Below are 116644 nucleotides of genomic sequence, written 5' to 3'. Positions count from 1 at the left end.
TTCTTCGGTATGGATTCGAGTTACGTATTTATATGTTTAATTTGTGCAATTATACATTATGTTCAACACTGTCTCGTACAATGTATACTAACCAGCCGTGTCAAGAGTCATTGTATCTGGAGGTATTTGCTTAGCCAAAGTCTTTGCTTTTTTTACCGTTACAGATTTCTTTGAAAATAAAAATATGTTTAAATAAAACCATTTGCTTGTCATGCCAAAAGCCAGTGTTTGATTCCCCGCTAAAGGGCTACGTGTTATGGCCATTTCTATTTGTCTGCTGCCGCTATAGAGGATAAACAATGCTCACTCACTTAAAATGGGGAAATTCCTGATGCTGATTCCTGCCATGGATTTAACCTGTAATTTCCACCTTGACATTCGGTCCGGTTGCACCATGCCTCGTTATTCTGGAATTACCCACCTGTCCCTTACATCAGAGTTCCAGCTGTGTCATTAGGTAATTATTACGGAGTCTGAAATCAATGCACGGGAGGTCGATTCCCAGAAGCTTGATAGGGAACAAGAACAACCATTACATGTCCGACAGATTCAGACGTATGCAACCTTATGATACAGGAGAATTCACCTTCATTGTTTTTGTCCGTATTGATATGCCACTCTCAGCTTTAATACGGTCTAAAACCATATTGGATACTGGGCTTTCACCAGACAGTGGTAGCTGTCCCCAGATGCGTATATTTTCTACAGTTGAAAACATCTTGCTTATTCTCCCGAGATGTTTCGACAGATCGGTTCCTGGCACGTCATGGTGTATTGGGCGTGTGTCATCATCTGACTTATGTTTGTCGATTGAGTCTGGATGGCTTGATCATGATGCTGGAATACTGGTTTGGTTTTGTTTTTGTTTAACGCTGCACTTAGCAACATTCCAGCTATACATGTCTGTAAATAATCCAGTGATCAACAGCATGAGCATCAATCTGAATTGGTATCTGTGATGACATGTGTCAGACAAATCATCGAACCCGGACGTGATTTCCGGATATGTTTTCGTATTATGTGGTGAAAGGGATGCATCACGGTTTCCAGAATTTCCCAGGAATACACATTCAAGAATCTTGAATTAAAGGTTGCTTTTTTCTTTACATTGTTTTAAAATAATCATGGCAATAGATTTTTGAAGGAACAAATCAGATCCAAGATCAAATTACTCATAGAATCTATTCAAAGCCGCAGCTCGCACTCACGAATTGTTTTTCAAAATAATGAAACTAATATGTTTACCATTACTACAGTGATATTTTTTCATCCACAGAACTACGGACTTCCTGCGCATATTTAACAACAAAAATGGCTTCTGCTTATTTTGGGCGTTCGTTGAATGATAGATTAATAAAACAAATCCACGCTGGCAGAAGCGATTAAAACACGATTTTCAAAAAAAGAAAATACGACCGAATGTAAGAAAACAGTATATCCACTTGTTTTAATTGAGCTGTTGAGGGCGATCGCGTAACTTCATCAGTTCTGATCGAAGATTTCTGAATCCGTGGGCTAGATATGCCAAACTCTTAAGCACGATTCGTATGCTTAACTACAGCCATTGAACCAGGTAGTGGGATTGTTAGAGCCAAGGGGTAATGGTTCCGTTTTTCACAATTCTTAATGCATCACGATTCTGGAGTGTGCTAACGCTGAATGTCAAGGCCTACCAGACCTTGATCAAGCTCCTGAAGCCAGGGTCGAGATGTTTGTCAGTCAAAGCGTTACGCGAAACAAGCTTATTAGACATGTAAATAGTATCTAGTCCTACTTCATCGATTGGTATTAATTGCAGGCTGTCAGATCAAAGGGTTGTGGTCACTTTCCTAATATGGCCAATTTTCAGTCTCAGGATAAACTAACTCTACTTTTGAACCTCCTCAGAGATACTTGGGCACATAGAGTGGTTATACAAACAACGAATTAGTCTGGTCCTGAGGAGAGACTGAATGTTGTTTTCTGTATTCGACCAAGAGCCACGTCAATCTTGACACTTTCGAAACTACAAATTTTCACAAATAGTTCTCCCGGCTGACAGAACCTGTTCAAACATACATGTAGTTAGGCTGTAGGTAGTTAACATGACATGTATATGTCAGATTCGTAGTCACAAACATTTTGAAAAGGGTTAAGCACCTTCTTTATTTCCTGGGGCGGTGGGGTAGCCTAGTGGTTAAAGCGTTGGCTCGTCACGCCGAAGACCCGGGTTCGAATCCCCACATGGATACAATGTGTGAAGCCCATTTCTGGTGTCCCCCGCTGTGATGTTGCTGGAATATTGCTAAAAGCGGCGTAAAACCAAACTCAGTCAGTCAGGTCTTTGCTTCCTTTAGTTTCCTAGGTAGCATGTTTGTTATATACCTAAGCATCTTCTATATTTTTAACTTCTGGAGAAGCACATTTGTTTTATATACAAACACCTTCTATGTTTTTAGTTTCTGTGGTATCATTGTTTGTTTGATAATACACATAGCACCTATGTGTTTTAGTTTCAAGAGTAGCATGTTTGTTTTATATACATAAGCACCTTCTATATTTTAGTTTCTGGAGTAACATGTTTGTTATATATACGTAAGCACCGTCTATATTTTTAGTTTCTGGAGAGCATGTTTCCTTTATATACATAAGCACTTTTTATATTTTTAGTTTCTGGAGAGCATGTCTGCTTTATATACGTAAGCACCTTCTATATTTTTTGGTTTCTGAAGTAGCATGTTTGTTTTTATATACATAGGCACCTTCCATATTTGTTCATCAACAAAACCATATGTATTTTTGTCCGCCGAAGACTACTTAAAGGATACTATGGTTAGAGTAGCTGTGCAAGAATGTGGCGTATACTGTTTTCCATAGTACCTGAAGCTCAATATATTGCAGTACAATTCATTTGCCAATGCACCAAGCTGTACAATTGACGTTGGAAAGCCGAAAGGATAAGTCAGTCATTACTCTTTACATGCAAAGTTATCGATTCGATGTTAGGGCAGAAAGTCCTTCATAAATTCCTGTGTTGTGAAAAGCAGAGATTGTTAGCTAAGGTTGACAACTCCTAAAGACCCGAGTTCAGTACGTGCCCAGACATATCTGCTTGTATGTTTGGTATGGGAACAAACATGAAACCCTGTTCCCCTCATCACTTTTTTAACAAAATTAATGATGTAGTACCACCGACCTCCTCGCTTTTCAATCGTAATGTGAATGAGACATTTTATCCAACATCGTCCGATGCAGATCTACATTGTCTTGCGACAATATCTGGGTGTGTCACCACCTCTCACGTCAACCACAACATCGTTTGATGCAGATCTACATTGTCTTGTGACAGTACAATTGTGTCACACACCCTCTCACTTAACCGCAACATCGTCAGATACAGATCTACATCGCTTGCTACAACACAAGTGCGTCATCACCTCTCATTCACCTACAACATCAACATCGGCACTTTTTAATGAAACCTTTTTACATTCATCAACGTCAGATACAGATCTACATTGTCTTGTCACAGTACAAGCGTGTCGTCACCGCTACTCATTTGACCACAACATCGACAGATGTGGATATACATCGCTTGTTAAAATGTGTGTGTGTGTGTGTGTGTGTGTGTGTCTCTCTCTCTCTCTCTCTCTCTCTCTCTCTCTCTCTCTCTCTCTCTCTCTCTCTCTCTCTCTCTCTCTCTCTCTCTCTCTCTCTCTCTCTCTCTCTCTCTGTGTGTGTGTGTGTGTGTGTGTGTGTGTGTGTGTGTGTGTGTGTGTGTGTGTGTGTGTGTGTGTGTGTGTGTGTGTGTACTAAGTCAACCAGATCTGCGCTATCAGGTCGCATTACACGTTTGTCAACATCTCGTCAAAACCACTGTGCATACTTTTATTTCTAGCCTCTATCGCCCATGAGACGTTACACATTAACCCACTCACGCACTGTTACTACGTATATGAGCAGTGGAACGCTACCTAATCATAAAGAAATCAACGGACATACATGCTTTATGTACACGCAGTTCCTCTAATTCATAACATTTTCTCTTTATGAAATATGTGCTTAAAAACAAAGGCTGTTAAAGCACTGACAGAGGAAACACGTACATTCCTTCTCCTTGACCTGAATCAAGGGTCCTCGTCTACTCAGTCATTATCGGACTTAATCTTTTGATTATATGGCTTCGGGGGAAATGATTCTCCAGGGTATAGAAAATAATTACTTAGCTTCAAATAACGTAGAAGTCTGGCTATGATTTTAACCCCAAACTAATAACTGTCCCTCAAATATTTTTGATCGCTGCAGACATCTGTCTCGCATACATCAAGAAGCAGCTGTCAAGATCCGCACCAATTAGTTTCTGATGCGGATGTCATAATTTGAGGATTCATGTAACCCTCATTAATAAAATAATCACTCAAATGATTGCATATCTTTGTGACAGCTGTCTCCGGTGGGGCGGTATATGCTTATTTTTCCCGAACACCTGGTGTTATCACTATTTGACAGTGTTTTATTGGCACATGCTGGCAGTCATACAATCCACTGTTTTCTAAAGAGATTAATCACTGTAGATTGTTTTTATTACAGATGGTCTGTATTAAACTTTGAATTATAAAGGAAGACATTTGTTGCCGAACGAGCCAAAGGCACACCCAACTTCAGGATACGTGTGCGTGTATGAGTGGGCGTTTGATCATAGTGCAAACATATTGCGCATTGGAAAATAATTATATACAAGCAACAAATTTGTTGCTTTAGCTTACCGATACGTCATATGAAGCTCCAAGGGGGCAGTTTTAATTCATATCTCATTTTTAAACACCATTTTACTGTAGAAAGAGCCAACACAAAAGCTAGATGTTTGTTTGTCTTCTGGCGTCATGCAAAAACGGAGCCATATTACACTTTATCATCCAAAACTGTTTTCAACAGGAGATATTGCAAAGGAGAAAACTGTAACAATCACATGCAGTAACAATAACTATAAAAGGTCAAACGTCCGTCAACATTTTGTCAAACGTTTTTAGTCTTATCGCCACTGGAACAATGACGAGACTGAACGCTGCCAACGTCAAATTGGCCATAAGACATAACGAATCTGGAAGGTCATGATCATAATCTGTAGCTCCTCGTCATTTCAACAAACACAAGAAGGCCATATCTCGTTTACGGGATACCCGCTTCAATTCAACGAAAGATCATCTGAGAAGTGGTAGACGAAGAATCCCCACCCCTGCACAAGATAGCTCAATCGGGGTCCTTCTGCTTCCTCTGCTATTGAGACTCCAGGACATGTGGCTGGTTTTAGAAAAGTATCGGACCAAACAATCAGGAAACCTGCGCGAGGTTTTCATTAGGCCCTGTAGATGTCTTTGTCTATATTTTGAGATGTTTGCACCTTTCGACAGTGCATGGATTGTGTTTGGTTTGTTGTTTAACGCCGCACTCGGCAATATTCCAGCTATAAGGTGGCGGTCTATAAATAATCGAGCCTGGACCAGACAATCCAGTGATCAAAGCATGAGCATCGATCTACAGAATGGAAACGATTACATGTGTCAACCAAGTAAGTTACCCTCAGCGTGTGTTGTTAGAGAGTATATATCTTTATATGGATGAATGGAAGCAGAGTTTTTGTCCACGTTGCATTGGAAGCTGTTCCGAACAAACAGGATCCGGCAAATAGAATATAATACAGAATAGTGCAAAAGATTACCCAATTTTGACTATCCTCAGAAAAAACTTCTGTTAGGTGCAAAGGGATAATTAGCAGTGAAAATTACATGATAGGATCATTCAAAATCAGTGGTATAACCGCACACAAATCATAAGCATATCCTGTAGAAGTACATAGATTCCAGTGCATTTAAGTAAAGAAAAAGTAAAATACTCATAATTTTGAACTGATTTAAAATCATAATTGAATTTTTTTACACTTTCGATTATTCAATTTGAGCCTTAAAAAATATACATTTTAATGATTTCATTAAACGTGACAGTCCAAGATAAAAATCAGTTTCCTTGACATTTCAGGACTAACGATATAAATAGGTTATGGTCTTGTGTAACGAGTCGATTCAGGTTACTCATAACTGCAGGCAAAATCTGAGCTGGTGTCACAACTAAAAATAGCCAGTTGGTTTACACACCTGATCTAGAAATATATTACACCTGTGAGACTGCCTCATCTGGTTCATAATACGATCTGTGCACAGAGACCATGGCAAAATATTCTCTGCAAGACAGTTTTGCAAGAGAAAAGTCTTCAAGTTTCCAATAATCAACTTTCCCATTTTGTCGAGCATTATTGCAACAGTTCCAGCCCTGGACGTTTATATGTCACTACCATTCGTTTACAGTCGAGCATCCATACCTGTAAAGATTCCAGAGCGCGCTATGCGAATTCTGCTTTAAAGATGTTTGATCTAGGTACAATATTCAAAGCTATAAATAAAAGTATGGCAGGCATTTAGAAATTAGACTTAAGCCATATGTAGTGTGCTACTATTTTTAGGTGAACAATCTGTAAACATCCTGGTTAAAATAAGTCTTCAGAAACCCATGCTTGATGTAAGATGCGACTAACGGGATCGGATGGTCAGACTCGCTGATTTAATTCACATGCTCGCTCAATTGGTTTGTATAGCAAATGATGTCAATCACTGGGGGTCGGTGGGGTAGCCTAGTGGTTAAAGCGTTCGCTCGTCACGCCGAAGACCCGGGTTCGATTCCCTACATTGGTATAATGTGTGAAGCCCATTTCTGGTGTTCCCCACCATGATATTGCTGGCTTATTGATAAAAGCGGCATAAAACTAAACTCGCTCCCTCAATCACTGGGTTGTCTGGCCCAGACTCATATAGCGGCTTTAAACATCAAACAAAGAAACAGACACAAATCTTTAGATGAACAAACACCTGCTTTTGCATGTCCCAAAAAGGAACGGATAAGCTCATCGTTTTGCAACGCCAACGTTTTGTCATCACTGTTCGATGACGATTTTGAAACACATGCCACGATACTGCTAGCTTCCTACAGTGAACTATGAGAGTTTCTTTCAAAAGCAGATTCGCAATGACGATGGTGTGTCCGAACCACAGTCGTGGTCACTGGTTTACAAAGTGGTAACGGGTTTCACTAAAGTGGGAAACGTTTGGAATGTACATTACCTCAGACTGTCCTCCCACACGAAACTTACTGCTGTGCTGTAATTAAAATTCTGTTAAAACTGGCTTTAAACAAAATTCAATTTCCACATTGACAAAGTCCGGGAAGGTTGCACAAAATCTTTTTAGTTATGCTAGTCGATACCCATTTACCTCACACCCTCCTTGCAATTAACATTTACAAACGTTCTGATGATGTCCAATTGCGTTGGAAATGGTTACCGCCTGGGATCTGACATGAAAACATCTAACCCTTTGAGAACAGTCATGTAACCACGTTGTCCTGAGATGCATATAAATCAACGTAAACGTTTTTATGTCAACATGCATCGACGTTAATTTAAACGTTATTTTATGAAGCAACAGAACTTTTGACGTCAGCTTTCAAAGACGAGATCATTGTAGTCTGAGTTGAATGTTCATGGCTTTAGATTGCCGTCTAACGTCAGATATTTGGAGACGATTAGTGTCAAACGAGGAATCTGATACGGCAGGTTTCAGGATAATGTCAAGAAGAGTCTTAAATGTGATTATGAGAGTCTAAATAATAAAACTGAAGGTAAAGCATGCATGATTCCAGAAATCCAAGTACTGTCAGATGACATATTGCACAGGGGTTCCTTTTCACAGGATATGGCAGTATCGCATCGTGTGTCAGGGCAATGGTTGGTCTCTTTCAAATGAGTACTATCAGGTGAAACGTTTAACTTCTTTGAGAGGCATTATAAAGGTTGTAAATATTCATTGCAGTTGACTATCTATAGAACTTGGTTTTCCTTCAGGTGAAACGTTATAAAGTGTTGGTGTTTTCAGGTTTGGAACGGTGAGGTAGTCTAACGGTTAAAGAGGTCACGCCAAGGTCCGTTTCGATTCCCTATGTGGGTACAATGTGTGAAGCACATTTCTGGTGTGCTCCGAAGTGATATTGCTGGCCAGTTTCTAAATGTTGCGCAAAGCCATTCTCATTCACTCTTGCAGGTTTGTTTGTCTATATTTAATGAACCAGAAGACACAGTGGTCTATACGTTGTGCAAGCCAAGACAATAGGTGTCAAACCCGGCAAGCCGATCCCTTTGGTTTCCTCTTACAAACCAACTATTCAAACCTGAATCCCCTGGGGTCATACGATCGAATACGTTACAAGGGCCCAATTGTAACCCGGAAATCCCACAGGAGAATTTCGTCGTTTTCATTATTCTGTTCCAACCGCTCATAGTCAGAGCCTGACCACCTGTCAAATCAGGTTTCCCTGTTGATCGTGATTCATAAACACAAACGATATGGTCGAAACCGTAGAACGGAAGCTGCGTTTAGCAGAGATTTCGTATGAGTATGGAATTTCAATAATTATGTATTTCGTCTTTTTTATTATTCCATTCCAACCGTTATGACAGTAAAGGCAAGATACATCAGTGGGTGACAAGCAACGATATAAGGAGCTTGATCAAAACAATGCACTTTAATAAAATAAAGACGTTGGCATCGATAAAAGTGTCTTGCCTTTAATGTTACCTCTAAAATACCAATCAAACAGTTGTAACACCAGTGGGTCATTATTTTTAAAGATTCCTTCAAATATCATTTATCTTACATAAACTGCTTTTACAGATGACATTTCGATCAGATCAACATTCCATTCAAATACACGCATTTAGGAATGCATTGCCCCAAAATAATTTTCCTTGAACGCTAAATGCCAATTCAGGCAGAATAACTAGAAACGTAATGTAAAAATTAGAAAAAAGAACCTTTAAGTTGGGTCTGGATACCACTCGAACCTACTTCACCTGTAGAGTGTTCTGTTTTTCCCGATAATGTTTTTCTTTCGCTTTAAACAGCTAACAGGTCGAGGTGACCCGTGTATGTACCAATTGCTAACGATGAAATGAGTTTGCAATGTTTATTTTCTTCAAATTTGAATGCGCCTTCGGAAGTTCTTTTATCTTTTCTTTCCTGCAGTGTATACTTTCATGCTTTGTAGAATTAAACCAAATGAAAACTCTTCGTTATATCTAATCGGTGATTTTACCCCAAAAGAAATGTGTTACAATATATTATTGTTCATACTTTCTGTCCACTCTTTGTGTTATTAAGATGTATGTGTTGTGTTATTGACATTTGTGTTGAACCGTTCCTGTGTTGACAACACTCACTACAAAGCAACGGTCATAATGATGTTGACGTTATTTGTTGCAACGGTGGCGTGTTTACTTCCACTAATTGTGTTTTCAAACCAAACACGGAGATCTCCCGTTTCTCCTTTTAACATATATTTCTCTCATTAAACCGACAGAACATCGAGCCATCATGTCTTACCGCCCTTCTTAAAAGATCACACGCTAATGTCCACAAGGCAGATCCATCGCTCGATATACTGATTTTGTATGACAGTATGCACCAAGAACATCAGATGAGGGATATAAGTCTAGTGTGATCAGTTTGATTAGTTGAGTAATGAATGTGTTTGTAAAAGTTCTAATCCAAGGATACATCTCGTTCTTTTTAAACAATCAATAATATTTAGGTTATGAAAATATACATCAGAATTTAGTGTCATATCCATGAATCCAATTTTCGTGGTCTTAAAAATTTAACCTAAAAAGCGTGAGCATACATTGTTGAACAAGTGACACTGCTTCCGTGGAATAAAAATTATTTTAGATGAAATCCACAACCGAATTGTGCATTTGCCTTCCCTGCGCAGACCAGGTCATGGCGTCCTTAAACTGATGGCGTAAGCGAAATAGGTAATGGCATTTTGTGGGAAAATGAAATGTTAATAATTAAGTGGAATGTAGAATTATATTTAAAAAATCAGGATTCCAGTTCTTTTCTGACATTGGTTTGGTTGTTGTTTAACGCCGTACTCAGCAATATTCCAGCTATATGGCGGCGGTATGTAGATAATCGAGTCTGGACTAGACAATCCAGTGATCAACAGCATGAGCATCGACCTACGCAATTGTGATACCATGACATGTTTCAACCAAGTAAGCGAGTCTGACCACCCCATCCCGTTAGTCGCCTCCTACGACAAGCATGGGTTGAAGACTAATTCTAACCCGGATCTTTACGGCGTTTTTTTTGTCTGACATAAATGCCATGGGCAAAACACAGCTTCATCCATGTCAGTTCCTATCACGGCTGCAGACTGAACACAAGTAGCCAATGTAAACTACAGTCATTGGACATAAGTATTCGTCAGTCGGCAACGTTCTTATAGACTTGCATGTTATTTTAGTGTAGCTGTAATAATTTTCATTAATTCAGCTCTCGTTATTTGGTTGTCAAATTTTGCAGGTTGTTAGGAAATCATCTTGGTCACAGATACATAATTTCCATGTAATGTTCCTTCAAGTATTTTCCGCATTGTAGTTACATGAGTAACATGTACTCATGCCAATACTGGTTGTCACCCCTTCAATTTTTAATTGGAGGGGTGTGGGGTGGGGTGAGAGGTGTGTGGGGTTTGGGTGGGGAGGGATGACAACCATTATTGGCATGAGTATATACTAGTATACAACACTGTGTATTCATTCCCCATAGACCGCCATGTTCAAAATTGTCTTAACCATGACACGCATCAATCAAAGAGTGGTCATTCTTGAAATACTGAATGGAAAATAAAACGGAAATTATGTCTTTGCAGCTGAGATGATTCATGACACATGTGCAAATTATGAACAAGATCAAACGACAAATAACTTCAAGATAATTTTTCCAGCTGCACCAAATTAACATGCAAGTCTATGGAAATGATGCACAGTGACGAATACTTATGTCAAATTACTGTAGCAATCACTAAGAAACGAATTCTAGTTTCACATATTCTGTAGTAAATGATCGTGTGTTTCAACGAGGCGCAACTCACTGTTAGGACGTACATTTCTATTATGAAACTGAGCCAAGATTAGGAATGACAATTCAATGAGTTCGAAGTCTACCACAAAGACACTGAAATTCTTTTGGGACTTCAGTTTAGTTTTACGCCGCTTTTAACAATATTCCAGTAATATCACGGCGGGGGACACCAGAAATGGGCTTCATACATTGTACCCATGTGGGAAGCGAACCCGTGTCTTCGGCGTGACGATCGAACGCTTTAACCACTAGGCTATCCCACCGTCCCAATTTGAAGCACATTTGTGTAATAATTACCACCACTTGACACTGGTAAAACGTTTACATTGCCAATGACAAAATATTTACGAGGGAGAATCAAAACTGGGCTGCGTATCGATACAACGCAGTGTATATCTTCGAGAGTGAGTTATAGCTTACGACGATTATGGCAAAATGGATGGAGTATTTGGCAATTAAAGCAATGAATGTGAATGGGTACGTGGTAAGGATGGGAAAGCCACATTAACTAAGTACGCCTAGCGGTTGCACGACTTGCATGCTTCTCAGGGAGTTGAGATTGACATCCATTGATCGAGCGAAAAACAAAGCGCTGTATAAATATTAGTATGTATGTATGTATGTATGTATGTGTGTGTGTGTGTGTGCGTGTGTGCGTGCGTGCGTGCGTGCGTGCGTGCGTGTGTGTGTAAAATGGGCTTCATATACTGAACCCATCGAAGTGTATCGAAATCGAGTGTGACGAGCGAACTGCAACCTCGAGAAAGACGTGTATAATATCATGATATGTCACCGGTTTCAGTGAAATATGTATTGTTCATAACTAACTAATAATCATATTACACTATTCGTTCATGATTAACATAAGCAGTTATGTCAGGACTACTCGATTCGTCTTGTTGGTTAACATCTCTGCGTCCATCACTTCCATCATTTTCTCGTTATTCCTTATTAACACAAAAAATTCGTAATTTTGAGGGGAGAGGGGGGATCTCACCGCCCTAGTTATTTTCATGCAATTTTAATTATTTCCTCAAAATCTCAATTTTTGGTTTCCTGACTGAGATTACTTTCCCGTAATATTTAACATTTTCTTGATTTTTTTATTTTGTTCAAAAGAGACTTGAACTGACGAGAAATTAATCAAAGTGCCGATAAAAAATCGCAACTTTCAGTTTTTGAAAAATATTAAATAACGAGACAATATCGATATTACGAAACTACAATCAAAGTAACTATGAAGAGGGTGAATATCGAGATTTTCTATTTTTAAAACACTTAATTAATGCTAACAATATTAAGGTTAGAATACTCGAGAGCTGCTATGTCGTCATTAGAGTTACGCATGGAGACTACCATATTCAATATTCTTCCGTGAATATGAACAGTTTAAATACGATTGAAAGCAATGTCTGACAGAAGATTGACGTTAAAGTCTTATAAAATTAATTCATTTCAGTAAAGCTGGTAATAGAAAGCAATGTCACTTGTTTTAACCCGTGTGTCACAAAGGGCCTAATCACAGACGCCAGGACAGGGCATTTAGGGGAAACCTCACAATGTGACGTGGTTTTGTTTGTTTGTTTGTTTGCTATTTAACGCCTCACTCAGCAATATTCCAGCTAACTGGCGGCGTTCTGTATTTACTCGAATGGTTCATTCTCACTTATCCACCACCCTTTAGTTTTGACAAGGGATTAGATGGGATTAGTTGACACGGGTTAGTGATTACACTGCTCACTCTGAAATTTGGTCCTGGTGGGTGACACTAATTAGCTGATTTGCCCTGTTACAGTGAACAGTGTTCGTGAACTTTAATTAAATTGTGTCGATTATGCTATTTGTGTTTTTTTTAATTCAGTGAACACTTTTCACTATTACACGATTATAAAATGGTACATGAGGTTCTTTAAGGTCAGTCACGATGGCTAACCAACAGGTTAATGTCCAGTTTATTCCCCTAATGGTAGAGGTGGTCAGTACTTAGTGTTCCAAAATCACAAGTTTGTAGTTAAAGAGACGAGGAACATCTGTCCATTGGAACTGCGCCCAGAAGAACTGCCATGCCACGCTTAACACCAAAGATAATATTCTCACGTCCTACAGAGACCAGCATAACCATGCATCTGTGGAGAATAGAATCGCTGTAGATTCTTTCTTGGCCAATCTTAAGGACCTTGTCCGAAAAGATTCCAAACCAATTCCATCTCTTTATCAGGAGGAGTTATCAGGTAAATATTAACATAAATACTTGGCAACTTTTTAATTACTATTAAATACTAAAATACTACAACAGTTTTCTTTGAATTTAACATTGTGTTTCTCTGTTCTAGGTCTGAGTGATGAATCCTGACATCATTGCAGAAGTGCCCATCTTTGACAGTGTACGTCCTGCTCTATACCGCTCCCGAGCCAAAGACATCCCCCCATCTGCCAGCAACTAGATCAGCAATAGATCTTCCCGATGCATATACTAAGACGCATGCCAATGACAACTTCCTGCTGTTTTCTCACGGCGACCATGACAAGATCCTGACCTTCGCGACTGACGAGAACCTGCGACTTCTCTCCGAAGCAGATGTGTACTACTGTGACGGAACATTTGACAAGTGCCCTGGTGTGTTCACCCAGCTTTACACCATTCATGCATTTGTGCAAAATAAGATGTGCCCTTTGGTGTATGGTCTGCTCCCAGATAAAAAGCAGTCGACATATGAACGTTTCTTTGAAAATGTGAAGAATGTAGCGGCCTCTAAGAACATTGTATTGGATCCAGTGAGTGTGTTCACTGATTTTGAGTCAGCTGCTCAAAACGCCATCAAGATGACTTTTCAAAATGCCATATTAAAGGGTTGCTACTTTCACTTTTAGCCAGAAAAGTTCAGAAGCTTGGAATGGTAACTGAATATAAGGACAACCCGGACATAGGTCGTCTTGTAAGACGAGCGATTGCTTGCCCCTGGTACCAGTGGACTGTGTGAGTGATGTGTGGTGGCAGGCCCTGGAAGATGCACCTCCTGGGGTGGAACAGTTTACAGACTATATGACATCGTACTGGGTGGAGGGTGACCATGGCAGGACCATGTGGAACCACTTCGCCACCGAAGGCCCCACTACTAATCATGTTGAGGGCTGGCACAGGAAGCTTTCCTGTTTAGAAAACCATCCCAATATCTACAAGATTATTGAATTCTTGAAAAAGAACAATCTTACGTAGAGGCATCATGTATGCAATTAAGAGGAGGTGCCAAACCTCCTCGCAAGAAAGTTAAATATGTCAATTTAACAAACAGATTATGTAACATCAAACAGCAATTCTTGGCTGGCCATATGGATGTATAAGCATATTGGGATGCAGTATCCCATTTAACAGGCTATTGAGGATTGTCATAGATATTGAATGTATTGTTAATTTTGATATTGTATGTATTGTTGAAATAAAAAAAAATGTACTTACTTTTTTACTACTACATTCAAGGGGGGATCTTATTTCACAGGGAACAAAATTTCAGGGACATCTATTGTCTTGAGGATTATTCCGCTTCAGTGACTTGTCCACCTAGAACAATTGGTGGTGGATAAACGAGAAGACCCCACTCGAATCTAGATGGGTTTGAAATAGGTTTCAATTTGGTTTAAAGATCAATTTACTTATATAGCAATATGAATGCAAGTGTGTGTGAGGATGATTTTTCAAGTCCCGATTTATATTAGTTTCATGATGCTAGCAAATTGAGATATCACGCTGCAGTTAAACTCTATTAACTATTTGGACTCCGGGCTTCCCAGTTCCAGTCCTTGTGTTACAGTGATATCACGCTGCAGTTAAACTCTATTAACTATTTGGACTCCGGGCTTCCCAGTCCCAGTCCTTGGGTTACAGTGATATCACGCTGCAGTTAAACTCTATTAACTATTTGGACTTCGGGCTTCCAAGTAACATTTCTTGGTTTACAACGATATCACGCTGCATTTAAACTCTACTTGTTATTTGGACTCCGGGCTTCCCAGTCCATGTTTTACAGTGAAATCACTCTGTAGTTAAACTCTATTGACTATTTGGACTCCGGGCTTCCGCTCGATCCTGCGAACCGCCTCTTACGACAAACATGAATTGATGAAGACCAATTTTAACTAACCCGTCAATTTTACGTGGTATTTTCGTTATGCGTTATGCCATGTGATGTAGAGCTCGCTGTTTAAGAGCTTATATTGTCCAAGCAATGAACGATTCTGGATAGGAGGTGCAACAGGCATTGTTAATGTTAGGGCACCTAAACAAACCTTCTATTTGTAGCAACAAGATTGCTCTACTTACTGACAGAAATGTCTCAATTCTACATTATCCTAAGCTGAAGTTGTCGGTAGCGTTAATCACAGAAAGCCCATCTTGTTTGTCAGGAATCAAAGATCACAGGATATTCATTTTGCATCCAGTTTTAGCGGGCAGATGTCTGGATATCTGCCTGATGGGATGTGTACATTGCCGTAAGGATGCTGGCCATTTGGCTACTTATTACTAGGGAGATCATGGACGCGTTATTCATAGTATCTTGTCTTTATTAGGTCAATCTAGACAAATAATAATAATAATATATTAATAATCACCCGAACCCTCTCTGCTGCATACAATCTTAAATCTGTAAAAACATAATAATAATAGCCCACCACCCTCGTTCCTCGCTAAATCGTTTATACATGCCAATCAATTCTGGAGGTCGGGGTTTTGATTAATAATGGAGGTGCTTCATGATAGAATTTTATTGTGTACTTTTGCACATATTTATTTATCGGATGATCCTCTGGTGATGCTTGTGAAGACTCATGATGAAAGCAAGGAATTCCACAGCTATTTTAAGCGTGCCAAGGTTGTTGGACAGAATCTGAAATTTGATGTTGATTTTGCTGATGGCGATGTACTGCTAGAGGGTACAGTGATGGGAGTAAACCAGGTACAGTCCTTCACCAAGTCTGCCCAGAGTCGGTCTTTTGTGGAGAAGCTTTCCGAGAAGCCATTGCATCGTGTGTACTGTGTGGAACAAAATAGCAATCCCACCGACTCCTTTGCCTGGATGAAGTCGGCTGGTCTTAAATGTGAAACTGAGGGCTTCCTTTTTGCTGCTCAGGACCAGTCACTTCTCACTCGTAATCGTCAAAACGTGATTCTTAAAGAAAATATCAATATGAAATGTCGACTATGTAATGAATTTACAGAGACTGTCCAACACCTTGTCAGTGGATGCCCTTCTTTGGCACAAACAGCATATCTTAAAAGACATGATGGCATAGCTCGTTGCTTTTACTACCGCCCCCGCCATGCTTGTGGCTTTGACTCCGAGGTCCATCCTTGGTACGACCCTGAACATGTCCAGGGCGTCATGGAAAATTATGCTTTCAAACTTCTTTGGAATAAGCCCATATACAGCCTCAGAAGAATTCCAGCCAACAAACCTGATCTTGTCCTTTTTGATAAAGCCAATGAATTTATTTATATCATTGAATTTTCTGTCCCTTTTGACACCAATGTGATTGGCAAGATTCAGGAAAAGCATGATAAATATGCGGACCTCGCCCTAGTAATTTCTCGCTTGCATCCCAAGTACACTGTCGCCAGGCTCCCCATTGTTCTCGGTGCCCTTGGTTTGGTACCTCCTGATCTCTTGGCGCAGATCAGGAGAGTGCCCGGGTTCTCCACCGGGAGCACAGCCCTTCTGACACTCTAGGTAATGCAGAAGGCTGCAGTGTTGGGGAGCCTTCATATTCTCCGGAAAGTTCTTCATGGTTTCGACTAGGCAGTGTTTCCTGGGAGAAGTCCCATTCGCTGTCTGGGCTGCGTGTAGAGGGGGCAAGGGCCCTGAGCTGCTGATGAGCCTTACCAGCCTGACTGTGCCAGGATCACCCGAACACTCTCTGCTGCATACTATCTTTAATCTGTAAAACATAATAATAATAATAGTCCATTTATCATGCGCATTGCTCCATGTGCAATGCATGCTCGAAGGGCCCAAACAATCTGATTATTATTACCCCGGATAACCCAAGCTGCCTGTAAGGCGCTAGAGGGTTATAGCCACATGACTTTATCCCACCGGGTACCCAATTTCTGTTGGGTGAACAGAGGCAATTTTGAACAAACTCACTTGCCTTAGGTGAGACCACATGTGGGACGTGTGCTTCGTCGTGGGGAAGGACTGAAGTTCTAGAAACTCTCAGTCAAGCTGTCAAACACGGTCACCCATTCAAATACTATCCGCGCCCAATGTTGCTTAACTCCAGCTGATTTGTGATTTGAACTCTATGCACAGCACCACGTGTCACCAACTTCAATATTTACATAAACGTTTAACATACCAGGACCGGTTCCAGGAGCGAGTGAGTTTTTAGCAATATTCCAGGAACATAACCGAGGGGCCTCCAGAAACGGGCTCCACACATAGTACACATTTGGGGAATCGAACCATTCGGTAGGACGACCGAACGCTGTTACCACATGGCTACCACTCCTTCCATGTTCTGTGAAGCGGTCTTTGTATGAATTACGTATGTGTGTCGCTTCGTGTGTCTGATTCGTCAAGCTCTACATAGACATGTGTTCATGTTGTAAAGAAATACATCAGTGTTCAGCTCTTCTGTTCAGGAATATGGTTTAAATCCTAAACACGACCTGAACACGTTGCTTTTAAAAAAATAATCATGCTGGTTCTACTGTCAACACGGTTTGTTAAGGTTGACTAGTTGGTTGATTAGCGCCGCACTCAGCAATATCCCAGCTGTATGGCGGCGGTCTGTAAATAATCGAGTTTGGGCCAGACAATCCAGTGATCAACGTCATGAGCATCGTTCAACGCAATTGGGAACCGATGACATGTGTCAGCCAAGTCAGCGAGCCTGACCACCCGATCCCGTTAGTCGCCTCTTACGACATGCATTCGTTACGGTACAAAGACCAATCCTAACCCGGATCTTTACTCCAAGATGTATGCAACAGACGGCCTGTGTGACAGCAATACGAATACTGGAAAACCGCTGATGAGCATCCATAAGATCCTGCAGTTTTAACGCCAGTTGCTACCTGACACTTTGAACATTCCGTAGTCAACAAATAAAACGTCAGCGTCACGCCACGTATCACATACGCCGTACGTCGGCAAGCTACATGATGCAATTTTACAAAGCGTGGTGGCCAGCTGTGACAGTACGAGTAGGTTGGGTTTTACGCCGCTTTTAGCACTATTCCAGAAATGGGTTCACTTTTATAAACCGAGAGAAATGAGACTATTTTAAATATACTAGCCACATAAAGAAACTGTGCATTGTCAAAATATTATCCCAGTTGATAAGTACGATAACAATGTCAAAGGTACATATAAACTTTAATGGAGGGATCATGAGACCATAACAAGTCGAGAGAATTTCAATTGAAAAGTCAATCACAATGCCGTCACGAGTCCACAAGCGGGACAGGGGTCAGACGACCATGTCACAAGCTCAATAACGGGTATGTCCACCATCGGCATTGAGAACAGCAGTGCATCGACGACGCTTAGAGCCTATCAAACGTTCAAGGAAGGCTTGTGGGATGTCACGCCAGATTCTCTCAAGTTCTGTTGCAAGGTCAAGGACGTTATCTGGCGGATGAGGAAGACAGCGTAGACGTCAATCCATCTCGTCCCATACATGCTCTATCGGGGAGAGATCCGGTGAATTTGCAGGCCAAGGCAGTAAGTCAACGTTTTGGTGTTGCAAGAAATCCATAGCAACCCTTGCCGTGTGAGGGCGGGCATTGTCCTGTTGGAATGTCAACCCAGGGCCATTACGTTGCAGAAAAGGAATTGCCACAGGTCGAAGAATCTGATCCCTGTAGCCACACCACCAGTTAAGTTGCCCTGAACAAGGGAGCTCTTTGGCGTGCTGTTATTCCACCCTAAATCATCACGGAACCACCACCAAAGCGATTTCTCTCCAAGAAACAGGCCTGTGCATAACGTTCTCCCACGCGTCTATAGGCACGTTGACGTCCATCACTATGGGAAATGTTAAACCTGGACTCATCTGTAAAAACAACATTTCTCCACCAAAACAAGGGTCTGCGGACATAATTTCGGCACCACATTCGGCGAGCTTGTCAATGACGTTGTGTCAGGATAGGCCGTATGGCGGGACGTCGTGGTCTGATCCCGTGATGACGTAAACGTTGTCGAACTGTGTTGGGGTGGATACAGCGAAGTCCTGGGATGGTTCGGGCAGTCATCACTGCAGTCTGAAACCTGTGGCGAAGATGGGTCACCCTTATCAATCTGTCCTGTCTTGGCGTTGTTACACGTGGACGTCAAGAACGTGGCCGGTCGATGACGTCATTTGTGTTCTGGTAGCGTCTCACCAGTGCAGAAATGGTGTTCCGGTGGCAGTGGAAATGTGCAGCCACTTGTCGTTTAGACATTCCCTCACGGACCATCCCAATGGCCTCATGACGTTGTGCAGAAGTGAGCCTTGGCATGCTATGCGTTTCAATAGCCGTTCAATTTTTTGAACGATCGCAAGGGCAGGGGTTGAGCTTTCCAAAGTGACAGTATTGTGTGGCATTCATTTGCTCTGTTTCTGTGCAAGGGCAGGGGTTGAGCTTTCCAAAGTGACAGTATTGTGTGGCATTCATTTGCTCTGTTTCTCTTTCCCGGAATGCACGTGCAACAACGTATTGCACGTCTCAAGGACGAACCCACTGACGTCACGGAACGTGGCACGTGCATGCATGTTGGACACATGTCACTAATCTCTGAGTTTGAATCCTTATGTGTCTACACAGGTTTGATAAATTTAGATATTAAATTTTTGTATGCACAGTTTCTTTATGTGCCTAGTATAGATTCAGCCACAACGGTTTCACAAACATACGCCTCGGAATGTAATTTCCAATGGGATGCCGACAGCAATCTTTAAGATAGAGCTTCATGCCCATATGTCTGCAATATCTATGAATACCTTAAATGTATTCATGTTTAAAGTTTATTCATGTTATTCATGTTTAAAGTGACATTCTTCTTTGTTCTTGAAGAACAAAGGTAACCATTAATCCGAACTGTAAATGGTTCTTTTTAATTCATCACGGATAGAACATCGTATTCCATTTTGGAACACAGTCTTTAAAATCCATCATCATTATTTTGTCATTTGCATCTACTTTAGCAAATACCGCATTTCATTTAATATTTTCGAATGTTTAAGTTACAAACACAATTTGCATTCACATTTTCTCTGTTTTGTCAAAAAAATATATATTAAGAAAGCAAATGTTACAAACCTAATCAATAGGAGTTTAAACTCAGTGTTTGCCTCAGGTATTACACTAACGAAATGACACCAAGCTAAACAATCTGATTCTTGTAGCTATTCGCGAACACCTGACATTATCACTACTTAATGGTGCTTAATTTACTCCTGATTCAGTGATGATCTACAAGGACGCTTATTCAAGCAGAGATTTTGTTATGGAAATTAATATTTCGCTTTTCAAAACAGGAACCACGCACACACGTACGCACGCACGCACACACGCACACGCCTCTTGTCAAGTGTGAAAAATGTATTAGTTCCGGGTCACTTGTTACGGATAAAATATTCTGTCGGCAACAAAAATAACGACTAAGAACATCAATTAATGAGTTCGAAGTGTAACCTCACTTTTAAAGGTCCAGATTATATTAATTTGGATCACCTTTAGAAATTGGGAACATAGTTTCACAAATTACGTCATAAGGTATTTGTGACGTATTCGTAAAGTTTGTGGTGCTGGTAGGTTATTAATGTTATGTTCAACGATATGCAACATCAAGGCTTGTATAATAGTGTTGGTTTCTGACAATTTTAATGACTAATAGGATGAGCAACGTTCCAACGTAGGGATTCGATGACACACAAATTTTCACATAATTTAACTGCCCTATCTGGTTTAATGAGCGTCTTATATCACCCACACACAAACGCGTTCATACCAAATATAGTAGTAGCACCTCAAATGTTTGTTTTTTTAAACCAACTTTATGGGTTTTGGTTTGTTTGGGAAAATCTACGTGTAGGAACAATGATTTGCCTATCAGTGAATTTTCAAACATATTAAAGATTGCGTTATCCAAACATAGTTTTCTAAGATAAGTGGTATAATTTAGAATTGTATGCATTGTTTAAAAGTTTTTCATGGAAAATATGTTTATTGAAAGTACATCAAAAGGTTCTTAAGCACATGATCACATTGTTAAGAGTAGACGAAAAAGAAATTTGTTGCCAGACATTTGTACGTTTTGTCATTATACGTCATTGAAGATTTTGTGTTCATGCCCTGTTAATTATGGTTTGAGACAGAAATAGTTTCCTTACGTACAGTCTAAACAAAGCAAAACGATTTCTAGAGCTGAATAATTAAGCCAAAGTAGCTTTATTGATATGTTCATCATTGTCATGAAAATATACTCTAAATTTGTGAAGCTTTCTAATCACCACCACCACGTTGCATGCACTGTACATGGATGTTTGGTCTTTATACAGAAACAGACTTCTTTAAATATACAAGACCTAGCCAGCTTATGTTTGCATGATTTTCATTCTCAACTCCCTGCGGAGTAAACACTAACATCATTTACGTATTTATGCATAATGCTTCATACAATATAGAGATCCATCTTATCCATCTTGAAGATCTGTCTAACTCAACAACAACATATATAGGGTTGTGATAATCTCACATCAAACTTATATTGATCCTAAATGGAAACAATGAAATTCAATTACCTGTTCATTTAATGACATTGAAAATATACTCATGCCAATAATGGTTGTAACCCCCTTCAATTTTTTTGAATTGAGAGGGGTGTTAGTGAGGATGTGAGGTGTGTGGGGGTTGGGGTGGGGAGGGGTGACAACCATTATTGACATGAGTATAGTTAAGATAAATTAATTAATTTAATCTCGTACAAATGTAACATAGAGCAAACCAAGTACCTACCTATTCTTCCGACAGGGCTATTACAATACAGTCACCATCATCAAAGCACCGCACATCATCGGAACAGCGGGGTATCTGCCTCCTGCTTCCTTAAAGCTTCCGTCTTCTAGCAGCAGTGGAACCCAACGACAAGTTCAAAAGCCAGAGTTGCATATATTTACTATGTCTCTGCCTTCTTCGATAGTTCATGCGCGTTTCATTAACACATTTCCTGGGTCAACAATTAGGAATATCCATCAATACTTGACCTGTGTAGGCGGGATGACCACCATCCAAGACAACCTCCGTGAAATGGTCTTGAGCACGTTGAGCTCAGTGGCTTAAATGTCTCTCACTGAACTAATCGGCCCCGACCAGTATATGTCTCTCATTATTCCTCCATGCAAGTTCCGATAGCCAGTGCTATATACTGCTGGAGACGCAGTGATTTACGCTGGTGTCCGATAACAGTCTTAAATATGAATGTTATTATCACCGTCAACATGCTCTCTTCACATGTACCTAATGATTAAGTTGCGTGTACTGATTGATTAACGTGGCCGAAGTCAGTTGAAGACGTCCTCTCAAATAAGGCAATACCTCAGAAAATCACAGCCTCCTCGAATATGCCTGGAACATTCATCTGCCTATTTGCCCTTTTGTCAAATTGCCGTTAAGACTGGCTACCATGCCCCTCGTGGGCGTCTGTTGTTACGAAAACGCGAACGGCAAACGGCGTGCACGTTTGAAGATGCGTGTGGATCTTGTGCCACGTTTCTTTCGCTTTCTCTTGTAGCAGCATTTATATCACTGTTTGAGGTTATCAAGTAACAGAGGGTATTTTCACGGAAGGGATCAATGAACAGGCGAGCATCATTCATAGACATGTGTCAGTAGCTGCGATACGGTAGAAAAACGTTTTGCCGCTGTGTGTTATGTACAAGTGAGTGAATGAAAATAGTTTTGCGCCGCTTTTAGTAATGTTCCACCAATGCCAGACTAGGGAACACCAAGCATTGTACTAACCTGTAAAGGCCAACCTGAGTGTTCGCTGAAGTTACGGGCTACCACACTAACCTCGTGTAAACGAAAACTGCTTAATGCGAACAACATTACAGGACGAATTCTTGAACACATTTCATACCGTGTGTGTGAGAGAGAGAGTGTGTGTGAGAGAGAGAGAGAGAGAGAGAGAGAGAGAGAGAGAGAGTGAGAGAGAGAGGGTGAGTGAGAGAGAGAGGGGGAGGGAGGGAGAGAGAGGGAGACTGACTGACTGACCGAGTATGGTTTTACGCCGGTTTTAGCAATATTCCAGCAATATCATGGCGGGGGACACCAGGAATGGGCTTCACAAATTGTACCCGTGAGAGAGAGAGAGAGAGAGAGAGAGAGAAAGAGAGAGAGAGAGAGAGAGAGTAGCTATTTCCAGCACTGACTAGGCCATCCAACGCCCTCGGAATGTTAAGGATCAGTGAGAGGATTGCATAGTAGACATTACACATTATTGTGGCACAAAATCAATGGGAGCTGGGATTTTAGCATTGGTTAGACATACAGCAGGAAAAGGTCGCATACATCTTCCGCAACCGGATGACGTCCCGAGCGATTCATTATTATCGTTTGCGATGGTGAGGGTACGTCTGGCCTGATCATCCATCTCCGGCCGAGTACCATCCATAGGTGGTAAAATATGTGTGTTTAGACTAACGCCTATTCCCTGAATATATTTAATTTTATATAACACCACACACACACACACACACACACACACACACACACACACACACACACGTAAACGTTCATTATGACCATCCTTCCGTCCCGAAAGTTTGTCCGGAGCATATCTTCTAAAGTTTACATGCTAGGTTCACCAAACTTCACACACCTGATAATCAACTCCCATATATGTGCCTTTTGCTATTTAAAAGTTTGTCAGAATTTCAATTTTTTGCTGTTTCCATGGAAACACGACTTAGTGCCAAATGTGTTTGATGGTTATCTTGTCAAAAGCATATCACCGAAACTTAATCATGACCAACGGATGTGCCTTCTCATAGGCGGATCCAGAGGGGTGTGCGCACCCTGCACAAACACACCCTGCACGAATTCTGCACGAATGCAGCGTTAGAAACCGTTTGGTACTCCCAAAAGGTTGTATCAGCCGTTGTGAGCGTGTGGTGCAAGAATGTGGGGCCATGTTGGAAGTAAACCTAATCGTGATTGTTAAATAATTTGGAAATATTTGATCCGTTAAATTTACAAAGTACAAGCTCTACAAGTTTGTTATTATTTTTGCGTCTTGCCAGTCCATATTTCTTTTTAGCTATTCGGTGAATGTTCAACACCCAAGGGGATTTAAGATGGACTGATCGGAGTCAGAGTAGGGTAGTATCCATGCTAAGCTATTGCATGGTTTATCAACGGGCACGCTACACTGCTAACATTGGCGCACCCAGCTGATACTAATAGAGCCTGTTGATGTTGACGCACTTTGATGATACTGATTGACCGGTTGATACTGACGCACTTTGATGATACTGATAGAGACGGTTGATACTGACGCACTTTGATGATACTGATAGAGCCGGTTGATACTGACGCACTTTGATGATACTGATAGAGACGGTTGATGCTGACGCACTTTGATGATACTGATACACCGGTTGATACTAATGCACTTTGATGATACTGATAGAGACGGTTGATACTCACGCACTTTGATGATACTGATAGAGCCGGTTGATACTGACGCACTTTGATGATACTGATAGAGATGGTTGATACTGCCACACTTTGATGATACTGATAGAGACGGTTGATGCTGACGCACTTTGATGATACTGATAGAGCCGGTTGATGCTGACGCACTTTGATGATACTGATAGACCGGTTGAAACTGACGCACATTGATGATACTGATAGAGACGGTTGATGCTGACGCACTTTGATGATACTGATAGACCGGTTGATACTGACGCACTTTGATGATACTGATAGAGACGGTTGATGCTGACGCACTTTGATGATACTGATAGACCGGTTGATACTGACGTACTTTGATGAAACACGCTGATGACATTGCCGTACCTTCCTGATACTGCTACACCATGTCGATACTGACTTACTACACCTGCAATCAAGTGATTAACAACATAAGCATCGACTTACACAATAGAGAAACAATGTTGTTTAACGCCGCATTCAGCAATATGTCAGCTATATGGCTGCGGTCTGTGAATAATCGAGTCTGAACCATACAATCCAGTGACTGACAACACAAGCAATTGGGATACGCAATTCGGAACCGATGGCATGTGTCAACCAAGACACCCGGTCAGACTACCTGATCCCGTTAGTCGCCTATTACTCATGCCAAGCACCTTTATCCCTGCCTTTGTCGAAAACAAAATCTACTAACTTTTCTTCTAATTCCTTTATCGTTTGCTAGTCATGCATTAAAAATGGCTTGATCAATGAGTAACATCTCTGTGTAACATCTCCCAATAACAGTTATGTGAATATCACCGGAAAACACAAAGGATGTGTTCTCCCCATTTTGGCTCCCACTTAAACATGCCAAATGTACAACAATTAGTTCTTTAAGTTGAGAGGTTACGAATCACCTTGCAAACAAACCTGACTCGGTGACGCCAGTGCCTGTCCATGACGAGATCAATAAGCCTAGTGCACGTTGGATTGCTGAACTGCTTGTGGTTAAAGCGATCGCTGGTCACGCCGAAGACTCGGGTTTGATTCCCCACATGAGCACATTGTGTGAAGCCCATCCCCCCCTCCCGCGCTATATTACTAAAAGCGGCGTAAAATAAACTCACGCACGGATTGACGAACTAAAGAATACCCGTTCACTGATGAGCATGACGATTCTTTAGATATAGACCCATTTTCAGGCCCTGAGTAAATATGTTATTATTTGTATATCATTAAATTCGTCGTGACAATTAGATCCAAAACAATGCGTAAAATAATGTACAACATGAAACGTTTGCAAGGATTGATAAGTGTGGAAATGGCGACGTACGTCTTCTCGAACCAGTCTCCCAATCCCGCAGAAACTTCGAAACATTTTATGTACATTTTTATCGCCCTCACTCAGAAAGATTGTAGCAATTACCAACTAACTGCAGTCCCTGAATACATATGATATTGATAGTAACAAATATACCATATATATTGGAAAAGGAGTCCCAGTGAGTTCTAGACTTGCTTCATTAGGGTTTAGCATTGCCGGGAGGGCTAGGCAGTAGGGAATATAACGCAGTTCAGGGACTGTGAGACCAAACAATCTCCCGATGGTGACCGTATTCAAATTCAGTAAGCGGCACAAGCAAATGTGCAAAGCGATTAGAATGGCGTAGTCAGTTTTCGTTTGCAAGAAGGAAAATCATCTACATCTGCGTTGCAACATCGTCGTTTTAGAATGTTTAATCCATTCTTTGATTTTATTTTGTTTACACCATCAGTATCGCCTTGACAATACACAGATCGTTGTGAGATAAATGGTATCTGACAAACACTTGTGTAGTAATCTCTATTAGAGCATGCTTCCGTTGTCTTCGACCATACTATAACCATCCGATGTGGCGGTTACAACCCGGACGGAACTACTTTCTCAAATGAAAAGAACAATTTCGACTATAATTACTTTTTATTACTTTTTAATGACAACAGACACTGAAATCGCGACGCGATCGTCCGTCACACTTTGCGAGACTGCGGGCGTGGTAGGGGTAGCTACGTCGACACTTGATTCAGCAGTTCGTCGTCTTTTAGGGAGTTCACCGCCACCTTGGATCACGTTGCTCAGTTCTTTCTCCTGAGCTGTACTAACTCGCTTGTACTCTCTCACAGCGGTACTCCGATGTCCCGTTGTTCTGGCGATTAGTTGTTCATCAATGCCTGACTGAAAGAGTCGAGTGGCGCATGTGGCTCTGAGAAACCTGACAATTTACGTTATTGCTAGTCTAACAAAGTAAGGAATATGGCTATATGTTCAACACTTTTAATACCACCCTTTGAACAGTCATACAGAAGCCTTGTCAATTTACGCTTACAGTACAAGGGCAGCCTCAATCAGAAATATGGTCACGCCATACTGTGAAACCAAAAACCACCACATTCACAAGTTTAATGAAAAGTTAAAAAGGTAAAACTTACCTTCAAAGCCTGCTTGTTTACACATCTTGCCAACTGTCTGCTGCAGAGTGTGTTTTCCAACAGCCTGCTGACTGTACCACTGATCATCTCTGGGCTTCACCAGTGGTCGCAAATACATGACACGGGAGTTGGTCGGACGCAGACTACAGTACTTTCTGAATATCGCAACTACACACGTGTTACGATCGTCACTGGCGTATGCACGAACACACTTTGGAGGAACACCAAAATCCTTAAGTCCACGCTGGTAACACTTACTAGTCTTCTCAGAATAAAGAAGAAATTCTCCAGTGTCATCCTTGTCAATTTCGAATTGGTCAACTGTAAGATTCCTGTGCTCATCGCCGCTTCTGAGTGCAAAATTTAATCCAATGAGGTACAGCATTGTATCCAAAAGAACCTGTGGTGACGAAACTCCCAAGATGCCCATATCCCACATAGTTTTCTCTTGTTCATAGGAAATAACCTTGGCCTTTTTGGTACGAATTCCAATACCACGTTTCGATCCTTCTTTCATTACACTGTCCAATATATTTCGCAGTTCGAGAAAAACGTTATCCGACAGGAATTTCAAATCCCGACCACACTTCGTCAAATGCATGTTCAATAACAGTACTAACTGCCGGAGAGTTTTCGGATTATATTCAGATCCATCGCTTTTGCGCACCTCGCATACAAAACGACACAGAGAGTAATTAAGTTCATCGTCGTTCAGATCCTCGAGTTCGTGAGATGTTAAACTTAAACGCTGTCCGGATGTTTCCCCTCGTAAAATTCTCTGATTACGTGAATTTCTCCAAGTTTCAAAAAGACCACAGGCCCAACGTTAATTCTGTTTGGTATTTTGAGGCACACTTGTCTCGCATAATCCTGCAATTTCAGAATCCAACAACGGTACTGAAAATCTTTCATGATCACTATGCTTCCCACTACCGCCGCCAAACACATTCTCACTCACTTGGACTTCTTCCTCCACGTCACTAATATCGCTGTAATGTTGCTGAAGAAGATCCCTTTCCTCCGCAGTTTCCAGTGCTGTGCATAGAATTTCATCATCTTCAGAGTTTTCACTTATTGTCAAAAACTCACACTGTGAAGCTGGAATTAACGTATCGTCGCTGTCGGTCCCACTCATACCTGCTGCGTAATGAAGAGACATGTGCCCGGAGACCGTGTGTTTGTAAAGGTGAGATTTCCGAAAAGCACGTGCTTTACGTCCTCGGTTCATTAACCATCCTTGATGAGGGCACGGAATGAAATCCTACGTACCCCTGAAGCTGATTAATTAAAGAGCATCGGGCCGCTTTCTCAAGACGACCTTCGATAACTGGTAAAGACATATTAGCGTTGATTTAACGACGATAGCGACTGTACGTGCCTTTAGGTAGAATACAGAATATAACACACATTAGCACGTGCCGTTCATGACATAAGTCGACCGCACCACAACCTTGCTTGCGCTTAAAAAACTATAGTCCATTCATTAAATTACAGACGCGTACCAAATAAATGTTACTCTTTTATTTTATTAAAAGCAATATTTGTGTGCATGCTCTAGGTAGGTTAGAAGACTCGGACACGTTCTGTAACCGTGGATTAAGGCGGTTAGAGCCGGCGCTCCACGCCTCTAACCGCCTTAATCCACGGTTACAGAACGCGTCCTCGTCTTCTAACCTATACTTAACTCGTATTCAGATTTTATGTTCTTGAGGACAATTGTGCGAAATGTTAAGCTTGATGGGAATATCTGTAAAGACTCTAAGTCCAATTGGAAATCACCACACACTATTTCACCCACATGACTAATCACCATTACAATCATGATTGTTTCTTTGCTACGAAAGGTCCTAATATGAACTGATCTATCGTCAGATCTGCTGAAAGAGGCAAATTGTCTCACTCACAAATGGTCCAGATGTGTGGACCAAGGCATATTTACATACATAGTTCCTTCTATTGAAGGATTGCAAATGCCAAATATCCAATAAAATAGAAGGTTAAGAACCTGAAAGGTCATAGTTGGGGGAAACATAACTGAAAGTTCATTGGAAGACTAGGAAAAGTAAAATTATTTTGAGGAATGATAATAATTTTGTACGGGCTATAATTCTAAAAAAAGAAAATTAATGACGCTGATGGTAGGCATACATGTTGGGTATAGTAAACGATTGACAATGTCTTAAAGAACAATGGTAAGTGGTATCAGAAAGTATCTTTAAAGAATCTGAATTTTTCAAACAGTGCCTCAAAGTATTAACTGCCTCTAGGTTACCATTTTTTGGAGAGTCTACCTGGATATTTACAGTCAGACACGAACCAGTATGCAATTTTGCAACCACTTCACAGCGGAGTGTTACAACTCGACAGCTTCATGAAAATGGAAGCTGTTGATTGGCTAGAAGCATGCAGGCTGAAAAATGTCATCATATACTTCCCATTAAAAGTTTAGACTCACTTAAAACACTCACCATATGTTATGTATATATATATATATAAATATATATGTGTGTGTGTGGTTACATCGAAGATTGATTTCTCCACTAACTTGGGGGAACCAACTGCAAACCTTATGCAGATGAATTGCACGAGGATCATGCATCAAATTGCTGAAAAACATATGCAAATACCGTGCATGTGAACAGCTGTGTTTTGGTGTAAGGTTTTGTTAAGAATTCGCCAATTTTCACCGATGTTTATTGAACTCATGATGATAATCTTTTCAACTTTACGAATTTGTTTTACAATACATCAGTTCATGTGTAAACAGTACCTTTAAACAGTATGGAATATGTTGCAAAATTTTGTTTAGAACTGTTGCCTGAAGTAAGTGGCTATATTTACCCTAGTGAGTCTAAGCTTTTGAAGGAAGTATATATGGCATGACAGAGTTTATGGAGTCAACAGTTGTTGACTTTGAAAAAGGGTGTTAGAACCATTAAACTGTTAATAGGGATGAATCAATACTTACAACAGATATTGTGGGATCACCGTACTCTGGGTACGGATAAGCAGTAAACCACGACCGGTAATTGTCCAATTTGCCAATAATCATAAGATTACTAGAGCTCTAAAGATACGAGGTAATCTCAAAACATTTGGGTCGCAAACGATTTAACAAGAAATCAGTGTGACAAACAGAAACGCGTATCATAATCGCAAAATATGTGGATACTGGCTAAAAGTCGACAGATCCTACATTTGGCCTTAATGCCAAGCGCCATGCAATATCAAAACAAGTACACTGTTCTCATGCAAGACATGAAGGTGACTGTTGTTTGGCAAATTAAAGTGGAGTGAGCTAAGTCGCAGAGTATATTCTGCCTTCTATAATTCTATTTCGTTTATGGGAGCATTTCATCAAAATCAAGGCTGTTAGATTAATTTAGTCCAAAATAATACCTATCCTAAACATTTATATACTCAAAGTGCATTGACGTTTTTCATTGAGATAGTACATCGAGAGATGTCTTCCAGATTCCAAGTGCCGCCATATAGCTGGTGGCGTAAAACTAAACTCACCCACTCACTCTGCTTCCAAGTCACACATGGTTCAGTAATGGTATGGTGTGGGATGATTGCCCAAACACTTTTACATGTTATTCACGTACGTGTACGTTTTACGTGGCGGTACGTGTCTCTTGACAATACCATGAAGGCAAACATGGTACCATTTGCGCGCAGAAATACAAGACGTTTTGTGTTTCAGGAACCCGTGAGGATCAGGGTTACAATAGGCTTCAACAACTCATGCTTGTCGTAAGAGGCGACTGACGGAATCGGGTGGTTTGACTCGATGACTTGGTTGACACGTGTCATCCTATTCCAGTTCCGTGAATGTTCAAACTGTTGATCGCGGGACTGTCTGGCCCAGAGTCAGTTATTTACAGAGCGCTGCCATATAGCTGGAACATAGCTCAGTGCTATGTAATACAACAGGCAAAAATGTATGCTTCAAGGACTCGAATACCTGAGCAGAGAACATTACCACCTCACCATGGCCAGCACTCAGTACACTCTTGTCACCGATACAACATGGTATATAAATGGACGGCGCGTACGTCTACGTCAACAACCACCGACCACTCTCAACGAACTGAAGAATGGGATAGAATGAACCCTGCTGACATTGGACGTTTGATTAGGAGTATGCCTCGTCGACTACAGGATTCTTGATATTAGAAGCGGATTCAAGCAACATAAATGAGTTTCACTTTTCATGGTAATTGACAAATTGGACACAAGGGCACTTTGGCCAACCATCTAACAAAATATATGGGCGTTTCTGGTTAAACAACTAATAAAAAACCTCAGCAAGCTGTCCCTGTTACACTGTTAAAGTATTCATATCATAAAAGAATTAAAGTATCAAAAATTGTGACACCTTTCTATTGAATATCCCCTACTTTGTTAATGCTATAGGTTGAGATTATTTTAGCTGAACTTATACAGAGCTGGACAGCACAGCTCCTACACGTATCTATATAACCCTACAGATGTTTAATATGGGTCACATGTACAACGTGAGTTAAGGTTCGGTTCGGGTCCTGTGAAACATTTTCTATCCTGTTCTGTTTATCAGAAGCTTGCTGATATGTGTGAGTGGGTTTAGTTTTACGCTGCACTCAGCAATATTCCAGCTATATGGCGGCGGTCTGTAAATAGTCGAGTCTGGACGAGACAATCCAGTGATCAACAGTATGAGCATCGATCTTCAGACCAAGATTGACCACCCGATCCCGTTAGTCGTGCATGAGTTACTGAAGGCACTTTCTAACCCGGATCTTCACGGGGTACTTGCTGATATGGATTACATCATCTCACTGTTTTGTTGTAGGAAAACGTATATAATTAAGAATACCTCGAATTTTTGGCAAGCGAATGGCAAGTCTTGACCTGGGCGGAACTTTCAAAAAGGTTTTGTTTTGAAAGTATTTAACTGATATATCACTTTACACAAACCTTTGACTTGTATCGAGTGCTACCGTGTGTATTTGCGGATGAACTTGTCTTTAAATGTGTCTCACAGTTCACATTCGTGGGGCAGGATAAGTTCGCCTTTTCTTGGGCAGCCTTGTCATTACTGCATGTTACCGATTCAGGACATATTCCTGATGAGGTCAAGACCGCGCAGTCCATGGAACATCTCTAAGTGACTCTGCTTAAAAAACATCTTTTCTGATTGTGCGACCCGGGCCCGATCCAAAAAGAGTTCAAAACGTTGCGAACTGTCGTAACTCTCTAGTTTATCATAGGCTTACGCATGTTGTAGTGCAACGACCGTTTTGTGGATCGGGGCCCTGAACGTCATCAAACAGAACATCGTTGGTTTTTGACTGACTGCGACATAGAACATTCAGTCCTTTATTCGTATTCGGAATTGAGTGTTCATCAAAAATGTTATTTATAAAGATCATGAACAGTCACACAATAACTACAGCTTTATGTTAGCTTAATCTGATGAAATGATAACAACATTTCCATTGTTTATTCATAGTAAACAAGTTAAAAGCAGTTGTAGCTTTCAAATGTGAAAATTGAGGTATCCACCATTAACTGAGAGTGTAGATAACAGTGCTTCTCATGATCAAGATTAGAATACATTGTATTCAACAAATCTTACGAAACAACTTCTGACAGAACTCTTGACATTATACGTCGGTCGTCCAGAAGACAGTCTGATGAACATCTGTGTACCATGCAAATTGTATATATCTTCATTGTATGTCAATAAATACAGCTGTATCTACGTCATGCTCTCTAGTTTTGTGCATCGTAAACAATTTGCGAAAAAGCATGTTTGCTGACAAAACGTTCGTGCACGAAAAAATTATATTCGTACTTTATGCCACGTCATAACATCACCTGAACATTATTGACTAGCATAGAAGCAAACACTGCGCGACAACAGTCGATCCTAGTCGCAAAACACAACCTCATAATTATTAGTTACAGGAAAAATATGCAAATCTGTTCAGAATCTAGATTCTGTTCCGATTGTCAGGTAATAGCAAACTGTCAGCGAACGTTTATTCTTTACATGTAAGCCAATGTAAGGCAATGTAATTCACATGTGCCTGGTTACCAAGGATTATTTGATAAGAACCAGAATGAAGGCCTTACTTGAGTCTCTAAACTGAAAATAATACCAGACATTTCTTTTAAAGTACGCTAGAAACAATGAGTTTGTTGACGTAATTGAACACATTTATACATGCTGACATCTTGTAGCCTTGTGTATAGGTTTTCTTTCAGCCGTTCTATGTCAGGGCATGTCTAACAAGGACGGTTATGTCATGTATACTCTCCCAAAAAAGAAACGCATCATGAAAATAGCAATTTCATGTAGCAATGAATTAAAACGTGATTCATTTTACAAAATGTTTTGCTCTGTTTATGTCTCCTATGGTGTTTATGTTTTGAAACATCACAACAAAACGCACCATCCGTAAAATACCCGTATTTAACAGCATCATTTTCAATTTCGGCGTGTAGTGTCACAGAATACACAATTCACATGCAATGCACGTAAAAGTTGGGGATCAGATAGTCTCAATGATGGGTATAAATGGTTTGTCGCAGTCTGTCGATTATTCACTGTATTTGGAATATTGTTGACGAATGCAAAATGCCACGTCTAAGTGAAGCCAAACGTCATATCGCGATTGGTTTGCTTGAAGCTGGCCAGTCTCAACGTGCAGTTGCCCGACGCATGAATGTTCACCAAAGCACCATTTCACGGCTCTGGGAGAGATATCGCCGGCAGAATGCGGTAGCAGATGCCCCTCGTAGTGGGCGACCTCGAGCAACCACTGCGGCGCAGGATCGCTACATCCGGGTACATCACCTGCGTCATCGAACAGCTACGGCAACCAGTATCGCTCGACAAATACCCGGATTGAGGAGGCTTTCTGCACAGACCGTCAGGAACAGGTTGAGAGAGGCTGGTTTACGTGCCAGAAGACCTTATTTTGGCCCTGTGCTTCGACAACAACATCGTCGACATCGAGTTCAATGGTGCACCAACGTTCAGGCCTGGAACCTACCTAATCGGCGTAGAATCTGGTTCAGTGATGAATCAGGATTTCTATTGGAACGACGCGATGGAAGAATGCGGGTGTACTGACGTCGACGTGAACGTTTCGCCGACGCTTGCGTTCCTCAGGTGGACAGATTCGGCTGGGGCCGTGTTATGATGTGGGGAGTGATCACCTGCCGTAGGAGAAGTGATTTGGGGATGATCCAGGGCAACCGGACAGCTCGACGGTACTGTGACGAAATCCTACGCCCACACCTCCTTCCAATCATTGATCATCAGAGGGAGTTGTTTCAACAGGACAATGCCAGGCCCCACACAGCACGTCACACTAGAGACTTCCTCCAGAACCACAACATCAATGTGCTCCCCTGGGCCCTCAAGATCACCGGACTTAAACCCGATCGAACATCTGTGGGATGCCCTGGACAGACGGGTGCGACGCCATAACCCTCAGCCCCAGACACTTCAGCAACTCGCACAGGCACTACAGGCAGAGTGGGCTGCGATTTGGCAACACAAGATTCTGAGACTTATTCGTTCGATGCCTAGGCGATGCCGTGCAGTTCTGGATGCCCACGGTGGTCACACGTGGTATTGACTTAAGCGCCGCCACACGTCTCCATGTGACACTCAAACTGACTTTCCTCGACTTGGTGCCAAAGACGGCTAAGTCTGCATTCCCAGTGTGCAATTTCGCTATATTTCATTGATTCATAACGCCTACAAGATGTTTCAAAATAAACATAAAAATACAGTTGAAATTTGTATATGCGTTTCTTTTTGGGGAGAGTATACATATGAAAACATTTGTCAGGTATACCAAAGTCAGTGCGTGTATTGAATACAAGTAGCTGATAGTGATTACATGTACATGTAACTTGTAACAAGTAACTTGATGGTTTTATGTTTTTTTACAAGATACAGTTTATGCAGAAGACCAGTAGTTATTGACAACATGCTTTTTGTACATCGTGAAAATCAAGCATTGGGAATTATCTCTAGTCAAACACAAGTATCCATATCCAGAGGCTAAACACAAATCTATGTTGTAACCAAATATGACAAGAGTTGGCTTGTTGCATGACCTCGAGCAAAGTAAGATGATGCGTATGGAAAACTTTTTAATAAGCAGAGAAGCAAGGTATACACAACAAACAGTCATGAAATATGTTGACGAGCATTGTAGGTTGTGTAACTTGAAATGTATACGTCTTGTATATGTCATTAGATAATGCTAAAATGGTGGCCTGGATAATTTTACAAACTGTTCATACAGAGATCTAACGATTATCAATCGAGGAATATTTGAGGTTTCTATAAAAGTATGCACTTATGTTTTGCATTCAAAGCAAATGTTTCTAATATAGTTCTTCATCGGATATTCTTCTGCGATAAAGCTACAAATGCTAGATGAAATCTTCCCCGTGGCGACTGACAGTTGAATAATATCCTTCACTGATGTTCAGAGCAACTTTTTGTCCAAGTTAAAGAGCTGTGTTTGCAAGCTATGCAGTGATATTGAATAAATGCAAAGATAAAATTAGTTGTGCAGTTATATTTCCAATACATCCCCATGGTTTGATTCAGCGTTGATGCATGTATTTGGTCTTAAAAGGACTTTAAGGATTATGTTTATTTATCATGTTAGGAACAAGGTCTACTAAACTTTTCAAATTATTCCAAATGGTATGCCCACATGTTTTATGTCATAAATTCGGTTTACTGTTGCTACACCTGCCATGCAAATTTATATGACACTCCTGTCTGGATATTTGACAGGTATGGACTCTGACGAATCACAAGTGTTTCTTTTTTTCACAACTTTTCCAAGCATTCCCGTACTACGCTTACATGTAATAACAACATGATTTAAAATAGTACAGACACAAATAGCAATACTATTCCAAACGGCAGGACATCCGCTTTTTCGTGTTGTGGAAAAGCTCGACGGTCACTGGACCGTGAACAGTTTTGTTTATAAAAGGACAAGGACTTAATTGGCTTTCAGTAGCTTCGCGTGTGGATTACAAGATCCTCCTCATGGCTTACAAATGATATAACCATCTTGCACAATCATACCACAGAAAATATCTACGAGTCTACTGTCCTCACAGAACCGTCCGCTAACAAGATCAACATCTCTTCTGTTTACAGATTCAAATCTTCTACTTTTGCAAAAAAACTGCTACCACTGTCTCTTCTTATAAAGGGGCGGTGGGGTAGCCTAGTGGTTAAAGCGTTGGCTCGTCACGCCGAAGACCCGGGTTCGAATCCCCACATGGGTACAATGTGTGAAGCCTATTTCTGGTGTCCCCCGCCGTGATGTTTCAGGAATATTGCTAAAAGCGGCGTAAAGCCAAACTCAGTCAGTCAGTCAGTCTTCTTATAAATCACAGCTAAAGACATACTTGTTTGATCAGGACTACAAGTTCCAGTGTTAAACTGTCTGTAAGCGCACAGAGCACATCATATTTGTGAATTGTGTGTCAAATCAAAATCAAAGAACACAATCAGGGTGGATACGGGAGTTGCGCCCTCAATCATGGAGTCGACTATGGGGCGCAGAAGTGCAAAACAAATTCGGTAGAAATCTCGGATGATTTCTTAGACTACCTGACCCAACCTCCCATGGAGGACACGGGGAGTACATGGCCATTACCATCTCACGCAACCTTCGAAACGACCAGGCAACCTTTCCACATCACCTCTCAAATCATAGACGACATCGTGATCATGTCATCCACACATATTGACAAAAATAGAGCAGACCACGACCGACGCCCAATCTGGCCTGGCGTACCAATCTGTAGACATATCCGGGGGAATAAGCAAGATATTTTCAACTGTAGAAATTACATGCATTCGGGGACATACATCACTGTCTGGTGAGAGCCCAGTATCCAATAGGTTTCAGACGTATTAGAGCTGGAGAGTGGCACATCATTACGATGTACACGAAGATGAATTCTCCTGTATCATAGTTGCTACATGTCTGAATCTGTCGGACATGTTATGGTTGTTCTGTCTTTACAAAGCTTGGGAATCGACCCTGTGTATTGATTGTGAATTGCACAATTATATAATGACACAGCTGGAAGACCTGGGACTCTGGTGTAAGGACAGGTGGGTAATTCCGGAATAACGAGGCGTAGTTAATCTCGGACTGAATGTCAAGGGTGGAGATTACTGGTTAGATCCATGGCAGGAATCAGCAATTAGTGAAATTTCGTTGCGCCATAAATGTATTGTTTAGTGAGAGTTTCTTTGGTATCATCATAATTAAGTTCAATATTATGCTTTGTTAATATCATTTATGTGTTTACGGAAGTTTGTTTGGAATGAAAATATTAATTGTTTGTGAGTGATATGATAGCTGAGAAGAGCAACATTACTTTGACAAATAAATAAAGTTATTTATTTTTCGAATTAAGTCCGTCTACGGGCCTGAAATGTTAACTCTGGTAGTTATTTCCCTGGTTCGGATTCTAACAGGTTACTGAAGTAGTGGAAGTGATTTTCAATGGAAAATAACTGACACGTTTCTTTATTCCATAGTGTACAAAAAGAGTAGGGCAACATGATAGAAATTGGGTATGACACAGAAACAAAGAAAGTAGAGAAAGATTCAAAGGTGGTGACACAGATAGAGAATGAGATGAGGATATAGGTATAAGGGCAGATTGAGGACAGAGGCAGAGATGAGGAAAGAGAGAGAGATGAGGACAGAGGCAGGGATAAGGACAGAGAAGTGATGAGGGAACAGATAAGGACAGATTCAGGGATAAGGACAGAGAAGTGATGAGGGGAGAGATGAGGACAGAGGTAGGGATGAAGACAGATGCAGGGATAAGGACAGAGGTAGGGATGAGTACAGAGACGGAGATGAGTACAGAGGCAGAGATGAGGACAGACGCAGAGATGAGTACAGAGGCAGAGATAAGGACAAAGGCAGAGATGAGGACAGACGCAGAGATGAGTACAGAGGCAGAGATGAGGACAAAGGCAGAGATGAGGACAGACGCAGAGATGAGTACAGAGGCAGAGATGAGGACAAAGGCAGAGTTGAGGGCAGAGATGAGTACAGAGGCAGAGATGAGTACAGAGGCAGAGATGAGGACAGACGCAGAGACGAGGGCAGAGATGAGGACAGAGACGGAGATGAGGACAGACGCAGAGATGATGAAAGAGGCAGAGATGAGGACAGATACAGAGACAGGGATGGGGACAGTGAAAAAAGGGAGACACAAGCAGGAGGCAGGGATGTGGACCGTGTCCGCGACAGACAGAGAGATCGGTACAGGGGAAGAGACACACAGACATCAACAGATATAGTTACAAAAAAATACAGATATCGGGAAATATCTGACTTTGACCAGGAAGGGAATGAGACAATGATAGTTTACGGCTAGCAGGTTGATAAGTGTTTCTGCACTTTTACCAGTTACCAGATGTACAGCCGGGAGGTCATTTCGCGTAAACTGTCAGATTTTCTTATCCCTACTTTGTGCCAGAAAATATAGACAGACATGTGATGGCTGAAACAGTGCCAACAATCGATCCAAGCCCCAAACACTGTTAGACACTCTACCCTAACTCATGTTGAAACAGAAACCACAAATCTAGAAATAGAGTCAGAATTAAGAGCTCTCTTACTGGCTGATAACAACAACCGTGTCTGGAACCTCGAAAAGATTCATACCCCCTCCCCCTTCGTCCCGTACAATTCTGAACAATCATGTAACCTCTAGTTCCCTCTAAGTCATACATCGTCGTGGGGGGTCGGCCAGCAAGATCACTGTTGACCCAAAAGTGTTTCATTTTTCAGCTTTTAGCTAATTGATACCCATGTCCACATCGAACGTCTTTCCCCTGCCATGAGAGATGCCGCCTTTGTTCCCAATATAATTGAATCAATCCATTTATCATGGCAAGGCTGCGGGAGGTCTTGATCTCGATGTGCCAAGGAAGTCGACGTGCTAAATTGATTAGTGTGAATCTTGGTAAAAGCTGGCTGATTGCCGTAAACACCTATCTTAATATCCCACATGGTTCCTACAGTTCGCAAAGTTGATCTCAATTGCAACTCAAACATAATTTCGTTTCCTCACTACATCTGGTCATCTATATGGCGACTTACATACGGCCCGTGTACATAAATTGTTTCTTAGTCTCGGTGTTTGTTTGGATCCGGCTACATTCAACATTTCGGAATACTTCAGTGAAAAAGAAAATATACATCCAAGTTTGATGGTGACTAAAATTAAACAAACAAAAAAATGATTATGCTGATGTACAGTCAAACACTGTTATGTCTAAATTTGAATGTATCGTTCCCTGTTGTGCCGAACATCGGATAACTCGAAATATATACGTAGGTCCCTTTACGTTCGACACAACGATATTTGACAGTATTTGATCCGGGTATTACAAGCGATCGTACATTCTTTATATGAATCAGTCCAAAGGAAATGTGCACCGACTGCCTCAAGAAACACTGGGTTTGCAATTTCTCATTACAAAGTAATAAGCTGAGTGAGACAGGTATTTTCGAGTGAACACTTCCTTGTGCCCGTCATTAAAATGATAACACTAATATGACGACAGTGTGTATAAAAATGGGATGCAATACATGTTTTGAAATTGTCATTTGCTATTTGGGTACAGTATAAGGACAGTCCGTTCTGATTCGAAAAACACCCAACACACTGATTACAAAGTGGGCATAGGGTAGCCACGCGGTACAGCTACACGTTTATCTGATTTATAATATAAAATAGACAATTTCATAACGAACGGTTGTAAGAATTTACAACCTGGACATCATCAACCTGACGAGCCGTCACAAGTCTCATATTGTCTTAGACAACATGTTCGTGAGGAACTCTGGCAAGGGTTTTGTCTAACGTAAGAGATGTTCATTCAATAAAGCAAAAGAAATGAAGAGGTTGGTTGATGTTGATGATGTTGCTGTTGCTGCTGCTGTTTAACGTCACACACAGCTATATCAAAGTGGTATGTAAATAACCGCGTCTGGACCAGACAATTAAGTGAGCGACATCATAAACATCGATCGCAGCATCTGGTGATTCGACGATATGCATCAACCAAGTCTGACCACCCGATCCCATTAATCCCGTCTTACGACAAGAATGGCTTTCTGAAGACAACCTTGTTTGTTGAGGAAATGTCAGCATATGTTGAGGTGTGCCCATCGCGCCATTATCGTACACAAATGAGAGAGGTGAGGTGAAGTGAAATTGGGTTTAACGTCGTGTACTTGTACTAGCCCAGACTGAAGCTGGTTTTATAGTGCTAGCCCACTGAGATACCATGCCGCAGTGAAGAATGAATACCCCACTCAGACACATTATACTGACTCCGAGCCGACCAGTCCTTGTTGTACCCATTAATGCCGAGCGCCAGACAGGGACCAACTAGTACCATATTTTAACATCCTACATAAACATGTGTTCATGGTGTAAACACATACATAAGTGTTCAGCTCTTCTGTTCAGGAATATGTTTTAAACCCCAAACACGACCTGAACACGTTGCTAATAAAATAATCATGCTGGTTCTACTGTCAACACGATTTGTTAAGGTTGGTTAGTTCTAATTCACTAATTCACCAGTGTCTGTGAATCGCTGCTAGGTCTTGAAAATGGTCTTTTGTATTATTGTTAATCCACAGACATGGCTGTATCGTGTTTTGGGAGTCAGCCTGATAACTCACAACATCGTGTTGTGTGTTAATGCGCCACCGTGATCATGGGATCAGACTATGCGTGGACTCGATGGCAAACACGTGCAATGTTAGCTTGTGAAGAAATAGACTACATCGATCGTGGATGTAATATATCATGAGCGTAATACACGTGCAGCTTTTAATATTATATATATTTGTTCTTGGTGACGCCCATCTTACTCTTCACCAATGTCTTCAAATAAGCCCAACACACATCCTAACACCTGCCACCTGCTTTCCAAGACCTTTACATGTATGCCTGATCTTACAGATATGTTCAACGCTGCCCCTAAGCAGTATTCATGCAGTGTGGTGGTGGTTTGTAAATATTCGAATCCAGACCCGACAAAACTGTGATTAACATCATGAACATCATGTACCGAGTCACCTAGCCCGACCACCCGATCCCAACAAGCGTGGGTTGCTGAAGATGGGTTCATATGGGATCTTCGAAGAAAATACTCACACAACAATGCATACAAAGCAGTGTCCCGAAAGTATGTGTCCTCCTTTCAATAAATATCGTCAGCTGTCTATGGATTTTATCTAGGATCTGTAAGTTAATGTTTCCAACAGTGAAGGAATTATTGCTCCCTCGCATGTAACATGGCGCGAAAGGTTTGCGAAAAACATTGTTGTCTCCGTTGCTTAGAATAACAGTTGTTATAAGAAAACCTCAATTTGAAGTATGTGCTTTTACATCGACTCTCGTGGGTAAAATAGTTCTACACACTACTTAACTTTAACCTTAGTCAAGGATACATCCACCCAAAACCAAAGTTGATAATCTAGTCTACCAATTGTCAAAGGTAATTTGCTGTATGCAAGAAACTTATTTAATATCTAGGAAATAATTTCTTTTTCTTTTACAGAAATATAATGCAATGATTTTTAACATTTATATATAGATGTTTAAGGATTGTAATTTCAAATACATGTATATGTTTCATTTAAATAAACGCTCCTCACCAATGAAGATTCGTACATATTTCGAACGGCCAAAAAATTGGCCAAAAGACATCGTCGTAAAATGACGCTTTAACTGAGGTGAACAGATAGTTGGTTTAGTGTCATGAAATGACTGCACCACTTCGTTTGCAGTGGAGCTCGAATAAAGGAACGAATGACAGATTTATAATGGCTGTATGGGATCAGAAGTGGTATCACAGATTTGTTGAGAGCTACTTCTCCAGCAGCAACAGCCGTTGTGTTCCCAAAGGTTCCGACATGGCAACGACGGTGTCGGGTTGGGCAGTACACAATCATTATAACATTCGATAGGTTCGACTAAATGTGGCTTTTTGTAAGGTTCTGTGAACTGACTGAAGAAAAGTAAGAGAGTCTGAAAGCACAACAAATTGTAAATTGTTGGATTGTTTGATTATATACTCTCTTGCTGTTATATATTGTCCTTGAATCGAACTTACTTTAGTCGATCTTGATGATCTAGCACTGGGTTCAATGACAGTGGCAACAGCGTCATCGTCATTGGTGCCATCCATGAATATGGATCTGTATGTAATGTAAAACCTTCATGTGGATAACTTATTTGATTGGTTTCTGACTTCTCCGGTTAAGTTAATGTTAAGTCCACCTGGCTTTACATTGGTAGACAAGCTGACGCAGAGATAGGGCTATATTGTCAAAATGTATTCTAGCATCAGAGGTATATCATTGTACTCTGGATAAAGTGATGATTTTTTTTCTTTTCTTTTTTTTTTCTTTTTTTTTTTTAATATTTTGTTTGGAAAGGGGGGGGGGTAGTTCTAAAGAGGATGAAAAACACAGGCATAGGCATAAAACATCATTCAGAAATATATTGTAAGATAATTTAAAACCGTCTTGTTTCAGAGACACATACAAACTAGGAATAGTTGGAATCAAAGTAACAGCCTTGTGTCGAATAGAATTTAATAATATTAAGTAACTGTTGGCTTTTAGGCCCTTTTATAAATAAGAGAGACGTAGTGAGATTACCAACCGATCAGTGATCTATATAGTTGGCAAAACAATTTTATGATCTCCTCCCAACTTTGAAATTTGAAATTTAATTTCTCAAGTGCCGTCAGGTATTTATTCTTGAAGGACTTAATATCGAACATAAATGTCAAATGTTGATCGAAAACAATACCAAGGAATCTTGCATCTCTTACGACGGTGTTATGGCGACATCTAAAATTAATTCCATGTGTTTAAACATAAATAAATACAGTCGGTCATAACTTTTGAGGATTTAATTCCGTTTAAGGATTATATTTAAACATGACTGCAGTTTTCGTTCAATACAAAGCTTGTTTATCACAAGCAATATTGAAATCATCAGTGAACTATCGATTTAATCATTTAAAGCTTCTGATTTGACAGACAAGGGATTGCCATGTGACCATGTCACCTGAGTATATTTATCAGCCAGGGCACCACCAAGGCGTATTTGAAACTGTTTTAAAAAATCTTGAATAAAAATGTAGACAAAGACATACCCTTTTTCAAGATAACAAAACATAGACACTTTTGCTAATCTAACTAAATGGTCAGTGGTTAAGCGACCTTCCGCATATATGTTTCTGATTAAATCATTTAACTCTCATGACCATTAACCTGTTATTTAAGGTTTTACAAATACAGCTGATAACTGGAATGTTTCATATGATCACGCCTTAGCGTTTACCATTTCGAATACATTTCCATAATGTACCATTGGATTCCATCGCAGTCCAAACAGTTATCCAATGCCTTTGCATTAAGTAAGTGTCTCGTGCACAATAATATCAGTATCTGCAAAAAGATATTCGTAGAGAATATTTCCAACACCTATATCTCGCCAGGAAAACTAGATCAATTATACAAAGGAACATGTTCAGTCCAAACTTCCTTAGCTGGTTATACAATTACAAATTGCATTAAGAAATAAGTCGAGCAGAGATGCTAACTTTACTATGATAGGACAGGCTTATCCTTCTATGCCCGTACATACAGGTACAGTCGGAATACCAGACTGCCTGACGTTATAGATAACATGTATAAATTCATAGAGTCGTAGACAACAATGGACAGATGAAGAGACAACAATGGTCAAATAAAGGAAACAATATCAGTGCATGTGGCTAATTGATGTGATGGCCAACACGGCCTGGGGATGACCAATTTAGGTCATAGATGTCGTACACAGAACGTAACTAAAGTAACAGAATCAGAGACAAGCAGGTTGCCAGCATGACGATGTTGGCTACTCATTATACCCTGGTCCCCAAAATAGGACACTTCATGATATGACTGAAATTCTGTTCCAAGAGAAGTTTAAACCAACAAGCTTACTCATTCAAGAACTGCAACAATGGTGAGTGAGTGAGTTAGGATTTACAGCCATATCGTGACTAAAACAAATCATACATTCTAGATACACAAACTTGGATCACTGAAACCTGTCGAAGAAGGACAGTTAAAACTAGAAAATCACTGACATAGGTGTAAAGAAGCATGGAAACAATTCCCCTTTTGAAGACAATACAATATATACACAGGTTATAGATCGCCAACAACTGAAGATAGGTCACCATACTAAGGAATGCAACAATGCAAAATGATCTATTGGACCATATCTGAAGTAGTGCACAGTACATTGATCGCCAACAACTGAAGCTGTATCAGCATACTAATTACCAAGGGTACTGCACCAATGAAAAATGACATATCGGATCATATCTGAAGTGGTCCACAGCCTGAACAGTTTCACGTTTGTACAAAATATTAAAGACAAGATGGAAGCAGACATTTTCCGAAATTGTAGATGTTTGCTGATAGCAAAAACGTGAAAATCAGTTGTCAAAGATGTAATTTCGATCTCCTTCATATATCTTTAAAAGGTATCTATTACACAGAATAGTACTCTTGCATGGTTAATACCAGTTATCTGTCAAAGCACCAGATAGAAAACCTCCACTCGACAATATCAATCTGGTCATTAAACCATAAAATCTACTCATTATCCTCAAGTGTTTTCCTCTATATCGGAGTAACGGGTTATAGTTTGCATAGTCCACGTGATATGTTCTCACTCGATACACCTGCACGTGCCGGCTTAATAATGCCAATACAATTTCTAGAGCAGTAACGGTTGAAGTGCACTTGTATGACTTTAATATCAGCAGGCGGTCACAAAACTCATTTTCATTTTTTACTATTTTTTTTGCCACATTCTTCATGAGTTTTATTGGTCGAATTTCATTGAAAATAAACTTGATGAGGAAGGAACACTTTTGATTTCGGCCCACCAACAATAAAAAAAAAGAACAAGCTTGAAACTTGAAGTTCGAGTGTCACTGTATGTCACTGAGTGTTTGTGTATAATGGACTTTTGTATATGTGCCATGCCGGTCTCGCTGCCTTATTGGTAAAATAGAGCAATTTACACACTGACTCTCAAATCACTTAATACTAGAAATATGTCGGAAATAATCAGGGATAAATATACACATTAGAGATACCAATCTTACTAACTTATGCTAGTTTCATAGAATATGACAGATGCAATCATTTCAACAGAGAACAAGCTGAAGAGCAGTACAAACAACAACGTTATGCTGAAGAAACGAACTTGTGCGGTTTATCAATATACACAATATATAACGCATACCGACAGATATTTGCAAAGGTCGAACAGGGTGGTGTCAACGTTCGCAATGAAACTGTAAGTGATATTGTCCAAATACAGTCAAGTAGAAAATGACAACGCCAGAGAATGCATTATCTCTATTTGGGCAGCATTCTATTTATCTTTTACGTAGTATGCATCTGGAAAAGAAGAAAATATCTTATCTTAATGGAACAAAGTTATGTTATTTTATTTGGTATCTTGAAATGAAAATTATGTATATACAGCAACTCATTTGTTGTCAGATTTTCAATTTTAGTACATAACACAGATTGCAGTGCAAACAAAAGCAACAAATAATAACAATGAAAAGCAGGAGAGAACATCAAATTAGATTGAATCAGTTGTTACTGCCACAAAGGTACAAATATCGGTCATTAAATTATTTTTTACTCTTTTATACGTGGCAGTGTATTAATAAATATAATGTAAAGAAAGAGGAATGCTTAGCGCCTAGGATGACAGTGAATGTTCGATTGTCCTCTACTTACAGCCTTCATCCCAGCACTGAGACAAACAGGAAGCAACTGAATGAGCAACTCGGTAGGTTCTGAGTTCGAGTCGGTGGAAATAAAAAAGGCTTTTTTTTTCGGGTCGGCGGCCAAATTACAGTCAGTTGGGCGATGAGAAACATAGAATAATGTTGCCCTTATAAGGAGATAACGATGCCACTGGTCGTAATATAAAAGGCAAATTAAAGTTTAAAATTATATGACTGATAATCTGTCATGACACCAGGATTTCGTGGAAAGGGTAAATACCTGCTGCCCTACGTGTAACACTTGTCATTGAAACTTAATTATTGTGCTGAGTTAGTTCTGTACAAGAACTGAGGAATTTTTAATTCATATTTAGACGGGAGGGTAGCCTAGTGGTGAAAGCGTTTGCCCGTCACCAGGAAACGGATGGTACAAGGCAAAATAGGGAATTTCATCGGACATTATTTTTGTAACTGATGGGTCAAATTTGAAAATGTCAATTATATGTCTACCAAAAATCTTTTTGAAATCTTTACTGAGGCCTTGAAAGTTTAAACTTTGATCGATCAACTTCTGAGTTATATGACGTTCTTTGAAATCTTGAAAGACAGATCATGCTCGATTGTTACTCAAAAGCTATGAACTGAAGTCTGAAATGCGTGAACTCTACAAGCCACTTCATTTCAATGTGTGTAAGGCAAGGTTGATGACGCAAGTTGTCTTGGGTGAAGATAAAAACACATTTTTTAACATTTCAGAGATCGTGTGTAGAGATGTATACAAATTACTTTCAGAGGCATCTTTACGTGCCAGATGTTCTGTACTGCACTCCAGAGGGTAGAACTGTCGCCACAGTCTGCTGGATACGAGTGTCTAAAGATCCTACTGAGGTATGATTGTTGGTTTCACACGACTATGTCCTTAAAACCCCAGATTAAATAACCCTGACAAGAACGTATGGCAACGGAAGTGATGCACAGATTCCACTGGGGTGGTTTCAGATACGGGGAAGGGGAGATTCCGATCAGATTCACAGGAATCTGGAACGACCAACAGGAAGGGTTTTTCAACTTCCTTATTTGAATACATAATGCCATTTAGAAAGTGGTCAAATGTAATGTAGGGTATATTTGGGTTTACAGTTTATTCATTTATTTATTCATTTTGAGACTGTTTTGATGCAAAAAGAATTCCCTCCGGGATAATAAAGTTATATCTTATCTTATCTTATGTTATCTTATCTTATCTTATTTTATCTTACATCTAAGTAAAGTACCGATTCTAGTGCTTTTGTTGAGGTTGAGTTCCATTCTGGATTTTCGAATTTACATTTGTACGTGATCTAGACCCCCAGTCCGACTTCCATTTGTGGAAGCCTATGTGGCTGAGTTGGCTGGCTATGTGTGCTGGCGATTAGTTGCCTGATTCTGAGAGTGTGGTTTCAGATCCCGGATAGGATTCAATGTAACAAAAGTACTCCAATCGGTGCTTCACTGAGAAATTGTAATCCCAAATAAAACATGGGTTAAACGTCCTTATTTGTTGTACACGACGTCTCGGAGTTCATTCTGAATCCTTCATCAAGACATGATGTTCATGTAAACTCCGAAACGTCGTGTTCAGCTAATAAAGAAGTATATATCAACAAAAAAAAAAATGTGACTCAAATGTATCACGTCTAAATGCCCTTCAAAGAACAAACTAGGATCAGAGCAAATTTCTGATTGGAAGTAGAAACAATATGTGTAGGTAAATACTTTCTTGCCAATATACAGTTCCACTGTCTAAAATAACAGGGTTTCAAAGTGGTATTGTATTGATTTTTGTCCGACATAAAAACTCTGATCTCCTGACATAACATATATTATGGCACACATTCAAAGAAAGGTTGCAGTTTTTAGGTAACTAAACTTGTAATGGCTTTCCGACAACGGAGTATAGGTATGATATTGTATGACATTTAGAGAATAACCCACGAGGTACGAGTGATTACGGGGAATATGTCCCGAGTGAAATTAATGTTCACTGTCCCGAGCTTTAGCGAGGGACTTGAACATTAATTTCACGAGGGACATATTTCCCGTAATCACTCGTACCTCGTGGGTTATTTTTTTTATTACCCATTCTGTAATTAAACCGAGAAACCAGTACTTATGAACTCAAAGCCGCACCTCGTTATGTGTTTACAACGTAATCACGCCTAATGGAATCGCATACGAACCCCAAAATAGTACTGTAGAAAACGGTATGAAAAACACCACAATTCATCAGTTTCCAAATTCGTTTCATGACGATTTTATTACCCACCCCACCCCCACACACCCCCCTGTAAAGATTAAGTTTATTTTTAACGAGTACACTCGCATATTTAATATTTAGTCGTAGATCGCAAATGTGTAGCCTAGATCTACTCGTTACAGAAAGTGGGTGGCTGTGGTTGGATACAAAACAGCAAAAAACTGTCAATTTTTTTCAACGTTAACTGATACAACAGTGAAAATCTGCAAGAGAAGAATAAAACGCAGGAATGGTGAACTTTCTAAGAAGACGGTTCACAATTATTAACGTTTGTCAACATTTTGACTTTGACCTAGTTTTGGCTCGCGTCAGTGCCCTTGTCAGGGACGATAACTCCAACTTTTTTAGTCCGAGTCCGAGTCCGAGTCGACAAAAGGCAAAATACGCCTTTTCGGTGCTCGTGGTTGGTTGAAAGAAAAATCATTTGAAATAGTGAAGTTGAATACTCCACCGTAAATTGGACTAGAAAAAAGAGTATGAACAGCATGGATATCATGGGAAACTGAATTCATCTAGGACATGACTGATTGGGACTGATTCGACTGAGGCTTTGGTGCATTTTGTAGGCAAGGGAGAGACAGGCCTGTGTCACGTGGTGTGGAATCACAGTTGGACGACAGAAGTCTGTTGTTTTGGTGTTGTTTTTCATTCATTGTGGAATAACTGTTGATGGATTGAACGTTTTTGTGCCCTGACACTTGCATGATCTGGTGAGCTGGAACACCTTTGTCAGACAAAGTTTGAATCATGCGTTTCCTGGCGCTATGGTTTGTCAACCGTTTGTCATTAGAAAGCCCTGCTTTACTTGCCATTATTTTCATCAGTGATCCCAGTTTATTTCTGCCAACCGGTTGACGTTTAAACCAAGTATTCCCGGTTCGTACCCCAAACTGGGTGTTTGTTGCCAAATAGAATGGATGATCATCATTGGAGAAGTTTAGTGGTCTCAAGGCACGGTACGACTTGTAAACAGCGACTGGACAACACAGATCCCCAGGTTGTGCCCATGCTTTAGGAGCAAGATCGCTAGACTGGTCACCCTAACGGGTTTTTGACTGCCGTTCAATATACTGGAGATATTCTCTGAATCAACTTTTAGTGTAACATCACCCCATTGTATACGCCTGTGTCGGGTCGCCTATCTCAAGCCAAAATAAACGGTGTTGTTCCACAATAATGTGTATAAAATGGAATCTGGCGTGCTGGTGCCTAGTTGGCCACATTCACGGAGTTTCTGTAATTCAGTGTCGGATACAGGATCAGCACGGAATGGTAGGTTTCCTTTACCTTGTTTTTTAATGACTTGAGTTTTGATTTCAAAACCTCCCTCAGTTTCATGAAATGCATTGACTCGGCTAAGACATGTGAGTACCCATTACGCTTCAAATAGCGTTCAACGCTACCCTATATTCCCCGGAGGGAAGACGGTTCATACTCCGAACCATCAGATTTTCTTGCCGATATGAAAAATGTACATAGGATAGTGTTCAGTTCATGGGGGGCACTGTCTTCAAGTTGTCTTGGATCATTAAGAATCTCACTAAGAAATCTATAAACAAGATTCATGTCCAATTTTGTCTTTTTCATTGAGTTTTCATTTTCGTTCGCAGCCAAGAGGTTATCAATGTCATGGTCATAAACAGGAACAAACCTGTCAAAAGTTTTGTTTTCGATTGGGGGTTAAAAAAAATCATCTTGTAGCAAGTCATTTATGACACTCTGGGGCAGGTGGGGACTTTGGTGAGAGGCCGACTCGCTCGAGATTGTTTCCGGCAACACTTTCAGTCTGTACCTTGCAACTTGCATTTCTCCATATTCTGTGTTTATCACATACACGTGAAAGGAATTTAGCGGTTGTGTTATTCTTGTTACACGTCCTGTAATGTCTCCGTCCACCTTGACCAGTTCATTGACTTTGATTGGCGTTAACTGGGTAGCCATGTTTGTTTACAAAGACGACTTTATGATTATCAATTTTAAACATTTTTTTATTACAAAACATGTTAAGTAGAAGACGCTGTATTGTCAATGAAGTATGAAATAAAACATTAAATTAGCATCAAAATCGAAATCCTGTATGTTGTTTTTGTTCTGTTTTTAAATCTCGAATAAGTGCGATTACATCACGGTCAATTTATCAATGAATCTATGAAACTTTATGAATTAACGTAGTGTGTGAAAGTAGTTCCGGCATCCAATGAAAATGTACAAATATACGATCAACCAATCAACGTCGAGAATCACTAAATTGCACACTGTGCAAATATCAAAAAGATATTACTCGGGATCTCCTCACCCGTATGGGTAATAAAGATATTGTAATTGGTGTTATTTTTGGGGTGGTAAAATATTCTCTATCAGGAATAAACAAACTATATGTAGTTCGACGGGTCTCGCTAAATACAGTGTTCAATCCTGAATCAGCAAAAAACACTGTATACCTTTGCTTTACCATCACAACACTCTCGACCGCCTGCGTGGTGTAGTGGTTAGAGCGTCCGCCCGGAGAGCGGAAGGTCGCGGGTTCGATCCCCGACCGCGTCATACCAAAAGACGTTAAAATATGGTACTTGTTGGTCCCTGCCTGCCGCTCGGCATTAATGGGTACAACAAGGACTGGTCGGCTCGGAGTCAGTATAATGTGTCTGAGTGGGGTAGTCATGCTTCACTGTGGCATGGTATCTCAGTGCGCTAGCACTATAAAAAAAACAGCTTAAGTCTGGGCTAGTACAAGCAGCCGCATATACACATACACATGCATGCACGTCGTCATATGAGCGAAATATTCTCAAGCACGACGTTAAACCCAATTTCACCTCACCTCACAACACTCTCATACATTTCCTCTTGCTACACATCATTATCATCCTGATGGAGAGGCCCGTGGAGATCCAGGTTAGAATTGATCTTCAGTAACCCATGTCTGTTGTAAGAAGCGACTAACGTTATCGGCTGGTCACTGGTCAGGCTCGTAGACTTGGTTGACACATGTCATCGTATCCCAGTTGCGTAGTTCGATGCTCATGCTGTTGATCACTGGATTGTCTGGTCCAGACTGGATTAGGCCGTCCACGTTTTTTATGTTTCATCTCCAAATTGGTGCTGATACGGGCGGCGGGCGAAAAATTATTTTAAAAAAAGCAGTTTGCAATTTTGTTTTCAAGCTGGTGACAGAAAATGACCCTCCATCAGTACCCAGACTATAAATAAAGGCTTTTCTTAATGTGAGAATCCTTTTTCTTAATTTTATACAGTTCATATATCATTAAACATAAGGAAACTATATGAAATAATTATGCTACAAACCTTTAACAGAGCCTCTTTAAATGTCACATTGGATCAGAATACAACAAAGTCGGTTCTTCAAAACTGGCACTTTCTTTATTTTTGGAGAGATTTATCATTTTTTTAGGTATTTTGGCCACCGGTCAAAGGCTGTCGTCCACTGGTAGCACACACTGGTTGCAGGTCCACAGTTTGTTTAATTTCCAAGCGCAATACGAATTGACACGGTAGAAGGTAACGGGAAAACGCCCTGAAAAATCGGTACATGTATATTGTCACGGCATTTCCTACGACAGAACACGAGACAGTGTAAGTCTCGGGTGTCATAGCATCTATGAAATAATGTAAACTCATTTTATATATCAGCCCTTATGTTATTTCCAACGGCAATTCTTCAACTATTGCCGCATTCAAATTTAACAAATAGTTCTCATACTACCACCGACTTCAATGTAAAAAGAATCGGAGATACACCTCCAACCAACGGACCTGTATCTCCTGGAAGACCTTTATCGCAAATTTGAGATTATTACACATCCCTGAAAGTTGAAGAAATGTGTAGAATGTAACCTTTAATTATAAATGTGAATAGTACGATTTCATCAGCAGTTCTTCACATAATTCATTTTGTTTTTAAATTCTGACACTGTTTCTGACGCATACTTAATGTACCATACACCTATTATCTAATTAGTCGGTTGCAGCATAAGTACCAGTCATCATAGTTTGAAATAAAAGATTTAGCCTTTATAAAATGTGCCCATTCGTCAGTGCTGTGAGTCATTATATATGTTAATTCATTGATCCATTTCTTACAAAAGTTTAACACCATTCAACCTCTAAACATAAGTACTCATTTACAGGGGTTTGTTTCAACAAACAACGGATCATTCTACCACCCAAGAGGATGTGTATTATAGAATTATATGTGTATAGACTGACATGTATCTTCTTGTTTTAGTAACATTACGTTGATAAACTATTTCACGTGACAGACCAAAAACTATCTAGCTATAGCTTTATATTCTGATTTTCATTCAACGGTTCTGAAGAAACTTTAGTTTTATGTCTGTTGGTTAGGAATTAACATAGAAAATATGTTTAAAAATCAAATATGTATTTGATGACATAAATTCCATGTAGGTGTGTGTATGCATTATTTATTTTTTTACAAATTTAACAGATAGTTCTTATGTACAATGACTGAATAAAGTCATGCATGTGTAATGTAATATTAAAGTACACACGCACCATCATACAAAAATATCTGATAAAACTCACGACGAAATTCACACGTTGCATAACGATGTTTTCACATTTCGCGCACAATATCAGCTCCCGACCATACTGAATTACAGGAATGTAGCCTAATCGGCGTAAAACGATATAGATTTGATTACAAATGAAAATATACACTGCAGGCTTAAAAGAGCGATATTCAGACATCTAGTGCCAGATTTGAATTACCCATTGCAAAACGTCAACAAAATGGTAAAATATGACTCCACCGTCTAGCTTCGAATGGCCATTTTGCGATTCATTAATGCAATATAAGCAGTCATGGCTATCCCCGGTGTATCACGGAATCACATAACAAATATTTCAGGACATCACACTTGATATATCATTGGTCAAGGAAAACGATACTGTCCATAAAATTATGCACCAGCGTGATGGTGAAGGCTGTACTGGTTAACTGTCTCTAAGTGTTTAGTAACAAGAACAGCTCCCATCGCGCATAAGACATGCGCTGTCAGTTAAGGTTGGACCGTCCGGATCAGCGCTCCAAGCGGATTAGTGAAGGAAAGATAAATTCAAAAAGATCACCCATTTAGATGCTTGAGAGACTTTTCAAAGTATTATATATTTTTCAACGTTGACTTTTAGACACATTTTTCGTTTGATCGGGCTGAAATTATTGCTGTCGGCGGCATTTTGTAAAATAATAAAAAAAAATTGTTCCATCGGAAAGAAAATTTGGGTCGGTCGGAAGATGCGAAACACAGAAAATACGGACGGCCATATTTACAGACCGCCTCCACATAGCTGGAATATTGCTCAATGTGGCGTTAAACTATACTCACTCACTCTGTCATCATGGAGAGCAGAACCTCACCAAGATCATTTAGAACACACAAACAAGATTATAGCACTTACTCTCTGGTTTGTGAATCACTGAAAAATGAAACAACATTCCTTCCACACAAGAAAGTGTTCTGACGACAACCGCTCATTTCATTCTACACCATCAAGGGAAGATACGAGTATGACTTGGCTACCCGATCCAGTGACTGACTTGACAATATCTTTGATGACGTGATGCAGTTTCACTCTTTTCCATTCGTTACCAGTTGTGTGAATCGCAGGTCTAAGGCATCCATACAGTTGATGCTGATTTTCCTCTTTGCACTTAATAGATGCCGTTTAACTGACATACTGTTAGGTTTGACTTACACTCCCTTCAACAAATCTAAGGGATCCGGACTACAGTGTTCTACTACCTTTGGGTTCGAATCCTTTCGTCCCGCCTGTGTCATGGTTCTTGTTGAGTGTTATTTTGACTGCAGGGCAGTTCTGATAACTGAAGCTTACATTCAGCTGTCACTCGTAAAATGCTCATAAGAAATCCAGGTAACCTAGCTTTATTTGAAAACACAGTCCATGTAGTTATTTCAATAATAGGGACGGTGGGGAAGTCTAGTGGTTAAAGCGTTCGCTCGTCACGCCAAAGCCAGAGTTCGATTCCCCACATGGGTACAATGTGTGAAGCCATTTCAGATGTTGCTGGAATACTGCTAAAAGCGGCGTAAAACCATACTCACTCACTCACTCACTATTTCAATAATACGCTCTCACTCATTCAAACTGCGATTTAATTTGTAACTTCCCATATTTTGAGGGCGTGGACAATGTCCAGCATAAACTGTTCCGTCTAACCCCGAGCGAGGGATCTGGCGGTATAGTTAACCCGAGCCCTCCTATTTGAATAACATATACTCATGCCAATATTGGTTGTCACCCCCTTCAATTTTTTAATTGGAGAGGGGTGTGGTGGGGGTTGGGGTGGGAAGGGGGTGACAACCATTATTGGCATGAGAATATATTGCATAAAGGCACCCACGCGTCATATATTCCTCGAAGGCTAGTTGTAGAGGCTCAATGGCTAGAAACTACAACCAGACATATATAATTCGCTAACTTATCACATGAAGGTTGGCATAACAGATGATTTAAAAATAGAACGTAATGGCGCCAGGAAAGTGTTACTTAAAGAAATGACGAAATTCAAAGATATCACATGTCATATCACTAGAACTTTACGAGTTTATGAACAATGCTTTGAGTACATTTACACTATAGTAGTCTGCAGTTTGTTAGATTTAACAAGACCGTTCTGTTTAAATTCCGATGACTTTCGATGCCCGTTTAGTCGGTACATAAAACAAACTTAGGCCCCGAAGAGTGCTCATTCATAATTCTAAAAATACCTTAAGTTACTTTGTAACGGAACATAAACCCGTTTCTTTGGAGTAAACTGAATGACAAAACATATTTTTCAGTTTATCTGGAACAAAATATTTTTTATACAAGGCAACGACCGACATCCAAAAGATGTTTACATGAAAAGCCAATATATTGTTGCACGCAATTCAACAGTTCATTCCCACGCGCTTGTACACGTGGCTAAGTCACAAAATATATTTAGTAATACGTTGTTTATGCAAAGAAAGAATTAAGTGGTAAAGTCTCGCATGCCTTTGCCGTTTAACAGCACCATACTTTAGTTTCATGTTGTTCTCTGTAATCATGGCACATTATGAGAAGCTCATCCTGATGCAAAGATGATACGCTTTTAACTGAGATATACAGATCCACATGTGTTCTCGAACAAGTTGAAATTATAAACATAATTACCGTACTTTCACATAATTACCGTAATTACCTATAATGATGGTGTATGAAACAGACCCCGTGAGACAATGTGTAAAACCTCACGGTAAGAATCGTTGACACATCAGGTTTTGTATTAACAATATCCTCTGAATGTTAGATGACCTTTGTTACGACCCTGAAGATCCCAGTTAGAATTGGTCTTCATTAACCCATACTTGTCGTAAGAGGCGACTAACGGGATCGGGTGGTCAGGCTCGCTGACTTGGTTGACACGTCATCGTATCCCAGTTACGTAGATCGATGCTCATGATGTTGATCACTCAATTATTTACAGACCGCGGCCATATAGCTGGAATATTGCTGAGTGCGTCGTCAAATAACAAACCAACCAATCATTTTTGTTACCTACATATATGTATTCTATAGCTGTTTTTAGTTTTTGCCTATTGCGTTGGCTTTGACATCAATGATGTCAACAATTAAACAAGATAGAATTAATCAGTGATCAGTAATTCATCAATTAAATATGCCAGGTATATGAAAGCGGCCTGTAAGTAATCCAGTCTGTCAAGTCAAGTCGTTTCATTTCTGATCGTTATGAACAACGATCCACGCCGTTGCCTACGTTAAAACGCTTTAATGACTACTAAGTCTTTCACGCGAGTCTGAACACCATTGAGTATCCACTCTCAATATGCGCAGATAGTTGGGGAACATCCACGTGGTATCTTAGTATATTGTTACCCGTATTATAATTATTATTTCAGTGTTGTCATTTTGCATCTAATATGCTCATAGATACGAAGTAGGTGTGCTTCCTATAAAGTGTAAGTAAAATTTATATGTAAAATTCAAAATATGTTCGAGGAGACATTTGCTCGACTGATTTAAATACTGTGCATGGCATAGTTTAAAATGTTTGCGTGCTACTTTAGAGAACAAACCTCAAACAAATCGGGGTGTTTTAATATGCACAGTACACGATTTATTTTAGCTATCGGGTGCTTATAAATACACTAGTTTTCGACCGTAAATTATATTTAGGTTTTACCTGAAACTTGATGCGTGGCGGGGAGGGAAGCAGACGAGAGGCTAAGGGTGCAAAACGTTGCCAGGTTCTTTCAAGTTCATGAAATCAAAAGATCACCTTTTTGAAAACGTTACCGCCGGGTTACAGGAGAACGTTTTTGCGACATTTGTGCTTCTCAATATCGACAGTTTTGGGATGGAAGTGTATTGGTGCATGCGTTGTAACAGGCTTTTTGAAGCAGCATGACAATTCTGTATTGTACTTTCCGATTTTTTCTCCATACTTTTTTTCCCATAAAAATATGTTTGGGATGGAACGGATTGGTACCTATGACAGGACCAGAACAAGTCGTTAGTGCTAGCTCAGTGAGCCACGTTCTGGTTGACATTTCGGCAAGGCAGTTTTCAGTCATGCAGTGTTTTCGCGTGGAGCAATGCAAATGGTGGTGACATTTCGGCAAGGCAGTTTTCAGTCATGCAGTGTTTTCGCGTGTAGCAATGCAAATGGTGGTGACATTTCGGCAAGGCTGTTTTCAGTCATGCAGTAAGCTTTTGCGTGGTAGCAATGCAAATGGTGGTGACATTTCGCAAGGTTGTTTTCAGTCATGCAGTGTTTCCGCGTAGCAATGCAAATGGTGGTGACATTTCGGCAAGGCTGTTTTCAGTCATGCAGTGTTTCCGCGTAGCAATGCATATGGTGGTGACATTTCGGCAAGGCGGATTTCAGTCATGCAGTGTTCCCGCGTAGCAAATGCAAATAGTGGTTACATTTCGGCAAGGCTGTTTTCAGTCATGCAGTGTTTTTGCGTGTAGCAATGCCAATGGTGGTCACACCTGATACTGACATTTTTGAATGAGTGGTTATAGTACCCCTCTCTGGCTCGCTCTCCTGATTCTGTTAATTGAATTGTTGGTTCTTGAAAGGCATAAAGAAGTTGGACGAATGAATACATGACAAGTTTTATGGATAACAACTTCCTTCAGAGTTATTTCTGGCTCCTTCATCAGGCGAATCTGATGAAGGAGCAAGAACTAGTACTGAAACGTCGTATAAAGAATAAAACAAGTTGTTATCCAAAAACGCGTTTTGTTCTAATTTAAATTGTTGTGATAAAACATTGATCAAGACCGCCTCCGTGGTGTAGTGGTTAGAGCGTCCGCCCGGAGAGCGGAAGGTCGCGGGTTCGATCCCAGACCGCGTCATACCAAAAGACGTTAAAATATGGTACTTGTTGGTCCCTGCCTGGCGCTCGGACAAGGACTGGTCGACTCGGAGTCAGTATAATGTGTCTGAGTGGGGTAGTCATGCTTCACTGCGGCATGGTATCTCAGTGGGCTAGCACTATAAAACCAGCTTCAGTCTGGGCTAGTACAAGCAGCCGCACATACACATACACACGCATGCACGTCGTCATATGAGCGAAATATTCTCAAGCACGACGTTAAACCCACTTTCACCTCACCTCTCACATTGATCAAACGAATGACCAAACATCTGATTGTATTTTATTTTATTTTACTTTGATCTTTTTATATATGAAGTACAGCTATTTTTGTCGTAGGTGTATTATTTATCATGCCAGTTATGAGCAACAGTCAGAATATTTCTAAATAACGCAAGGTTCCTGTTCCATATCAGACAAGAGTGTAACATGTGAGGGTTATTGTTCTTGTTGCTGTAATCGTGTATAATCGATCCAATTTAATGTTCCCCTTTCCTAGTTTCGATCTTCGTGATCCTTTTCAATCATCGTTCTATCAGTTAGCGTTTTGGTCACTAGACAGGAAACATAATATATCATTATTCACATGACGCCCCCTTGTAATGCTTATCCCATGCTTATCGTAAGAGACATCTAAAGGAATCGGGTGGTCAGGCTCCCTGACTTGATTGTTACATGCCACCGTGTCTAAATTGCGTAGATCGATGCTCATGATATCAATCACTGGTTTGTATGGTCCAGGCTCGTTTATCTACAAACCGTCTCCATACAACTGGAATGTTGCTGAGTGTGGCCTTCAAACAACAAACAAACAAACAAACACAAAAGTCATTGTCCCACTTCCCCACATTTGTATTCTCAGCGGCATTTTTTTCATTTCCTGTCAGTATTTGAAGGATGGCTAGTCGCACGCCCATCAGGAGGGACCCGGGTTTTTTCAGTTTGCTTTGAATGCTGAAGGCAATCCGAAGTTGATTACATTTTTTACCATTTCTATATTGCCATGGTTTGTTCGAGGCGATGGTGGGGCAATTAAGAAGAAAGAATTGTCGACTTCATTCAAATTGGGACACAACGCAATGATGGCATCTTCCCATCTGTAATGATGGTGAACTGTTGCGAGACCATTTGTTTCCGTTTCCGTTTCCACTTGTAAGACAAACTAATTATTTCGTTTTAGCAAGACAACTAAAAAAATGGCACGGCGCTGCATTTTTTTTCACCCAAGAAACTCATGACAGCGCCTGAAGGAAATTGAATTTGTCCTCAACGCTGAAGCAAATGAAAGAAAAAATTGCAATTAGCATAACTGCAATCGAAAATAATTGACACTTACATACGATATATACCTTGTTTGAATTACGTATTCATGAATATCCATCACATTTACAGTATTGCAATGAAAAACTTGACGTATCGTGGCAGGTGAAAGGGACTTTCATACTCTCTGGCGATAAAGTATTGCATTTGTATTATTAACATTATAATCTACTTGAGGAAAAACGTTTGTGTGCTTCCTATGATGCTGTAAGAAAGACTACATGATAATATATTCCAATCTTGGCAGTCATCTTTAGACAGTAGCTGTAAATGTTTTTACTATAAGGAATTCAAATCTTTGTTAAATGTAGAGAGCTACTTGATAAATAATGATATCCCTCAATATTTAAAAATTATATATGCCCGATTTCGGTGTTTTAATTTTAAACTAGCAGTTGAAACTGGTAGATACATTAATGTTGTACAAAATGAAAGGCATTGCCTGTTTTGTAAATTAAATGGTATCTTCGTTGTTGAAGATGAATGGCATGTGTCTTATATCTGTGATGCATATTCTCATATCAGAAATAAGTACACATCACAATATTTTAGTAAATGTCCATCAATTATTAATTTTATATCTATATTACAGAGTAAAAATGTTAATATCATCAAGGATGTATGTCTATATTTATACTTTGTTGACAAGAAACACAAATCTAAATGAAATATATATGTGCTCTAATTAACCATCAATTCATGTACATGTATTTTGGGCCGGAGGCCTGTTACTGAAATAAAATTCTGTTCTGTTCTGGAAGAAAAAATGGTAATTCTGAAATTAAATAATGCATATTTCAATACATGTTCTTGAAGGCAATTTCTTCAACTTGTAGATCGTAATTCAAAACATGCACCTGCATCTTCATTCACGGCGGCTTTCTAAGATGCTTGCGTGTTTGATGTGTGCATGATCCATGTACTCATACAAGTAGTTTTTGTGTGAATAGAACGTAATGGTTGTTTGCGATCATAAGGTGAGAGAACCACTTATCAAACCTTAGAGTCGAGTCTCCAATTCCACGCATTTCAATAAATCAAGGTCAACACGCCGTGCGTGTGAGTTAAAGATACAAACATGCATAGACAAAAACGATATCTTTTTGGATACATGGTAATACATGTGACTTGCTATGTGTTACGTCACTTCAGCAAGCCAACCACATTCGGTTGGTGCATCTATGTATTCCGTGCTATATTGCCAACTTAAGAATTTGGACTATACCAGTGTAACTGTACGCAACTGGTTAAGGAAGCACGACATTCCACATCCCACAGATGACACAAACTATTACGCTTCTTATCGCTAATGTTCACATCACCATTGTTCAAGCACGTTGATTGTGTCGGTGATTGAAATGGGTGTCAATTCTGATTGGTCAGCTAATACAGAACACGTGACAACTATTGCCATGATGTCCACGTTTGTTAACAAACGTTTGAGAACAGTAATCAAGGAAGCAACGTTTTATCCATTAATCCTCGGAACATGATCACATTGTCAACGCAATTCATAAGACATTTCTGCTGATGGCAATGACAAATGATGTATTTTACGATCCCGACTATTTAAGAAGTGTTTAGGAATCATAATCTAGCAGTGACGATGCCTGTTGTAAGCGAAAAGGTGAACACTGATGAAAATGTGAACATTTAAGTCGATTGTCTGTCAGGTAGGTGAAATGAAGCTACGCGTGCTGCGTTAAACAATGCATAAATAAACAACCATATCTGTAGTTACTGTACATTTTGATTCTGTCTGTGGATGACTAGAAATGGACTATCTATTGATAACATTAGAGGTGACGGGGTAGCCTAGTAATGAAAGCGTTCGTTCGTCTCGCCGACGACCAGCGTTTGATTCTCCACATAGGTACACTGTGTGAAGCCCATTTCTGTTTTCCCCGTCTGCTTAGCCGCTCCACTAATCCGAGATGTTGCTGGAGTATATATTACTAAAAGCGGCGTAAAACATACTTCCTCACCACAAAAGGGGCGGTGGAGTAGCCTAGTGGTTAAAGCGCTCATTCGTCTCGCCGAAGACCCGAGCTCGATTATCCACATGGGTACAAAGTGTGAAGCCCATTTCTGGTTTCCCCATCCGAGATATTGCTGGAGTATTACTAAAAGCGCCGTAAAAACATACTCTCTCACACGCAACACTTTAAAATCAATTGCAACTGATCCAACGGGAGCCTTAATTTGTTACTTTCATGCCACACTCCGAGAGTGGAATCTATAGCAGCATCCACCATACGGCATTGGGGGCGCTCGAGTTGCAGCCTTTCCGTCAACACTATTGATCTCAAGCGTAATGTTTCCACCATTTCCAATTACCATCCACATCCGCGATATCCCTCATTCAAGACTCCCTTTCTCCCCCAGACACTAACAGTTTAACATATTGAGAAAAATCAAGGTTCAAAAGGTCCAACTGTTGACTCAAATCCAGGGAAAAACACATTAGATGTTTTTATTGGCACCATTGTCATCACGGCACCGACGATCCGACTTTTGCGTCTACTGATGGCTGGGACGGTGCCAAAAACTTTGAGGCTAATTATTTCACCACTTCAGTGATGTGAGATGGTGTTTTTGACTACATGTTACCCAAAACGCAGGTACAAGGACTTACGCTGGGAACGTAGGTTCGAGCCCTCACCTTCGAAAGGCAAGTTCAAGACGTCACGCTGGACACGCAGGTTTATTGCGAGCTGGAGAATTCAGGTTTGAAACGCGCTTTCTTGCACTTACTTCTGAAACGCAAGTTCGCCCCCTCACGCTTTAAATGTAAATTCGAGCTTTCGGGTTTAACATGGAATTTCGAGCTCTCGCGTTTAAAATTAAATTTCGAGCTCTAGCGTTTAGGATGCACATTTGTCCCCTCACGTTTGAAATGCCGTTTGGACCACTTCCCTTTGAAACGCACGTTCGAGCCCACACTATGCTTGTATAATGTATGAGCTTCTTAATTTATGCGGTATTTCCTGATGATCTGACCGGACCCGTGAAAGTCTGGGTTAGAATGAACCTTCAGTAACCCATGCTTGTCGTAAGAGGCGACTAACGGGATCGGGTGGTCAGGCTCGCTAGTTTGATGCGCGTGTTGTTGATCACTGGATTGTCTGTTCCACATTATTTACAGACCGCCGCCATATAGCTGGAATATTGCTGAGTGTGGCATTAAAGAACAAACTAATATAATCAATCATTTTTGTAACCTACATGTATGTATTCTATAGTATTTTATAGTTTTTACATATTGCGTTGGCTTTGACATCAATGATGTCAACAATTAAACAAGAAAGAATTAATCAGTGATATGCGTAATGATTCATCTATTAAATATGCCAGGTATAACCAGCGGCCTGTAAGTAATCAAGTCAGTGAGCGGTGATCTGACCGCATGCCATAAAGCCATAAATCCTTCATTCACAGATTGCAAGACTGTCACAGTTGAACATTTGGTCGTCAGTTATGTGTGGTACCCTGCTGCCCATTAATATTTTGGCTGTTCCAGCCTTGAAAGCATTATACACAAACATTCACTCGATCATAAGAAGTGCACCTCAATATCTGTCCGACCTCCTTTCTCCATACAAACCAACAAATTCCCTCCGCTCCGAGAAACATAATCTTCTGTGTATTCCTAAAGTCAGAACAGTTAAATTTGGTCAAAAAACTTTCTCTTATGCTGCAGCCTCAGAATGGAATCATCTCCCACAACATTTGAGAGAAATGACAGAACTTTCAACCTTTCGAACATCGCTAAGGACCCACCTTTTCCAAAAAGCCTTTTCGTCCTCACATCAGCGCTTTGAGCATGCATTGTGCATGGAAATATGCGCTTTATAAATGAACTATTATTATTATTATTATTATCACACAAATGCACCTGATTCCAATTTTTTAAGTATACATTCAGTCAACAAAACTCTCCTGGTGACATTTGGTTAATTTTCTAACTTCAAAGACCTTTGGCATTTTATGAAACACAGCAAAAGTCCATATAGTTATGCAACCTTTATTATTATTAGGGCTCCTTGCCTCTAGGCAGGAGACCTATTGTAATCGTTCGGATTATTATTATTATTATTTATTATTCCGCCGATTTATGTACCAAACATAACTCCTAAACCAATGCTCCGAATCGCTTACAAAAAATCACACAGATGCGCACCCAAGGTGTAGATATTCCCCTTAAAAATCTCTAGGCTCTTTGCCCAATAGCAAAGGGGAAATAAGTGAAAATTAATTCCAAAATTTCAACGTTTGACAGCAAATATCTCAAGAACTAATTGTTCCAACACTTCCAAATTTCTTGTACAGATGCACAATCGAATTCCCAACAATTTTGCCTGGACGGGTCAAGTCGCTGAAACGTACCGTTTGGCAGTTATTTTTGTTTTCAGTTTTTGGCCATGTTTTTCAGCACTTTTCTGAGTAGTTTGCTCCCAAAATGTGCACATTCTGTACACAAAGTGCCAGTATGGTAGATGATGTCCTGGTGATTCCAGAACACTAATTGTTTTGAACGTAGACCCAAGAACAACTGAGATACAGCCTTTTAAAGAGGGAACTATTTCTTCTCCGGAACTACTTAAAACGTACATGACCCCCCCGTGACCCCGGCTGTATTTGGAAGATCCGCTCGCCTGTCAAAACATGTGTTCTGGCTCCGTTTTGGACGATGATATCTAGCCCTCAGATACAATAGATAGAAAGTAAAGCCAAGGAGACCTCATCGTTGCCCGCAACTATATTTTTTATTAATCTTGGTGCAGTCGAACTTTGGGGTAGCTTAGTGGTGAAAGTGTTTGTGGCGATTTCCTCCCTGGGTACTATGTGTGAGGCCCCTTCCAGGTGTCCCTCGTCGTGATTTTGCTGCAATATTGCAAGAAGGGGCATAAAACCCAACTCATTCACTAATTCACTCTGTGTAAATCGAAATGCCGAGACATTGTCACTCATTGTTTACCTCCTACCTAGCTCACTCTCATAGATAGACCTTCTGAAAGACCTTATTAAATACATAATGTTGATAGGGAAAGATTTCTGTTTGTGACCCCCTCCTTCAGGTTTCGCTCTCGGGACACGCTAAATTTCGGCGAGGGGAGGGTGCATCAGCTGGGATTCTTCTGACACTGCTTAAAAAATCTGAAATTTAAAATAATATTCCACAGACGGTTAAACGAACAAAAATGTATTTGTCTAACAAACCTGTTTCAAGAAATCCTGCATTTGGGACAAAGATTGTCCTATTTTAAAAACAGAACACATTTTTTGCATTTTCGTTAAGACATCAGGCTGTCCATTCATCAAGAGTACCGTTAAAGGTTGCTCTATATATCAGGGTGACCTTAGGGCTAAGTGATCGTAACTCCCATACCGTAACATAGACTTACGACTGTCGTAGCACTGAGGTTGATTTGTGCAACTGCACCCATATGTCTTTCTAGCGTCCCTTCCATCAAAGGATTAAGTGAATGAATGTTGCTCTAAAGCGAGTCAGCACTTTTGTTTAGCTATTCGCGGCAATAACCTGTTGGTAGAGCTCATTACTGGAGTTTTAGCAAGGAACTTCTACTTGAAGATGAACTGTTAGGAATACATTAATAACATTTGTTCCTATAAGGGCATCATTGTTTTATGTGTTTCACGTAGCCACCAAATTCTGAACATAGGTCGGTCGGTCGGGGAAAAAAAATAATAAAGACAAAACTATCCGAATAATGTTCTTGATTGTTAATTATTGTAATTCTTTTTACATAGTTAGATAAACATTTTAAATGACGAGGCGGTACGTTTCAAGTTCGAGTCGGCGGTAGAATGAAAATTAAGGTTTTTTTGGTTTTTTTGTTTAATTTTGCTTTGTTTTGTTTTTTTGGTTTTGTTTGGGTTTTATTGGGGGTGGTGGTAGGTTTTTTTTGTTTTGTTGTTGTTTTTTGTTTTGTTTTGGGGGGGCAATAAAATTAGAAAGGTCGGTCGGGCGATGAGAAACACAAGACTGACTGACTGAGTTTGGTTTTACGCAGCAATTAGCAATATTCCAGCAACATCACGGCGGGGGACACAAGAAATGGGCTTCACACATTGTACCCATGTGGGAATTCGAACCCGGGTCTTCGGCGTGACGAGCCAACGCTTTAACCACTAGGCTACCCCACCGCCCCTAGAAACACAAGAAATACAAATGCTGCCCTAAGCGATCCCCAAACAAAACAGGTAATGGAGTTGTGTGCCTTGTGTAGTCATCCTTCGAGACTTATAAATTACCACAGGGGGTTTCAGCACAGCCCCCACGCAGTGCAAATACCGACAATGTTTGCAGCGCACTTTCTTTCTATGTGAAGGTCGATAACATCGTCTTCAAGTTCGGACTCAAAACACGTTGTTTTGACATTGATTCTCGGCCATCAAAATAAAGGATCAATCAAATATTTGAGCTCGGCGTTGTAAGTGAGACTTTGGTGTCTCAGCATCTGAAGCTTGGAGGAGATTCAATTTACTATGTTTGCTTTTACAAAAACAACTCGGTGACGTTCGTCCACGTTTTTTGGGGAACATGCAAAACCGTGATCCTGAAATACTGGTACATCTATTTACCGAATGGTCCATAAACATCCACACCTCATCCATGTCCTTCCGTTAAAAAATGCAACTCCTTAAAGATCAACTCTTCGATGGATGACTTAGTTTTCCTTCAAACATTCCACGACTGAAAATACGTGATGTGTATGGACACATATTGGTGTCATAGTGCGAGTTTTTTAGCATCTGCGATGATCCTTTCATCTAAAAGAGTGACCCCTGAAGATTCGGGTTAGTGTTGGTCTTCAGTAACCAATGCTTGTTGTAAGAGTCGTAACGGGATCGGGTGGTCAGGCTCGCTGACTTAGTTGACACATGTCATCGTACCCAAATTGCGTAGATCGATGTTGATCACTGGATTGTCTGGACTAGACTGGATTATTTACAGACCGCCGCCATATAGCTGGAATTTATATTACTAAACTCACTCACTCATCTGCGAAGAAGATATACTACCCATCAAAAGTTTAGACTCACTAGAGTAAATGTAGCCACTTCTTTCGTCAACTGTTCTAAAATAGATTTTGCTAAATATTCCATAATATTTAAAGGTAGTTTACACATGAACTGATGTATTGTAAAACAAATTCGTAATGTTGAAAAAATTATTTTCATGAGTTCAATAAATGAAAATTGGCGAATTCTTAACAAAACTTTACGCCAAAACGCAGCTGTTCACATGCACGATTTTTGCACATGCATTTCAGAAAAAATGATGTATGATCCTCGTGCAATTCATCTGCAAAAGGTTTGCAGATGGTTCCCCGAAGTTAGTGGAGAAATCCATCTTCGATGTAACCGTATACATAGCATATAGTGAGTGTTTTAAGTAAGTCTAAACTTTTGATTGTAAGTATACTTAATCAACGTAGAAGATACGTACATCTGGATGATATTTATATCTCCATATGTGATAGTATAATTGCAGGTATCGTTAATCAGACCGTGAGTTTGTCTTATGAAGATGTGCCCCGAGTTGGATATTATAAGTTGTTCGCTGGTCACGAGGGGTGCATGGATTGATGTACGCTCGATGCTTGTTTATGTTCCCTGAGCCCGAAGGGCGAGGGGAACATAAACAAACATCGAGGGTTCATCAACCCATGGTCCTCGAGGGACCAGTGAACAATGTATTTATCTTACCGAACACCTTAATGTTAATTTTGAATTGTTTGAAGCACGGGTACAAATCTTTTTTGTAGCCATCGCTAGATTTTGCTGACAAAAAACACAGATTTAGAATTATCTCCCTTCCATCGATTTGCATTCGCAAAACATCGGTAATTTCCGTACATCATACGTGATTCAATGTTATTCGAGATAAAGAAATACTACCACGAAGTACCAAATGAGTTGCCATTGACAGCGGGGTACATTGAAATGTTACTCGCTTGTAAGCGGGGTACATTGAAAATAATACAAGAGCGCTGAGCCAATCAGAAAGCGACATTTATGTGTGAGGTAAGATAAATTAGCTTATACACTTTCAAGTTGTCAAATTATCAGTGTTGACATAATAAGAAACTCAAATAAGGGGACTGAACTTCGGCATGTTTAAGTAAAACGTTACTAACCTGAACGAGTTGCACCAGCAAATAATGACTCTAATTGAGAAACGGAAAAAAAGGATTGAGGACAAGTATAATAAATCGACGAATAATTTAAATATTGCCCGACTGAAAATATGGCGTTCGGCAGTCAAGTATTACAGCACAAACATCCAAAGTCACTTATTATGTACATTTCGGCTGTCACATTTTTATCACAATCCTTCCAAACTCAGAAAGTGGTTACATTCACAAGATTTGTCTGACTTTGCCTAATTTTAATAATTTGCACGAACCGAAAACGTGACACGCCTGATAGGTCACGTGGCAAGTGGTTCCATTCGTCCTGTAGTGCTTGCGTCAACTCTGGTCTGTTGTTTGATGTCGAAGGCTAGCTCACTTGTCCACGATATCCACGAGATGCTCTATCTGTGGCGTTACCTCCAACATCTTGTACGCAGCAAGCTCTGCGACTTCAAACAGGCTGTCTGCCATCAGCTTTAAATGAACAGAACATGCTTTCATACTAAAGATCTCGCAGTGCCAATCCCAACACTACCACCGTCGTCGTCTTCTGTCTCTTATACCTGCTGACCAGAGTATTCTGGTGCTCATCCACCGACATGATGACGTCACTTTGACGAAGCGGTTACCGAGGTACAACGTACGCAGATACCTGTCTTCCTGAAGCGTGGCGGTCCGCGGTCACACACACACACACACTCACTCACACACACACACGCACACGCACACGCAAACGCACATACACACAAAACAGACCCGGATCTATTGTCGATTATTTGAGAAATATTATCAAAGTCGATAATTCCACATCAATTCTTACGTAGTCTGTGACATCGCATTTGTACATATAAATATCAGATCTACAAGGATGACAGTTTCTTCTACGAAAGAAAGTCTAAATATCAACGTAGATGTAAGATCGAACATTACGAACTAACGCCGTGATACAATAAACACCATTGTAGAATGGGTTTGTTTGTTGGGAAACAATGTAAATTTACGCTAATTGCCATGTTTTCCATGTCTTCTCAATACCTGCAGGACATGCATATTTACATAGTAGCAGGCACTTAAGTGTCGTACTGTGCAGATTCGATTACTGATCGTAATCACATGTTGGTCACATATTCGCGATAACTGTTTCCGTATTGAACATAGCATCCAGAGATGTTTGTATACGTATTCCATGGGATGGGACAATTTAAACCAAACTAATTGGATTACAGACATTCTAGTTTTGGCTATTGGCGTATTGCTCATGTTTTAAACACTATTGGGCTAAAATGTGATTTTAAATTGCTTTTAAATATTCATTTATAGTTATGGCATTGTGCTAGACGTAAAAAGTTGCTGTCTTCGCCTCGGAACCATCTGACTGAAAAACGCCGATGTTATGTTAGTTTTAACTCAGTCACTCAAGACGCACTTCGAAGTGTCAATGCAACAGAATATTCAGTTTAGAAACAAATTAGCTGTCATTCCGTGTTCTCAGAAAATTGGTTAAACTGGATATTTTATCGATATGCCCTAATCTAATTATTTGCTCAAGAAACATTATCTGACACGTTTGATGGATAGTGGTCTGTAATTGTGATCAATTTATAGTTCTTCAAGAGGGGTATTTCAGGTATCGAGAGCTCTTTTCAGACGCTGTTTACCTCACAGCGAGGCTCGTATTACCGTGCTATTTTTAGTTTCTCGGTGTTGTTTCACGCTTTGATGGATGATGTTTCAACAGAAAAGCGAGACGAGGTGAGATGAAATTGAGTTTAACGTGAGGGTACCTACTTCGAGTTATGCGTGTTCGACACAACCACAAAATGATGGCTTAAAAATAAGGAATACGCAATTATGAACATTTTGCTTCGAGACAACCGCACGTTCGGCAAATCAAAGTTCGACACAACGTTTTCTGATTGGCTGATGATTCAAGTTCAAGTCTTAGCCACCCGGATGTCGAACGCTGAGCACGGTACATCTTTTAATTGCTTTTGTGTCATGCAGCCGGGACAGATCCGGGTTAGAATTGATCTTCAGCAACCCATGCTTGTCGTAAGAGGCGACTGACGGGATCGGGTGGTCAGGCTCGCTGACATGGTTTATACATGTCATGTTATTCCAACTGCGTAGGTCGATGCTCATGCTGTTGTCGACCACTGGATTGTCTGGTACGGGCTTGCTTATGTACAAATCACCGCCATACAGCTGGAATATTGCTGAGTGCGGGGTTAAGCGACAAACCAGCCATCTAATCACAAAACAGGTACGTCCAGGTGTTTGGGGACTCAGCGGCGTTGCGACCAGTACCTAGTATGACCTAACTGCTGTTACCACTACTCCAAACTTCCTTCACACAAACTGAACAAGTATACGGATTTTGTCCTGTGGAATTCTCTATCGTTCACAAACAAACTTCCGCGAAAGCCATGATCACAAGTGTGTTACGGACTAACCACGGATCGCCCTAGAATCGAACCTGGGATTCGAACCTACAATCAGTGTTTTCCATAAAGAAAGAACGCACTTCTGCATCAACCAACTGCATCACCTCAGAACACTGAGGCATCAGTACTCTTGTACCACAGTACCAAATGAAGGTTACAGATGCTGCAATGTCGTATAATCGGGTTATGATGAGTTCCCCTGAAGCTTCACAAGCAGTTCGGTGATAACAAGACAGAAACTTCACACGACATCATCAACGACGATGATTTCAGCCAGAAACATTTAAACTTTAATTATCAGCAACAGAAGGACCCACAGCCGTCATTAAACGAGACGACAGACAACTCTAAGCCTCCAACGACAGCAACTCTTGGTGCCACTAGGCACGATTATACATGAAACACGATAAACAAACTGGCAAAAGACACTAAGCAAGGTGCCCCTAGGCACGAGGAACGGATCGGTGGCGACTTTCCCATGCTGGAGGGCTACAGAGGGTATTGACAATATCATAATACTTTGTCATTAAGCTGCAAGTAGGTGAGAGGTCTCCAAAGCTTGTTAGTCGTGGCTGGCCGGAGGCGGGGACGTTGCTGTAGCTGTTGAAGGGTGAGAAGATGTCGACGTCATGACCAAGAAAGTACACCCTGTGTGTCTGTGCGTGCGTGCGTGCGTGTGTGTGATGAGGACGTGTGTCGCTTAACACCGCTCTCAGTATTCAGTTCTATTATGACCGCCTGTACGCCTGGACCAGACAATCCAACGATTTGCGTTATGAGCATCAATCTGTGAACACATACAGAAAGAGTGAGTGAGTTAATATTTAACGTCACATTGGCAATATTTCAGCCATAACGTGACGAACGTACAGAAAGAACGTTGGGTTTTTTTGTGTTAATTTACATGTGGAAAGTGTTGAAGGGTGGACATACCCAAAACAGTGAACTTGTTAAACTTCCAACACCAATTTTCCCCACGAAACGGTTTGCGGATGAGGTCTCCCAGTCGTCTAAGTTGCATCAGCTTGCTGTAGTGTTTTGGGGTTTGTTTTTGTCCCTTCGGCGTTTCAGAAACCCGTGATAGGGACACGAGTTCGAATTCCAAATTCGACCACATGTTGTTTCTCGTAGTTTGTCAGCACAGTGCACGTGCTCGTTGATTTCACCGTTTTGGAACTGACAGACAGACTATTACCTTAAAAGGAATTCGTTTTGGATCACAGTGCTTGCCAAACATACAAATGGATAACAACATAAAATATGAAATTACTAAAAAAAACATATAAAGAGATAAATATGTGCTTAAAAATAATTAAATGAATAGGATGATAACTGGACATTCAACATTTGTTTAAAATTGCAATACTTTGAGGTACAAAAGACGTTAGAGCTCGTTTAGTCTTGGTGATTGGTACTGTGTAGCGGCTGCCCGAAGGTAAAAGCTTATACTCTAGATTTAAAAAATGCGTAGTGTCATTAATGATTTTTTTCAGACGTTGAAGGTACTTGCCGCTCATAGTGAAGTGGAAGATTATCGAAAGTGACCCCGGCTATTTTACTAGCTGTGTTTACAGTTTTGTTACGTTTTGATTAACAGTCAAAATTTTGTTTTTGACTGAAAGAGACTCGAACCGGAATATGAAGAAAAGGTGAGTATACTCTGAATAAAAGTGGTATAAAACAACATCATAACACATTGGGAAACATTAAAAGATCGCCTCGGACGATCATCATTTCCCTTTATATATTCCTCACTTATTCATGAGCGATATGACCGAAAAACTGTTCCGTTAACTAAAAGTTAGGGTCGCCCAAAGAAGGGGATTCGAAAAGAACATCCATGTGGGTAGTTAATCCCCTGCCCATACACTAAGGGGCCGTTCATAAAGGGGTGAAGATGGTTTTACTCCCTCAGCCTCAGTCGTTGAAACCGTTCGCTTCCTTTCGTGTGCTTTAAGTCCACGCTTGTGTCGGAAAGATTTGCCGGTCACCATTATTGCCAGGCTTGGTCGAGTTGTTACCCTTTAGTATCAACGACGCATATCCTGTCGAGTGCTGTCGTCGTTGTTAAATCTTTCGATTAAATACTAACACGAGATCGTTTAAGTTCTAAGCTTCACATTAAATGAATTACGTAAAAGTTAATATTTTTTGTTTCCGATATTACATGATGTCGAATTCGTGTATCCACGAAAACATTACAAGATTAAGTTGAACAAATTGTTTTGCTGCGTCTGTAAGAGAGACTGGTGTTGGTGCCCTTTGGAAACTGGGCGTATTTGAGGAACATGTATTGCTCAATGTCAGTGAAGCAGTAAGTGAATCCTATTTCGAGCTTTGTGTAAGCAATGAAACTACAATCCATCTACCAATCTGGACACACGGCATGTAGAATCCGTGAGTGAAGATCTGGTTTAGAATTGGTCTTCAGCAATCCATGCTTGTCATAACAGGCGACTAACGGGATCCGGTGATCAGGCTCGCTAACTTGGTTAACACAAGTCACCGTATCCCAATTGCGTAGATCCATGCTCATACTCTTGATCACTGGATTGTCTGGTCCAGATACCATCATTAACAGACCGTCGCCATATAGCTGGAATATTGCTGAGTGTGGCATAAGACCTAACCCATTCAGTGTCATAAGAGGCTACTACCGGGATCGGGTGATCAAGCTCTCTGACTTAGTTGACAACATGTCACCGTATCCCATTTGCGTAGATCGATGCTCATGCTGTTGATCACTGGCTCATCTGATCCAGACTCGATTATTTACAGACCGCCACGGAAGTGTATCCTTCTACCCGCAACAGATTCTGATCACCATCACGCTCCCTAAAGCCATACTGCTTGAACGTGCAACAGGTGTGACAGTTAACACTGCTGATTTCTCTCATGAACGGGAATGGCGGAGGTCTATGTCCATATGTCAGAACAAATGTAAAATATTCAGACTTATTGAGGCATAATTCGTAGGCAAAAACGATCCTCAGGCACAAGATGTCAAATAACTAATTGTAGTGAACATATTAGCCGCATGTTGTTGTTGTTGATGATATTTTTTGTTCAGTTTTTTGTTGTTGTTTTGGGTTTTTTATTTGTTTGTTGTTTTGTTTTGTTTGTTGTTGGTTTTTTGTTGGTTTTGTTTTGTTTTTTGGGGGGGTCATTGTTTTGGTTTTGGTTTTTTGGGATGGGTGGGGGTTGAGGGTGGTTGAACACGTTTTCATTAGAAGGCACCTCATCTTATTATATGTTATAGACTATTAGTTTAACATTTTTGGAAAATTAGACTTTCTCTGCTTAAATAATCTTTATCATAAATTTGACAAAGCAGTGACTTGGTTACCTCCCTTTGCTGCTATGTGGTCAATTACGTTTACGGATTTGGGTCCGAAGATCGGCATTCGTCCATGAATTACCCTACAGTCTGATAGTCTAGGTTCATTTAGGAATATTTCTGTAACGTATTCCTTAAAACAGATTAGATAATTGTAGCGGTTTTTTGTTGTTGTTGCTCTGTTTAATGGTATTCCAGTTTATGTCTGATATCGTGTTATTCTGTCCTTCATCATCGACACATTAATGATAACATTTTCTAACAGAGACATGAAGTAACTTTTTCGTAAATTCACCAATATTGAACAATGATCACTACAAACGGAAATAGCACGCCAGATCTGTGCAATATGTCTGTACCGACAACTGATATGAGGTCTATATCATTTGGTGCACGTATTGTTTAGGCTAGCTTGATCTGGGGACATGTAATTTTGAAATTAGAGTTGAGTTGAGTTGAGTTGGGCTTTACGTCACATCGGCATTATTCCAGCCATATAGTGACGAGAACAAGTCTGCATTAATAAGCATTGTAAGTGCAGAGTCAAAATGAGTTTTATTTCAAAAACTTATTCATTACATTGTCATTTAGAAACAGAAAAAGTCATAGCACTAAATTTAAAGGCAGGCAATTTGTTAGTTACATTACACAGTTACAATTTATGATACAGATCAACTTCCCTCAGGTAGTTCACTATCAGATGAGCGCTCACGCGTGAGAACAGATCTTTCAGACTTGTTGCATCATAATGTGAGTCCCTTGCAGACGATAAGTCCACGCAGTCAAGCAGAATATGCTTGATGGTGAAAACCTCATCGCAAGAGACACACAAGGGGGGTCCATCCCAATCCGTTTTCAGCAGATTGTCATGAGTAAACCGACTGTGGCCAATACGACATCGTCGTAAAATTACCTCATCACGTCTTGACTGACAACCCAAGTAGGTATAACCAATTGTTGGCTTCAATTCATACAGTTTATTTCTTCGTACTTGAGTGTCCCACCTTTTTTTGCATGAGGTTCCGAGTATAGCTTTTGATAGTGGGTTTGAAATCACTGTACGGCATCAGCAGTGGAGATAAGGGCTTGTCAAGAGCTGCTTTTGCTGCAGCATCGGCTTTTGTGTTACCTGCTATGCCGACGTGACCCGGCAACCAGCAGAGGACGATGTCACATTGGCTAGTATTTGAAATTAGAACTCATGCGTTTATGTGTTTGTTGTAACACAATTCATGTTTGATCGTTTCATTGTATACTGTCAAACCAATGTCAAATCAATGTTAATGGGTAATATAAACAATTCTCAACGGGAACGATAAACGAAATAAAAGAAAGAAACAGGACTGTTTATGTATTATAAAACAATAATCCCTTTATCATGGAGTCAAAGTGATCAAACAGATTCACATACAAATATTACGCTACAAACTGTTACAAAAAAGATATTGAAAGCGCCAGTAAAATATATGTTGTGGGCTGTATCCACAACTGAATTCTACGATCTTACTTTTCGATTACCCAATTGACAGGCGAAATAGGGCCTGACTATTATATTTATTTAATTTAATAAAAACAATTGAGAATATGAATTAACACCTTTGGTGATGGAAACTTAACAAAGAAAAATGAAGGATTTACATCGCTAACTTAAACATCGTAATTATATATTTTGGGCCTTTGTGGGGTCACGTGAGATAATTTGTTTTGAAAACTGGACCACATGGCCTATTTTAAAGTAGGTACAATAAGCTTTCAATTGAGCCATAATATGTCCATACAAGAGATGGGGGCATTCAACACCTTAATTTGGCCACTTTCATTAAAGTCGCTGCTGTCCTGTTACGATTATTGAGACAATATATTGTTTGTTTGTTTGTTTGTCTGGTGTTTTTTTATTTAAAACGTTTCCCAGCTATATTATGGTAATCTGTTAATAACAGAGTCTAGATCAGACAATGTAGTGATTGACATCATGAGCATCAAGCTTCAGGCAGGTATCCAAGCACGTGGCGGTTTATTACACTAGATGTTTATTCTACAAAATTCCCAGGTTACATATACACATATACATACGGTTGTGTCTCCTCTCATACTGGTGAACTCACTTTTTTTGGCATGTTAGTTTCACACATAGTTCTCCTAAGCACTGATTTCCAGCTGACTATCCAGTTTCAACTAAGGACTCAAGGGGTTACAATATGTAATAATCATATGTTTCAACAAGCACGTGAAAATTTTATATATTTTGAATATATTATGTAATTTAAAAACAAACTATGTCATACGTTAAATGTATTATCATGTTTGTAATGTACACAGTTTCTTCTACAAATATCGAAATAAAATAATCATCAGATGCATACTTGCCTGAGTAATGGTAATATCTTTATAATGTTTTGCTTGAAGTTGGCACCTGAAAATAACTCTGACGGGTACTATTTTCAATCAAAAGTGGCAAAGTTGAGTGAGTGGGTGTGTATGTCTTTACGCCTCTGTTAGCAAATTTCCAGCAATATCACTGCTGGTCACACCAGAAATGGGCTTCACATATTGTACACATGTAGGGAATCGAACCCGGGTCTTCGGTGTGACGAGCAAGCGCTTTAACCACTAGGCTACACCCCGCCGTCCTTGGCACAGTTAGGCATGAGCAGACAATACATATCAGTCGTGTCGAACCGAGAACACAGCAACTACGTAGTGGTGGCCGGTGGTGTGTGGTCTTGTTCATAGAGCCAGGTAACAGATCAGTTGAAGTTAAGTAACCTTGGTGACGGAGAGTCCTTGGAAGGGTGACCGTGTTTGGCATCTTGACTCCTGAAAGATTTTGGACTCCAGTCCTGCCCCACAGCGAGGCGTTTGTGGTCTCATCCTGGGCGTTTGTGAGTTTGTTCACATGAGATAATGTCTGGCTTTGTGCTTGGCGCCACTGAGCATCTTTGAGAATGATATTAGGCGCTCTACAAGTGTATTATATATGTATTATATATTGTGTACACAGACACAGCCAAGCTTAACGGTGTTAATCACCGCTTTACTCAGTACGGTCACTCTCATATGTGATTGAGCAAAATAGGGATTAATTTAAACAAAGGTCTGAGTATATCCATATAAGCTGAATGGATAAAAACCTGAATCCCCTTGACGCGTATAATTTAAGGAAAACGACGATAAGAAGTTCACTAACTATGCTTATTGTTTGCTCGGCATTCTAGAAGTTAACATAACAACGTATGGTATGGATTTACAATGTCTTTATTATTTACATCTCGATGTTTCTGGGCTACTTCTTGCCCCTTCATCAAATACACTTTTACAAGCTTCCAATTCACTGTACATGTTTTCTTATGTTGCTTCCAATCATCGTACATGCTTTGATGTGTGTCTTCCTATCACTGTTTTCATAAGTGTCTACCAATCTATGTGTATCCTTTTCGTTGTATAAACACTATGTACATACCAATTTATAATATAAATATACCCTTAATGTCTTTGAGTCAGTGAGTGAGTTTGGTTTGACGCCGCTTTTAGCAATATTCCAGAAATGGGCTTAACACATTGTACCCATGTTGGGAATCGAACCCGGGTCTTCGGCGTGACGAGCGAACGCCTTAACCACTAGGCTACCCCACCGCCCTTAATGTCTTTGAACGCTGTACATCAGTGTACATCTCAATCTTTACTTCCATCTCACTGGCCTCCTGTACGCACTTTATGTTTTGTTTGTAAATCATATTCTGTCATTCACCTGTTGAAAGGGCAAGAAGTAGCCCAGAAACGTCGTGTTGTAAATAATAAAGAAGTTGTAAAACTATACCATACGTTGTTGTGTTATCATCCAACTCATCCAAGATGCCCATGAAGCATCTGATTCTAGAAGTTGGTGAGTTCTTGTTTATCGCATAGAGCGACATTGAGATCCTTACAACGTTAGACTTTTAACTTGTTAACGGTGTAAGAATCTACATCGAAACGTTATTCTATACAATAAACAAGGTTTCATCCATAAAGTTGTATGCTTCATTTTTCAATAATTATGCTGCAATTAAAGTATATGCATATGCGCCGATTATTAATCTGAGTAAAGACTAAGTGAGTGAGTGAGTATGGTTTTACGCCGCTTTTAGCAATATTCCAGCAAGCTCACGGCGGGGGACACCAGAAATGGGCTTCACACATTGTACCCATGTCGGGAATCGAACCCGAGTCTTCAGCGTGACAAGCACATATTACAGCAATAAATACTCGCTGTCATCTTCCTAAATATAACACAAGTGCAAATAATGCACACTGCACCTCACTGACTTTCCACATGTACAATGAAACATGAAACAAGAAGGCGGGTAAAATGATATTGTGCCTTTGTTTGTTTGAAAAAAGGCGGGTAAAATTATATTACGTTGATGGTTGACACGTATATGGTAATATCTTCGCAATACAAAAAGGTATGTATGAACAAGTTAAAGCGACGATTGCACCTTAAAGTGGATTTAAATTGTCTGAATACTTTTTAATCAAAGTTGTTGTACGCCAAGGTTGTCTTTTAAGCCCATTTTATTTTTCATGTGTGCAACAAAGATCTGGTAACGCACAATTTCACAATAGTTTTAGGATGATGTATATGCACAGGTGTTAATGTTTAACATTATTACTCTTCTATATGCATATGGACTAATACTGTTAGCAAATTCTACCCCAAAAATGGATTGGACTGTTTGCACCAATAATGTGTCAGATGAAGACAGGGAATCAATGACAATCAAACACAGATGATTCCATGTTGAGAACACGGGCTATATATCAAAGTATGAAAAGTGGTCATATAATGAAAGGGAAATGAAAGTTGTTATAAATGTAAAGTAGTACATATATGTAGATATTTTTGGTTATTACAACAATGTTTTCTACAAGGCCTTGCAATGCATCACAGGGAAGTAAAGTTCTTATTTCGTAAAACACATTAATCTATAAACAAAATGTAACTGCCAGAAATATTTTCGAAACATTTGATCAGAAACGTTTATGGTTTTTGAATGATGGAGATCTAGGGGATCAGTATTGGCTCCACTGATTTCAGTGTCACTGTTCAAACATAAATAAATGTTTATGATATTCTCTACAAATCGGCAGTATAACATTTCCAAATTAGGCTATCCTGTTCCTGCATGACAAAGGCATTAATTATTATAAGAAGGCATGCTCTATCACGAGGTGTTTATAATGCATTAGGCATTCAGAAATTTGAAAGAGACAGAAGTGCTGTACATAATATAGGATAGATATATTTATATCATATACTGTTTTAATATAATATACATATACTGTTTTTATATAACAGATGATACATAAGTTTACATAAGTTTGTGTGTGTGTGTATATATATATGTATATATATGTGTGTGTGTGTGTGTAAGCAAGTAATTTCTGCAGGTGTATAAGCAATAAATGTATAAAGCTTTCATTGTTCAACCGAAGAGCCGCTGGACGTCGAAAGATATATATAAATATATATAAAGCGGGGTGTTACACTACTTCTATATGAATCCAAATATATCCATTTCACATACAGATGAAAATATTATCCACGGATGTGAAAGTAACATCATCGGAAATGTACAGCATTTGCTTTACATACTATAACGAGAAATTAGAGCAAATATAGGATATAAGTACTAGAAGTGAAAGTGTGGGAATAGGAAGAGAAAAGACAGTTATTGTTAAAATATTTATATGAGCTAAGCAATGTCCATAGTTTAGTTTTATCCACTTAAACATGTCTTTGGCTTCAAAGAGTACCGCCGTAAGAATTTGTCTTCAGCAACCCATGCTTGTGGTAAGGGGCGACTAACGGTGGTCAGGTTGACACGTCATTGTATCCTAATTCTGTAGATTGATGCTCATGCGTTTCATCACTGCATTGTCTGGTCCAGACTCGATTATTTCAAGACCGCCGTCATATTGCTGGAATATTGCTCAGTGCGGCGTAAAACAACAAAGAAACAAACAAGAGTACCGCCATGTAAACTCACTTCAATTACTCCGCCATTGTCAACAGCACCGGGGCGGTGGGGTAGCCTAGTGGTTAAAGCGTTGGCTCGTCACGCCGAAGACCTGGGTTCGAATCCCCACATTGGTACAATGTGTGAAGCCCATCTCTGGTGTCCCCCGCCGTGATGTTGCTGGAATATTGCTAAAAGCGGCGTAAAACCAAACTCAGTCAGTCAGTGAGTCAGTCAACAGCACCTTATGAACAAACGTTTCCATTGCATTTTCATTGTGTTTCCAGACGGGATGGTGATGATTTGGAGATTTTACGGGTGCTTTCCAACGCTCGTTTGGTGCGTTGTTTACGCCGCACTCAGCAATATTCCAGCTATACTTCTCATCAAAGGTTTAGACTCACTAGTGTAAATATAGCCACTTACTTCAGGCAACTGTTCTAAACTAAATTTTGCAAAATATTCCATACTGTTTAGGAGTACTGTTTACACATGAACTGATGTATTGTAAATCAAATTCGTAACGTGGAAAAGATTATTGTCATGAGTTCAATAAATGATGAAAATCAGTGAAAATTGGCGAATTCTTAACAAAACTTTACACCACAACGTTAACGCAGCTGTTTACATGCACGATATTTGCACATGATTTAAAGCAAATTGATGCAATTTCGAGCAATTCATCTGCATAAATTTTGCAGTTGGTTCCCCCAGGTTAGTGGAGAAATCAATCTTCGATGTAACCATATATACATACATAACATATAGTGATTGTTTTAATTGATTTTAAACTTTTGAAGAGAAGTGTATATGGCGACGGTCTGTAAATAATCAAGTCTGGACCAGACAATCCAGTCATCAACATCATGAGCATCGATCTACGCAGTTGGGAACCGATGACATGTGTCGACGAGCCTGACCACCCGATCCCGTCAGTTGCCTCTTACGACAAGCATCAGTTACTGAAGACAACTCGCATGGGCCCTCCAGGCCATTTGTCTTTGATTGAAACAGGGGTGATTTGACGGTGATTTTCGTATCGATTTATACCTCTATAAACCATAAAACCCTTTGATTCGATCTGGTAAATCGGTAAAGCCAGTTTTGTTTACCTGTTAGACAGATTGGCGCCGTATTAGTCGCTGTTAATCGCTTACGTTATTCCTAAATACTTGTTTCAGGATTTTTGTCTACGACTTTGATCAAGACTGTTATCTTCGTCGTTTCAATTACGTATTGTTTAGTTATAGTGAAAAACGAGGATATTATTAACTGTTACCCACAGAGTTAATAAACAATTAAACTATCGTTTGGTTTATCTTTGTTAATGCGCCTTATTTATTTATTTATTTATTTGTTCGTTCGTTTTCTTTTATTCCCGACTGGACAATTACAAGTCGGTGTTTGGCTTTGCTCTAGCTCTGACGTCGGAGTTGTATTTACCGTGACACCATGAGTTGCAGATTGAACACAATCAAATTTCTTTAGGACTCCACTGGACGCCGGGTTCGTTCAGGTTGGATGACATTAAATATGGGGATTAACAATAAGGGCTATCGAACAGCAGTTTTTTGATTATAGACTGAATGTTATGGCTAAATGGTTATTAGTCTTTCGAATTAAATACTCTTAAGGACAATAGCTGTCCTAATGGTAGCTATGCCAGCACTAAGAGTCATCGCTGGTCGACCACCATCACGGGAAGACCACAACCCATTTGTCTACGGATATCGAGTTTACTGTTGAGGATTTTGCAAGCACGTTTATATCCATGAGTCACTGAATTGGAAACTGTCTTGTGTTGACTTTAATTTTTTGAAAGTTCACCGGAAGTGTCAGTGATTGTGAAAACAACAGAGCAAGTAACTATCATTCAATTTGATTTCTGTCTCAGCTGACGATCAAGATGATCCCAAAGATGTTCATTTGGGTTCATGTCTGAAGAACGCGCTGGCCAAGACAATACGTTGAGGTTAACATTGTGCGGTTGAATAATTCTGGCGGTTCGAGGCATTGCGTTGTTGTGCTGCATAATGACTGCCCTAAGCAGTTGTTCAAATAAAGAGCACCACAAAAGAGTTCAACACTTCATATCTGTATCAGTAGGCATTCGGATTTCCTCGGATGATGACAAATTTTGTTGTTCTCTGGCCATAAATGCCGCCCCATACCATGACGCCCTCTCCATCGAACGGATGAACTTCTTGAACGCAGTTTGGCGCCAGTCGCTCTCCTCTACGTCGAAACATCGAAACATTCTAACTCTGACATCGTTTCTGAAAAGACTGAACAGACTTTCACCTGTAAAGAACACTCTCTCCCAGTCACGTCGCTGCCACCGACGTACAGTTTGTGCCCATTGCAGTCTGCGTTGATGGTGAAGACGGTCAAGGACAATACAAGGAATGGGCGGTAGGCTCGAATACCAGCCATACCAAGTCGTCGAAGGACAGTTCGTCTGCTGATTTCGTGTACTGGTGCTATTGCCGTAATTGACGTCGCCATGACGATTCTGTTCCTGAGATGGATCTGCCGGATGTAGCGGTCTTCAGCCAGTGTCGGGACTCTTGGTCTTTCCGACCTCGGGTATGGCCTGTCTGCTGATAGCGGTTTATCAATTTGCTGATGGTGGCCTGGCTGCAGTTGAAGGTTTTTGCCAGCTGACGTTGTGAATCCCCCATACTGGCCATACCGATCGTTGCGCTTGCGTAAGTCATGGTGTATATCCGTGGTGGTTTTTCGGTTGTTGCATGCTTACTCTGTTCATCATCGGTATTTATGCCACAATCATGCACGTGTATAAGGAGGCGTTCGTTTTGTATATCAACTTTGTATGAAGGCCCTATTCAGCTTATAATGAAGGTCATAGGAGGACAAGTAGGCTTCTGCACTTTGTGAAGATGTAAACTAAGTGACTGCATGTGGATGGAGAGTGGGGCTACATTGAAAGTTTCAGAAAGTCGACGTCATGCCATGTCATGAAGAGTTCATTTTAGTACTGTCGTACTGCATTCCAGTATGCTAGGGTATGATGGCTTTTGTGGACCAAAATGTTATAACTCGCCCTCACATTTAGGTGCATAAACCTTATAAGTTGTATGCTTCTCTCAGGGTAATACAGTCTGTTGTACGCTCTTGTAGCAGTGTCACCCGAGCCGGTAACGTATTTATCTTTCCGCCATGTTAAAAATACAAAATATCATTTTATTTTATTTTGAAGATCGATAAGCTCGCTACCGACTATATAACATGTAAACAAAATGGCGTCTGCCTCTCGACTGGATTTTTTAAAATCAGTGAAACATATTCTGACAAGCTTAAAACTGCCATAAAAATGGTTGATTATGCTTAAGTTGAGTGTGCAAACGATGCAATGTACAACATAGTTTAAATAAAGCAGTGAATGTCGGTAAAATAAATGTGCACACAGTGAAGTTCAACTCAAAAACAGCTAATAGAACGGTTTTCGAATTCTTGCACTGCAAGATAATATAAGTTGTATGCTTCTTTCGAGGGTAATACGGTGTGATGTACGCCTCTTTGTAGCAGTGTCACCCGAGCCGGTAGGCGAGGGATGACACTGCTACAAAGAGGCGTACATCAGACCGTATTACCCGAGGGAAAAGCATACAACGTATTTATCTTACCGCCAGGTTAAATGTACCAAATATCATTTTATTTTATGCTAAAGATCGCTACCCACTATGACATGCAAACAAAATGTCGTCTGCCTTTCGACTGAATTTTTAACATCAGTGAAACATATTCCGACAAGCATAAAACTGCTATAAAAAATGTTAATTATGTTTAAACTGAATGTGCAAACCACTCAATGTATAAAATAGCTTAAATAAAGCAGTGAAAGTCGGCACTGCATGCGTCATATCATGACGTCATACGATTGTTAGCGCTTCAGCTTCTGGGCGGAGAGCTTGGCGGTTACCGTGGCAGCGGGTTATATTTTTTCCAGTTGTCACCCTTCTGGTAGGGTGACACGGAAACTTGTTAAAGCGTCATTGGCCAATGAAATCAAAGTTTTTTACATGAAGGTAAGATAAATGCTCATGTATATTTGCAGTGACAACATAATAGTTAGCAGTGACATTAGCAATAAAGACAGTTATGATAACAGTGCAGCCGCCTTTTATGCGTGGCATAAGGTTTAAAATGTATTCAGTTAAATCTAACTTTGGTGTGTAACATACTGGTACGTACAGTGAACCCCAGTTTATCTCGACAGTGATGTATCCTTGTACAGTACAACCAGAAATTATTGAGAATTTAAGATTGTAAATGTTTTTATTTCTTTTCACTAGTTACTCACGTATTAAATGTGAATATTAGCAGAACATAACTCCAGATTCAAAGACAGGTGAACAGTTAGTATTTTGTCAAGTCACCATGGGCAGCAATGCAGGCTTCAATGCGGCGGGGCATACTACTGATCAAAGAAGTTAGAAAGTCGTGGTCCCAATATCGGACCTCTTCGTCTTTCATTTCAGCAATATTTGTCAGATTTTTCTTATTGACACTTTTTTTAACGATGTTTTGGGTCGTTGTCCTGCTGGAAAATCCAAAAATGTCCATAGAACACTTGAGCAGATGGAAGTAAACGTCCCTCGAGAATATCTGTGTACCACTCACTGTTCATATTCCCTTCAAATACACAGAGGGACGTTGCCCCTAACACAGATATGCCAGCCCACACGTTAAATTTGGGACTGTACTTTGGGCGCTGATACAAAGGTTTTTCAAAGGGGGATAACTCTTCACAAACTTATGAAATAGGATTAACGGAGTTGTCTCTCTTGAATGAAACCAAGCACTTGATAGCTGGTCAAGGTTGTTTATACTGGAAATCCAATCAGACATATTCCTAAAATTCTCAATAATTTCTGGTCATACTATATAACATTTGGATGAACAGATGTCCTGATTAACAAACAAATGTACGAAATGTTCTCACTTTAATTGAACAACTATCTCAAAGACGTCCCGTCGCCAGTGGTACGGGATGTTTCTATAACATAGTTTTCTGTTACAAACAAAGTCATGGCGATGCATCATTTGTTTAAGACAAGGCTTGGCCGTTCCGTCCTGAGACATGTGACAGTGCGATACTTGGACGAATTCAATTACCATTCACATACAGTATATGGTTGCAGTAGCGCAGTAACTTATCACCGGTGCTTTCAATAACAGCCGAGATAAATGGTAAGTGCTGTCATATGTCGTTATAGCTCCAGTATCTACCAGTGCAGACCGCCTCTGTGGTGTAGTGGTTAGAGCCTCCCCGACCGCGTCATACCAAATGACGTTAAAATATGGTACTTGTTGGTCCCTGCCCGGCTCTCGGCATTAATGGGTACAACAAGGACTGGTCGGCTAGGAGTCAGTATAATGTGTCTGAGTGGGGTATTCATGCTTCACTGCGGCGTGGTATCCCAGTGGGCTAGCACTATAAAACCAGCTGAAGTCTGGGCTAGTACAAGCGGCCGCACATACACACGCATGCATATGAGCGAAATATTCTCAAGCACGACGTTAAACCCAATTTCACCTCACCTCACCAGTGTAAGCCGGTGGTATTGTTAAAGCTCCCGTATCTACCAATGTAAGCCGGTGGTATTGTTATAGCTCCCGTATCTACCAGTACAAGCCGGTGGTATTAGTATAGGGGATCTGAACTTTCAATCTGGATAGGAAGTACAAGCGTACAAACTTTTCAAAGACAGACATTTTATGAACACATCACCTTTTCTCTTTATCACCACTCCTAAACACAACGCATGGGATGTACGTGCAAAACGCAGTAGCCTCCATATACGTGCATGGGTGTCATTCTTGACTTAAAGAAGGTCGACAAATCACTGTAGACCATTAATTTTGACAGTCATCTTGCATCACACAGTTGTTAGTGTTTGTTTCTAGCCGTTTGCCATTTGTTTGAAAATGAAAGTCGTACACATGCAGATTGCACGTCATACACCAATCATCTTTCAAGAGCGATTACTGTACAAACAACTCCAGTGAAACCTGCCAACACCGGCACTTGTCTAATCCGGCACACTGTTAAAACTGGCATACAAATTTGGTCCCGCAATTTTACAACGATATTATGATCATTAAAAGAGACTGACGAGTGTAAATGGCAGCCATGTAGGAAAATGATCGTAACCGTCTAATCCGGCACCCTGTCTAAACCGGCATTTTATTTCGGTCCCTTGGGGTGCCGGTTTAGACAGGTTTCACTGTATGTTCATAAGGAAGTGCAAGTGGTGATGCACTCTCAAAATATTCATTATTATCATGTCAACAATAATTGACTACGATATCTCCCAATTGTTTTAGTCGTAAATTAAAAATGAAGTTCCCCTACAATGTTTGAAACGTTTAGATCCCGTTCTGTGGCGTTGAAATATTTAAAGATGTGATGATACTAAGGTAGCTTGCATGCATGTTGTGCTGTGGAACACGTTCTGAAGTTGTAAAGGGGCGGATGGGCCGCCTAATGGTTAAAGCGTTCGCTCGTCACGCCAAAGACTTGGGTTCGATTCCACACATGCGTACAATGTGTGAACTCCACTCCTGGTGTCCCCCTCCGTGATATTGCTGGAATATTGTTAAAAGCGGCGAAAAGACTCACTCACTCACTCACTCACTCACTCACTCACTCACTCACTCACTCACTCACTACATACACATATGCATCCTTGGGTTTTTTCTATTTGGTGGACATAAGAAAATGTGTTTCTTTGTTTCAGTACGGCCAGATTCATTGTGTGGTTTGCGAATTGGTGCAGAATAGATTTAGCCAGGAAATATGGCAGAGAGTTCTGTAAGTTCACAGATTTATGTTCTTTCTGTATTGTCTACCATTTGAATGTGGAAAAGATCAAATGCATACTCTGTACCAAAGCAATAGCTTGATTATGTTATGGAGGAAGTATACCACGACCTTAGACAAATGAAGAATAATAAGAGTGCGTATTCCTCAGGGAGTTGAATATGAACATGTAATGCATTCTAGACCGTACATCCCGTAAAAATGTGTCACATACACCCGCCATGCTTCAGTGTGGTTATATTTAATTGTTGATTATGGTGAAAGACGATGACATATTGTTTCAACATAATATGGAACCAGTTAATGCATGCTTATCATAAGAGGCGACTGACTGACTTGGTTGACCCCACTTGCATGGATCGATGCACATGGTATCAACGAGAAATCATTGGGTTGTCTGGTCCAGGCACGATTATTTACAGACTGCCCTCGTACAGCTCGAATATTAAACCAACCAACATGGAATCAGTTCTCACCAACTGAACTTGCCGAGGTAGTGCACGAGACTATCTGTTGCTTCTCCAGAGAAAGGCACAGCAATATTTAAAGCAAGCATTATTCAAAAGGTTTATAACAGCGTAATGTTTAAATGACAAGCTATAGACGGCGATTAACGTCAACGCCGTAACGTCAATACGACACAATGTATGTATCATCTGACATATTTCTTCAAGATGTATTAAATAAGGATGCTTCAGAAGGCTCCGCCGTCACAGAGGCTAGCCACGCGGCCAAATATCCATTAGCTTCCACCGGATTATCTCGTATTAATCACTCATGATCACTATCAGACGAACAAGCTTTCGATATTGACCGAGACGCAAGAATTACACAAGATGGTACGCCAGTGGCATCCCTTGAAGAAACCACTTGACTCCGGAAGCACTAATAGATTATTCAGCATTTAGCTTCTTCTTTTTCAATGTAGAATGATGTATAAATCTTGCACAAATCACGTCACGGGGAATAAGGAAGCAATGGAGTGTTGTAGTGAACCTCATTAGGTTAACGAAGGACAAAGCATGCGTGAAATGATCCACTTTCTTTGAATCCAGAATAAACGGTAATTTGTTGCCATTATTGACTGAGAATGACTCATAGGTCATTCGTGCCTACACAAAAACTGGTCAGAAGCACAGTGTCCATTTGTTGTTATCATTGACTGGTCAGTAGCTGTTCATAATCCCATGGCAATTCCAATTAAGCCATAATGTGGCATTTCCGTGATGGTCAGCGACTGTAGCAAGTGATAAGGTTCTTCCTCATCCAATGCTCTCAAACCAACGTGGTGATGATTGATACGTTGTGCATCATTTCGGTCACATTGGATAGGTGTCTTAAAGGAGCCAGATAACTGTGGAAATGATGGAGTCGGTGTGTTGCTGTGCATCTCAATGACTAACAGCAGTCTGAAATTTGTTCTGATTGTTTTTGTTTCGTTTTTTTTGTTACATGCGGCTCCGTCACGTGAGTAACGACTACGTGATTTTGGCAGGTTGGATGTTGGAGGGAGCAGTGTGACACAAGCTCTTAACGTTTCCCAGTCACGATATCGATTTAAGAAATACAGTTCGCTCTACCACCATGTATAATGTAATAAAGCACACTTTCGCCCTGAACTATTATAGTTAAAGCACGAGGACATTTGCGACCGAGTGCTTTAACGTTATAATAGTTCAGGGCGAAAGTGTGCTTTATTACACTATACAGGGGGAGAGTGTGCTTTATTACATTATACATGGTGGTAGAGCGAACTGTATTTCTTTTCTAAGATGCCAAATTTACTACTTTCTAAGGATAGTTACGATTAATCGAAGGCCGAAAACAAACAACGGTGTCGGTGACCTAAATTAAGAATCCAGGGCTAACTGGCGCGCTGTTCTTATTGATGTGTCTGGCCCCCTGCGTTAAGACGAACGTTACCAGAAAAAACAAATGATAAACAGTTTCATAACGGATTACGTTCGGATTAAATATCTTCTCTAAATTATTTTAATTACATCTGTGATTAACGTAAACCATATGGGGCAATATGAACGTCGCATTTCTACTACCAAACGTTAGTTTAGATGAAGCTGAGTAGTCAAGCAACATTCCACGATTGCATTTTGGGAATGTAAACATTGCGAACGTTACCGTGTCGCTGAAAACTTGGTGAAGCAACTGCAAACCAAGAAACGGGATGCAACGGAGTAGTTTACTGTAGGAGACTGTACGAGGCGATGACAACTGACATGCATCGTGACGTCGCTTACATTGTGACGTAATGCAAAATTGTTCGATTACGAGGGGGCAGCCTAGAATGGCGCAGTGACGCCAAAACATTGTGACGTAATGCAAAAAGTAGGGAGGTCAGGCTAATTTTGTACATGCATTTCATTATTCAGGAGTGTACACACTCTTTTAGTTGATGCATAAGTCAGTAAAAAACACTTTTCTTTTTAGTCTATGTCAAAACCTTTTTGAGATATTAATGTTTTATTAAGTGTATATAGCCGCCATTTTGTTTTCCAAGATGGCCGCCATTCAGTTTGGCTTCATTGAAAAGAATAAAAAGGGCCAAGGAAAAAAATAGAATAGGTGTTTTTCGATTTAATATGTATTATTCATCTGAAAAAAATGTTTTTAAACAAACCATTCATAATGAACTCCTTGTTTGTATTAAAACTCTTAATTTTATACTGTCAAAACATGGAAAAACAGCAATTTGTATGGCCAAGAATAGACAAAATTGCCACATTTTGAATGGTCTTATACGTATGCAAATAACTGACAAGCAGTTTAAGATTGCTAATGTGATTCACAAGAACTATTTTATCCAATAAATGAAGTTAAAAACAATTAAATCCTTCATTATCTATCTAAAATGATCATCCAAATTTTGCTATTTTATCATGTTTCAGCTTATAATAGACACGCACAAATATTAACATAAAATTTCTAGTACTGAAGATCTCATGATGAAGTTTGGAAGGCAGGTAGATCTTTCCATTTGCTTCATTTGGAGCTACAGCAACACACTATTTACTGTATTATCTCTCATAATAAAAGACAACAACCCAGAAATGTAGTTTTGATAATTTTATTCAGTTTCATCGGCATAAATCAACTTCTGATGACAAATGTTCATTAATGATTCACTGAAGATGATAATGATAATTCATTCATAATGCTCTAAACAAAGTACAGTGACCATACAGTCATAACCAACACTGAGTTTTTATTCACAATTTGAATCCAAATATTCTTGTGTAAAATAGTGTGAAAATAGTGAATAATTACCTTAGTAAACAATCTAAAGTCAATCCTTGTTCATATTTCATTCGTGATATAAGTCTAGATCATGGCATAAGTGCATTTATCATGCTTATGTTTTAAAATAAAAAGAAATGATATATATCATTATATGATATATAATTAATGTTGCCAAACAGAGATCAACTCTCATCCATAAGTAGGATGTGAGAAATTTAAATTTGACAGTATTAACCAGTTATTTGATGTAAGAGAAGACCATACCATATTTCCAGTTTAGATAATTAGATCAGGTTATATCTAAACTGAAAACACAGTAGACTCATCCCTTGTTACCAGTATGAAAGCGGGGAGGGCTCCAACAAAAGACAATGGTTCAGGATAAGGTCAGGATTGGGTTACTGAAAGAAGAAATACATCATGTGAAAAATTCATTACTATAGTCTTCATACAATGAATCTAGTTTTTGGTGGTTATTTTCCCCTCTCATGAAGTATAATCTTCCATTTACTGTGCTGACATCAAGTCCAGAAAAAAATACATATTTATTTTCAACAATTTCAACATTTTTCGGCTGTGGCCAAACATGACTTGTTCCTTTCCATGTCATAAATTTTACGCTTGCTTTTTCCAAATTGTGTTTACCTTCAGAAATAATGTTGAGGACTAAACCAACAAACCAGCCTTCATTGTACGCAACACAAACACAATCACCTTCTTTAAATGAATAGCAGTTATAGGTCTGTAGTTTAGTTTTCTTAGCAGAGGTTTCAATGGAAGTTAAATTTGACGATGGGTGTTTTCGTTTTTCTCCCAGTAAAACAGGTTGACTAGTAGTACAAGTATTATCGTTCGACACATTAACTGATAATCCAGTTCTTGCTCTGAGAATGATTTCTAAGTTTGTTCGACGGTCTCTACTAGACAGCTTCTTGTTATCTCTCTGAAGCTGATAAACCTTGCTGAAACATGTTTGATAGTTTCCAAGTTTTTTCATATTTCATTAAATCTTTCAGAACTGTTAACTGTGTTGATTCTGTTAATCCATTTAAATGTGCATCCTAAGAAGAAATGGAATTGAATGGTCCACCATACAAGTTGTTTACTTTCTGGATGATAGAAAGTCTATTTGAATTTCTCTATTGTCCCTCATAGTTTGTTTCTCTGCCTTCTCTTTTACTTTTTCTTTTCTTTTTTGTTTAATAAGTCTTTTTCTTTCTCTATATTTTACAAGTAAATCTGATGCAGCTGACCTGGCTTTTCCAATTAATCTTTCTCTCTCTGGAGGTGATAAAGAATCAAGATAATGTGTACTTTTGTTTAACGACCAAAGTAAAATTCCCTCAATACCAATTGTGTTGCAGTTGGCATTTTGTGAACCAAACGGTCAAGTGCCTGAAAATAATCTTTCTGTAGCAATGTTATGTTTTGGAACAGAAGATGTCTCCTGAATGATCACCGGAGAAGGGCAATGATAGTTTCCTCCAGGTAAATGGTCTTTGAGCATACGCTCAGTTACGACAAGAAAACTAGTGCAGCCAACAGAGAGAGCTTGATAAGTAAGGGATTCAATATCTATGTCAACATTCTTGTATAAACAGTCATAAACATCATCTTTTACAGGTTCAAGATCATTGAATAAACATGAACTTCCATCAAGTAGTTCTGAAGGATCACTTGACCATTTCTTCAACAAACTTTGGAGAATTGTATGATAATGTGAAACATCTATTGCAGTAATATTTTTTTAACCATCAACTTCATCAATGGAGTTGTAATGTGTCTTTCCAGAATTCCCATAGCACGGACACCTGCAATGATTAGTTTATCTTCAGCATCTACTTCAATTGCTTTCATTAGTTTGTTTTTGTCAGGGCCTAAGGTGCGAATAAAATTAAGCATATCTTGCAAGTGGTAATATGCATAAGAAGCATTAACAAATGGTACATTAAGTCTATTGTGTCTGAATGAATCTAATAAAATTGGCTTTTCAATAAATTCAGAGAATTCTTTGGGGTTTCCCACTTTTTTCACACACATCTTTGCCAAATGCTGTACATGATGATCATATAAATTCAAGGGTAGCACTACCTTTTCTGTGCCAGTGTAATGTTTTTTCTCTCCCAATTGTATTTCCATTGGATTCTACCTGTTCCCATTTTTTAATGTTAGTCACAAAGTTATCCTGTAGACCCAATATGAAATGAATTCCACAATAAAAAGCATAAATTTGAATCAGTTCCCTCTGTTTTTCTGTAGACAGAGATGTCCAGTTTGAAACATGAGTTGGTAATATTCTTGAACGCGACTGTTCAATGATTTAAACAATTTTTTTTATTGACAACATGTCTGTCTGTCATTGTGTTTTTAAACTTTATTAAAAACTCATGAATAATATTTTCTTTTCCTTCAAAAGAATCATTCTCCCCATTATCATCTATGAATGAGGCTAGTTCCTCTAACATCAGTTCCAGTCCTTCTACCTGAGATTTAGCATCTCCACTGTGATGATCCTGTAATGCTAAACCAAATGTTTGTCCTGTGCTACTAGTAGAAACATAGTTTACATATTTATTGTGCCTTTTTGTGGTGCCATCAGTCTGTAAAGTGCAAAGATTAGCATATTTCATATTAACTGCAGCTACAGTCTTAGCTATGACACCTGCCTCAGTTGACATGCACTTCAGCAATGTAGATTTAGGCAAATCTTTTAGATCTACAGTCATATTCGCAAGATTTTTCAAAACAATCTGTATAATTTTCTGGGATGTGTTTTGAAGCAACACCATGAGTTAACAGTTCATAACACACAATTCGCACCTCATCTGTATAGCTGCAATTTTTAAATGTTTCAATTTCCGGCTTTAGATCAACAATCAACTTATTTAATTCAGCATTTTGCAAATGTAATTCCTTCACTTTCTAATATTTCACTTTTACGGTGTGAATTTTCAAGCTGTGACTTCTGAGATGTAGATTTGTTTTGGTAGTAATTCTTTTGTGTACGAAGTCGTTTCCATCATAGCTGCTAGCTTCAGCTTTTGATGAGTGTCTTCAGATAATAATCTCATTAATTTCTTTTGTTTCTTCTTTATTTTATTATTAACATTTCTCACTGAAAATGATTTGATTTTATCAATTGTATTCTGATGCTGTGATTCTAGAGATTTTAATTTCTTTTCACACTCATAAAGTTGTAAAGATAAACTCTTCTTACTGTACGTGAGTGACTGAATATGACGCTCTAGATTTTCATTTTCAACTAAAAGTTTCTCCTTTTAGCTCTCACTGACTCTGACTTCTGTGCAGTAGAATTTGTTTTTGAACAAAGCGTGGATTTAGACACAGATGACACTGGACAAGTTACAACTGGAATATATTTAGAATTCAGAAACGTCTCTTGTTGCTCTCTGTGACAACTTAAATTTTGCTTCTTTCTGTGAATAGAATCCCATTGGGATCTCAATGTGTGAGGATTAGGTTTTCTGTCCAATTTGAAGATATGTTTAATCCACAATGGACACTTATGGTAACAAACATTTTTGCGAATTTTGTATGTGCGCAGAGCACAAACGGTAGTTTTGTTGATGGAGGTTTTAATAACCTCAGTCGGCATAGGGTTTTCAAGCCATTGTTCAGATATACCAAATTCTCTCAAAATCTGAGGGAATTCATCAACAGGTAAAGAAATAATTGGAAACATCAAAGAATTAAGGTTCCATTCATGTTTGGAGAAATAACAACATGTGTTCCGGAATTTCCTGAGGAAACTCCGGATACACTTGCAATGCTGCAAGAGATTTTCCAATGCGCATTTCAAATTTATATTAAAAGTGAAGTGTTCGCTGTCTTCAATCACCTGGCACACCAGCATCCCAGTGAACGGAAGACAGGCTGTCTGATTTCATCTAGTGCCCAATCATCTAAAACAAATATTTGGAATCATTTGATGTTCATCTTTTTCAACTTCAAGTTGAATACAAGAATATATACAAACATTAATAATGATGCACATATTTATTCAGGGAAAGTACTTTGGCCTGACCTAAACATGTGATTATAAGAATGTTTATATTATCTCAAGAAAGGACTATTCAACTCTGAATCCACAGTTTAAATGTGCAATGTTCATAATGATGATAGCTTGATAGTAAATATATGGATAACAGTTCCCCTAAAACTGAAAAATATTTGGTAAATATTGTTGTTTTATAATGGGACAGCTCATTTATTTGAAGGGTGTGTATGGTTAAAGCTGGTGGGATAGTTCTAAGGACTGCTCAAGTTTTGGTTTCCAAAGATCACCAACTCATGTAACATTTTTTCAAATAAACACAAACACACACACACAACACATGTACACACACACACACACACACAACACACTCACACACACACACACACACACACACACACACACACACACACACACACACACACCTCCCCCAATGTAGGAAAGTTCAAATCTGTTATCAATAATATTTCGTTATAATTACGTAATTTATACTATGAAATTTAACACCATGCACATGTCAAGTCCAAGCAGAAACATTTCACCAATAATTATTTCATTTTGATAAATGTACGAGGGTAAACGAAGTAAACCGGAAGTGTAATTGACAAATACTTTTCGGTAGTTTTCATGTGTGTATGATAGACATTCGGTTGGCAATTTATTTAGAAGTTAGCTGTGTCTTGTTGACATTATCTTATTTCAAGGTGGGTGTGTTTAATGGGAGCAGACATGAAAGCACACAAAATGCCGTTCTCAATTAAATTGTGACGAGGTGCAGCAAAAAACAACATGGATTAGTCCGTTATGAGACGAGGACATTCGTTGTAATGAAAACATTAGTGTACATAAAACATTGTTTGAAATGGTGTTGTGGCACAGATGAAGTGTTTGTTCCATTTATGGGTAGACTGCACTTTAACAGGGACCATTAATATTTGTCTACAAGAGGTACAGCCCTTACCTGTCAGGCCAGGGCGTGTCAGCAGGTCCTCCACTTTCTCCCTTGTCACCCCCACTACGAACCAAGCCCATTTCTTCAGAGACTGACATGTCAGCACTGCTTCGATGGAAATTGGGGTTAATTACGATCCAGTGTAAACAGAGGGCATTCCTAAGACAACATGTCAGTAATAATAGTGTTTGGAAGGGATTTTCAGGATTGTCATTGAACATACGAAGTCTTGAATATGTTGGTTGTCAACACCTTTCACTGTTAGTGACAGCGGTAAAAATTGGAAGAGTACACTTATATACATGGGGAGGGATAGTAATTATAAAATCGGTATTTTTTATTATTTACCTTTTCTCTAAAAACTAAAATTAATTCACACCAAAGAAATAAAGTACATTTTACTTTATGTAAGTCTTATATAGTAATGTCGGGGTTTACCTGTCGCATTGTCCGTGGGGATACTTTCATCTTTGCCGCTCTCCCCTTCCATAGTGAACTCGTCTGATTGCGAGTCAGCTCTCATGTCTGCTGCGAGAGAGGAGAAACTTTGTTTGCAAAATAATATGTGTGCCTAGCATTTTACGTATTTTCAGTTATGGTTTTTAGAAAATAAATAATCCTGAAAATCTATTGTGGCGATTCTGTTTCCCGCCATTAAAAAATATTCTCAGAACATTTTGAAAAACTTACCTTTGAATGATTTGGTTGTTCGAATGTCCCGCCTCTAGCTTCAGAACAAGGCCAAATTCATGAAATAGACTCTTCCATCTGTCATATGATGTAAATATTGTAGTCATGTGAATCCAGGCACACCTCTTACATTTATCGTAAACCCTGAGGGTACGAAGATTAGGTGGTGCCATTTTGGCAAATGGGAGCATGCCCCAGTAAACTTAACAAGTTGCTTATGTGAAGAAGCATTCTATTCATTATGAAATAACAAGGAAAACAAATCAACAATAGCCATAATTTTTATTAACACATTTTTCACAAGCATATATGTCATTTTTATTTCTGTTAATGAAGCTGAAATGTGATGAATTTTGATTAGTTTGACTTTCAAAACAAGAAGGCCGCCGTGCCTGACCTCCCTACAAAAAGTGCACATTATCGTCTGATAAAGTATTGTCGGCGCCTTTGATCTTTCACCGAAGCATCTTAGAAAGGCAAATAACGATGATGAAAGACGTCGATCTAAGGGCGACAACTGGCGCACAAGACCGTTACATCAGAACGACTGTGTTACGAACCCGTTGTGGAAATGCCTCAGTATTGGAGGTGAGCTTCTGACCCATACTGACCCATCCCTACCCGACCCGACCCTGACCCGACCCGACCCGACCCAGCCCAACCCAACCCAAGAGGAGGATATTATTCAAACTTTCAGTGTATAGCAAGTTTTTTATGTTGTTGTGATCACTTTTTACTATATAATAAAGACATTTTGAGGGGTTTATTATAGTGTTTTCATTTCTTGTTTTTAATAAAAGAACAAACGTTATCATATTTGGGTTATTGATATAATATATAGGAAGGGATATATCTTTTCTGAAAATGTTATCGGATCGACTGGACTTAATATTTTTGTCAATAATGTTTATAAATTATGTTTTGCAAAGAAGGCTTTCAGAAGTCGCTCTGTAAAAGACCCGATAAAAAGCAAAAGTGTTTTTACCTTTCTGTGATAACCAATGTCCAAAATTATTTAACATATTTCTACACTTGTATCTGCCCAGGACAATTGTAATAAGAATCATAAATCAAAACTATATGTCTTCTATCACTATGGAGACAAAATATATGGTCATCTGACGTTCAATGACACATGTAAAGTTAATCGTCTCGTTACTCTGCTACAGCATTAAGAATCCCGATTTAAACTAGCAATAGTTCTGACACCGTTTTATTGAATGTTATAGTTTATCACATGAAGGGATAAGATTGATATTTATCAAACCACGTTTGTTGCAGGAAGGAGTCGGGTCTTGATGAACACGACCATTTCTTAGTCTTCTACCGCTACGAAGACAAACTCACCTTCCAGCTCATCGGAGCAGTGTCTACAGTTTTAGGTGAGATTCTACCTTTAAGGCTTGACCTACATATTTGATCTTTTAGACAGAACTATATTGTCCAACATCAGAAATCATGCTGTAATAGGCCGACGTATATATATAAATAAAATTTAGTGAAATTTCAGAGAATACAAGGAATGCAAAAAATATGTTCATGGAAATGAGGTACGTCAAAAACATGAAAGTACAAGTTCCTGTATATATTTCCAGAATTTCACTCACATTGCAATACAAGTGAGTGAGTGAGTATGGTATCACGCCGCTTTTAGCAATATTCCAGAGGGGGACACCAGAAATGCTTTGCAATACAAAGCATGCGAAGAAGCCTGGAAAGAATAAAGGAACATTTGTACTTTCATGTGTTCCCTTATTCTTTCCAAATATAAAAGAGTATATGTATCATTGCAATAAGCTTAATGTTGCTACATTAGCATACATCAATGTGATGAAGTATAAAATAATGTTATAAATGGTGTACAATTCAAATTATTTACCAGCATCATGCTTTAACATATTAGGATATAATGAGATGAAAGATGTTATATATCTACAGTCTTGTGACATCACATGACATCATCGGAAATAGACATACAGAGACAGTAAATTGGGTGAGAGAGTTAGTTGTGTGTGCTTTGAACAATGTTCCAGCTATATCAGCTTGGTGTGGGAGGAAATCCCGGAGTAACGGATGTTTGGGATGTAACCTGACACGCATGAATGTAGGTTTGATGCTGTCAGTTCGAAACCTCGACCATTGCAAGTAGTTTCAGGTTTCTGTTTTCCATAATCACACTACAAAGGTTTTGCAGGCAGCTTATGTCTGTATGACTTATTCTGTGTGCCAGGTCTGTCTTTGGAGGCGGTGTTGGAGGCGTTTGGCGACTACTTCGTCGTCTACTGTCTTCGTAATGGCTACGACAAGATGCTGAAGACGCTAGAGGGAGACATGAAAAGCTTTATCCAGAACCTTGACTCTCTCCATTCACTACTGGCTCTCAGCTACAAGAACCTGGAAGCACCATCGTTCAGGTGAGTGGGTTGGAATATCTTTCGGAAATATGAACAGGTTTAAGACAAAATATTATGGATGTCCACTTCTTCTTTATTGTGTACACAACGTTTCCTTGCCTCTTCGTCAGGTGAATGACCTGACTTTTGTCTTATACTTGAATACCGACTTCAATATGCCCTCGAGAACCTCACGAACAGGTTATTGTTGGAAACGGCATTGTGCAATGGGCTTTGAGGGACTTGTGTTTTATAATAATACAGAAGTCCTTCACCGTTGGTAGGCGTCCAACAGAGCATTTCGTAAATGTTGGGATTTTTCTAATGCAGCATTCCTCAAATTTTGGTAAGTATGTATTTCAGCATTACTTAAATGTTGGTAAGGTTTTAGTACATTATTTTTTTAATTTTGGTACATATTATATAATATGACTTGCCATAAATGTTGTTGGGTTTCTAAATTAACATAATTGGGTAATCAATGTCATTCATGTTGGCGAAAAAACTCTGAAAGCTATTTTTCACAGATAAACTCTTTGATGACGTTTAAAACACCAGTTAGTATTAATGTGTAGCAGTCGTGAGAAGATTATATTGAAAAAAATTCAACAGTGCACCAACGTACTTCATCAAAGATGTCACGTCTGGCCATGAAAGGCAAGCATTATGCAAACGGTGATTTCATCATTTCCGTTGTGGCCAAAGGACATTCTACACCTTCGTGACTAAGATTTCTGTATCAGTCTAATTAAGACCTCGCTGAAAGGGGGTTGGGGCATCGAAGGGGTATATGCTGAAAAATAATTAGTAGCCAATTCGGAATTAGGCTCAGCGTTTTCAGCCAGCTCTCGAAAAAACAATACTTGTGTAAACTGATGCCTCTAGCATATTCAATGCAGTACACGTGTCATTTGTTTCAGGTGCGAATCTCACCCTGACGGATCTCTAATGTTGCATTATTACACAACTCGACCTGGACTCTACCCCATTGTTACAGGTATGTGGATCATACAGTGACTCGAATACATATCTGGGTGCTGGTGTCAAATCAACTCAGGGCCAAATACAGCGGAATTCTTATACATGTTTAGAACGTCACCTTCTTTATTATGAGTGAGTGAGTTTTGTTTTACGCCGCACTCGGCAATATTCCAGTTATATGGCGGCGGTCTGTAAATAATCGAGTCTGGACCAGACAATCCGGTGATCAACAGCATGAGCGTCGATCTGCGCAATTGGGAACTGATGACATGTGCCAACCCAGTCAGCGAGCCCGACCGCCCGATCCCGGTCGCCTCTTACGACAAGCATGGGTTACTGAAGGCTCATTCTAAACCGGACTTTCGCGGGTCTCTTTATGATGAGGAACACGACGTTTCGGAGTATATTCCTACTCTTTCAGTTCTCATAATAGAAAAGTTGCCATCCATACATTCTCACATTTTATGCAAATTCTTATAAGCAACAGTTACAGCGTATGTGCTTTCCCCTTAATGCAGCAAATTCCCTTTAACAAGTTGCTATAATGCATCGTAAATAATAATCTTTGCCATATAACATGACGTGTTTAAGTCAAAATGTTAAGGATCGCGATTAAGAGCTGCACGTGTATAGGTTCTGAACGTCGTAACATTTACAGGTGTTTAGGATCTAAACGTGTGTAGATTTTAGCTTCAGTTGTCCGAGCAGCGTCCAGTTGTCATGGCATGGATGTTCTTCGATTGATGTGGAGGGTTCCATATTCTTTTGCAAAAATTAAAGCGTTTAGATTAAACAAATTAGTGTCTATGTTGACATAACTCAAAACAGCCTTGCCTTGCCGCCTCCATAAACGGGTGCCAGTGAAGATCCTGGTTATCAACCCAAGTAATATATTTATATTTGGGATTTCACTTCCTCAGTAAGGCACAGATTCTAGTACTTTTGGGGTTGAGTCCCATCGAATCCACATTTTAATGATTGTATTTATAACTTGCATCCACGGGAGACGGGACAATTTACACTTGCCAGGGAGGTACACAAAGTATGGAATCTAAACTACCAGTGGTCAAGTGAGTGAGTGGGTTAGATCGCTGACTTTGAGTGCTTGTTATTAGGTGCCTGCTTCTGAGAATGTGTGTTTGAATCCCAAATGTGACTCAATCCCTAAAATACAAGAATTTGTACTTTTCTGTGTAAGGATTAACGACTTTGGTGAACACGCGATCAGGCAAGTGAATTCATACCCCGGAATCCCAACCGAGTAGTCACATCATGTCGTATTTCTTATTACAGGATCCATACGAGCCGTTGGACGAGACATCTTCAAACAGAAGGTGGATATAACGGTTCACAAGCAAACAAGGGAGGTAATCGGTAGTGGTAAGACCCAGGAGCACACAGTCTTCAAGGTCAACCTGAAAAAAGGGCTGGACAATAAACGCGTGATTCCCCAAGGTCAGGAGCAACGTGGGTCCAAATCTACGACGGTTGCGGTGCCTACAAACATTTCAGCTTTTCAACTCAACGCTGTTCAGTTCTGTTCAACTTTCCCATACCATAATATATTCGACAGATTCTTAAAAATACGACAATGTGGAGTGATGATTCACAAACTGTGCCCTGTTCCTTTCCGAGAAGGCGTGACGGTTACGTCAATTTTCAGGATTATCCACCCTAAAATGAATTTGTCCATAGCGAACATTCAGAAGTTTATTAATGCGGTTTTTCTCCTCATAATATCTTCCAAGGAATCGGAGAAAGAAAGAGACAACAAAGCTTTGATCCTGAAAGGTAAGCGAATACATGTCCTTGTTTGAGAGGCATTTAAGAAGTTGGGATGAACAATATTGACAAAATTCGTGAGTACCACGTTTCGATGCAGATTCTTGTAGCGTTTGCAAGCAGGAATTAAACAATCAGTCAATTGAGATTTCACGAAATTACGGAATTTAACATTAATTGGAGGGGATATATTATGTATCTATAGGTTCCTTTTTGACGTCATATAGTGCTGCAGGTTGTGTCAGTTACTGCATTAAACGGCCTGAAGAATGATGCAGATGCCAACCCGTTGTATCATGTAAATAAGCCAAAGCCTTGCATACTGCAGTTTCGTTCCTAATACGTTGCGGAAACACTCTAGTAACATCTGGGTATTGCATCTCTACAGCAGGAAGTTGGACGAAACAACAGCAGCGTTGAAGCGGACGTCGCAGGCGTTGGAGATAGAGAAACAGAAGACGGATGTGCTGCTGTATCAGATGCTGCCACAGAAGGTGGCGAATCAGCTGAAGAACGGCAGACAGGTGGAAGCAGGTGAGACAGTGATGAAGATAAAGTTCATCAATGACAAGGGACTTCCTGGGGGAAATTTAACAGGCGCTGTAAGCTAGTTGTAGTGCTCCTTTTACACACAGTATCCGTGAATGTTTGGGTTTTTTCACTTTCAGCAAAATCCAAGCAATATGACACCACGATTTAACCACCAGAAGCCCCACTGTTTCCAATCTGCTCAGATGTTTAGTGTAAATGCTTGATTGGTTAAAATTAAGACAGTCAAATTCCAATTTATCAGAACCGTGAAGACTAGGTCTAAAGCAGCCCAGGTATATTGCAAGAGAAACCAGGAACGGATGGTCAGGTTCGCATCTCACCAGGAAATATGGTTCTGGACATTAGCCAAAGCCCACAGAATTTTGAACACTATCAGCATCTTTCAGTCTTATTTAGAGATACCGATGAACATATTTTGCTGTCAGTAATTTCTTCAGAAACGTTATCGAGATGTGTTGCCGACTGAAACAAATGGTGTTATGCTCAATTTCAGAAAAGTTCGACCAAGTGACAATTTTATTCAGCGACATCGTTACCTTCACCAACATCGCTGCAGCCTGCACGCCATTGGACATAGTCAACATGCTGAACACCCTCTACCACCGCTTCGATAGGTGTACAAATGACCACGATGTATACAAGGTACAAAGGCTGTATATTCCTTTCGCGATGCTTGATAAAAGCTCCAAGAGAAGGGTACCAGTCGCCATTTGGCTTGTTCCGTGTCCATGTTATCAACGTGGTTCCGTCTCCGCTCCAAAAGGCATTGTGACGAATGCAGTCAACTTGTTGGAGTATATCCGCTTTTGCTATTTGCTATGTTTAGATACTATGACGGCATTTATCAAGGTATTATCATTTACAGAAACCTTTGGTAGGCTATTAACAGTCCAACGTAGGAAGGTTGAAAATTCCGTTTCCCTTCATTGTTACGATGTTCAATGTTACAGCATTGTTCGTAATAATGCATTGATCGACTGTCATTTAAGCATTTTCAGTGTCCATTTACACACAGGAATATTTTGGATACAACTCCCATACTTTATCATTAAGTTACGACAGTCGTAAGGCTCGCCTTGTGGACGTGGCTATCATACCTTAAAAGGCAACCTATGGTAAGAGGCCGTTATTAAACACACCACAGAGAGAAGTCTGTGTAAGACTGGGTGTCATCGATGCAAGCCTCGTGAAACGATTTGGACCTTTGCCTTCGATTAAGCTGATGTGAGTTGCTATCACTGACCTTTTATTAGTTTTGCCATATATTTAGGTGAATATTGACAGTGTAAATATTGGTGTTATGGCCAATACTGCCATTAAAAGGACGTTTGACGTGTGTCTAGACACTTCACACAGACTCATTTTGCTGTAGTGTTCATAAATGCGTGGTTCTATTCAACTTCCAACTGCAGTCGACCGCTATTCGATTTTTTTCAAATATGCACTGTGCCAATTGAGGGTACTGCAAGACTCGTAAATCAACAGGAGAGAACTCCTCATTATTACTTTTAGCATACGTGAAAAAAAGGCGAAACCTGGCACAAGAAGACAAATAGAACCAAAAAGCTCGGGAAGGGAGATAACTCTCATAACAGAAATCTTCATTGGCGCTTAATTGACCCATGTAGCTATTCAAGTGGTCAACATTGTGTTCGTGATTTTGCGCGTATCATTTCATAATTACCACCAAAACCCCTATGGGTGACAGAGCCTTCTCAGCTGCAGCCCCATTACTCTGGAACAGCCTCCCTATCCCTATTAGAGAAATCAACTGTAAAGACTCTTTCAAAAAAAGCCCTAAAACCCCACCTGTTCACAATATCCCTCTCATAGGCTTTTCTTACTCTCTTCTTCAGCGCCGTTGAGCAAATACTTTTTGGAAGCAGGCGCTATATAGATTCATTATCATTATCATCATTATCATTATCATTCTAATTATTTATTTTCGATCTAATAAAACAGTATTTGGTAATCAAATACTTAGTTTGACAAGGAAACATATGTTAATGGGAATTATAAAATCCAAAAGTTATCAGCAGTTATCAAAAATACTCTCTCCAGGTGAACGCTCCCATTAGTTAAACAGACATGACGTCACTCTGGCATGGCGTGACATCACCGTATACATCAATAACGTCATGATACAAGGTCTAAAGCGATTAACACTGAAACGGATTATTGTGATAAACAGTGATCAAACATATTATTTACTTACGATGGAAATCCATTTAGCCAAGCCGATAAAACGTTCCCTCAGACAAAAGACGTATTCATGCTTTGAGTCTCATTTAATCATGTTTCGTAACCAATATGTAGGCGGCACACACACACTCCCCTCACACAACGATGAATGATTAAGTGTCTCGAAATAGGGACAAGTGCACAAAACATAAATAAGACACATGGTCCTGAAACCTCTGTACCTAACATTATCTGAAATCTGACGTTTAAGATCGATCACGGAAAAAGTTGTTCAAGAAACTATCATGTAATATTTTGCTATTTTCATGCTTCACACCGAGGGCTGACAAACAGCTGGTGGAACAGCACCAGCACACATTCAGGTGCAACTCAGCACAGCCAAGAGAGATGAGAGATGACCCCAGCTTACCAGCTTCCATCAGCCGTTTGTCACCGCCAGGTGTGAAGAGTGAAAATAGCACAATATTACATGATAGTTTCTTAAACAACGCTTTTCATGATCGATCAATAAACGTCAGATCCTATTGGGTGCAGAGGTTTCAGGACCATATGTTATATTTATGTTTTGTGCACTTATCCCAATTTCGAAGTATTTAATCATTTGTCGTTTTCATTTGAACCCAATCTCGACTATGATGGTGGTGGTCGGCGCGTAAAAGGGATCCAACTCTGCAAAACGATTTGCAACGCCTACCTGCTTCCGAGTTAAAACAGTAGTGAGTGAGTAGGTGTTTACGCCGCTGTGAGCAATATTTCTGAAATATGAATTAAATGGCTATTGAATGATGTATAACACCAAGGTGAAATGTCCGTGCTGTTTCTATGTTCAGACGGAAACGATTGGCGACGCCTATATGGTGGTGAGCGGAGTACCAGAGCCGTCCACCGACCACGCAAAGTCCGCCACGGTCAACTCCCCTTCAACGGGGCAACCTCTACCGTAGGTAGGAGTGAGTGAGTTTAGTTTTACGCCGCACTCAACAATATTCCAGCTATATGGCGGCGGTCTGTAAATAATCGAGTCTGGACCAGACAATCCAGTGATCAACAGCATGAGCATCGATCTGCGCAATTGGGAACCGATGACATGTGTAAGCCAAGCCTCTGACAATCCGATCCCGTTAGTCGCCTCTTACGACAAGCATGGGTTACTGAAGATCAATATTCTAACCTGGATCTTCATGGGTCTTGTCAGACACGAAAACTTGGTTGATGCGTAAACAATACCAGACTCATAATATGGACGTGTTACAAGCACTCATTTTGCTTTCTTATTTTGTTCGATTTTTTTGGTGTTTTACACTCAACAATATTTCATCTATATGACAGCGGTCTGGAAATAAACGAGTTTGAACCACCTAGTGATTGGTATCATGATGATCGATCTGCACATTTTCGGAAAGGATTACATGCTACCAGGCCAGCGACCCTACTGCAGGATCCCCGTGATGCATGGGTTCCTGAAGACCAATTCTAACACGGGTCGTCTTTACCCATTGCTACCCTCTAATATGTACGTCATGTTCCTCTTATATTAAGCAACAGATAAACTAAGGTATATACGTGTGTTTTCCCCCAGATCCGAGTGGGGGTCCACACAGGCCCCGTGGTGTCAGGGGTCGTTGGGATGAAGATGCCCCGCTACTGCCTGTTTGGAGACAGCGTCAACACGGCATCCAGGATGGAGAGTCATGGCGTCCCGGGTAGGATCCACGTCAGCCCAACCACATACAGATACAACGTTGTAAAAACTTATAATTTGCGGGTGGTTAGGTCCTTGATATAAATGTAATTTCCCATATACCTTTTACTGTAAAAGTTTCTTTTTGTGATAACATAGGCAAATTTTTTGCGCTGTCCTTTGTGGAATGAAATTTTTGATTACAATTCGTTTGAATTGATGTTAATTGAATTACATATTTTGTTTCTCAACAAAACAAATACTTAAGTTAAAGTCGTTAATATACTGAGGAAAGGTGCTCCGGTATCTTTTGTTCAGAGTCAAGTAACCGCCTCCGTGGTGTAGTGGTTAGAGCGTCCGCCCGGAGAGCGGAAGGTCGCGGGTTCGATCCCCGACCGCGTCATACCAAAAGACGTTATAATATGGTATTTGTTGGTCTCTGTCTGGCGCTCGGCATTAATGGGTACAACAAGGACTGGTCGGCTCGGAGTCAGTATAATGTGTCTGAGTGGGGTATTCATGCTTCACTGCGGCGTGGTATCTCAGTGAGCTAGCACTATAAAACCAGCTTCAGTCTGGGCTAGTACAAGCAGCCGCACATACACATACACACGCCTGCACGTCGTCATATGAGCGAAATATTCTCAAGCACGACGTAAAACCCAGTTTCACCTCACCACCTCAGAGTCAAGTTAACATAGCGGCAGTTGCGAACAGCATGCGCATCCGCATCGCCACAGAACATTTCTAGCGTCACATTATTAATGACTGACAAAATTGGATTCTGTGGATGGTGTGCTAAATGGGACCGAGTTAGATGCGAAAATGCTCGACACGTAACCAAGAGTAATTGTCCTTATCAAACGCATTATGCAATCAGGAAAATGATCAGTTAATAATATGTTTTTCAAACGGAATGACCTGAGACTTGTCCTTGTCCTCTCTCCTAAAGCGAAGGGTTGGTGGGATAGCTTAGTGGTTGAAGGTTCTCTCGTCATCCCGAAGACACGTGTACCCCACATCGGTACAATGTATGATGCCCAAAATTTCTAGTGTCATAATCCTGAAATATTGCTAAAAGCGGTGTAAAACTTTACTCACTCACTCACTCTTAAAATGAACTGCCAGACACGACCGCTGGTATTAATATAATTATTATTAACGGAACCAGGTGGTCAGGCTCGCTGACTTGGTTGACACACGTTATCGTATCCCAATTATGTAGATCGATGCTCATGATGTTGATCACTAAATTATCTTGTGCAGACTTCATTATTTACATACCGCCGCCATATAGGTGGAATATAGCTGAATGCGGCATTAAACAACAAACCAACCGACCAACTCTTGTGTAAAATATACCAGTGCCACTGTGTGTGTGCGTGCGCGTGTGTGTGTTAGCCTAGTGGTCATAGCGTTTGCTCGTCACCGCGGGCCCGATACCCCACATGATGGCTACATTGTGTGATGTTGATTTCTGGTTTCCCCAGCCCTGATACTGCTGGAGTATTGATAATTTAAGCGGCGTATAAGGAAACTCACTCATTCTTGATATGGTATATCTAATGAAAGATTGTTTTTGAGCTTCTGGTTTCCGTGATCACGCTCTCCGGTGTGACGACGTAGCTATGTTATACCCGCTTCGGGATTTTTGTCCCACATTGAGACGACATGTCGTTAAATCAGAAATAGTGGTCAAAGTGAGTCGCACTCATTCACTTGGAAATGTCTATCCAAGTGTTAGTCAACTTCATCAGTTGCCTCTCTTAGTCGTAGCAGGATCCGAAATTCGGTTTGATCACGGGATCATCTTGGTATGTCAGTTCTTGAAACCAGCCAACACATATTTACGTTAATCCAGTGACCGTTATTTCCAGATGTATTCGAAAGAACGGCTACCAGTTAAAGAAACGCGGACGGATTGAAGTAAAGGGGAAAGGTATGATGACCACCTACTTCCTCGTGGGCGGCAAGAGCCGCAGAGTTGTGGAACCAGACGACGACTTCACTAGCTTCTCCGCTGACTCGGACTTTAGTTCAGATAGTGAAGAAGAGAGGTCATCGGAAAAAGCCACGGTGCCGAACTCTGGCGACAATGAATGGGCAGTGACATCCCAGACCGGAAAGTCAAAAGCGAAGCAGGACATGTAATTTATTATAGCAGAGCTTGATATCAGTCAATCTTTACACCATACTAGTGAGTCCATATACCTATTTGAGTTACCTACTCATATACATATTTGGTAGCTTCGCTGTTTTTGAGATTCCGGTGTCCTCCCAGTTGGGAGACGCTTTCATTAATGGTTGAGTGCACATAGGTGGGGCTTCCACATCCCTACGATGGAAGTGGGAACAGCCCAGTTGTTGAAGAGTACCCACAGGAGGCATGCATAGCTCATTAATGAATTAATTAACACAGAAGACATTGTTCGGTAAAGAACATTTGTTGTTTCCATTAATTTAAATATATCGATAGATACAAATATAATGAAATATATTATTAAAGATTTTATTTATACAGAAGAATATGTAAGTATGATAACGCATTTTCATAAATTATATATTATGAAGTTTGAAAGTCATTACGAATCCCACACTTTGATCCATATGTCGCTACTGGGCTCATTTTCACATCAAATAAACAAAATGAAGGACTTCCTTTTGTTTGAGTATATGTATACTGTTTGTGTTGATACTGATGCATATTTTGCATGTGTTTTGGCCATGTAAGGTGGTGTGTACATTATACACCCAGGTATTTACACAAGGATATAATTTCTAAATGTTTCCCTTTTCTTCTCTCGACAACGTGACCCAATGTTAAGACAATAACTCCACTGATTCTGTTTCCATTCATTAGAATAGTTTTCAAGTTCTTGAAAATCATTAATAGTACTATATGACAATATAATATCATCTGTAAATTTTATCAATATTAGCTAATAATCTCAGGTAATATCCGCAAGTAACTACATGCTGACCCTGAATTTCATGTGTGTAGCAAGCATGGATTTGCGCACAATGAAAAAGGATAAACAAGATTGGCCTTAAAATACTACCCTGTCTTACTCCTACTTGTGAAACTCTAAATCTTCATAATTCTTCTTACATATACCTCAGTTTCACATTATTATACATATTACATAGAAATGTGTTGCTGTTGAAAGATTCCATAACTTATTTCTTAGGAGCAAATCATATGTTTTCGAAAAGATGACAATTTGTGAAACCTTGGAAAGGCATGAAGAGACCATGGTACATACAATTTACCGCCTTTTGCAGTTACATATTTTTACACAATGGTTTGGAGAATGATAATACGATCACTGGAACCGTGTTGAGCTTCATTTATGTTTTCTTCTGCATCTGCGCAATATACTAATCTGTAGATTATTGTCAGCTGTGTAGATATATTCAGGGGGAGTAGGACATGTCTCCGTATAGTTCACTTTATGTGGTTTATACCCGGACTGTCGACAACAACAAATAATCCGTCCAAATTACTTGTCGACAGTCCGGGGTAAGGGAGATGATGATCTACATGAGTGACTTCACGCCCAGTGTTCTCGAAACAGAATATTTATATAGAAGACAATATGTATGTATCATATGTCACAGAATATAACATATTTGTATATATATTTCAGAAATCTCACACAATATATATTTTTGTGTGTGTGTATTATAGAAATAAGTGACTTCTGCATGTGTATAAGCAATAAATATACTCATGCCAATAATGGTTGTCAGCCCCCTCCCCACCCAAACCCCCAACACACCTCACACTTCCACCCCACACCCCTTCTCCAATTAAAATAATGGAAGGGGGTGACAACCATTATTGGCATGAGTATATATGAAAGATGAGTCCAGATATTTCTTCTTGCCAAAACTCCTTTATATCTGCACTAAAGTAATCTGTAATGTTCAGCCAAGATGAAGCAACTCTGACACATGGTCTGTGTAGTTCAAGTCAGTGTTGGCAAGAAGGACCGAATCCTAGCGTCGATGATTCGGTAGCGACGTCTACGGACGGGTCCTCTGCTGTCCTCGGATCTGCTGAAGTTTAACTTCAGGACCTGGCTGTTCTTTTTGCAGACATTCGCACAACCTCAAACACATTCGGATGTGTCTTTATGGCATACTTGTTGATTTTGTTGCGCCAACCTTCCAAATTATTGTTAGTTCTGTGTCCATCATTTTCAAAATAATTCCAGTTTGGCAGAGTCCATGGACCTTCTACCCAGGTGGTAGTAACGGAATCCAAATGTATCCAAATAAATGTTTTTAACAGCATTCCAATAACCCTTCTACTCCCAATATCACAAAATAATATGTAAGCTCTCTGTTTCTTTCCGGTATTTTTTTTTAAACTCCAAAATGGTAATCCTTCCAATCACATAACGTATTTTAAAAATAATAGTTTGTTTGCAACCTTAATTCTCTTACAAATTGTTAAAAAGACATTCTCTATAATTAACGTAATTCATTTACTCATGAACGAACATGGTCACTTGCAAATCACTAAGCAAACATTCTCTTTCACTAATTAACACCGTCACGGTATGTTGACCACGCGATGTCGACACTCCGGTTTTTTTGTTCTGTCGACGATTAGCAACATCCTATTTTTCATTTGTCGACAGATCGGGCTGACACCCTTTATGTTTTGTGCACAATTATGTAGATTGACAATGATCCTGGGAAACTTCCTCCTTGAAATGTAACTTTGAGATTGTGTTCAATTTAATGTTCATTTTTCATTTATTTGATTTATACATGGATGAAACGTAGTTATGTGTTCTGAAGACATAATTGTATGCTGCATAGGCAACTGCATCCATATGACCACCGTGTGATGTTATCACGGTTCTACACCTCCTTGACACAGACTGAATGATTCCGTCCTGTAGAATTGTCCCCCAATGTTCCTACAACGCCTTTGCCCAGTCACTTTGCCAATGTTGATGTGGACCTACATCTATCGAGTTTATCTCACACATGCTCTTTCGGGTTTCGATCCGGCGATCTTGAAAGCCGTGTATGAATTATGAAGTGGTAAAGTGCTGCCATGATGAAACATAATCAGAAGATGGTGACGTTGAAAATGTTGGTCAGTGTACCGACTTGCTGTCAGATTCCGACCGTCAAGTCGGATCTTCATGTTAAGGATATGGCTCCCCAAACCATCACACCACCGAGTTCCTCGTCCTGTCGAACACAATTCGGTGCAAAATGGATATTTCGACGTCGGCAGACACTCTTTCTTCAAACCAAACGTTCCGCCAGTTTGTCAGGGCCCATGACAGTACTAAGTTGCCCCATCGCATACGTTGTCGTCGATGCAAACTTCTCGACATTGGGTCTAATCACCAGCTGTCTCGGACAAAAGATACAGATGTTTGTTCCCGTGAAGATTTGGGTTATGATTTGGTCTTTTTTATCCCATGTTTGTCGTAAGCGGCGACTAACGGGATCGGATGGTCAGTTTTGCTGACATGGGTGACCACATGTCCCAGTTGCGTAGATCGATGCTCATGATGCTGGTCACTGTATTGTGTGTTCTCGATTATATACAGACCGCCGCCACATTGCATTGCTGAAATATTGCTAAGTGCAGCGACCGCAGATAGCAACACAGCAAGTCTGACCACCCGATCCCGCTAGTTGCAATGGTTGTTGAAGACAGATTCTAACCTGGATCCTTGCGAGTTCACTGATAGCGAGTCAGTTTACACAATGTTAATGTTTACAATCACTTGTTTTCTATCACAGACTCGATGATTTACTATCCGTTACATAGCCACATGCGGCGCTAAACAACATTTACTCTCTCTGTTATACATGTAAAGGAAACGATGACACGATCGAATGTTTACATTATTGTACATATAAATATACAGCTGTTGACGCGTTTTACTGTTACAGATACGCAAATAAACATTGACAATGTCACTTTGAATTTTGTTTTTGATTATTATAACCATAAAGACCCATGAAGTGTAATCTCGTTAAAATCAGGGCTCACTTGCACAAGCTGAGGTTATCAAAGCTACCAGTCTTCAACATAGGCTTAAGAAAGTCTTAGCTTTGTGCAACATGGCCCAGAACTACTTGTATTAGAAACGCCTCTGTGATGAGGATCTGTCGGATAAAAGGTGGCATTGGGTGGACCCCGAGCAAACTTTGACCGAAAAACTTGTCGTTTTAGCCCGTATCCACGATCAACAAATCAACCATTCCGTTCACAATGCTTTGTTCACAGAAGTCAAGAACATAAAAACACGTTGTTTATTGGCTGATGGGAACGTTCACGGAACAATAGCATAATACGTTGTACATGATCCCGATGGTCAGTACAGAACGAGAGAATGAGTTTCCGATCGAGAGATGGGGAAGAAGGTCCTAGGTTCGATTCCCCACCTGCCGTGATATTGCGGGGATATTGCTAAAAGCGGCGTAGAACCATATCCTTGGTACCTTACAGTAATGGAGACTTAGGCGAACAACCCCGATATTCCAAATATCCCCCCTCGTGACATGACTGTTGAGAAAGCTTACAGTATGAGTGAGTATGTGAGTGAGTATGGCATAACGCCGCTTTTAGCAAAATTCCAGCAAAATCACGGCGGGGGACACCAGAAATGGGCTTCACACATTGTACCCATGTGGGGAATCGAACCCGGGTCTTCGGCGTGACGAGCGAACGCTTTAACAACAAGGCTACCCCACCGCCCCCTTACAGTATGACCCGCGCGTGAACATACATGGCCACAGCAATTGTCGACGTGACAAATAATACAAGAACATTAATTGCATTATTCAAAACCGATATGTTTGTTTGTTGGTTGGTTTCGTTTCGTTTAACGCTGCACTCGCTAATATTCCAGCTAAAATAAATGACGGCTGGAACATAAACTGACGAGCAAAAGAAAGAACACAGGTGTAATTGTTGTTGCAATCCAAAATATGCGTTCTAACTAATAAAATTATTGAAAAACATTGATTGTATAGAACGCAACCATCATGTTTCATTTGCCAAAATGCAACTAAAAACATTTGTACGTGTTTTGCACGAATTTTTGCAAAATTGAGATTATTGTCCCATGCACCAGCACTTTTTCTGACAGAGAGTATAAAACCTGTTTGTCCTGAAGACTGAACAATCACTTGACAGAAATCTCACGAGGAAATGCCAAGATTGACGTCGGCGCAACGAGAACGGGCCAAAGGAATGACACAAATGGGTGCTTTCAACAGCGATATTGCAAGGACATTGGGTTGCACAAGACAAACCATAATTCGGCTGTTTAACCGTTTCAGTACGACAGGCCAGACATGTGATCGACCCAGAAGTGGACGTTCCAGAGTCACAACACCCCAAGAGGATCGCTATCTGCGGGTTATTCACCTACGCAACTGGATGTTGGGTCATCGCGTAAGCCGATTCACAGTGACAAGACGACTTCTTCCTGCTGGCATGTATGGGCCTACCGTGGAATGGCCTTGACCTTCCAGCATCGTAGGAACCGTCTGCAGGGGTCATCACTACATCGCTGTTTATTGTTACAATGTCATTTTGCTGATAAAACACGTGTATTGCAGTGTGCTTCAACATACATTTTCCATTTCATAAAAAGGTTTTGTTATTTTTATCTTATTGGAAGAAACACAACCTGTGTACTTTCTTTTGCACATCAGTTTAGTCGAGTCTGAACAGATACTCCAATGACTGACATCATGAGCATCAATCTGCAGTATGGGGAATCAATTACATGCATCAACCAATTAAGCGAACCTGACCACCCGATCCGGTAAATCGCCTCTTACGACAAACATGCATCACTGAAGACCAGTCCTAATTTATAACCAGGATCGGTTATTCACAGACCGTCATATGACTGAAATATAGCTCAGCACGGCGTTAAACCAACAAGGAATGGAGGGGTGTATATATAAGTACATCCTCGATAGTCTCCAGGGTATACGTTACGATCACTCTTCACTATACCCTGGTCGCATCCACGGCTTGGCCCGATGATTTTATTACTTCCCTTGGCTGGCCTTTTATCCAGTCATGTGCCTACGCTGGGAAGTTGAGCGAACCAATCACTACTCACTTTCGCGTCTTAAATTATCTAACCGTTTAAACTTGGCAACACAACTGATGCAGAGGTACTCTGAAAGAAGTAGAAGGAGTTCTTTCATATATTCTTTTTAAAGTTTCAGATCTGTGAATTTGTCTTTATTATTTCCCAAAAAATCTGAGTGGCACTGCGAACAAACCTTTGCAACTGCGACCGCAATCTTTGTTGACACTGGCAAGCTCGGTTGTAACGGCGGCTTAACTGATTGGCTACTGTGAGCCAGCCAAGGGAGGTAATAAAATCATCGCCCCAAGCCGTGGTTGCATCCAGGGTTTACTGGAGAGTGATCGTAACGTATACCCTGGAGATTATCGAGGATGATATAAGTATAGTATGTGGTGGTGTGTGTAAGCAACGTTGAGCGCGGAGTATTCTTGGATGGGTGACCGTGTTTGGCAGCTTGACTCCTCACAGCTTCTTGGACTTCTGTTTTGCCCCCACGACGAAGTGTATATGTAACATGTGGATTCACCTTATTCAAGTTTGTTCAAAACTGCCTCTGTTCACCCAGCAGAACATGGATACCCGGTGGGATAAGACATGTGACTATTAATCTTCTAGCGCCTCACAGGCGGCAATGTCCATTATGTTTTATGCTAAAATAGTTGCCTTAACATAATACCTGCAGTAGATGTTAAACACCGTGTCGCATTTCACTGTAGTTTGTGTGGACATGAACTGAAATTACTTTTAATTTTTTTAAAGAAATAACACCTTGTCATTAGAATAGTGTTCTATTACAGGGGGTGGATTGGTGGCATTGCGCTTGTTAGAAGCTTTTATCAGTGACTGTTTATCACTTAATATATTGTGTAACAGAAGAGTTGCTGAAGTGTAACAATGCATGTTGAGAGCAGATATTTCAGATCAAAATATGCGAGAATCAGTAGAGGCCATGTTACTCCGATTAGTTGTCAGAATATATATGCTGTAACCGGAAGTCACATGGCCTCTACACAAGGAAGTGCATGTTAAAGGTTCCAGTCGTTGTCCCATCTCTCCACCAACCATTTTCGTTGTCAAATAAGCTCAAGATCCACCTGATGCGACCTTCTGTGGGAGTGATGCCGGATCTTCAGACAGACGGGTATCCTTACCCGTAGATTCTAATGAGACTGGAAACTGCATATATTTAAGACAACACTAAAACTGCTCCTCTACTGTGAGATTGTCAATGTTTATTCACATTTCTATGACTGTACAAGTGCGTCAACAGCTGAATATTTACAAGTACATAATGTGTAACGTTTTACCAATCAAACGCAAACATGAAACCGTGTCACGTTACATTTCTGTCTATAGTTTAGGAGTGAATGAACTCCATATTTGGCTTTATTTCAGTGGCAGAATGCATCTAATCAAGTAAACATTGAAACCCAGTGATTGAAAGTATGAGCACCGATCCACACTATTTGGATGAAAGGACCATATAAGCCAGTCCCCATTAGTACTAGGCTGTTAAGACCACCATTCGATGCTAAGAACATAACTAGCCAACTTTGTTCCACCGGGTACATATCCTGAAAGTAGTTATACACAGGTTTACTCGTACAAGGTTCCTCTTTGTCAACTTTATTCAAATATTATGACCATCACTGGAACACGAAACATACTTGACAACTTTTGGCAATGTGTCCATGTGATACCTCTCCGTAACCGGTAACAACAATCTTCAACCATCTATCTATGTTTCAAAACACAACAGACCAATCAGATGCTTGTATGACTCTAAGTACTTTTGGAAAAATTCCTCCTCGATATTAGTGGTTATAGACACAGTTTGCATATGACAATGTGTCATGAAACAGTCAAATTCTTTTATTACACTGAATATATAACAAGTGCCTGGAAACGTTATTGCAACAAATTACCATTGTTACCCTACCAAAGAGTTAGAACAATTTGATAATTATTTCGCTTTGGCAGATTTTCCGAAAACGGAAAAAATTGGTTTAAGTCATCGATCGGGACTGTCCGGAATCATTCGAGTGACCACGAATGTGTTTACACGCGAAGTTAACGAGAACACGCATGACGAAATCACACGTGACCGAACTTTGGAACATCTCTGTAATCAGATGAAAAAAAAGGATCGCTAATATTAACAAGAATATTTGAAGAAAGGAAAAAGTTGCACATTTTCCAAAATCGTTATCTAAACCACGCCAGACTGAACACAATTAGGACTGTAATACAATCTGTGATTTCCATCCTTTAAGGGGACTAATAACATCACGAAAAACAGTCAGGACAATGATAGCAATGACCTGATTCACATGTCTGTCTAATGGGATGACTAAACGGCCAATATCTTTTTTAAAGATCAGTCTCAAGCATGAGATGTGAAAGCATTTTTACTGAGCATCAGTATAAAAACACCGTTTGAAATAAAGATGTTTATCCGTATTTTGGATGTTTTGCCCCAAATTCATGCATTTAAAGGAAAACCAATATCAGTTTAATTAGACTATTTTATAGTAATGAAAAAAAATATAATTCTAATTATCGAAAAATTACATCTAAAACATCCCTCTTCGCATCAGCGCTTAAATATTTAGCGCATGTACCTGTAAGCTGTATATGTCAAATCTTCAAACACAATATCATTCTCATCATACAACCATCATGTGATATCAGCATCACTTTTGAGCTATTATGTCGTCATAGTAGAAAGATATGACGTCATGACAAAATATAAAGCTCCATTTCCATTGAATTTCTAGGTGACTACAAAGAACAAGTGATACACAATTTGGTTCTTGAACGGAAAAGTAAATGACGTTCAAAATATGATAACTTATGAAATAACAATATTTAGGTTGACACGACAGATGGTAGTTTTTGCATACGTGCAACCGATAAATAACTGTAGTGTTTCTCTGAAACAAACGTATTATATATACGCAGTGAAAAGGCCAGATTTCTAGGCTTCAATTCCAGTTAAACAACTCTTTAGGCCAATCAGCTTGCAGCACACATACAACTTAGTAACATACCTCAAAGTGATTAGTACACCACTATTTGTGTGCATTAGAACAATGATTACTTTAAGCTCACCATTTGTGAAGACTATAGTGGCAGCTGTGTTCATGTATAATAAACTCACATCTATTTTGAGACCATGCCTCAACCACATAACCAAAGAGTAATGGGCTCTATTTTGTATTAATGTCTCTTAATAGAATATTAAGATATTATTGAAAGGCGTATATATTCACCCAATCAGGTGATACTCTGAAATGAAAACAAAAGCAAAAGTAAGAATTTACAATGTGTATCTTTTTCTCCTCAGAAATGTAAACAAAAGCAAAAGTAAGAATTTACAATGTGTATCTTTTTCTCCTCAGAAAAGTAAACAATAGCAAAAGTAAAAATTTACAAAGTGTATCTGTTTCTCCTCAGAAATGTAAACAATAGCAAAAGTAAGAATTTACAATGTGTATCTTTTTCTCTTCAGAAATGTAAACAAAAGCAAAAGTAAGAATTTAAAATGTGTATCTTTTTCTCCTCAAAAATGTAAACAATAGCAAAAGTAAAAATTTACAATGTGTATCTTTTTCTCCTCAGAAATGTAAACAAAAGCAAAAGTAAGAATTTAAAATGTGTATCTTTTTCTCCTCAAAAATGTAAACAATAGCAAAAGTACAAATTGACTATGTGTATCTTTTCTCCTCAGAAATGTAAACAAAAGTAAGAATTTGCAATGTGTATCTTTTTCTCCAATCTTCAGAGATCCATTCGACTTTTCATTGGATATCTTGGCTTAGAAAATGACGAAAAATTACACACAACAACAGTAAAACTCGGAATGTCTGGCATTTTCTCCTGGTTCCAATGAAAACCATAACAGCAAGTAATATTAACCGGTTTGCCAACAGGTTTCTGATACTTACATAACACATGCATGCTTGATCTCTGAATCAACGAATGTACCCATATATGATCACACGTACCCATATCCATTTGTGAGTGAGTATGATTTTACGCCGGATTCAGCAATATTCCAGCAACATCACGGCGGGAGACACCAGAAATGGGCTTCACAAATTGTACCCATGTGGGGAATCGAACCCGGGTCTTCGGCTT

General features: G+C 39.9%; 1 protein-coding gene and 1 pseudogene across 1 annotated transcript; both read left to right on the top strand.

Moving 5' to 3' along the window:
- Positions 1–37993: 37993 nt before the first annotated feature.
- LOC124277524 lies at positions 37994–38527 on the top strand. The gene has a single exon (XM_046713235.1). The coding sequence runs from the start codon at positions 37994–37996 to the stop codon at positions 38525–38527; it is 534 nt and encodes a 177-aa protein (XP_046569191.1).
- A 3550-nt stretch (positions 38528–42077) lies between these two features.
- On the top strand, positions 42078–106562 carry LOC124277523 (annotated as a pseudogene).
- The last annotated feature ends 10082 nt before the right edge of the window (positions 106563–116644 follow it).

This window comes from Haliotis rubra, unplaced genomic scaffold, assembly GCF_003918875.1.
Source record: "Haliotis rubra isolate DU_JTF1 unplaced genomic scaffold, ASM391887v1 Scf222, whole genome shotgun sequence".
Classification (NCBI taxonomy): domain Eukaryota; kingdom Metazoa; phylum Mollusca; class Gastropoda; order Lepetellida; family Haliotidae; genus Haliotis; species Haliotis rubra.
The sequence above is the reverse complement of the archived record's forward strand: the minus strand, read 5'-3'. Positions and strand labels throughout refer to the sequence as shown.

Coding starts and splice junctions, on each gene's coding strand:
- LOC124277524 (XM_046713235.1), top strand. CDS start 37,994: ATGAGGGGAGAGATGAGGACAGAGGTAGGGATGAAGACAGATGCAGGG.